Genomic DNA, 144,179 nt, shown 5'->3' on the forward strand with positions numbered 1-144,179 from the left:
AAAACTTATTCTTAAAAGAGAGTCATAAAAAAGGTTAAAAAGCAGGAACTGGTTGCTGGTAGGGGGTCACTCGGTCTAGCAGCAACGCATAGTTTTAGGCCCAAACGATATTGTGGTTGATATTAGAAACTGATCAATCATCTTTCAGTTCCTATATTCCGGATAGCTCGACTGCCTCCAGTAGGAAACTGTGTTTGGGATCAAACTCACCGTATAGAGAGACTCACGCCTTTTAGGGGTCTCACACGGGAGCGATCCACACACACTCTGGGATGTCCAAACGCAGCTTTTAGAAGAAACGTGTTTCTACCTCGCTGAATGTAAACATAGATGCAACTTCCTAAAAGGAACCAATACACAGAAGATCAGTTTGTAGGAAGCGGGTATTCTGTGTTTTAAACGCATTCTTACTGCGAACACTTATATGCGTCTCTAGATCTGGAAATGACTGTTTCTACATTCTCCAAAGAAAGGGTTTCTGAACTGCTGCCAACACACATCTGTTTAACTCTGGAAGTTGAAAACACACATTGACAATCATTCTGCTAGATAGCTCCGTTTTGGTTTTAGAGCAAGATATTTCCCTTTAGAGCCTGTTCTCCCATAAACTCTGGAATGTCCAAACGCAGCTTTAAGAAGAAACGTGTTTCTACCTCGCTGAATGTAAACATAGATGCAACTTCCAAAAAGGAACCAACACACAGAAGATCAGTTTCTAGGAAGCGGGTTTTTTCTGTTTTAAACGCATTCTTACTGCTAACACTTATTTGCGTCTCTAGGGCTCGAAATGACTGCTTCTACATTCTCCAAAGAAAGGGTTTCTGAACTGCTGCAAACACACATCAGTTTAACTCTGGAAGTTGAAAACACACATTGACAACCATTCTGCTAGATAGCTCCATTTTGGTTTTAGAGCTAGATAATTCTCTTTACAGCCTGTTTTCCCATACACTCTGGAATGTCCAAACGCAGCTTTTAGAAGAAACCTGTTTCTAACTCGCTGAATCTAAACATAGATGCAACTTCCTAAAAGGAACCAACACACAGAAGATCAGTGTGTAGGAAGCGGGTCTTCTGTGTTTTAACCCATTCTTACTGCTAACTCTTATATGCGTCTCTAGATCTGGAAATGACTGTTTCTACATTCTCCAAAGAAAGGCTTTCTGAACTGCTGCAAACACACATCAGTTTAACTCTGGAAGTTGAATAAACACATTGACAAACATTCTCCCAGATAGCTCCGTTTTGGTTTTAGAGCAAGGTATTTTTCTTTACAGCCTGTTTTCCCATCCACTCTGGAATGTCAAAACGCAGCTTTTAGAAGAAACGTGTTTCTACCTCGCTGAAACTAAAAATAGATGCAACTTCCTAAAGGGAAACAACACACAGAAAATCAGTTTGTAGGAAGCGGGTCTTCTGTGTTTTAAACGCATTCTTACTGCTAACTCTTATATGCGTCTCTAGATCGGGAAATGACTGTTTCTACATTCTCCAAAGAAAGGGTTTCTGAACTGCTGCAAACACACATCAGTTTAACTCTGGAAGTTGAATACACACATTGACAACGATTCTGCTAGATAGCACCGTTTGGGTTTTAGAGCAAGGTATTTCTCTTTACAGCCTGTTCTCCAATCCACTCTGGAATGTCCAAACGCAACTTTTAGAAGAAAAGTGTTTCTACCTCGCTGAATGTAAACACAGATGCAACATCCTAAAAGGAACCAATTCACAGAAGTTTAGTTTGTAGGAAGCGGGTTTTCTGTGTTTTAAACGCATTCTTACTGCTAACACTTATATGCGTCTCTAGGGCTGGAAATGACTGTTTCTACATTCTCCAAAGAAAGGGTTTCTGAACTGCTGCAAACACATCAGTTTAACTCTGGAAGTTGAAAACACACATTGTCAACCATTCTGCTAGATAGCTCCGTATTGGTTTTAGAGCTAGATATTTCTCTTTACAGCCTGTTCTCCCATCCACTCTGGAATGTCCAAACACAGCTTTTAGAGGAAACGTGTTTCTAACTCGCTGAATCTAAACTAAGATGCAACTTCCTAAAAGGTACCAACACACAGAAGATCAGTTTGTAGGAAGCGGGTTTTTTGTGTTTTAAACGCATTCTTACTACTAACTCTTATATGCGTCTCTAGATCTGGAAATTACTGTTTCTACATTCTCCAAAGAAAGGGTTTCTGAACTGCTGCAAACACACATCAGTTTAACTCTGGAAGTTGAATACACACATTGACAACGATTCTGCTAGATAGCACCGTTTTGGTTTTAGAGCAAGGTATTTCTCTTTACAGCCTGTTCTCCAATCCACTCTGGAATGTCCAAACGCAGCTTTTAGAAGAAAAGTGTTTCTACCTCGCTGAATGTAAACACAGATGCAACATCCTAAAAGGAACCAATTCACAGAAGATCAGTTTGTAGGAAGCGGGTTTTCTGTGTTTTTAACGCATTCTTACTGCTAACACTTATATGCGTCTCTAGGGCTCGAAATGACTGTTTCTACATTCTCCAAAGAAAGGGTTTCTGAACTGCTGCAAACACACATCAGTTTATCTCTAGAAGTTGAAAACACACATTGACAACCATTCTGCTAGATAGCTCCGTTTTGGTTTTAGAGGTAGATATTTTTCTTTACAGCCTGTTCTCCCTTAAACTCTGGAATCTCCAAACGCAGCTTTTAGAAGAAACGTGTTTCTACCTCGCTGAATGTAAACATAGATGCAACTTCCTAAAAGGTACCAACACACAGAAAATCTGTTTGTAGGAAGCGGGTTTTCTGTGTTTTAAACGCATTCTTAATGCTAACTCTTATATGCGTCTCTAGATCTGGAAATGACTGTTTCTACATTCCCCAAAGAGAGGGTTTCTAAACTGCTGCAAACACACATCAGTTTAACTCTAGAAGTTGAAAACACACATTGACAACCATTCTGCTAGATAGCTCCGTTTTGGTTTTAGAGCAAGATATTTCTCTTTACAGCCTGTTCTCTTTTCCACTCTGGAATGTCCAAACGCAGCTTTTAGAAGAAACGTGTTTCTACCTTGGTGAATCTAAACATAGATGCAACTTCCTAAAGGGAACCAACACACAGAAGATCAGTTTGTAGGAAGCGGGTTTTCTGTGTTTTAAACGCATTCCTACTGCTAACTCTTATATGAGTCTCTAGTTCTGGAAATGATTGTTTCTACATTCTCCAAAGAAAGGGTTTCTAAACTGCTGCAAACACACATCTGTTGAACTCTGGAAGTTGAAAACACACACTCACAACCATTCTGCTAGATAGCTCCTTTTTGGTTTTAGAGCAAGATATTTCTCTTTACAGCCTATTCTCTTTTCCACTCTGGAATGTGCAAACGCAGCTATTAGAAGAAACGTGTTTCTACCTTGGTGAATCTAAACATAGATGCAACTTCCTAAAGGGAACCAACACACAGAAGATCAGTTTGTAGGAAGCGGGTCTTCTGTGTTTTAAACGCATTCTTACTGCTAACTCTTATATGCGTCTCTAGATCTAGAAATTACTGCTTCTACATTCTCCAAGGAAAGGGTTTCTGAACTGCTGCAAACACACATCAGTTTAACCTTGGAAGTTGAATACACACATTGACAACCATTCTGCTAGATAGCTCCGTTTTGGTTTTAGAGCATGGTATTTCTCTTTACAGCCTGTTCTCCCATGCACTCTGGAATGTATAAACGCAGCTTTTAGAAGAAACGTGTTTCTACCTCGCTGAATGTAAACATAGATGCAACTTCTTAAAAGGAACCAATACACAGAAGATCAGTTTGTAGGAAGCAGGTTTTTTGTGTTTTAAACGCATTCTTACTGCTAACACTTATATGCGTCTCTAGGGCTGGAAATGACTGTTTCTACATTCTCCAAAGAAAGGGTTTCTGAACTGCTGCAAACACACATCAGTTTAACTCTGGAAGTTGAATACACACATTGACAACCATTTTGCTAGATAGCTCCATTTTGGTTTTAAAACAAGGTATCTCTCCTTACACTGTTCTCCATTCCACTCTGGAATGTCCAAACGCAGCTTTTAGAAGAAACGTGTTTCTACCTCGCTGAATGTAAACAGAGATGCAACTTCCTAAAAGGAACCAACACACAGAAGATCAGTTTGTAGGAAGCGGGTCTTTTGTGTTTTAAACGCATTCTTACTGCTAACTCTTATATGCGTCTCTAGGGCTGGAAATGACTGTTTCTACATTCTCCAAAGAAAGGGTTTCTGAACTGCTGCAAACACACATCAGTTTACCTCTGGAAGTTGAATACACACATTGACAACCATTCTGCTAGATAGCTCCGTTTTGGTTTTAGATCAAGGTATTCCTCTTTACAGCCTGTCCCCATCCACTCTGTAATGTCCAAACGCAGCTTTTAGAAGAAACGTGTTTCTACCTCGCTGAATCTAAACATAGATTAAACTTCCTAAAAGGATCCAACACACAGAAAATCAGTTTGTAGGAAGCAACTCTTCTGTGTTTTAAACGCATTCTTACTGCTAACTCTTATATGCGTCTGTAGATCTGGAAATGACTGTTTCTACATTCTCCAAAGAGAGGGTTTCTGAACTGCTGCAAACACACATCAGTTTAACTCTGGAAGTTGAATACACACATTGAAAACCATTCTGCTAGATAGCTCCGTTTTGGTTTTAGAGCAAGGTATTTCTTTTTACAGCCTGTTCTCACATCCACTCTGGAATGTCCAAACGAGCTTTTGGAAGAAACGTGTTTCTACCTCGCTGAATCTAAACATAGATGAAACTTCCTAAAAGGTACCAACACACAGAAAATCAGTTTGTAGGAAGCGGGTTTTCCGTGTTTTAAACGCATTCTTACTGCAAACTCTTATATGCGTCTCTAGATCTGGAAATGACTATTTCTACATTCTCCAAAGAAAGGGTTTCTGAACTGCTGCAAACACACATCATTTTAACTGTGGAAGTTGAATACACACATTGACAACCATTCTGCTAGATAGCTCCGTTTTGGTTTTAGAGCAAGCTATTTCTCTTTACAGCCTCTTCTCCCATCCACTCTGGTATGTCCAAATGCAGCTTTTAGAAGAAACGTGCTTCTACCTCGGTGAATCTAAACATAGATGCAGCTTCCAAAAAGGAACCAACACACAGAAAATCATTCTGTAGGAAGCAGCTCTTCTGTGTTTTAAACGCATTCTTACTGCTAACTCTTATATGTGTCTCTAGATCTGGAAATGACTATTTCTACATTCTCCAAAGAAAGGGTTTCTGAACTGCTGCAAACACACATCAGTTTAACTCTCTAAGTTGAATACACACATTGACAACCATTCTTCTATATAGCTCCGTTTTGGTATTAGAACAAGGTATTTCTCTTTACACTGTTCTCCCTTCCACTCTGGGATGTCCAAACGCAGCTTTTAGAAGAAACGTGTTTCTACCTCGCTGAATGTAAACATAGATGCAACTTCCTAAAAGGAACCAACACACAGAAGATCAGTTTGTAGGAAGCGTGTCTTCTGTGTTTTAAAAGCATTCTTGCTGCTAACTCTTATATGCGTCTCTAGGGCTGGAAATGACTGTTTCTACATTCTCCAAAGAAAGGGTTTCTGAACTGCTGCGAACACAAATCAGTTTACCTCTGGAAGCTTAATACACACATTGAGAACCATTCTGCTAGATAGCTCCGTTTTGTTTTTAGAACAAGGTATTTCTCTTTACAGCCTGTTCTCACATCCACTCTGGAATGTCCAAACGCAACTTTTAAAAGAAACGTGTTTCTACCTCGCTGAATGTAAACATAGATGCAACTTCCTAAAAGGAACCAACACACAGAAAATCAGTTTGTAGGAAGCAGCTCTTCTGTGTTTTAAACACATTCTTTCTGCTAACTCTTATATGCGTCTCTAGATCTGGAAATGACTATTTCTACATTCTCCAAAGAAAGGGTTTCTGAACTGCTGCAAACACACATCAGTTTAACTCTGGAAGTTGAAAACACACATTGACAACCATTCTGCTAGATAGCTCCGTTTTGGTTTTAGAGCTGGATATTCCTCTTTACAGCCTGTTCTCCCTTCCACTCTGAAATGTCCAAACGCAGCTTTTAGAAGAAACGTGTTTCTACTTCACTGAATGTAAACATAGATGCAACTTCCTAAAAGGAACCATCACACAGAAGATCAGTTTGTAGGAAGCGGGTCTTCTGTGTTTTAAACGCATTCTTACTGCTAACTCTTGTATGCGTCTGTGGGGCTGGAAATGACTGTTTCTACATTCTCCAAAGAAGGGGTTTCTGAACTGCTGCAAACACACATCAGTTTAACTCTGGAAGTTGAAAACACACATTGACAACCATTCTGCTAGATAGCTCCGTTTTGGTTTTAGAGCAAGATATTTCTCTTTACAGCCTGTTCTCCCTTCCACTCTGGAATGTCCAAACGCAGCTTTTAGAAGAAACGTGTTTCTAACTCGCTGAATGTAAACAAAGATGCAACTTCCTAAAAGGAACCAACACACAGAAGATCAGTTTGTAGGAATCTGGTCTTCTGTGTTTTTTAAACTCATTCTAACTGCTAACTCTTATATGCGTCTCTAGGGCTGGAAATGACTGTTTCTACATTCTCCAAAGAAAGGGTTTCTGAACTGCTGCAAACACACATCAGTTTACCTCTGGAAGTTGAATACACACATTGACAACCATTCTGCTAGATAGCTCCCTTTTGGTTTTAGATCAAGGTATTTCTCTTTACAGCCTGTCCCCATCCACTCTGTAATGTCCAAACGCAGCTTTTAGAAGAAACGTGTTTCTACCTCGCTGATTCTAAACATAGATGCAACTTCCAAAACGGAACCAACACACAGAAGATCAGTTTGTAGGAAGCGGGTCTTCTGTGTTTTAAACGCATTCTTACTGCTAACTCTTATATGCGTCTCTAGATCTGCAAATGACTGTTTCTACATTCTCCAAAGAAAGGGTTTCTGAACTGCTGCAAACACACATCAGTTTAACTCTGGAAGTTGAATACTCCCATTGACAACCATACTGGTAGATAGCTTTGTTTTGGTTTTAGAGCAAGGTAATTCTCTTTACAGCCTGTTCTCCCATCCATTCTGGAATGTCCAAACTCAGCTTTTAGAAGAAACATGTTTCTACCTCGCTGAATCTAAACATAGATGAAACTTCCTAAAAGGAAGCAACACACAGAAGATCAGTTTGTAGGAAGCGGGTCTTCTGTGTTTTAAACGCATCCTTACTGCTAACTGTTATATGCGTCTCAAGATCTGGAAATTACTGTTTCTACATTCTCCAAAGGAAGTGTTTCTGAACTCCTGCAAACACACAACAGTTTACATCTGGAAGGTGAATACACACTTTGACAACCATTCTGCTAGATAGCTCCGTTTTGGTTTTAGAGCAAGGTATTTCTTTTTACAGCCTGTTCTCCCATCCACTCTGGAATGTCCAAACGAGCTTTTAGAAGAAACGTGTTTCTACCTCGCTGAATCTAAACATAGATGAAACTTCCTAAAATGTACCAACACAGAGAAAATCAGTTTGTAGGAAGCGGGTTTTCTGTGTTTTAAACGCATTCTTACTGCAAACTCTTATATGCGTCTCTAGATCTGGAAATGACTGTTTCTGCATTCTCCAAAGAAAGAGTTTCTGAACTGCTGCAAACACACATCAGTTTAACTCTGGAAGTTGAATACACACATTGACAACCATTTTGCTAGATAGCTCCATTTTGGTTTTAGAACAAGGTATCTCTCCTTACACTGTTCTCCATTCCACTCTGGAATGTCCAAACGCAGCTTTTAGAAGAAACGTGTTTCTACCTCGCTGAATGTAAACAGAGATGCAACTTCCTAAAAGGAACCAACACACAGAAGATCAGTTTGTAGGAAGCGGGTCTTTTGTGTTTTAAACGCATTCTTACTGCTAACTCTTATATGCGTCTCTAGGGCTGGAAATGACTGTTTCTACATTCTCCAAAGAAAGGGTTTCTGAACTGCTGCAAACACACATCAGTTTACCTCTGGAAGTTGAATACACACATTGACAACCATTCTGCTACATAGCTCCGTTTTGGTTTTAGATCAAGGTATTCCTCTTTACAGCCTGTCCCCATCCACTCTGTAATGTCCAAACGCAGCTTTTAGAAGAAACGTGTTTCTACCTCGCTGAATCTAAACATAGATTAAACTTCCTAAAAGGATCCAACACACAGAAAATCAGTTTGTAGGAAGCAACTCTTCTGTGTTTTAAACGGATTCTTACTGCTATCTCTTATATGCGTCTGTAGATCTGGAAACGACTGTTTCTACATTCTCCAAAGAGAGGGTTTCTGAACTGCTGCAAACACACATCAGTTTACCTCTGGAATTTGAAAACACACATTGACAACCATTCTGCTAGATAGCTCCGTTTTGGTTTTAGAGCAAGCTATTTCTCTTTACAGCCTGTTCTCCCTTCCACTCTGGAATGTCCAAACGCAGCTATTAGAAGAAACTTGTTTCTACCTTGGTGAATCTAAACATAGATGCAACTTCCTACAGGGAACCAACACACGGAAGATCAGTTTGTAGGAAGCGGATCTTCTGTGTTTTAAACGATTCTTTCTGCTAACTCTTATATGCGTCTCTAGGTCTGGAAATGACTGTTTCTACATTCTCCAGAGAAATTGTTTCTGAACTGCTGCAAACACACATCAGTTTAACTCTGGAAGTTGAAAACAAACATTGACAACCATTCTGCTAGATAGCTCCGTTTTGGTTTTAGAGCAAGATATTTCTCTTAACAGCCTGTTCTCCCTTCCACTCTGGAATGTCCAAACGCAGCTTTTAGAAGAAACGTGTTTCTACCTTGGTGAATCTAAACATAGATGCAACTTCCTAAAGGGAACCAACACACAGAAGATCAGTTTGTAGGAAGCGGGTCTTCTGTGTTTTAAACGCATTTTTACTGCTAACTCTTATATGCGTCTCTAGGGCTGGAAATGACTGTTTCTACATTCTCCAAAGACAGGGTTTCTGAACTACTGCAAAGACATATCAGTTTACCTCTGGAAGTTGAAAACACACATTGAAAACCATTCTGCTAGATAGCTCCGTTTTGGTTTTAGAGCTAGATATTTCTCTTTACACCCTGTTCTGCCTTCCACTCTGGAATGTCCAAACGCAGCTTTTAGAAGAAACGTGTTTCTACCTTGGTGAATCTAAATATAGATGCAACTTCCTAAAGGGAACCAACACACGGAAGATCAGTTTGTAGGAAGCGGGTCTTCTGTGTCTTAAACGCATTCTTACTGCTAACTCTTATATGCGTCTCTAGATCTGGAAATGACTGTTTCTACATTCTCCAAAGAAAGGGTTTCTGAACTGCTGCAAACACACATCAGTTTAACTCTGGAAGTTGAATACACCCATTGACAACCATTCTGCCAGATAGCTCCGTTTTGGTTTTAGAGCACGGTATTTCTCTTTACAGCCTGTTCTGCCATCCACTCCTGAATGTCCAAACGCAGCTTTTAGAAGAAACGTGTTTCTACCTCGCTGAATGTAAATATAGATGCAACTTCCTAAAAGGCACCAACACACAGAAAATCAGTTTGTTGGAAGCGGGTTTTTTGTGTTTTAAACGATTCTTACTGCTAACTCTTATATGCGTCTCTAGGGCTGTAAATGACTGTTTCTACATTCTCCAAAGAAAGGGTTTCTCAACTGCTGCAAACACACATCAGTTTAACTCTGGAAGTTGAAAACACACATTGACAACCATTCTGCTAGATAGCTCTGTTTTGGTTTTAGAGCAAGGTATTTCCCTTTACAGCCTGTTCTCCCATCCACTCTGGAATGTCCAAACGCAGCTTTTAGAAGAAACGTTTTTCTACCTTGGTGAATCTAAACATAGATGCAACTTCCTAAAAGGAACCAACACACAGAAGATCAGTTTGTAGGAAGCTGGTCTTCTGTGTTTTAAACGCATTCTTACTGCTAACTCTTATATGCGTCTCTAGTGCTGGAAATGACTGTTTCTACATTCTCCAAAGAAAGGGTATCTGAACTGCTGCAAACACACATCAGTTTACCTCTGGAAGCTGAATACACACATTGACAACCATTCTGCTTGATAGCTCCGTTTTGGTTTTAGAGCAAGGTATTTCTCTTTACAGCCTGTTCTCCCATCCACTCTGGTATGTCCAAACGCAGCTTTTAAAAGAAACGTGTTTCTACCTCACTGAATCTAAGCATAGATGCAACTTCCTAAAAGGTACCAACACACAGAAAATCAGTTTGTAGGAAGCGCGTTTTCTCTGTTTGAAACGCATTCTTACTGCTAACTCTTATATGCGTCTCTAGATCTGGAAATGACTGTTACTACATTCTCCAAAGAAAGGGTTTCTGAACTGCTGCAAACACACATCAGTTTAACTGCGGAAGTTGAATACACACATTGACAACCATTCTGCTAGATAGCTCCGTTTTGGTTTTAGAGCAAGCTATTTCTCTTTACAGCCTGTTCTCCCATCCACTCTGGTATGTCCAAATGCAGCTTTTAGAAGAAACGTGCTTCTACCTCGGTGAATCTAAACATAGATGCAGCTTCCAAAAAGGAACCAACACACAGAAAATCATTCTGTAGGAAGCAGCTCTTCTGTGTTTTAAACGCATTCTTACTGCTAACTCTTATATGTGTCTCTAGATCTGGAAATGACTATTTCTACATTCTCCAAAGAAAGGGTTTCTGAACTGCTGCAAACACACATCAGTTTAACTCTCTAAGTTGAATACACACATTGACAACCATTCTTCTATATAGCTCCGTTTTGGTATTAGAACAAGGTATTTCTCTTTACACTGTTCTCCATTCCACTCTGGGATGTCCAAACGCAGCTTTTAGAAGAAACGTGTTTCTACCTCGCTGAATGTAAACATAGATGCAACTTCCTAAAAGGAACCAACACACAGAAGATCAGTTTGTAGGAAGCGTGTCTTCTGTGTTTTAAACGCATTCTTGCTGCTAACTCTTATATGCGTCTCTAGGGCTAGAAATGACTGTTTCTACATTCTCCAAAGAAAGGGTTTCTGAACTGCTGCGAACACAAATCAGTTTACCTCTGGAAGTTGAATACACACATTGAGAACCATTCTGCTAGATAGCTCCGTTTTGTTTTTAGAACAAGGTATTTCTCTTTACAGCCTGTTCTCACATCCACTCTGGAATGTCCAAACGCAACTTTTAAAAGAAACGTGTTTCTACCTCGCTGAATGTAAACATAGATGCAACTTCCTAAAAGGAACCAACACACAGAAAATCAGTTTGTAGGAAGCAGCTCTTCTGTGTTTTAAACGCATTCTTACTGCTAACTCTTATATGCATCTCTAGATCTGGAAATGACTATTTCTACATTCTCCAAAGAAAGGGTTTCTGAACTGCTGCAAACACACATCAGTTTACCTCTGGAAGTTGAATACACACATTGACAACCATTCTGCTAGATAGCTCCCTTTTGGTTTTAGATCAAGGTATTTCTCTTTACAGCCTGTCCCCATCCACTCTGTAATGTCCAAAAGCAGCTTTTAGAAGAAACGTGTTTCTACCTCGCTGAATCTAAACATAGATGAAACTTCCTAAAAGGATCCAACACACAGAAAATCAGTTTGTAGGAAGCAACTCTTCTGTGTTTTAAACGCATTCTTACTGCTAACTCTTATATGCGTCTGTAGATCTGGAAATGACTGTTTCTACACTCTCCAAAGAGAGGGTTTCTGAACTGCTGCAAACACACATCTGTTTAACTCTGGAAGTTGAATACACACATTGACAACCATTCTGCTAGATAGCTCCGTTTTGGTTTTAGAGCAAGGTATTTCTTTTTACAGCCTGTTCTCCCATCCACTCTGGAATGTCCAAACGAGCTTTTAGAAGAAACGTGTTTCTACCTCGCTGAATCTAAACATAGATGGAACTTCCTAAAAGGTACCAACACACAGAAAATCAGTTTGTAGGAAGCGGGTTTTCTGTGTTTTTAACGCATTCTTACTGCAAACTCTTATATGCGTCTCTAGATCTGGAAATGACTATTTCTACATTCTCCAAAGAAAGGGTTTCTGAACTACTGCAAACACACATCAGTTTAACTCTGGAAGTTGAAAACACACATTGACAACCATTCTGCTAGATAGCTCCGTTTTGGTTTTAGAGCAAGATATTTCTCTTAACAGCCTGTTCTCCCTTCCACTCTGGAATGTCCAAACGCAGCTTTTAGAAGAAACGTGTTTCTACCTTGTTGAATCTAAACATAGATGCAACTTCCTAAAGGGAACCAACACACAGAAGATCAGTTTGTGGGAAGCGGGTCTTCTGTGTCTTAAACGCATTCTTACTGCTAACTCTTATATGCGTCTCTAGATCTGGAAATGACTGTTTCTACATTCTCCAAAGAAAGGGTTTCTGAACTGCTGCAAACACACATCAGTTTAACTCTGGAAGTTGAATACACCCATTGACAACCATTCTGCCAGATAGCTCCGTTTTGGTTTTAGAGCAAGGTATTTCTCTTTACAGCCTGTTCTGCCATCCACTCCTGAATGTCCAAACGCAGCTTTTAGAAGAAACGTGTTTCTACCTCGCTGAATCTAAACATAGATGAAACTTCCTAAAAGGTACCAAACCACAGAAAATCAGTTTGTAGGAAGCGGGTTTTCTGTGTTTTAAACGCATTCTTACTGCAAACTCTTATATGCGTCTCTAGATCTGGAAATGACTGTTTCTGCATTCTCCAAAGAAAGAGTTTCTGAACTGCTGCAAACACACATCAGTTTAACTCTGGAAGTTGAATACACACATTGACAACCATTCTCCTAGATAGCTCCGTTTTGGTTTTAGAACAAGGTATTTCTCCTTACACTGTTCTCCATTCCACTCTGGAATGTCCAAGCGCAGCTTTTAGAAGAAACGTGTTTCTACCTCGCTGAATGTAAACAGAGATGCAACTTCCTAAAAGGAACCAACACACAGAAGATCAGTTTGTAGGAAGCGGGTCTTCTGTGTTTTAAACACATTCTTACTGCTAACTCTTATGTGCGTCTCTAGGGCTGGAAATGACTGTTTCTACATTCTCCAAAGAAGGGGTTTCTGAACTGCTGCAAACACACATCAGTTTACCTCTGGAAGTTGAATACACACATTGACAACCATTCTGCTAGATAGCTCCGTTTTGGTTTTAGATCAAGGTATTTCTCTTTACAGCCTGTCCCCATCCACTCTGGAATGTCCAAACGCAGCTTTTAGAAGAAACGTGTTTCTACCTCGCTGAATCTAAACATAGATGAAACTTCCTAAAAGGAACCAACACACAGAAAATCAGTTTGTAGTAAGCAACTCTTCTGTGTTTTAAACGCATTCTTACTGCTAACATTTATATGCGTCTCTAGATCTGGAAATGACTGTTTCTACATTCTCCAAAGAAAGAGTTTCTGAACTGCTACAAACACACATCAGTTTACCTCTGGAAGTTGAATACACACATTGACAACCATTCTGCTATATAGCTCCATTTTGGTTTTAGAGCAAGTATTTCTCTTTACAGCATGTTCTCCCATCCACTCTGGAATTTCGATACGAGCTTTTAGAAGAAACGTGTTTCTACCTCGCTGAATCTAAACATAGATGAAACGTCCTAAAAGGTACCAACACACAGAAAATCAGTTTGTAGGAAGCGGGTTTTCTGTGTTTTAAATGCATTTTTACTGCAAACTCTTATATGCGTCTCTAGATCTGGAAATGACTGTTTCTGCATTCTCCAAAGAAAGAGTTTCTGAACTGCTGCAAACAAACATCAGTTTAACTCTGGAAGTTGAATACACACATTGACAACCATTCTGCTAGATAGCTCCGTTTTGGTTTTAGAACAAGGTGTTTCTCCTTACACTGTTCTCCATTCCACTCTGGAATGTCCAAAGGCAGCTTTTAGAAGAAACGTGTTTCTACCTCGCTGAATGTAAACAGAGATGCAACTTCCTAAAAGGAACCAACACACAGAAGATCAGTTTGTAGGAAGCGGGTCTTCTGTGTTTTAAACGCATTCTTACTGCTAACTCTTATATGCGTCTCTAGGGCTTTAAATGACTGTTTCTACATTCTCCAAAGAATGGGTTTCTGAACTGCTGCAAACACACATCAGTTTACCTCTGGAAGTTGAAAACACACATTGACAACCATTCTGCTAGATAGCTTCGTTTTGGTTTTAGAGCAAGATATTTCTCTTTACACCCTGTTCTCCCTTCCACTCTGGAATGTCCAAACGCAGCTTTTAGAAGAAACGTGTTTCTACTTCGCTGAATGTAAACATAGATGCAACTTCCTTAAAGGGAACCAACACACAGAAGATCAGATTGTAGGAAGAGGGTCTTCTGTGTTTTAAACGAATACTTACTGCTAACACTTACATGCGTCTATAAGGCTGGAAATGACTGTTTCTACATTCTCCAAAGAAAGGTTTTCTGAACTGCTGCAAACACACATCAGTTTAACTCTGGAAGTTGAAAACACACATTGACAACCATTCTGCTAGATAGCTCCGTTTTGGTTTTAGAGCAAGGTATTTCTCTTTACAGCCTGTTATCCCATCCACTCTGGAATGTCCAAATGCAGCTTTTAGAAGAAACCTGTTTCTACCTGCTGAATGTAAACATAGATGCAACTTCTTAAAAGGAACCAAGACACAGAAGATCAGTTTGTAGGCAGCGGGTCTTCTGTGTTTTAAACGCATTCTTACTGCTAACTCTTATATGCGTCTCTAGGGCTGGAAATGACTGTTTCTACATTCTCCAAAGAAAGGTTTTCTGAACTGCTGCAAACACACATCAGTTTACCTCTGGAAGTTGAATACACACATTGACAACCATTCTGCTAGATAGCTCCGTTTTGGTTTTAGAGCAAGGTATTTCTCTTAACAGCCTGTTCTCCCATCCACCCTCGAATGTCCAAATGCAGCTTTTAGAAGAAACGTGTTTCTACCTCGCTGAATGTAAACATAGTTGCAACTTCCTAAATGGATCCAACACACAGAAGATCATTTTGTAGGAATCGGGTCTTCTGTGTTTTAAACGCATTCTTGCTGCTAACTCTTATATGCGTCTCTAGGGCTGGAAATGACTGTTTCTACATTCTCCAAAGAAAGGGTTTCTGAACTGCTGCGAACACAAATCAGTTTACCTCTGGAAGTTGAATACACACATTGAGAACCATTCTGCTAGATAGCTCCGTTTTGTTTTTAGAACAAGGTATTTCTCTTTACAGCCTGTTCTCACATCCACTCTGGAATGTCCAAACGCAACTTTTAAAAGAAACGTGTTTCTACCTCGCTGAATGTAAACATAGATGCAACTTCCTAAAAGGAACCAACACACAGAAAATCAGTTTGTAGGAAGCAGCTCTTCTGTGTTTTAAACACATTCTTACTGCTAACTCTTATATGCGTCTCTAGATCTGGAAATGACTATTTCTACATTCTCCAAAGAAAGGGTTTCTGAACTGCTGCAAACACACATCAGTTTAACTCTGGAAGTTGAAAACACACATTGACAACCATTCTGCTAGATAGCTCCGTTTTGGTTTTAGAGCTGGATATTCCTCTTTACAGCCTGTTCTCCCTTCCACTCTGAAATGTCCAAACGCAGCTTTTAGAAGAAACGTGTTTCTACTTCACTGAATGTAAACATAGATGCAACTTCCTAAAAGGAACCATCACACAGAAGATCAGTTTGTAGGAAGCGGGTCTTCTGTGTTTTAAACGCATTCTTACTGCTAACTCTTGTATGCGTCTGTGGGGCTGGAAATGACTGTTTCTACATTCTCCAAAGAAGGGGTTTCTGAACTGCTGCAAACACACATCAGTTTAACTCTGGAAGTTGAAAACACACATTGACAACCATTCTGCTAGATAGCTCCGTTTTGGTTTTAGAGCAAGATATTTCTCTTTACAGCCTGTTCTCCCTTTCACTCTGGAATGTCCAAAAGCAGCTTTTAGAAGAAACGTGTTTCTAACTCGATGAATGTAAACATAGATGCAACTTCCTAAAAGGAACCAACACACAGAAGATCAGTTTGTAGGAATCTGGTCTTCTGTGTTTTTTAAACTCATTCTAACTGCTAACTCTTATATGCGTCTCTAGGGCTGGAAATGACTGTTTCTACATTCTCCAAAGAAAGGGTTTCTGAACTGCTGCAAACACACATCAGTTTACCTCTGGAAGTTGAATACACACATTGACAACCATTCTGCTAGATAGCTCCCTTTTGGTTTTAGATCAAGGTATTTCTCTTTACAGCCTGTCCCCATCCACTCTGTAATGTCCAAACGCAGCTTTTAGAAGAAACGTGTTTCTACCTCGCTGATTCTAAACATAGATGCAACTTCCAAAACGGAACCAACACACAGAAGATCAGTTTGTAGGAAGCGGGTCTTCTGTGTTTTAAACGCATTCTTACTGCTAACTCTTATATGCGTCTCTAGATCTGCAAATGACTGTTTCTACATTCTCCAAAGAAAGGGTTTCTGAACTGCTGCAAACACACATCAGTTTAACTCTGGAAGTTGAATACTCCCATTGACAACCATACTGGTAGATAGCTTTGTTTTGGTTTTAGAGCAAGGTAATTCTCTTTACAGCCTGTTCTCCCATCCATTCTGGAATGTCCAAACTCAGCTTTTAGAAGAAACATGTTTCTACCTCGCTGAATCTAAACATAGATGAAACTTCCTAAAAGGAAGCAACACACAGAAGATCAGTTTGTAGGAAGCGGGTCTTCTGTGTTTTAAACGCATCCTTACTGCTAACTGTTATATGCGTCTCAAGATCTGGAAATTACTGTTTCTACATTCTCCAAAGGAAGTGTTTCTGAACTCCTGCAAACACACAACAGTTTACATCTGGAAGGTGAATACACACTTTGACAACCATTCTGCTAGATAGCTCCGTTTTGGTTTTAGAGCAAGGTATTTCTTTTTACAGCCTGTTCTCCCATCCACTCTGGAATGTCCAAACGAGCTTTTAGAAGAAACGTGTTTCTACCTCGCTGAATCTAAACATAGATGAAACTTCCTAAAATGTACCAACACAGAGAAAATCAGTTTGTAGGAAGCGGGTTTTCTGTGTTTTAAACGCATTCTTACTGCAAACTCTTATATGCGTCTCTAGATCTGGAAATGACTGTTTCTGCATTCTCCAAAGAAAGAGTTTCTGAACTGCTGCAAACACACATCAGTTTAACTCTGGAAGTTGAATACACACATTGACAACCATTTTGCTAGATAGCTCCGTTTTGGTTTTAGAACAAGGTGTTTCTCCTTACACTGTTCTCCATTCCACTCTGGAATGTCCAAAGGCAGCTTTTAGAAGAAACGTGTTTCTACCTCGCTGAATGTAAACAGAGATGCAACTTCCTAAAAGGAACCAACACACAGAAGATCAGTTTGTAGGAAGCGGGTCTTTTGTGTTTTAAACGCATTCTTACTGCTAACTCTTATATGCGTCTCTAGGGCTGGAAATGACTGTTTCTACATTCTCCAAAGAAAGGGTTTCTGAACTGCTGCAAACTCACATCAGTTTACCTCTGGAAGTTGAATACACACATTGACAACCATTCTGCTAGATAGCTCCGTTTTGGTTTTAGATCAAGGTATTCCTCTTTACAGCCTGTCCCCATCCACTCTGTAATGTCCAAACGCAGCTTTTAGAAGAAACGTGTTTCTACCTCGCTGAATCTAAACATAGATTAAACTTCCTAAAAGGATCCAACACACAGAAAATCAGTTTGTAGGAAGCAACTCTTCTGTGTTTTAAACGCATTCTTACTGCTAACTCTTATATGCGTCTGTAGATCTGGAAATGACTGTTTCTACATTCTCCAAAGAGAGGGTTTCTGAACTGCTGCAAACACACATCAGTTTAACTGTGGAAGTTGAATACACACATTGACAACCATTCTGCTAGATAGCTCCGTTTTGGTTTTACAGCAAGCTATTTCTCTTTACAGCCTGTTCTCCCTTCCACTCTGGAATGTCCAAACGCAGCTATTAGAAGAAACTTGTTTCTACCTTGGTGAATCTAAACATAGATGCAACTTCCTACAGGGAACCAACACACGGAAGATCAGTTTGTAGGAAGCGGATCTTCTGTGTTTTAAACGATTCTTTCTGCTAACTCTTATATGCGTCTCTAGGTCTGGAAATGACTGTTTCTACATTCTCCAGAGAAAGGGTTTCTGAACTGCTGCAAACACACATCAGTTTAACTCTGGAAGTTGAAAACAAACATTGACAACCATTCTGCTAGATAGCTCCGTTTTGGTTTTAGAGCAAGATATTTCTCTTAACAGCCTGTTCTCCCTTCCACTCTGGAATGTCCAAACGCAGCTTTTAGAAGAAACGTGTTTCTACCTTGGTGAATCTAAACATAGATGCAACTTCCTAAAGGGAACCAACACACAGAAGATCAGTTTGTAGGAAGCGGGTCTTCTGTGTTTTAAACGCATTTTTACTGCTAACTCTTATATGCGTCTCTAGGGCTGGAAATGACTGTTTCTACATTCTCCAAAGACAGGGTTTCTGAACTACTGCAAAGACATATCAGTTTACCTCTGGAAGTTGAAAACACACATTGAAAACCATTCTGCTAGATAGCTCCGTTTTGGTTTTAGATATTTCTCTTTACACCCTGTTCTGCCTTCCACTCTGGAATGTCCAAACGCAGCTTTTAGAAGAAACGTGTTTCTACCTTGGTGAATCTAAATATAGATGCAACTTCCTAAAGGGAACCAACACACGGAAGATCAGTTTGTAGGAAGCGGGTCTTCTGTGTCTTAAACGCATTCTTACTGCTAACTCTTATATGCGTCTCTAGATCTGGAAATGACTGTTTCTACATTCTCCAAAGAAAGGGTTTCTGAACTGCTGCAAACACACATCAGTTTAACTCTGGAATTTGAATACACCCATTGACAACCATTCTGCCAGATAGCTCCGTTTTGGTTTTAGAGCAAGGTATTTCTCTTTACAGCCTGTTCTGCCATCCACTCCTGAATGTCCAAACGCAGCTTTTAGAAGAAACGTGTTTCTACCTCGCTGAATGTAAATATAGATGCAACTTCCTAAAAGGCACCAACACACAGAAAATCAGTTTGTTGGAAGCGGGTTTTTTGTGTTTTAAACGATTCTTACTGCTAACTCTTATATGCGTCTCTAGGGCTGTAAATGACTGTTTCTACATTCTCCAAAGAAAGGGTTTCTCAACTGCTGCAAACACACATCAGTTTAACTCTGGAAGTTGAAAACACACATTGACAACCATTCTGCTAGATAGCTCTGTTTTGGTTTTAGAGCAAGGTATTTCCCTTTACAGCCTGTTCTCCCATCCACTCTGGAATGTCCAAACGCAGCTTTTAGAAGAAACGTTTTTCTACCTTGGTGAATCTAAACATAGATGCAACTTCCTAAAAGGAACCAACACACAGAAGATCAGTTTGTAGGAAGCTGGTCTTCTGTGTTTTAAACGCATTCTTACTGCTAACTCTTATATGCGTCTCTAGTGCTGGAAATGACTGTTTCTACATTCTCCAAAGAAAGGGTATCTGAACTGCTGCAAACACACATCAGTTTACCTCTGGAAGCTGAATACACACATTGACAACCATTCTGCTTGATAGCTCCGTTTTGGTTTTAGAGCAAGGTATTTCTCTTTACAGCCTGTTCTCCCATCCACTCTGGTATGTCCAAACGCAGCTTTTAAAAGAAACGTGTTTCTACCTCGCTGAATCTAAGCATAGATGCAACTTCCTAAAAGGTACCAACACACAGAAAATCAGTTTGTAGGAAGCGCGTTTTCTCTGTTTGAAACGCATTCTTACTGCTAACTCTTATATGCGTCTCTAGATCTGGAAATGACTGTTACTACATTCTCCAAAGAAAGGGTTTCTGAACTACTGCAAACACACATCAGTTTAACTGCGGAAGTTGAATACACACATTGACAACCATTCTGCTAGATAGCTCCGTTTTGGTTTTAGAGCAAGCTATTTCTCTTTACAGCCTGTTCTCCCATCCACTCTGGTATGTCCAAATGCAGCTTTTAGAAGAAACGTGCTTCTACCTCGGTGAATCTAAACATAGATGCAGCTTCCAAAAAGGAACCAACACACAGAAAATCATTCTGTAGGAAGCAGCTCTTCTGTGTTTTAAACGCATTCTTACTGCTAACTCTTATATGTGTCTCTAGATCTGGAAATGACTATTTCTACATTCTCCAAAGAAAGGGTTTCTGAACTGCTGCAAACACACATCAGTTTAACTCTCTAAGTTGAATACACACATTGACAACCATTCTTCTATATAGCTCCGTTTTGGTATTAGAACAAGGTATTTCTCTTTACACTGTTCTCCATTCCACTCTGGGATGTCCAAACGCAGCTTTTAGAAGAAACGTGTTTCTACCTCGCTGAATGTAAACATAGATGCAACTTCCTAAAAGGAACCAACACACAGAAGATCAGTTTGTAGGAAGCGTGTCTTCTGTGTTTTAAACGCATTCTTGCTGCTAACTCTTATATGCGTCTCTAGGGCTGGAAATGACTGTTTCTACATTCTCCAAAGAAAGGGTTTCTGAACTGCTGCGAACACAAATCAGTTTACCTCTGGAAGTTGAATACACACATTGAGAACCATTCTGCTAGATAGCTCCGTTTTGGTTTTAGAACAAGGTATTTCTCTTTACAGCCTGTTCTCACATCCACTCTCGAATGTCCAAACGCAACTTTTAAAAGAAACGTGTTTCTACCTCGCTGAATGTAAACATAGATGCAACTTCCTAAAAGGAACCAACACACAGAAAATCAGTTTGTAGGAAGCAGCTCTTCTGTGTTTTAAACGCATTCTTACTGCTAACTCTTATATGCATCTCTAGATCTGGAAATGACTATTTCTACATTCTCCAAAGAAAGGGTTTCTGAACTGCTGCAAACACACATCAGTTTACCTCTGGAAGTTGAATACACACATTGACAACCATTCTGCTAGATAGCTCCCTTTTGGTTTTAGATCAAGGTATTTCTCTTTACAGCCTGTCCCCATCCACTCTGTAATGTCCAAAAGCAGCTTTTAGAAGAAACGTGTTTCTACCTCGCTGAATCTAAACATAGATGAAACTTCCTAAAAGGATCCAACACACAGAAAATCAGTTTGTAGGAAGCAACTCTTCTGTGTTTTAAACGCATTCTTACTGCTAACTCTTATATGCGTCTGTAGATCTGGAAATGACTGTTTCTACACTCTCCAAAGAGAGGGTTTCTGAACTGCTGCAAACACACATCTGTTTAACTCTGGAAGTTGAATACACACATTGACAACCATTCTGCTAGATAGCTCCGTTTTGGTTTTAGAGCAAGGTATTTCTTTTTACAGCCTGTTCTCCCATCCACTCTGGAATGTCCAAACGAGCTTTTAGAAGAAACGTGTTTCTACCTCGCTGAATCTAAACATAGATGAAACTTCCCAAAAGGTACCAACACACAGAAAATCAGTTTGTAGGAAGCGGGTTTTCTGTGTTTTAAACGCATTCTTACTGCAAACTCTTATATGCGTCTCTAGATCTGGAAATGACTATTTCTACATTCTCCAAAGAAAGGGTTTCTGAACTACTGCAAACACACATCAGTTTAACTCTGGAAGTTGAAAACACACATTGACAACCATTCTGCTAGATAGCTCCGTTTTGGTTTTAGAGCAAGATATTTCTCTTAACAGCCTGTTCTCCCTTCCACTCTGGAATGTCCAAACGCAGCTTTTAGAAGAAACGTGTTTCTACCTTGTTGAATCTAAACATAGATGCAACTTCCTAAAGGGAACCAACACACAGAAGATCAGTTTGTGGGAAGCGGGTCTTCTGTGTCTTAAACGCATTCTTACTGCTAACTCTTATATGCGTCTCTAGATCTGGAAATGACTGTTTCTACATTCTCCAAAGAAAGGGTTTCTGAACTGCTGCAAACACACATCAGTTTAACTCTGGAAGTTGAATACACCCATTGACAACCATTCTGCCAGATAGCTCCGTTTTGGTTTTAGAGCAAGGTATTTCTCTTTACAGCCTGTTCTGCCATCCACTCCTGAATGTCCAAACGCAGCTTTTAGAAGAAACGTGTTTCTACCTCGCTGAATCTAAACATAGATGAAACTTCCTAAAAGGTACCAAACCACAGAAAATCAGTTTGTAGGAAGCGGGTTTTCTGTGTTTTAAACGCATTCTTACTGCAAACTCTTATATGCGTCTCTAGATCTGGAAATGACTGTTTCTGCATTCTCCAAAGAAAGAGTTTCTGAACTGCTGCAAACACACATCAGTTTAACTCTGGAAGTTGAATACACACATTGACAACCATTCTCCTAGATAGCTCCGTTTTGGTTTTAGAACAAGGTATTTCTCCTTACACTGTTCTCCATTCCACTCTGGAATGTCCAAGTGCAGCTTTTAGAAGAAACGTGTTTCTACCTCGCTGAATGTAAACAGAGATGCAACTTCCTAAAAGGAACCAACACACAGAAGATCAGTTTGTAGGAAGCGGGTCTTCTGTGTTTTAAACACATTCTTACTGCTAACTCTTATGTGCGTCTCTAGGGCTGGAAATGACTGTTTCTACATTCTCCAAAGAAGGGGTTTCTGAACTGCTGCAAACACACATCAGTTTACCTCTGGAAGTTGAATACACACATTGACAACCATTCTGCTAGATAGCTCCGTTTTGGTTTTAGATCAAGGTATTTCTCTTTACAGCCTGTCCCCATCCACTCTGGAATGTCCAAACGCAGCTTTTAGAAGAAACGTGTTTCTACCTCGCTGAATCTAAACATAGATGAAACTTCCTAAAAGGAACCAACACACAGAAAATCAGTTTGTAGTAAGCAACTCTTCTGTGTTTTAAACGCATTCTTACTGCTAACATTTATATGCGTCTCTAGATCTAAAAATGACTGTTTCTACATTCTCCAAAGAAAGGGTTTCTGAACTGCTACAAACACACATCAGTTTACCTCTGGAAGTTGAATACACACATTGACAACCATTCTGCTATATAGCTCCATTTTGGTTTTAGAGCAAGTATTTCTCTTTACAGCATGTTCTCCCATCCACTCTGGAATTTCGATACGAGCTTTTAGAAGAAACGTGTTTCTACCTCGCTGAATCTAAACATAGATGAAACGTCCTAAAAGGTACCAACACACAGAAAATCAGTTTGTAGGAAGCGGGTTTTCTGTGTTTTAAATGCATTTTTACTGCAAACTCTTATATGCGTCTCTAGATCTGGAAATGACTGTTTCTGCATTCTCCAAAGAAAGAGTTTCTGAACTGCTGCAAACAAACATCAGTTTAACTCTGGAAGTTGAATACACACATTGACAACCATTCTGCTAGATAGCTCCGTTTTGGTTTTAGAACAAGGTGTTTCTCCTTACACTGTTCTCCATTCCACTCTGGAATGTCCAAAGGCAGCTTTTAGAAGAAACGTGTTTCTACCTCGCTGAATGTAAACAGAGATGCAACTTCCTAAAAGGAACCAACACACAGAAGATCAGTTTGTAGGAAGCGGGTCTTCTGTGTTTTAAACGCATTCTTACTGCTAACTCTTATATGCGTCTCTAGGGCTTTAAATGACTGTTTCTACATTCTCCAAAGAATGGGTTTCTGAACTGCTGCAAACACACATCAGTTTACCTCTGGAAGTTGAAAACACACATTGACAACCATTCTGCTAGATAGCTTCGTTTTGGTTTTAGAGCAAGATATTTCTCTTTACACCCTGTTCTCCCTTCCACTCTGGAATGTCCAAACGCAGCTTTTAGAAGAAACGTGTTTCTACTTCGCTGAATGTAAACATAGATGCAACTTCCTTAAAGGGAACCAACACACAGAAGATCAGATTGTAGGAAGAGGGTCTTCTGTGTTTTAAACGAATACTTACTGCTAACACTTACATGCGTCTATAAGGCTGGAAATGACTGTTTCTACATTCTCCAAAGAAAGGTTTTCTGAACTGCTGCAAACACACATCAGTTTAACTCTGGAAGTTGAAAACACACATTGACAACCATTCTGCTAGATAGCTCCGTTTTGGTTTTAGAGCAAGGTATTTCTCTTTACAGCCTGTTATCCCATCCACTCTGGAATGTCCAAATGCAGCTTTTAGAAGAAACCTGTTTCTACCTGCTGAATGTAAACATAGATGCAACTTCTTAAAAGGAACCAAGACACAGAAGATCAGTTTGTAGGCAGCGGGTCTTCTGTGTTTTAAACGCATTCTTACTGCTAACTCTTATATGCGTCTCTAGGGCTGGAAATGACTGTTTCTACATTCTCCAAAGAAAGGTTTTCTGAACTGCTGCAAACACACATCAGTTTACCTCTGGAAGTTGAATACACACATTGACAACCATTCTGCTAGATAGCTCCGTTTTGGTTTTAGAGCAAGGTATTTCTCTTAACAGCCTGTTCTCCCATCCACCCTCGAATGTCCAAATGCAGCTTTTAGAAGAAACGTGTTTCTACCTCGCTGAATGTAAACATAGTTGCAACTTCCTAAATGGATCCAACACACAGAAGATCATTTTGTAGGAATCGGGTCTTCTGTGTTTTAAACGCATTCTTGCTGCTAACTCTTATATGCGTCTCTAGGGCTGGAAATGACTGTTTCTACATTCTCCAAAGAAAGGGTTTCTGAACTGCTGCGAACACAAATCAGTTTACCTCTGGAAGTTGAATACACACATTGAGAACCATTCTGCTAGATAGCTCCGTTTTGTTTTTAGAACAAGGTATTTCTCTTTACAGCCTGTTCTCACATCCACTCTGGAATGTCCAAACGCAACTTTTAAAAGAAACGTGTTTCTACCTCGCTGAATGTAAACATAGATGCAACTTCCTAAAAGGAACCAACACACAGAAAATCAGTTTGTAGGAAGCAGCTCTTCTGTGTTTTAAACACATTCTTACTGCTAACTCTTATATGCGTCTCTAGATCTGGAAATGACTATTTCTACATTCTCCAAAGAAAGGGTTTCTGAACTGCTGCAAACACACATCAGTTTAACTCTGGAAGTTGAAAACACACATTGACAACCATTCTGCTAGATAGCTCCGTTTTGGTTTTAGAGCTGGATATTCCTCTTTACAGCCTGTTCTCCCTTCCACTCTGAAATGTCCAAACGCAGCTTTTAGAAGAAACGTGTTTCTACTTCACTGAATGTAAACATAGATGCAACTTCCTAAAAGGAACCATCACACAGAAGATCAGTTTGTAGGAAGCGGGTCTTCTGTGTTTTAAACGCATTCTTACTGCTAACTCTTGTATGCGTCTGTGGGGCTGGAAATGACTGTTTCTACATTCTCCAAAGAAGGGGTTTCTGAACTGCTGCAAACACACATCAGTTTAACTCTGGAAGTTGAAAACACACATTGACAACCATTCTGCTAGATAGCTCCGTTTTGGTTTTAGAGCAAGATATTTCTCTTTACAGCCTGTTCTCCCTTTCACTCTGGAATGTCCAAAAGCAGCTTTTAGAAGAAACGTGTTTCTAACTCGATGAATGTAAACATAGATGCAACTTCCTAAAAGGAACCAACACACAGAAGATCAGTTTGTAGGAATCTGGTCTTCTGTGTTTTTTAAACTCATTCTAACTGCTAACTCTTATATGCGTCTCTAGGGCTGGAAATGACTGTTTCTACATTCTCCAAAGAAAGGGTTTCTGAACTGCTGCAAACACACATCAGTTTACCTCTGGAAGTTGAATACACACATTGACAACCATTCTGCTAGATAGCTCCCTTTTGGTTTTAGATCAAGGTATTTCTCTTTACAGCCTGTCCCCATCCACTCTGTAATGTCCAAACGCAGCTTTTAGAAGAAACGTGTTTCTACCTCGCTGATTCTAAACATAGATGCAACTTCCAAAACGGAACCAACACACAGAAGATCAGTTTGTAGGAAGCGGGTCTTCTGTGTTTTAAACGCATTCTTACTGCTAACTCTTATATGCGTCTCTAGATCTGCAAATGACTGTTTCTACATTCTCCAAAGAAAGGGTTTCTGAACTGCTGCAAACACACATCAGTTTAACTCTGGAAGTTGAATACTCCCATTGACAACCATACTGGTAGATAGCTTTGTTTTGGTTTTAGAGCAAGGTAATTCTCTTTACAGCCTGTTCTCCCATCCATTCTGGAATGTCCAAACTCAGCTTTTAGAAGAAACATGTTTCTACCTCGCTGAATCTAAACATAGATGAAACTTCCTAAAAGGAAGCAACACACAGAAGATCAGTTTGTAGGAAGCGGGTCTTCTGTGTTTTAAACGCATCCTTACTGCTAACTGTTATATGCGTCTCAAGATCTGGAAATTACTGTTTCTACATTCTCCAAAGGAAGTGTTTCTGAACTCCTGCAAACACACAACAGTTTACATCTGGAAGGTGAATACACACTTTGACAACCATTCTGCTAGATAGCTCCGTTTTGGTTTTAGAGCAAGGTATTTCTTTTTACAGCCTGTTCTCCCATCCACTCTGGAATGTCCAAACGAGCTTTTAGAAGAAACGTGTTTCTACCTCGCTGAATCTAAACATAGATGAAACTTCCTAAAATGTACCAACACAGAGAAAATCAGTTTGTAGGAAGCGGGTTTTCTGTGTTTTAAACGCATTCTTACTGCAAACTCTTATATGCGTCTCTAGATCTGGAAATGACTGTTTCTGCATTCTCCAAAGAAAGAGTTTCTGAACTGCTGCAAACACACATCAGTTTAACTCTGGAAGTTGAATACACACATTGACAACCATTTTGCTAGATAGCTCCGTTTTGGTTTTAGAACAAGGTGTTTCTCCTTACACTGTTCTCCATTCCACTCTGGAATGTCCAAAGGCAGCTTTTAGAAGAAACGTGTTTCTACCTCGCTGAATGTAAACAGAGATGCAACTTCCTAAAAGGAACCAACACACAGAAGATCAGTTTGTAGGAAGCGGGTCTTTTGTGTTTTAAACGCATTCTTACTGCTAACTCTTATATGCGTCTCTAGGGCTGGAAATGACTGTTTCTACATTCTCCAAAGAAAGGGTTTCTGAACTGCTGCAAACTCACATCAGTTTACCTCTGGAAGTTGAATACACACATTGACAACCATTCTGCTAGATAGCTCCGTTTTGGTTTTAGATCAAGGTATTCCTCTTTACAGCCTGTCCCCATCCACTCTGTAATGTCCAAACGCAGCTTTTAGAAGAAACGTGTTTCTACCTCGCTGAATCTAAACATAGATTAAACTTCCTAAAAGGATCCAACACACAGAAAATCAGTTTGTAGGAAGCAACTCTTCTGTGTTTTAAACGCATTCTTACTGCTAACTCTTATATGCGTCTGTAGATCTGGAAATGACTGTTTCTACATTCTCCAAAGAGAGGGTTTCTGAACTGCTGCAAACACACATCAGTTTAACTGTGGAAGTTGAATACACACATTGACAACCATTCTGCTAGATAGCTCCGTTTTGGTTTTACAGCAAGCTATTTCTCTTTACAGCCTGTTCTCCCTTCCACTCTGGAATGTCCAAACGCAGCTATTAGAAGAAACTTGTTTCTACCTTGGTGAATCTAAACATAGATGCAACTTCCTACAGGGAACCAACACACGGAAGATCAGTTTGTAGGAAGCGGATCTTCTGTGTTTTAAACGATTCTTTCTGCTAACTCTTATATGCGTCTCTAGGTCTGGAAATGACTGTTTCTACATTCTCCAGAGAAAGGGTTTCTGAACTGCTGCAAACACACATCAGTTTAACTCTGGAAGTTGAAAACAAACATTGACAACCATTCTGCTAGATAGCTCCGTTTTGGTTTTAGAGCAAGATATTTCTCTTAACAGCCTGTTCTCCCTTCCACTCTGGAATGTCCAAACGCAGCTTTTAGAAGAAACGTGTTTCTACCTTGGTGAATCTAAACATAGATGCAACTTCCTAAAGGGAACCAACACACAGAAGATCAGTTTGTAGGAAGCGGGTCTTCTGTGTTTTAAACGCATTTTTACTGCTAACTCTTATATGCGTCTCTAGGGCTGGAAATGACTGTTTCTACATTCTCCAAAGACAGGGTTTCTGAACTACTGCAAAGACATATCAGTTTACCTCTGGAAGTTGAAAACACACATTGAAAACCATTCTGCTAGATAGCTCCGTTTTGGTTTTAGATATTTCTCTTTACACCCTGTTCTGCCTTCCACTCTGGAATGTCCAAACGCAGCTTTTAGAAGAAACGTGTTTCTACCTTGGTGAATCTAAATATAGATGCAACTTCCTAAAGGGAACCAACACACGGAAGATCAGTTTGTAGGAAGCGGGTCTTCTGTGTCTTAAACGCATTCTTACTGCTAACTCTTATATGCGTCTCTAGATCTGGAAATGACTGTTTCTACATTCTCCAAAGAAAGGGTTTCTGAACTGCTGCAAACACACATCAGTTTAACTCTGGAATTTGAATACACCCATTGACAACCATTCTGCCAGATAGCTCCGTTTTGGTTTTAGAGCAAGGTATTTCTCTTTACAGCCTGTTCTGCCATCCACTCCTGAATGTCCAAACGCAGCTTTTAGAAGAAACGTGTTTCTACCTCGCTGAATGTAAATATAGATGCAACTTCCTAAAAGGCACCAACACACAGAAAATCAGTTTGTTGGAAGCGGGTTTTTTGTGTTTTAAACGATTCTTACTGCTAACTCTTATATGCGTCTCTAGGGCTGTAAATGACTGTTTCTACATTCTCCAAAGAAAGGGTTTCTCAACTGCTGCAAACACACATCAGTTTAACTCTGGAAGTTGAAAACACACATTGACAACCATTCTGCTAGATAGCTCTGTTTTGGTTTTAGAGCAAGGTATTTCCCTTTACAGCCTGTTCTCCCATCCACTCTGGAATGTCCAAACGCAGCTTTTAGAAGAAACGTTTTTCTACCTTGGTGAATCTAAACATAGATGCAACTTCCTAAAAGGAACCAACACACAGAAGATCAGTTTGTAGGAAGCTGGTCTTCTGTGTTTTAAACGCATTCTTACTGCTAACTCTTATATGCGTCTCTAGTGCTGGAAATGACTGTTTCTACATTCTCCAAAGAAAGGGTATCTGAACTGCTGCAAACACACATCAGTTTACCTCTGGAAGCTGAATACACACATTGACAACCATTCTGCTTGATAGCTCCGTTTTGGTTTTAGAGCAAGGTATTTCTCTTTACAGCCTGTTCTCCCATCCACTCTGGTATGTCCAAACGCAGCTTTTAAAAGAAACGTGTTTCTACCTCGCTGAATCTAAGCATAGATGCAACTTCCTAAAAGGTACCAACACACAGAAAATCAGTTTGTAGGAAGCGCGTTTTCTCTGTTTGAAACGCATTCTTACTGCTAACTCTTATATGCGTCTCTAGATCTGGAAATGACTGTTACTACATTCTCCAAAGAAAGGGTTTCTGAACTACTGCAAACACACATCAGTTTAACTGCGGAAGTTGAATACACACATTGACAACCATTCTGCTAGATAGCTCCGTTTTGGTTTTAGAGCAAGCTATTTCTCTTTACAGCCTGTTCTCCCATCCACTCTGGTATGTCCAAATGCAGCTTTTAGAAGAAACGTGCTTCTACCTCGGTGAATCTAAACATAGATGCAGCTTCCAAAAAGGAACCAACACACAGAAAATCATTCTGTAGGAAGCAGCTCTTCTGTGTTTTAAACGCATTCTTACTGCTAACTCTTATATGTGTCTCTAGATCTGGAAATGACTATTTCTACATTCTCCAAAGAAAGGGTTTCTGAACTGCTGCAAACACACATCAGTTTAACTCTCTAAGTTGAATACACACATTGACAACCATTCTTCTATATAGCTCCGTTTTGGTATTAGAACAAGGTATTTCTCTTTACACTGTTCTCCATTCCACTCTGGGATGTCCAAACGCAGCTTTTAGAAGAAACGTGTTTCTACCTCGCTGAATGTAAACATAGATGCAACTTCCTAAAAGGAACCAACACACAGAAGATCAGTTTGTAGGAAGCGTGTCTTCTGTGTTTTAAACGCATTCTTGCTGCTAACTCTTATATGCGTCTCTAGGGCTGGAAATGACTGTTTCTACATTCTCCAAAGAAAGGGTTTCTGAACTGCTGCGAACACAAATCAGTTTACCTCTGGAAGTTGAATACACACATTGAGAACCATTCTGCTAGATAGCTCCGTTTTGGTTTTAGAACAAGGTATTTCTCTTTACAGCCTGTTCTCACATCCACTCTGGAATGTCCAAACGCAACTTTTAAAAGAAACGTGTTTCTACCTCGCTGAATGTAAACATAGATGCAACTTCCTAAAAGGAACCAACACACAGAAAATCAGTTTGTAGGAAGCAGCTCTTCTGTGTTTTAAACGCATTCTTACTGCTAACTCTTATATGCATCTCTAGATCTGGAAATGACTATTTCTACATTCTCCAAAGAAAGGGTTTCTGAACTGCTGCAAACACACATCAGTTTACCTCTGGAAGTTGAATACACACATTGACAACCATTCTGCTAGATAGCTCCCTTTTGGTTTTAGATCAAGGTATTTCTCTTTACAGCCTGTCCCCATCCACTCTGTAATGTCCAAAAGCAGCTTTTAGAAGAAACGTGTTTCTACCTCGCTGAATCTAAACATAGATGAAACTTCCTAAAAGGATCCAACACACAGAAAATCAGTTTGTAGGAAGCAACTCTTCTGTGTTTTAAACGCATTCTTACTGCTAACTCTTATATGCGTCTGTAGATCTGGAAATGACTGTTTCTACACTCTCCAAAGAGAGGGTTTCTGAACTGCTGCAAACACACATCTGTTTAACTCTGGAAGTTGAATACACACATTGACAACCATTCTGCTAGATAGCTCCGTTTTGGTTTTAGAGCAAGGTATTTCTTTTTACAGCCTGTTCTCCCATCCACTCTGGAATGTCCAAACGAGCTTTTAGAAGAAACGTGTTTCTACCTCGCTGAATCTAAACATAGATGAAACTTCCTAAAAGGTACCAACACACAGAAAATCAGTTTGTAGGAAGCGGGTTTTCTGTGTTTTAAACGCATTCTTACTGCAAACTCTTATATGCGTCTCTAGATCTGGAAATGACTATTTCTACATTCTCCAAAGAAAGGGTTTCTGAACTACTGCAAACACACATCAGTTTAACTCTGGAAGTTGAAAACACACATTGACAACCATTCTGCTAGATAGCTCCGTTTTGGTTTTAGAGCAAGATATTTCTCTTAACAGCCTGTTCTCCCTTCCACTCTGGAATGTCCAAACGCAGCTTTTAGAAGAAACGTGTTTCTACCTTGTTGAATCTAAACATAGATGCAACTTCCTAAAGGGAACCAACACACAGAAGATCAGTTTGTGGGAAGCGGGTCTTCTGTGTCTTAAACGCATTCTTACTGCTAACTCTTATATGCGTCTCTAGATCTGGAAATGACTGTTTCTACATTCTCCAAAGAAAGGGTTTCTGAACTGCTGCAAACACACATCAGTTTAACTCTGGAAGTTGAATACACCCATTGACAACCATTCTGCCAGATAGCTCCGTTTTGGTTTTAGAGCAAGGTATTTCTCTTTACAGCCTGTTCTGCCATCCACTCCTGAATGTCCAAACGCAGCTTTTAGAAGAAACGTGTTTCTACCTCGCTGAATCTAAACATAGATGAAACTTCCTAAAAGGTACCAAACCACAGAAAATCAGTTTGTAGGAAGCGGGTTTTCTGTGTTTTAAACGCATTCTTACTGCAAACTCTTATATGCGTCTCTAGATCTGGAAATGACTGTTTCTGCATTCTCCAAAGAAAGAGTTTCTGAACTGCTGCAAACACACATCAGTTTAACTCTGGAAGTTGAATACACACATTGACAACCATTCTCCTAGATAGCTCCGTTTTGGTTTTAGAACAAGGTATTTCTCCTTACACTGTTCTCCATTCCACTCTGGAATGTCCAAGCGCAGCTTTTAGAAGAAACGTGTTTCTACCTCGCTGAATGTAAACAGAGATGCAACTTCCTAAAAGGAACCAACACACAGAAGATCAGTTTGTAGGAAGCGGGTCTTCTGTGTTTTAAACACATTCTTACTGCTAACTCTTATGTGCGTCTCTAGGGCTGGAAATGACTGTTTCTACATTCTCCAAAGAAGGGGTTTCTGAACTGCTGCAAACACACATCAGTTTACCTCTGGAAGTTGAATACACACATTGACAACCATTCTGCTAGATAGCTCCGTTTTGGTTTTAGATCAAGGTATTTCTCTTTACAGCCTGTCCCCATCCACTCTGGAATGTCCAAACGCAGCTTTTAGAAGAAACGTGTTTCTACCTCGCTGAATCTAAACATAGATGAAACTTCCTAAAAGGAACCAACACACAGAAAATCAGTTTGTAGTAAGCAACTCTTCTGTGTTTTAAACGCATTCTTACTGCTAACATTTATATGCGTCTCTAGATCTAAAAATGACTGTTTCTACATTCTCCAAAGAAAGGGTTTCTGAACTGCTACAAACACACATCAGTTTACCTCTGGAAGTTGAATACACACATTGACAACCATTCTGCTATATAGCTCCATTTTGGTTTTAGAGCAAGTATTTCTCTTTACAGCATGTTCTCCCATCCACTCTGGAATTTCGATACGAGCTTTTAGAAGAAACGTGTTTCTACCTCGCTGAATCTAAACATAGATGAAACGTCCTAAAAGGTACCAACACACAGAAAATCAGTTTGTAGGAAGCGGGTTTTCTGTGTTTTAAATGCATTTTTACTGCAAACTCTTATATGCGTCTCTAGATCTGGAAATGACTGTTTCTGCATTCTCCAAAGAAAGAGTTTCTGAACTGCTGCAAACAAACATCAGTTTAACTCTGGAAGTTGAATACACACATTGACAACCATTCTGCTAGATAGCTCCGTTTTGGTTTTAGAACAAGGTGTTTCTCCTTACACTGTTCTCCATTCCACTCTGGAATGTCCAAAGGCAGCTTTTAGAAGAAACGTGTTTCTACCTCGCTGAATGTAAACAGAGATGCAACTTCCTAAAAGGAACCAACACACAGAAGATCAGTTTGTAGGAAGCGGGTCTTCTGTGTTTTAAACGCATTCTTACTGCTAACTCTTATATGCGTCTCTAGGGCTTTAAATGACTGTTTCTACATTCTCCAAAGAATGGGTTTCTGAACTGCTGCAAACACACATCAGTTTACCTCTGGAAGTTGAAAACACACATTGACAACCATTCTGCTAGATAGCTTCGTTTTGGTTTTAGAGCAAGATATTTCTCTTTACACCCTGTTCTCCCTTCCACTCTGGAATGTCCAAACGCAGCTTTTAGAAGAAACGTGTTTCTACTTCGCTGAATGTAAACATAGATGCAACTTCCTTAAAGGGAACCAACACACAGAAGATCAGATTGTAGGAAGAGGGTCTTCTGTGTTTTAAACGAATACTTACTGCTAACACTTACATGCGTCTATAAGGCTGGAAATGACTGTTTCTACATTCTCCAAAGAAAGGTTTTCTGAACTGCTGCAAACACACATCAGTTTAACTCTGGAAGTTGAAAACACACATTGACAACCATTCTGCTAGATAGCTCCGTTTTGGTTTTAGAGCAAGGTATTTCTCTTTACAGCCTGTTATCCCATCCACTCTGGAATGTCCAAATGCAGCTTTTAGAAGAAACCTGTTTCTACCTGCTGAATGTAAACATAGATGCAACTTCTTAAAAGGAACCAAGACACAGAAGATCAGTTTGTAGGCAGCGGGTCTTCTGTGTTTTAAACGCATTCTTACTGCTAACTCTTATATGCGTCTCTAGGGCTGGAAATGACTGTTTCTACATTCTCCAAAGAAAGGTTTTCTGAACTGCTGCAAACACACATCAGTTTACCTCTGGAAGTTGAATACACACATTGACAACCATTCTGCTAGATAGCTCCGTTTTGGTTTTAGAGCAAGGTATTTCTCTTAACAGCCTGTTCTCCCATCCACCCTCGAATGTCCAAATGCAGCTTTTAGAAGAAACGTGTTTCTACCTCGCTGAATGTAAACATAGTTGCAACTTCCTAAATGGATCCAACACACAGAAGATCATTTTGTAGGAATCGGGTCTTCTGTGTTTTAAACGCATTCTTGCTGCTAACTCTTATATGCGTCTCTAGGGCTGGAAATGACTGTTTCTACATTCTCCAAAGAAAGGGTTTCTGAACTGCTGCGAACACAAATCAGTTTACCTCTGGAAGTTGAATACACACATTGAGAACCATTCTGCTAGATAGCTCCGTTTTGTTTTTAGAACAAGGTATTTCTCTTTACAGCCTGTTCTCACATCCACTCTGGAATGTCCAAACGCAACTTTTAAAAGAAACGTGTTTCTACCTCGCTGAATGTAAACATAGATGCAACTTCCTAAAAGGAACCAACACACAGAAAATCAGTTTGTAGGAAGCAGCTCTTCTGTGTTTTAAACACATTCTTACTGCTAACTCTTATATGCGTCTCTAGATCTGGAAATGACTATTTCTACATTCTCCAAAGAAAGGGTTTCTGAACTGCTGCAAACACACATCAGTTTAACTCTGGAAGTTGAAAACACACATTGACAACCATTCTGCTAGATAGCTCCGTTTTGGTTTTAGAGCTGGATATTCCTCTTTACAGCCTGTTCTCCCTTCCACTCTGAAATGTCCAAACGCAGCTTTTAGAAGAAACGTGTTTCTACTTCACTGAATGTAAACATAGATGCAACTTCCTAAAAGGAACCATCACACAGAAGATCAGTTTGTAGGAAGCGGGTCTTCTGTGTTTTAAACGCATTCTTACTGCTAACTCTTGTATGCGTCTGTGGGGCTGGAAATGACTGTTTCTACATTCTCCAAAGAAGGGGTTTCTGAACTGCTGCAAACACACATCAGTTTAACTCTGGAAGTTGAAAACACACATTGACAACCATTCTGCTAGATAGCTCCGTTTTGGTTTTAGAGCAAGATATTTCTCTTTACAGCCTGTTCTCCCTTTCACTCTGGAATGTCCAAAAGCAGCTTTTAGAAGAAACGTGTTTCTAACTCGATGAATGTAAACATAGATGCAACTTCCTAAAAGGAACCAACACACAGAAGATCAGTTTGTAGGAATCTGGTCTTCTGTGTTTTTTAAACTCATTCTAACTGCTAACTCTTATATGCGTCTCTAGGGCTGGAAATGACTGTTTCTACATTCTCCAAAGAAAGGGTTTCTGAACTGCTGCAAACACACATCAGTTTACCTCTGGAAGTTGAATACACACATTGACAACCATTCTGCTAGATAGCTCCCTTTTGGTTTTAGATCAAGGTATTTCTCTTTACAGCCTGTCCCCATCCACTCTGTAATGTCCAAACGCAGCTTTTAGAAGAAACGTGTTTCTACCTCGCTGATTCTAAACATAGATGCAACTTCCAAAACGGAACCAACACACAGAAGATCAGTTTGTAGGAAGCGGGTCTTCTGTGTTTTAAACGCATTCTTACTGCTAACTCTTATATGCGTCTCTAGATCTGCAAATGACTGTTTCTACATTCTCCAAAGAAAGGGTTTCTGAACTGCTGCAAACACACATCAGTTTAACTCTGGAAGTTGAATACTCCCATTGACAACCATACTGGTAGATAGCTTTGTTTTGGTTTTAGAGCAAGGTAATTCTCTTTACAGCCTGTTCTCCCATCCATTCTGGAATGTCCAAACTCAGCTTTTAGAAGAAACATGTTTCTACCTCGCTGAATCTAAACATAGATGAAACTTCCTAAAAGGAAGCAACACACAGAAGATCAGTTTGTAGGAAGCGGGTCTTCTGTGTTTTAAACGCATCCTTACTGCTAACTGTTATATGCGTCTCAAGATCTGGAAATTACTGTTTCTACATTCTCCAAAGGAAGTGTTTCTGAACTCCTGCAAACACACAACAGTTTACATCTGGAAGGTGAATACACACTTTGACAACCATTCTGCTAGATAGCTCCGTTTTGGTTTTAGAGCAAGGTATTTCTTTTTACAGCCTGTTCTCCCATCCACTCTGGAATGTCCAAACGAGCTTTTAGAAGAAACGTGTTTCTACCTCGCTGAATCTAAACATAGATGAAACTTCCTAAAATGTACCAACACAGAGAAAATCAGTTTGTAGGAAGCGGGTTTTCTGTGTTTTAAACGCATTCTTACTGCAAACTCTTATATGCGTCTCTAGATCTGGAAATGACTGTTTCTGCATTCTCCAAAGAAAGAGTTTCTGAACTGCTGCAAACACACATCAGTTTAACTCTGGAAGTTGAATACACACATTGACAACCATTTTGCTAGATAGCTCCGTTTTGGTTTTAGAACAAGGTGTTTCTCCTTACACTGTTCTCCATTCCACTCTGGAATGTCCAAAGGCAGCTTTTAGAAGAAACGTGTTTCTACCTCGCTGAATGTAAACAGAGATGCAACTTCCTAAAAGGAACCAACACACAGAAGATCAGTTTGTAGGAAGCGGGTCTTTTGTGTTTTAAACGCATTCTTACTGCTAACTCTTATATGCGTCTCTAGGGCTGGAAATGACTGTTTCTACATTCTCCAAAGAAAGGGTTTCTGAACTGCTGCAAACTCACATCAGTTTACCTCTGGAAGTTGAATACACACATTGACAACCATTCTGCTAGATAGCTCCGTTTTGGTTTTAGATCAAGGTATTCCTCTTTACAGCCTGTCCCCATCCACTCTGTAATGTCCAAACGCAGCTTTTAGAAGAAACGTGTTTCTACCTCGCTGAATCTAAACATAGATTAAACTTCCTAAAAGGATCCAACACACAGAAAATCAGTTTGTAGGAAGCAACTCTTCTGTGTTTTAAACGCATTCTTACTGCTAACTCTTATATGCGTCTGTAGATCTGGAAATGACTGTTTCTACATTCTCCAAAGAGAGGGTTTCTGAACTGCTGCAAACACACATCAGTTTAACTGTGGAAGTTGAATACACACATTGACAACCATTCTGCTAGATAGCTCCGTTTTGGTTTTACAGCAAGCTATTTCTCTTTACAGCCTGTTCTCCCTTCCACTCTGGAATGTCCAAACGCAGCTATTAGAAGAAACTTGTTTCTACCTTGGTGAATCTAAACATAGATGCAACTTCCTACAGGGAACCAACACACGGAAGATCAGTTTGTAGGAAGCGGATCTTCTGTGTTTTAAACGATTCTTTCTGCTAACTCTTATATGCGTCTCTAGGTCTGGAAATGACTGTTTCTACATTCTCCAGAGAAAGGGTTTCTGAACTGCTGCAAACACACATCAGTTTAACTCTGGAAGTTGAAAACAAACATTGACAACCATTCTGCTAGATAGCTCCGTTTTGGTTTTAGAGCAAGATATTTCTCTTAACAGCCTGTTCTCCCTTCCACTCTGGAATGTCCAAACGCAGCTTTTAGAAGAAACGTGTTTCTACCTTGGTGAATCTAAACATAGATGCAACTTCCTAAAGGGAACCAACACACAGAAGATCAGTTTGTAGGAAGCGGGTCTTCTGTGTTTTAAACGCATTTTTACTGCTAACTCTTATATGCGTCTCTAGGGCTGGAAATGACTGTTTCTACATTCTCCAAAGACAGGGTTTCTGAACTACTGCAAAGACATATCAGTTTACCTCTGGAAGTTGAAAACACACATTGAAAACCATTCTGCTAGATAGCTCCGTTTTGGTTTTAGATATTTCTCTTTACACCCTGTTCTGCCTTCCACTCTGGAATGTCCAAACGCAGCTTTTAGAAGAAACGTGTTTCTACCTTGGTGAATCTAAATATAGATGCAACTTCCTAAAGGGAACCAACACACGGAAGATCAGTTTGTAGGAAGCGGGTCTTCTGTGTCTTAAACGCATTCTTACTGCTAACTCTTATATGCGTCTCTAGATCTGGAAATGACTGTTTCTACATTCTCCAAAGAAAGGGTTTCTGAACTGCTGCAAACACACATCAGTTTAACTCTGGAATTTGAATACACCCATTGACAACCATTCTGCCAGATAGCTCCGTTTTGGTTTTAGAGCAAGGTATTTCTCTTTACAGCCTGTTCTGCCATCCACTCCTGAATGTCCAAACGCAGCTTTTAGAAGAAACGTGTTTCTACCTCGCTGAATGTAAATATAGATGCAACTTCCTAAAAGGCACCAACACACAGAAAATCAGTTTGTTGGAAGCGGGTTTTTTGTGTTTTAAACGATTCTTACTGCTAACTCTTATATGCGTCTCTAGGGCTGTAAATGACTGTTTCTACATTCTCCAAAGAAAGGGTTTCTCAACTGCTGCAAACACACATCAGTTTAACTCTGGAAGTTGAAAACACACATTGACAACCATTCTGCTAGATAGCTCTGTTTTGGTTTTAGAGCAAGGTATTTCCCTTTACAGCCTGTTCTCCCATCCACTCTGGAATGTCCAAACGCAGCTTTTAGAAGAAACGTTTTTCTACCTTGGTGAATCTAAACATAGATGCAACTTCCTAAAAGGAACCAACACACAGAAGATCAGTTTGTAGGAAGCTGGTCTTCTGTGTTTTAAACGCATTCTTACTGCTAACTCTTATATGCGTCTCTAGTGCTGGAAATGACTGTTTCTACATTCTCCAAAGAAAGGGTATCTGAACTGCTGCAAACACACATCAGTTTACCTCTGGAAGCTGAATACACACATTGACAACCATTCTGCTTGATAGCTCCGTTTTGGTTTTAGAGCAAGGTATTTCTCTTTACAGCCTGTTCTCCCATCCACTCTGGTATGTCCAAACGCAGCTTTTAAAAGAAACGTGTTTCTACCTCGCTGAATCTAAGCATAGATGCAACTTCCTAAAAGGTACCAACACACAGAAAATCAGTTTGTAGGAAGCGCGTTTTCTCTGTTTGAAACGCATTCTTACTGCTAACTCTTATATGCGTCTCTAGATCTGGAAATGACTGTTACTACATTCTCCAAAGAAAGGGTTTCTGAACTACTGCAAACACACATCAGTTTAACTGCGGAAGTTGAATACACACATTGACAACCATTCTGCTAGATAGCTCCGTTTTGGTTTTAGAGCAAGCTATTTCTCTTTACAGCCTGTTCTCCCATCCACTCTGGTATGTCCAAATGCAGCTTTTAGAAGAAACGTGCTTCTACCTCGGTGAATCTAAACATAGATGCAGCTTCCAAAAAGGAACCAACACACAGAAAATCATTCTGTAGGAAGCAGCTCTTCTGTGTTTTAAACGCATTCTTACTGCTAACTCTTATATGTGTCTCTAGATCTGGAAATGACTATTTCTACATTCTCCAAAGAAAGGGTTTCTGAACTGCTGCAAACACACATCAGTTTAACTCTCTAAGTTGAATACACACATTGACAACCATTCTTCTATATAGCTCCGTTTTGGTATTAGAACAAGGTATTTCTCTTTACACTGTTCTCCATTCCACTCTGGGATGTCCAAACGCAGCTTTTAGAAGAAACGTGTTTCTACCTCGCTGAATGTAAACATAGATGCAACTTCCTAAAAGGAACCAACACACAGAAGATCAGTTTGTAGGAAGCGTGTCTTCTGTGTTTTAAACGCATTCTTGCTGCTAACTCTTATATGCGTCTCTAGGGCTGGAAATGACTGTTTCTACATTCTCCAAAGAAAGGGTTTCTGAACTGCTGCGAACACAAATCAGTTTACCTCTGGAAGTTGAATACACACATTGAGAACCATTCTGCTAGATAGCTCCGTTTTGGTTTTAGAACAAGGTATTTCTCTTTACAGCCTGTTCTCACATCCACTCTGGAATGTCCAAACGCAACTTTTAAAAGAAACGTGTTTCTACCTCGCTGAATGTAAACATAGATGCAACTTCCTAAAAGGAACCAACACACAGAAAATCAGTTTGTAGGAAGCAGCTCTTCTGTGTTTTAAACGCATTCTTACTGCTAACTCTTATATGCATCTCTAGATCTGGAAATGACTATTTCTACATTCTCCAAAGAAAGGGTTTCTGAACTGCTGCAAACACACATCAGTTTACCTCTGGAAGTTGAATACACACATTGACAACCATTCTGCTAGATAGCTCCCTTTTGGTTTTAGATCAAGGTATTTCTCTTTACAGCCTGTCCCCATCCACTCTGTAATGTCCAAAAGCAGCTTTTAGAAGAAACGTGTTTCTACCTCGCTGAATCTAAACATAGATGAAACTTCCTAAAAGGATCCAACACACAGAAAATCAGTTTGTAGGAAGCAACTCTTCTGTGTTTTAAACGCATTCTTACTGCTAACTCTTATATGCGTCTGTAGATCTGGAAATGACTGTTTCTACACTCTCCAAAGAGAGGGTTTCTGAACTGCTGCAAACACACATCTGTTTAACTCTGGAAGTTGAATACACACATTGACAACCATTCTGCTAGATAGCTCCGTTTTGGTTTTAGAGCAAGGTATTTCTTTTTACAGCCTGTTCTCCCATCCACTCTGGAATGTCCAAACGAGCTTTTAGAAGAAACGTGTTTCTACCTCGCTGAATCTAAACATAGATGAAACTTCCTAAAAGGTACCAACACACAGAAAATCAGTTTGTAGGAAGCGGGTTTTCTGTGTTTTAAACGCATTCTTACTGCAAACTCTTATATGCGTCTCTAGATCTGGAAATGACTATTTCTACATTCTCCAAAGAAAGGGTTTCTGAACTACTGCAAACACACATCAGTTTAACTCTGGAAGTTGAAAACACACATTGACAACCATTCTGCTAGATAGCTCCGTTTTGGTTTTAGAGCAAGATATTTCTCTTAACAGCCTGTTCTCCCTTCCACTCTGGAATGTCCAAACGCAGCTTTTAGAAGAAACGTGTTTCTACCTTGTTGAATCTAAACATAGATGCAACTTCCTAAAGGGAACCAACACACAGAAGATCAGTTTGTGGGAAGCGGGTCTTCTGTGTCTTAAACGCATTCTTACTGCTAACTCTTATATGCGTCTCTAGATCTGGAAATGACTGTTTCTACATTCTCCAAAGAAAGGGTTTCTGAACTGCTGCAAACACACATCAGTTTAACTCTGGAAGTTGAATACACCCATTGACAACCATTCTGCCAGATAGCTCCGTTTTGGTTTTAGAGCAAGGTATTTCTCTTTACAGCCTGTTCTGCCATCCACTCCTGAATGTCCAAACGCAGCTTTTAGAAGAAACGTGTTTCTACCTCGCTGAATCTAAACATAGATGAAACTTCCTAAAAGGTACCAAACCACAGAAAATCAGTTTGTAGGAAGCGGGTTTTCTGTGTTTTAAACGCATTCTTACTGCAAACTCTTATATGCGTCTCTAGATCTGGAAATGACTGTTTCTGCATTCTCCAAAGAAAGAGTTTCTGAACTGCTGCAAACACACATCAGTTTAACTCTGGAAGTTGAATACACACATTGACAACCATTCTCCTAGATAGCTCCGTTTTGGTTTTAGAACAAGGTATTTCTCCTTACACTGTTCTCCATTCCACTCTGGAATGTCCAAGTGCAGCTTTTAGAAGAAACGTGTTTCTACCTCGCTGAATGTAAACAGAGATGCAACTTCCTAAAAGGAACCAACACACAGAAGATCAGTTTGTAGGAAGCGGGTCTTCTGTGTTTTAAACACATTCTTACTGCTAACTCTTATGTGCGTCTCTAGGGCTGGAAATGACTGTTTCTACATTCTCCAAAGAAGGGGTTTCTGAACTGCTGCAAACACACATCAGTTTACCTCTGGAAGTTGAATACACACATTGACAACCATTCTGCTAGATAGCTCCGTTTTGGTTTTAGATCAAGGTATTTCTCTTTACAGCCTGTCCCCATCCACTCTGGAATGTCCAAACGCAGCTTTTAGAAGAAACGTGTTTCTACCTCGCTGAATCTAAACATAGATGAAACTTCCTAAAAGGAACCAACACACAGAAAATCAGTTTGTAGTAAGCAACTCTTCTGTGTTTTAAACGCATTCTTACTGCTAACATTTATATGCGTCTCTAGATCTAAAAATGACTGTTTCTACATTCTCCAAAGAAAGGGTTTCTGAACTGCTACAAACACACATCAGTTTACCTCTGGAAGTTGAATACACACATTGACAACCATTCTGCTATATAGCTCCATTTTGGTTTTAGAGCAAGTATTTCTCTTTACAGCATGTTCTCCCATCCACTCTGGAATTTCGATACGAGCTTTTAGAAGAAACGTGTTTCTACCTCGCTGAATCTAAACATAGATGAAACGTCCTAAAAGGTACCAACACACAGAAAATCAGTTTGTAGGAAGCGGGTTTTCTGTGTTTTAAATGCATTTTTACTGCAAACTCTTATATGCGTCTCTAGATCTGGAAATGACTGTTTCTGCATTCTCCAAAGAAAGAGTTTCTGAACTGCTGCAAACAAACATCAGTTTAACTCTGGAAGTTGAATACACACATTGACAACCATTCTGCTAGATAGCTCCGTTTTGGTTTTAGAACAAGGTGTTTCTCCTTACACTGTTCTCCATTCCACTCTGGAATGTCCAAAGGCAGCTTTTAGAAGAAACGTGTTTCTACCTCGCTGAATGTAAACAGAGATGCAACTTCCTAAAAGGAACCAACACACAGAAGATCAGTTTGTAGGAAGCGGGTCTTCTGTGTTTTAAACGCATTCTTACTGCTAACTCTTATATGCGTCTCTAGGGCTTTAAATGACTGTTTCTACATTCTCCAAAGAATGGGTTTCTGAACTGCTGCAAACACACATCAGTTTACCTCTGGAAGTTGAAAACACACATTGACAACCATTCTGCTAGATAGCTTCGTTTTGGTTTTAGAGCAAGATATTTCTCTTTACACCCTGTTCTCCCTTCCACTCTGGAATGTCCAAACGCAGCTTTTAGAAGAAACGTGTTTCTACTTCGCTGAATGTAAACATAGATGCAACTTCCTTAAAGGGAACCAACACACAGAAGATCAGATTGTAGGAAGAGGGTCTTCTGTGTTTTAAACGAATACTTACTGCTAACACTTACATGCGTCTATAAGGCTGGAAATGACTGTTTCTACATTCTCCAAAGAAAGGTTTTCTGAACTGCTGCAAACACACATCAGTTTAACTCTGGAAGTTGAAAACACACATTGACAACCATTCTGCTAGATAGCTCCGTTTTGGTTTTAGAGCAAGGTATTTCTCTTTACAGCCTGTTATCCCATCCACTCTGGAATGTCCAAATGAAGCTTTTAGAAGAAACCTGTTTCTACCTGCTGAATGTAAACATAGATGCAACTTCTTAAAAGGAACCAAGACACAGAAGATCAGTTTGTAGGCAGCGGGTCTTCTGTGTTTTAAACGCATTCTTACTGCTAACTCTTATATGCGTCTCTAGGGCTGGAAATGACTGTTTCTACATTCTCCAAAGAAAGGTTTTCTGAACTGCTGCAAACACACATCAGTTTACCTCTGGAAGTTGAATACACACATTGACAACCATTCTGCTAGATAGCTCCGTTTTGGTTTTAGAGCAAGGTATTTCTCTTAACAGCCTGTTCTCCCATCCACCCTCGAATGTCCAAACGCAGCTTTTAGAAGAAACGTGTTTCTACCTCGCTGAATGTAAACATAGTTGCAACTTCCTAAATGGATCCAACACACAGAAGATCATTTTGTAGGAATCGGGTCTTGTGTGTTTTAAACGCATTCTTACTGCTAATACTTATATGAGTCTCTGGGGCTGGAAATGACTGTTTCTACATTCTCCAAAGAAAGGGTTTCTGAACTGCTGCAAACACACATCAGTTTAACTGTGGAAGTTGAATACACACATTGACAACCATTCTGCTAGATAGCTCCGTTTTGGTTTTAGAGCAAGCTATTTCTCTTTACAGCCTCTTCTCCCATCCACTCTGGTATGTCCAAATGCAGCTTTTAGAAGAAACGTGCTTCTACCTCGGTGAATCTAAACATAGATGCAGCTTCCAAAAAGGAACCAACACACAGAAAATCATTCTGTAGGAAGCAGCTCTTCTGTGTTTTAAACGCATTCTTACCGCTAACTCTTATATGTGTCTCTAGATCTGGAAATGACTATTTCTACATTCTCCAAAGAAAGGGTTTCTGAACTGCTGCAAACACACATCAGTTTAACTCTCTAAGTTGAATACACACATTGACAACAATTCTTCTATATAGCTCCGTTTTGGTATTAGAACAAGGTATTTCTCTTTACACTGTTCTCCCTTCCACTCTGGGATGTCCAAACGCAGCTTTTAGAAGAAACGTGTTTCTACCTCGCTGAATGTAAACATAGATGCAACTTCCTAAAAGGAACCAACACACAGAAGATCAGTTTGTAGGAAGCGTGTCTTCTGTGTTTTAAACGCATTCTTGCTTTTGACTCTTATATGCGTCTCTAGGGCTGGAAATGACTGTTTCTACATTCTCCAAAGAAAGGGTTTCTGAACTGCTGCGAACACAAATCAGTTTACCTCTGGAAGTTGAATACACACATTGAGAACCATTCTGCTAGATAGCTCCGTTTTGTTTTTAGAACAAGGTATTTCTCTTTACAGCCTGTTCTCACATCCACTCTGGAATGTCCAAACGCAACTTTTAAAAGAAACGTGTTTCTTCCTCGCTGAATGTAAACATAGATGCAACTTCCTAAAAGGAACCAACACACAGAAAATCAGTTTGTAGAAAGCAGCTCTTCTGTGTTTTAAACGCATTCTTACTGCTAACTCTTATATGCGTCTCTAGATCTGGAAATGACTATTTCTACATTCTCCAAAGAAAGGGTTTCTGAACTGCTGCAAACACACATCAGTTTAACTCTGGAAGTTGAAAACACACATTGACAACCATTCTGCTAGATAGCTCTGTTTTGGTTTTAGAGCTGGATATTCCTCTTTACAGCCTGTTCTCCCTTCCACTCTGAAATGTCCAAACGCAGCTTTTAGAAGAAACGTGTTTCTACTTCACTGAATGTAAACATAGATGCAACTTCCTAAAAGGAACCATCACACAGAAGATCAGTTTGTAGGAAGCGGGTCTTCTGTGTTTTTTAAACGCATTCTAACTGCTAACTCTTATATGCGTCTCTAGGGCTGGAAATGACTGTTTCTACATTCTCCAAAGAAAGGGTTTCTGAACTGCTGCAAAGCCACATCAGTTTACCTCTGGAAGTTGAATACACACATTGACAACCATTCTGCTAGATAGCTCCCTTTTGGTTTTAGATCAAGGTATTTCTCTTTACAGACTGTCCCCATCCACACTGTAATGTCCAAACGCAGCTTTTAGAAGAAACGTGTTTCTACCTCGCTGAATCTAAACATAGATTAAACTTCCTTAAAGGATCCAACACACAGAAGATCAGTTTGTAGGAAGAGGGTCTTCTGTGTTTTAAACGCATTCTTACTGCTAACTCTTATATGCTTCTCTAGGGCTGGAAATGACTGTTTCTACATTGTCCAGAGAAAGGGTTTCTGAACTGCTGCAAACAAACATCAGTTAAACTCTGGAATTAGAAAACACACATTGACAACCATTCTGCTAGATAGGACCGTTTTGGTTTTAAAGGAAGGTATTTCTCTTTACAGCCTGTTCTCCCATCCACTCTGGAATGTCCGAACGCAGCTTTTAGAAGAAACGTGTTTCTAACTCGTTGAGTCTAAACTTAGATGCAACTTCCTAAACGGAACCAACACACAGAAATCAGTTTGTAAGAAGCGGGTCTTCTGTGTTTTAAACGCATTCTTACTGCTAACTCTTACATGCGTCTCTCGGGCTGGAAATGACTGTTTCTACATTCTCCAAAGAAAGGGTTTCTGAACTGCTGCAAACATAGATCAGTTTAACTCTGGAAGTTGAAAACACACATTGACAACCATTCTGTAAGATAGCTCCGTTTTGGTTTTAGAGCTAGATATTTCTCTTTACAGCCTGTTCTCCCATCCACTCTCCAAGGTCCAAACGCAGCTTTTAGAAGAAACGTGTTTCTACCTCGCTGAATCTAAACTTAGATGCAACTTCCTAAAAGGTACCAACACACAGAAAATCACTTTGTAGGAAGCCGGTTTTTTGTGTTTTAAACGCATTCTTACTACTAACATTTATATGCGTCCCTAGATCTGGAAATGACTGTTTCTACATTCTGCAGAGAAAGGGTTTCTGAACTGCTGCAAACACACATCACTTTAACTCTGGAGGTTGAAAACACATATTGAAAACCATTCTGCTAGATAGCTCCGTTTTGGTTTTAGAGCTAGATCTTTCTCTTTACAGCCTGTTCTCCCATCAACTCTGGAATGTCCAAACGCAGCTTTTAGAAAAAACGTGTTTCTAACTCGTTGAATCTAAACTTAGATGCAACTTTCTAAACGGAACCAACACACAGAAATGAGTTGTAAGAAGCGGGTCTTCTGTGTTTTAAACGCATTCTTACTGCTAGCTCTTATATGCGTCTCTAGGGCTGGAAATGACTGTTTCTACATTCTCCAAAGAAAGGGTTTCTGAACGGCTGCTAACACACATCAGTTTACCTCTGGAATTTGAAAACACACATTGACAACCATTCTGCTAGATAGCTCCATTTTGGTTTTAGAGCAAGATATATCTCTTTACACCCTGTTCTCCCTTCCACTCTGGATTGTCCAAACGCAGCTTTTAGAAGAAACGTGTTTCTACCTTGGTGAATCTACACATAGATGCAACTTCCTAAAGGGAACCAACACACCGAAGATCAGTTTGTAGGAAGCGGCTCTTCTGTGTTTTAAACGCATTCCTACTGCTAACTCTTATATGCGTCTCTAGATCTGGAAATGACTGTTTCTACATTCTCCAAAGAAAGGGTTTCTAAACTGCTGCAAACACACATCAGTTTAACATTGGAAGTTGAAAACACACATTGACAACCATTCTGCTAGATAGCTCCGTTTTGGTTTTAGAGCAAGATATTTCTCTTTAGAGCCTGTTCTCTTTTCCACTTTGGAATGTACAAACGCAGCTTTTGGAAGAAACGTGTTTCTACCTTGGTGAATCTAAACATAGATGCAACTTCCTAAAGGGAACCAACACACAGAAGATCAGTTTGTAGGAAGCGGGTCTTCTGTGTTTTAAACGCATTCTTACTGCTAACTCTTATATGCGTCTCTAGGGCTGGAAATGACTGTTTCTACATTGTCCAGAGAAAGGGTTTCTGAACTGCTGCAAACAAACATCAGTTAAACTCTGGAATTAGAAAACACACATTGACAACCATTCTGCTAGATAGGACCGTTTTGGTTTTAGAGCAAGGTATTTCTCTTTACAGCCTGTTCTCCCATCCACCCTGGAATGTCCAAACGCAGCTTTTAGAAGAAATGTGTTTCTACCTCGCTGAATGTAAACACAGATGCAACTTCCTAAAAGGAACCAATACACAGAAGATCAATTTGTAGGAAGCGGGTTTTTTGTGTTTTAAACGCATTCTTACTGCTAACAGTTATATGCGTCTCTAGGGCTGGAAATGACTGTTCCTACATTCTCCAAAGAAAGGGTTTCTGAACTGCTGCAAACACACATCAGTTTAAGTCTGAAAGTTGAAAACACACATTGACAGCCATTCTGCAAGATAGCTCCGTTTTGGTTTTAGAGCAAGATATTTCTCTTTACACCCTGTTCTCCCTTCCACTCTGGAATGTCCAAACGCAGCTTTTAGAAGAAACGTGTTTCTACCTTGGTGAATTTAAACATAGATGCAACTTCCTAAGGGAACCAACACACAGACGATCAGTTTGTAGGAAGCGGGTCTTCTGTGTTTTAAACGCATTCTTACTGCTAACTCTTATATGCGTCTCTAGATCTGGAAATGACTGTTTCTACATTCTCCAAAGAAAGGGTTTCTGAACTGCTGCAAACACACATCACTTTAACTCTGGAAGTTGAAAACACACATTGAAAACCATTCTGCTAGATAGCTCCGTTTTGGTTTTAGAGCTAGATCTTTCTCTTTACAGCCTGTTCTCCCATCCACTCTGGCATGTCCAAACGCAGCTTTTAGAAGAAACGTGTTTCTAACTCGTTGAGTCTAAACTTAGATGCAACTTCCTAAACGGAGCCAGCACACAGAAATCAGTTTGTAAGAAGCGGGTCTTCTGTGTTTTAAACGCATTCTTACTGCTAACACTTACATGCGTCTCTCGGGCTGGAAATGACTGTTTCTACATTCTCCAAAGAAAGGGTTTCTGAACTGCTGCAAACACAGATCAGTTTAACTCTGGAAGTTGAAAACACACATTGACAACCATTCTGTAAGATAGCTCCGTTTTGGTTTTAGAGCTAGATATTTCTCTTTACAGCCTGTTCTCCCATCCACTCTCCAAGGTCCAAACGCAGCTTTTAGAAGAAACGTGTTTCTACCTCGCTGAATGTAAACTTAGATGCAACTTCCTAAAAGGTACCAACACACAGAAAATTACTTTGTAGGAAGCGGGTTTTTTGTGTTTTAAACGCATTCTTACTACTAACATTTATATGCGTCCCTAGATCTGGAAATGACTGTTTCTACATTCTGCAGAGAAAGGGTTTCTGAACTATTGCAAACACACATCACTTTAACTCTGGAAGTTGAAAACACACATTGAAAACCATTCTGCTAGATAGCTCCGTTTTGGTTTTAGAGCTAGATCTTTCTCTTTACAGCCTGTTCTCCCATCAAATCTGGAATGTCCAAACGCAGCTTTTAGAAAAAACGTGTTTCTTACTCGTTGAATCTAAACTTAGATGTAACTTCCTAAACGGAACCAACACACAGAAATGAGTTTGTAAGAAGCGGGTCTTCTGTGTTTTAAACGCATTCTTACTGCTAGCTCTTATATGCGTCTCTAGGGCTGGAAATGACTGTTTCTACATTCTCCAAAGAAAGGGTTTCTGAACGGCTGCTAACACACATCAGTTTACCTCTGGAATTTGAAAACACACATTGACAACCATTCTGCTAGATAGCTCCGTTTTGGTTTTAGAGCAAGATATATCTCTTTACACCCTGTTCTCCCTTCCACTCTGGATTGTCCAAACGCAGCTTTTAGAAGAAACGTGTTTCTACCTTGGTGAATCTACACATAGATGCAACTTCCTAAAGGGAACCAACACACCGAAGATCAGTTTGTAGGAAGCGGCTCTTCTGGGTTTTAAACTCATTCCTACTGCTAACTCTTATATGCGTCTCTAGATCTGGAAATGACTGTTTCTACATTCTCCAAAGAAAGGGTTTCTAAACTGCTGCAAACACACATCAGTTTAACATTGGAAGTTGAAAACACACATTGAAAACCATTCTGTTAGATAGCTCCGTTTTGGTTTTAGAGCAAGATATTTCTCTTTAGAGCCTGTTCTCTTTTCCAGTTTGGAATGTACAAACGCAGCTTTTGGGAGAAACGTGTTTCTACCTTGGTGAATCTAAACATAGATGCAACTTCCTAAAGGGAAGCAACACACAGAAGATCAGTTTGTAGGAAGCGGGTCTTCTGTGTTTTAAACGCATTCTTACTGCTAACTCTTATATGCGTCTCTAGGGCTGGAAATGACTGTTTCTAAATTCTCCAGAGAAAGGGTTTCTGGACTGCTGCAAACACACTTCAGTTTATCTCTGGAAGTTGAATACACACGTTGACAACCATTCTGCTAGATAGCTCCGTTTTGGTTTTAAAGGAAGGTATTTCTCTTTACAGCCTGTTCTCCCATCCACTCTGGAATGTCCAAACGCAGCTTTTAGAAGAAACGTGTTTCTACCTCGCTGAATCTAAACATAGATGCAACTTCCTATAAGGTACCAAAACACAATAAATCAGTTTGTAGGAAGCGGGTTTTCTGTGTTTTAAACGCATTCCTACTGCTAACTCTTATATGCGTCTCTAGATCTGGAAATGACTGTTTCTACATTCTCCAAAGAAAGGGTTTCTAAACTGCTGCAAACACACATCAGTTTAACTCTGGAAGTTGAATACACACATTGACAACCATTCTGCTAGATAGCTGTGTTTTGGTTTTAGAGCAAGATATTTCTCTTTACACCCTGTTCTCCCTTCCACTCTGGAATGTCCAAACGCAGCTTTTAGAAGAAACGTGTTTCTACCTTGGTGAATCTAAACATAGATGCAACTTCCTAAAGGGAACAAACACACAGAAGATCAGTTTGTAGGAAGAGGGTCTTCTGTGTTTTAAACGCATTCTTACTGCTAACTCTTATATGCTTCTCTAGGGCTGGAAATGACTGTTTCTACATTGTCCAGAGAAAGGGTTTCTGAACTGCTGCAAACAAACATCAGTTAAACTCTGGAATTAGAAAACACACATTGACAACCATTCTGCTAGATAGGACCGTTTTGGTTTTAGAGCAAGGTATTTCTCTTTACAGCCTGTTCTCCCATCCACCCTGGAATGTCCAAACGCAGCTTTTAGAAGAAACGTGTTTCTACCTCGCTGAATGTAAACACAGATGCAACTTCCTAAAAGGAACCAATACACAGAAGATCAATTTGTAGGAAGCGGGTTTTTTGTGTTTTAAACGCATTCTTACTGCTAACAGTTATATGCGTCTCTAGGGCTGGAAATGACTGTTTCTACATTCTCCAAAGAAAGGGTTTCTGAACTGCTGCAAACACACATCAGTTTAAGTCTGAAAGTTGAAAACACACATTGACAGCCATTCTGCTAGATAGCTCCGTTTTGGTTTTAGAGCAAGATATTTCTCTTTACACCCTGTTCTCCCTTCCACTCTGGAATGTCCAAACGCAGCTTTTAGAAGAAACGTGTTTCTACCTTGGTGAATTTAAACATAGATGCAACTTCCTAAAGTTAACCAACACACAGACGATCAGTTTGTAGGAAGCGGGTCTTCTGTGTTTTAAACGCATTCTTACTGCTAACTCTTATATGCGTCTCTAGATCTGGAAATGACTGTTTCTACATTCTCCAAAGAAAGGGTTTCTGAACTGCTGCAAACACACATCACTTTAACTCTGGAAGTTGAAAACACACATTGAAAACCATTCTGCTAGATAGCTCCGTTTTGGTTTTAGAGCTAGATCTTTCTCTTTACAGCCTGTTCTCCCATCCACTCTGGAATGTCCAAACGCAGCTTTTAGAAGAAACGTGTTTCTAACTCGTTGAGTCTAAACTTAGATGCAACTTCCTAAACGGAACCAACACACAGAAATCAGTTTGTAAGAAGCGGGTCTTCTGTGTTTTAAACGCATTCTTACTGCTAACTCTTACATGCGTCTCTCGGGCTGGAATTGACTGTTTCTACATTCTCCAAAGAAAGGGTTTCTGAACTGCTGCAAACACAGATCAGTTTAACTCTGGAAGTTGAAAACACACATTGACAACCATTCTGTAAGATAGCTCCGTTTTGGTTTTAGAGCTAGATATTTCTCTTTACAGCCTGTTCTCCTATCCACTCCCGAAGGTCCAAACGCAGCTTTTAGAAGAAACGTGTTTCTACCTCGCTGAATCTAAACTTAGATGCAACTTCCTAAAAGGTACCAACACACAGAAAATCACTTTGTAGGAAGCGGGTTTTCTGTGTTTTAAACGCATTCTTACTACTAACATTTATATGCGTCCCTAGATCTGGAAATGACTGTTTCTACATTCTCCAAAGAAAGGGTTTCTGAACTGCGGCAAACACACATCACTTTAACTCTGGAAGTTGAAAACACACATTGAAAACCATTCTGCTAGATAGCTCCGTTTTGGTTTTAGAGCTAGATCTTTCTCTTTACAGCCTGTTCTCCCATCAACTCTGGAATGTCCAAACGCAGCTTTTAGAAAAAACGTGTTTCTAACTCGTTGAATCTAAACTTAGATGCAACTTCCTAAACGGAACCAACACACAGAAATCAGTTTGTAAGAAGCGGGTCTTCTGTGTTTTAAACGCATTCTTACTGCTAGCTCTTATATGTGTCTCTAGGGCTGGAAATGACTGTTTCTACATTTTCCAAAGATAGGGTTTCTGAACGGCTGCAAACACACATCAGTTTACCTCTGGAATTTGAAAACACACATTGACAACCATTCTGCTAGATAGCTCCGTTTTGGTTTTAGAGCAAGATATATCTCTTTACACCCTGTTCTCCCTTCCACTCTGGATTGTCCAAACGCAGCTTTTAGAAGAAACGTGTTTCTACCTTGGTGAATCTAAACATAGATGCAACTTCCTAAAGGGAACCAACACACCGAAGATCAGTTTGTAGGAAGCGGGTCTTCTGTGTTTTAAACGCATTCCTACTGCTAACTCTTATATGCGTCTCTAGATCTGGAAATGACTGTTTCTACATTCTCCAAAGAAAGGGTTTCTAAACTGCTGCAAACACACATCAGTTTAACATTGAAAGTTGAAAACACACATTGACAACCATTCTGCTAGATAGCTCCGTTTTGGTTTTAGAGCAAGATATTTCTCTTTAGAGCCTGTTCTCTTTTCCACTCTGGAATGTACAAACGCAGCTTTTGGAAGAAACGTGTTTCTACCTTGGTGAATCTAAACATAGATTCAACTTCCTAAAGGGAACAAACACACAGAAGGTCAGTTTGTAGGAAGCGGGTCTTCTGTGTTTTAAACGCATTCTTACTGCTAACTCTTATATGCTTCTCTAGGGCTGGAAATGACTGTTTCTACATTGTCCAGAGAATGGGTTTCTGAACTGCTGCAAACAAACATCAGTTAAACTCTGGAATTAGAAAACACACATTGACAACCATTCTGCTAGATAGGACCGTTTTGGTTTTAGAGCAAGGTATTTCTCTTTACAGCCTGTTCTCCCATCCACCCTGGAATGTCCAAACGCAGCTTTTAGAAGAAACGTGTTTCTACCTCGCTGAATGTAAACACAGATGCAACTTCCTAAAAGGAACCAATACACAGAAGATCAATTTGTAGGAAGCCGGTTTTTTGTGTTTTAAACGCATTCTTACTGCTAACAGTTATATGCGTCTCTAGGGCTGGAAATGACTGTTTCTACATTCTCCAAAGAAAGGGTTTCTGAACTGCTGCAAACACACATCAGTTTAACTCTGAAAGTTGAAAACACACATTGACAGCCATTCTGCTAGATAGCTCCGTTTTGGTTTTAGAGCAAGATATTTCTCTTTACACCCTGTTCTCCCTTCCACTCTGGAATGTCCAAACGCAGCTTTTAGAAGAAACGTGTTTCTACCTCGGTGAATTTAAACATAGATGCAACTTCCTAAAGGGAACCAACACACAGACGATCAGTTTGTAGGAAGCGGGTCTTCTGTGTTTTAAACGCATTCTTACTGCTAACTCTTATATGCGTCTCTAGATCTGGAAATGACTGTTTCTACATTCTCCAAAGAAAGGGTTTCTGAACTGCTGCAAACACACATCACTTTAACTCTGGAAGTTGAAAACACACATTGAAAACCATTCTGCTAGATAGCTCCGTTTTGGTTTTAGAGCTAGATCTTTCTCTTTACAGCCTGCTCTCCCATCCACTCTGGAATGTCCAAACGCAGCTTTTAGAAGAAACGTGTTTCTAACTCGTTGAGTCTAAACTTAGATGCAACTTCCTAAATGGAACCAATACACAGAAATCAGTTTGTAAGAAGCGGGTCTTCTGTGTTTTAAACGCATTCTTACTGCTAACTCTTACATGCGTCTCTCGGGCTGGAAATGACTGTTTCTACATTCTCCAAAGAAAGGGTTTCTGAACTGCTGCAAACACAGATCAGTTTAACTCTGGAAGTTGAAAACACACATTGACAACCATTCTGTAAGATAGCTCCGTTTTGGTTTTAGAGCTAGATATTTCTCTTTACAGCCTGTTCTCCCATCCACTCTCGAAGGTCCAAACGCAGCTTTTAGAAGATACGTGTTTCTACCTCGCTGAATCTAAACTTAGATGCAACTTCCTAAAAGGTACCAACACACAGAAAATCACTTTGTAGGAAGCGGGTTTTTTGTGTTTTAAACGCATTCTTACTACTAACATTTATATGCGTCCCTAGATCTGGAAATGACTGTTTCTACATTCTCCAAAGAAAGGGTTTCTGAACTGCTGCAAACACACATCACTTTAACTCTGGAAGTTGAAAACACACATTGAAAACCATTCTGCTAGATAGCTCCGTTTTGGTTTTAGAGCTAGATCTTTCTCTTTACAGCCTGTTCTCCCATCAACTCTGGAATGTCCAAACGCAGCTTTTAGAAAAAACGTGTTTCTAACTCGTTGAATCTAAACTTAGATGCAGCTTCCTAAACGGAACCAACACACAGAAATGAGTTTGTAAGAAGCGGGTCTTCTGTGTTTTAAACGCATTCTTACTGCTAGCTCTTATATGCGTCTCTAGGGCTGGAAATGACTGTTTCTACATTCTCCAAAGAAAGGGTTTCTGAACGGCTGCAAACACACATCAGTTTACCTCTGGAATTTGAAAACACACATTGACAACCATTCTGCTAGATAGCTCCGTTTTGGTTTTAGAGCAAGATATATCTCTTTACACCCTGTTCTCCCTTCCACTCTGGATTGTCCAAACGCAGCTTTTAGAAGAAACGTGTTTCTACCTTGGTGAATCTAAACATAGATGCAACTTCCTAAAGGGAACCAACAAACCGAAGATCAGTTTGTAGGAAGCGGGTCTTCTGTGTTTTAAACGCATTCCTACTGCTAACTCTTATATGCGTCTCTAGATCTGGAAATGACTGTTTCTACATTCTCCAAAGAAAGGGTTTCTAAACTGCTGCAAACACACATCAGTTTAACATTGAAAGTTGAAAACACACATTGACAACCATTCTGCTAGATAGCTCCGTTTTGGTTTTAGAGCAAGATATTTCTCTTTAGAGCCTGTTCTCTTTTCCACTCTGGAATGTACAAACGCAGCTTTTGAAGAAACGTGTTTCTACCTTGGTGAATCTAAACATAGATTCAACTTCCTAAAGGGAACAAACACACAGAAGATCAGTTTGTAGGAAGCGGGTCTTCTGTGTTTTAAACGCATTCTTACTGCTAACTCTTATATGCGTCTCTAGGGCTGGAAATGACTGTTTCTAAATTCTCCAGAGAAAGTGTTTCTGGACTGCTGCAAACACACTTCAGTTTATCTCTGGAAGTTGAATACACACGTTGACAACCATTCTGCTAGATAGCTCCGTTTTGGTTTTAAAGGAAGGTATTTCTCTTTACAGCCTGTTCTCCCATCCACTCTGGAATGTCCAAACGCAGCTTTTAGAAGAAACGTGTTTCTACCTCGCTGAATCTAAACATAGATGCAACTTCCTAAAAGGTACCAAAACACAGAGAATCAGTTTGTAGGAAGCGGGTTTTCTCTGTTTTAAACGCATTCCTACTGCTAACTCTTATATGCGTCTCTAGATCTGGAAATGACTGTTTCTACATTCTCCAAAGAAAGGGTTTCTAAACTGCTGCAAACACACATCAGTTTAACTCTGGAAGTTGAATACACACATTGACAACCATTCTGCTAGATAGCTGTGTTTTGGTTTTAGAGCAAGATATTTCTCTTTACACCCTGTTCTCCCTTCCACTCTGGAATGTCCAAACGCAGCTTTTAGAAGAAACGTGTTTCTACCTTGGTGAATCTAAACATAGATGCAACTTCCTAAATGGAACAAACACACAGAAGATCAGTTTGTAGGAAGAGGGTCTTCTGTGTTTTAAACGCATTCTTACTGCTAACTCTTATATGCTTCTCTAGGGCTGGAAATGACTGTTTCTACATTGTCCAGAGAATGGGTTTCTGAACTGCTGCAAACAAACATCAGTTAAACTCTGGAATTAGAAAACACACATTGACAACCATTCTGCTAGATAGGACCGTTTTGGTTTTAGAGCAAGGTATTTCTCTTTACAGCCTGTTCTCCCATCCACCCTGGAATGTCCAAACGCAGCTTTTAGAAGAAACGTGTTTCTACCTCGCTGAATGTAAACACAGATGCAACTTCCTAAAAGGAACCAATACACAGAAGATCAATTTGTAGGAAGCCGGTTTTTTGTGTTTTAAACGCATTCTTACTGCTAACAGTTATATGCGTCTCTAGGGCTGGAAATGACTGTTTCTACATTCTCCAAAGAAAGGGTTTCTGAACTGCTGCAAACACACATCAGTTTAACTCTGAAAGTTGAAAACACACATTGACAGCCATTCTGCTAGATAGCTCCGTTTTGGTTTTAGAGCAAGATATTTCTCTTTACACCCTGTTCTCCCTTCCACTCTGGAATGTCCAAACGCAGCTTTTAGAAGAAACGTGTTTCTACCTCGGTGAATTTAAACATAGATGCAACTTCCTAAAGGGAACCAACACACAGACGATCAGTTTGTAGGAAGCGGGTCTTCTGTGTTTTAAACGCATTCTTACTGCTAACTCTTATATGCGTCTCTAGATCTGGAAATGACTGTTTCTACATTCTCCAAAGAAAGGGTTTCTGAACTGCTGCAAACACACATCACTTTAACTCTGGAAGTTGAAAACACACATTGAAAACCATTCTGCTAGATAGCTCCGTTTTGGTTTTAGAGCTAGATCTTTCTCTTTACAGCCTGCTCTCCCATCCACTCTGGAATGTCCAAACGCAGCTTTTAGAAGAAACGTGTTTCTAACTCGTTGAGTCTAAACTTAGATGCAACTTCCTAAATGGAACCAATACACAGAAATCAGTTTGTAAGAAGCGGGTCTTCTGTGTTTTAAACGCATTCTTACTGCTAACTCTTACATGCGTCTCTCGGGCTGGAAATGACTGTTTCTACATTCTCCAAAGAAAGGGTTTCTGAACTGCTGCAAACACAGATCAGTTTAACTCTGGAAGTTGAAAACACACATTGACAACCATTCTGTAAGATAGCTCCGTTTTGGTTTTAGAGCTAGATATTTCTCTTTACAGCCTGTTCTCCCATCCACTCTCGAAGGTCCAAACGCAGCTTTTAGAAGATACGTGTTTCTACCTCGCTGAATCTAAACTTAGATGCAACTTCCTAAAAGGTACCAACACACAGAAAATCACTTTGTAGGAAGCGGGTTTTTTGTGTTTTAAACGCATTCTTACTACTAACATTTATATGCGTCCCTAGATCTGGAAATGACTGTTTCTACATTCTCCAAAGAAAGGGTTTCTGAACTGCTGCAAACACACATCACTTTAACTCTGGAAGTTGAAAACACACATTGAAAACCATTCTGCTAGATAGCTCCGTTTTGGTTTTAGAGCTAGATCTTTCTCTTTACAGCCTGTTCTCCCATCAACTCTGGAATGTCCAAACGCAGCTTTTAGAAAAAACGTGTTTCTAACTCGTTGAATCTAAACTTAGATGCAGCTTCCTAAACGGAACCAACACACAGAAATGAGTTTGTAAGAAGCGGGTCTTCTGTGTTTTAAACGCATTCTTACTGCTAGCTCTTATATGCGTCTCTAGGGCTGGAAATGACTGTTTCTACATTCTCCAAAGAAAGGGTTTCTGAACGGCTGCAAACACACATCAGTTTACCTCTGGAATTTGAAAACACACATTGACAACCATTCTGCTAGATAGCTCCGTTTTGGTTTTAGAGCAAGATATATCTCTTTACACCCTGTTCTCCCTTCCACTCTGGATTGTCCAAACGCAGCTTTTAGAAGAAACGTGTTTCTACCTTGGTGAATCTAAACATAGATGCAACTTCCTAAAGGGAACCAACAAACCGAAGATCAGTTTGTAGGAAGCGGGTCTTCTGTGTTTTAAACGCATTCCTACTGCTAACTCTTATATGCGTCTCTAGATCTGGAAATGACTGTTTCTACATTCTCCAAAGAAAGGGTTTCTAAACTGCTGCAAACACACATCAGTTTAACATTGAAAGTTGAAAACACACATTGACAACCATTCTGCTAGATAGCTCCGTTTTGGTTTTAGAGCAAGATATTTCTCTTTAGAGCCTGTTCTCTTTTCCACTCTGGAATGTACAAACGCAGCTTTTGAAGAAACGTGTTTCTACCTTGGTGAATCTAAACATAGATTCAACTTCCTAAAGGGAACAAACACACAGAAGATCAGTTTGTAGGAAGCGGGTCTTCTGTGTTTTAAACGCATTCTTACTGCTAACTCTTATATGCGTCTCTAGGGCTGGAAATGACTGTTTCTAAATTCTCCAGAGAAAGTGTTTCTGGACTGCTGCAAACACACTTCAATTTATCTCTGGAAGTTGAATACACACGTTGACAACCATTCTGCTAGATAGCTCCGTTTTGGTTTTAAAGGAAGGTATTTCTCTTTACAGCCTGTTCTCCCATCCACTCTGGAATGTCCAAACGCAGCTTTTAGAAGAAACGTGTTTCTACCTCGCTGAATCTAAACATAGATGCAACTTCCTAAAAGGTACCAAAACACAGAGAATCAGTTTGTAGGAAGCGGGTTTTCTCTGTTTTAAACGCATTCCTACTGCTAACTCTTATATGCGTCTCTAGATCTGGAAATGACTGTTTCTACATTCTCCAAAGAAAGGGTTTCTAAACTGCTGCAAACACACATCAGTTTAACTCTGGAAGTTGAATACACACATTGACAACCATTCTGCTAGATAGCTGTGTTTTGGTTTTAGAGCAAGATATTTCTCTTTACACCCTGTTCTCCCTTCCACTCTGGAATGTCCAAACGCAGCTTTTAGAAGAAACGTGTTTCTACCTTGGTGAATCTAAACATAGATGCAACTTCCTAAATGGAACAAACACACAGAAGATCAGTTTGTAGGAAGAGGGTCTTCTGTGTTTTAAACGCATTCTTACTGCTAACTCTTATATGCTTCTCTAGGGCTGGAAATGACTGTTTCTACATTGTCCAGAGAATGGGTTTCTGAACTGCTGCAAACAAACATCAGTTAAACTCTGGAATTAGAAAACACACATTGACAACCATTCTGCTAGATAGGACCGTTTTGGTTTTAGAGCAAGGTATTTCTCTTTACAGCCTGTTCTCCCATCCACCCTGGAATGTCCAAACGCAGCTTTTAGAAGAAACGTGTTTCTACCTCGCTGAATGTAAACACAGATGCAACTTCCTAAAAGGAACCAATACACAGAAGATCAATTTGTAGGAAGCCGGTTTTTTGTGTTTTAAACGCATTCTTACTGCTAACAGTTATATGCGTCTCTAGGGCTGGAAATGACTGTTTCTACATTCTCCAAAGAAAGGGTTTCTGAACTGCTGCAAACACACATCAGTTTAACTCTGAAAGTTGAAAACACACATTGACAGCCATTCTGCTAGATAGCTGTGTTTTGGTTTTAGAGCTAGATATTTCTCTTTAGAGCCTGTTCTCTTTTCCACTCTGGAATGTACAAACGCAGCTTTTGGAAGAAACGTGTTTCTACCTTGGTGAATCTAAACATAGATGCAACTTCCTAAAGGGAACCAACACACAGAAGATCAGTTTGTAGGAAGCGGGTCTTCTGTGTTTTAAACGCATTCTTACTGCTAACTCTTATATGCGTCTCTAGGGCTGGAAATGACTGTTTCTAAATTCTCCAGAGAAAGGGTTTCTGGACTGCTGCAAACACACTTCAGTTTATCTCTGGAAGTTGAATACACACGTTGACAACCATTCAGCTAGATAGCTCCGTTTTGGTTTTAAAGGAAGGTATTTCTCTTTACAGCCTGTTCTCCCATCCACTCTGGAATGTCCAAACGCAGCTTTTAGAAGAAACGTGTTTCTACCTCGCTGAATCTAAACATAGATGCAACTTCCTAAAAGGTACCAAAACACAGAAAATCAGTTTGTAGGAAGCGGGTTTTCTGTGTTTTAAACGCATTCCTACTGCTAACTCTTAAATGCGTCTCTAGATCGGGAAATGACTGTTTCTACATTCTCCAAAGAAAGAGTTTCTAAACTCCTGCAAACACACATCAGTTTAACTCTGGAAGTTGAATACACACATTGACAACCATTCTGCTAGATAGCTGTGTTTTGGTTTTAGAGCAAGATATTTCTCTTTACACCCTGTTCTCCCTTCCACTCTGGAATGTCCAAACGCAGCTTTTATAAGAAACGTGTTTCTACCTCGGTGAATTTAAACATAGATGCAACTTCCTAAAGGGAACCAACACACAGACGATCAGTTTGTAGGAAGCGGGTCTTCTGTGTTTTAAACGCATTCTTACTGCTAACTCTTATATGCGTCTCTAGATCTGGAAATGACTGTTTCTACATTCTCCAAAGAAAGGGTTTCTGAACTGCTGCAAACACACATCACTTTAACTCTGGAAGTTGAAAACACACATTGAAAACCATTCTGCTAGATAGCTCCGTTTTGGTTTTAGAGCTAGATCTTTCTCTTTACAGCCTGTTCTCCCATCCACTCTGGAATGTCCAAACGCAGCTTTTAGAAGAAACGTGTTTCTAACTCGTTGAGTCTAAACTTAGATGCAACTTCCTAAACGGAACCAACACACAGAAATCAGTTTGTAAGAAGCGGGTCTTCTGTGTTTTAAACGCATTCTTACTGCTAACTCTTACATGCGTCTCTCGGGCTGGAATTGACTGTTTCTACATTCTCCAAAGAAAGGGTTTCTGAACTGCTGCAAACACAGATCAGTTTAACTCTGGAAGTTGAAAACACACATTGACAACCATTCTGTAAGATAGCTCCGTTTTGGTTTTAGAGCTAGATATTTCTCTTTACAGCCTGTTCTCCTATCCACTCCCGAAGGTCCAAACGCAGCTTTTAGAAGAAACGTGTTTCTACCTCGCTGAATCTAAACTTAGATGCAACTTCCTAAAAGGTACCAACACACAGAAAATCACTTTGTAGGAAGCGGGTTTTCTGTGTTTTAAACGCATTCTTACTACTAACATTTATATGCGTCCCTAGATCTGGAAATGACTGTTTCTACATTCTCCAAAGAAAGGGTTTCTGAACTGCGGCAAACACACATCACTTTAACTCTGGAAGTTGAAAACACACATTGAAAACCATTCTGCTAGATAGCTCCGTTTTGGTTTTAGAGCTAGATCTTTCTCTTTACAGCCTGTTCTCCCATCAACTCTGGAATGTCCAAACGCAGCTTTTAGAAAAAACGTGTTTCTAACTCGTTGAATCTAAACTTAGATGCAACTTCCTAAACGGAACCAACACACAGAAATCAGTTTGTAAGAAGCGGGTCTTCTGTGTTTTAAACGCATTCTTACTGCTAGCTCTTATATGTGTCTCTAGGGCTGGAAATGACTGTTTCTACATTTTCCAAAGATAGGGTTTCTGAACGGCTGCAAACACACATCAGTTTACCTCTGGAATTTGAAAACACACATTGACAACCATTCTGCTAGATAGCTCCGTTTTGGTTTTAGAGCAAGATATATCTCTTTACACCCTGTTCTCCCTTCCACTCTGGATTGTCCAAACGCAGCTTTTAGAAGAAACGTGTTTCTACCTTGGTGAATCTAAACATAGATGCAACTTCCTAAAGGGAACCAACACACCGAAGATCAGTTTGTAGGAAGCGGGTCTTCTGTGTTTTAAACGCATTCCTACTGCTAACTCTTATATGCGTCTCTAGATCTGGAAATGACTGTTTCTACATTCTCCAAAGAAAGGGTTTCTAAACTGCTGCAAACACACATCAGTTTAACATTGAAAGTTGAAAACACACATTGACAACCATTCTGCTAGATAGCTCCGTTTTGGTTTTAGAGCAAGATATTTCTCTTTAGAGCCTGTTCTCTTTTCCACTCTGGAATGTACAAACGCAGCTTTTGGAAGAAACGTGTTTCTACCTTGGTGAATCTAAACATAGATTCAACTTCCTAAAGGGAACAAACACACAGAAGGTCAGTTTGTAGGAAGCGGGTCTTCTGTGTTTTAAACGCATTCTTACTGCTAACTCTTATATGCGTCTCTAGGGCTGGAAATGACTGTTTCTAAATTCTCCAGAGAAAGGGTTTCTGGACTGCTGCAAACACACTTCAGTTTATCTCTGGAAGGTGAATACACACGTTGACAACCATTCTGCTAGATAGCTCCGTTTTGGTTTTAAGGGAAGGTATTTCTCTTTACAGCCTGTTCTCCCATCCACTCTGGAATGTCCAAACGCAGCTTTTAGAAGAAACGTGTTTCTACCTCGCTGAATCTAAACATAGATGCAACTTCCTAAAAGGTACCAAAACACAGAGAATCAGTTTGTAGGAAGCGGGTTTTCTCTGTTTTAAACTCATTCCTACTGCTAACTCTTATATGCGTCTCTAGATCTGGAAATGACTGTTTCTACATTCTCCAAAGAAAGGGTTTCTAAACTGCTGCAAACACACATCAGTTTAACTCTGGAAGTTGAATACACACATTGACAACCATTCTGCTAGATAGCTGTGTTTTGGTTTTAGAGCAAGATATTTCTCTTTACACCCTGTTCTCCCTTCCACTCTGGAATGTCCAAACGCAGCTTTTAGAAGAAACGTGTTTCTACCTTGGTGAATCTAAACATAGATGCAACTTCCTAAAGGGAACAAACACACAGAAGATCAGTTTGTAGGAAGAGGGTCTTCTGTGTTTTAAACGCATTCTTCCTGCTAACTCTCATATGCGTCTCTAGGGCTGGAAATGACTGTTTCTACATTCTCCAAAGAAAGGGTTTCTGAACTGCTGCAAACACACATCAGTTTAACTCTGGAAGTTGAAAACACACATTGACAAACATTCTGCTAGATAGCTCCGTTTTGGTTTTTGAGCTAGATATTTCTCTTTACAGCCTGTTCTCCATCCACACTGGAATGTCCAAACGCAGCTTTTAGAAGAATCGTGTTTCTACCTCGCTAAATCTAAACATAGATGAAACTCCCTAAAAGGTACCAACACACAGAAAATCAGTTTGTAGGAAGCGGGTTTTCCTTGTTTTAAATGCATTCTTACTGCTAACTCTTATATGCGTCTCTAGATCTGGAAATGACTGTTTCTACATTCTCCAAAGAAAGGGTTTCTGAACTGCTGCAAACACACATCAGTTTAACTCTGGAAGTTGAATAAACACATTGACAACCATTCTGCCAGATAGCTTTGTTTTAGTTTTAGAACAAGGTATTTCTCTTTGCACTGTTCTCCCATCCACTCTGGAATTTCGAAACGCAGCTTTTAGAAGAAACGTGTTTCTACCTTGATGAATCTAAACATAGATGCAACATCCTAAAGGGAACCAACACACAGAAGATCAGATTGTAGGATGCGGTTTTTCTGTGTTTTAAACGCATTCTTACTGCTAACTCTTATATGCGTCTCTAGATCTAGAAATGACTGTTTCTACATTCTCCAAAGAAAGGGTTTCTAAACTGCTGCAAACACACATCAGTTTAACTCTGGAAGTTGAAAACACACATTGACAACCATTCTGCTAGAGAGCTCCGTTTTGGTCTTAGAGCAAGATATTACTCTTTACAGCCTGTTCTCTTTTCCACTCTGGAATGTCCAAACGCAGCTTTTAGAAGAAACGTGTTTCTACCTTGGTGAATCTAAACATAGATGCAACTTCATAAAGGGAACCAACACACAGAAGATCAGTTTGTAGGAAGCGGGTCTTCTGTGTTTTAAACGCATTCTTACTGCTAACTCTTATATGCGTCTCTAGGGCTGGAAATGATTTTTTCTACATTCTCCAAAGAAAGGGTTTCTGAACTGCTGCAAACACACATCAGTTTACCTCTGGAAATTGAAAACACACGTTGACAATCATTCCATTAGATAGCTCCGTATTGGTTTTAGAGCAAGATATTTCTTTTTACAACGTGTTCTCCCTTCCACTCTGAATTGTCCAAACGCAGCTTTTAGAAGAAACATGTTTCTACCTTGGTGATTCTAAACATAGATGCAACTTCCTAAAGGGAACCAACACACGGAAAATCAGTTTGTAGGAAGCGGGTCTTCTGTGTTTTAAACGCATTCTTCCTGCTAACTCTCATATGCGTCTCTAGGGCTGCAAATGACTGTTTCTACATTATCCAAAGAAAGGGTTTCTGAACTGCTGCAAACACATATCAGTTTAACTCTGGAAGTTGAAAACACACATTGAAAACCATTCTGCTAGATAGCTCCGTTTTGGTTTTAGAGCTAGATCTTTCTCTTTACAGCCTGTTCTCCCATCCACTCTGGATTGTCCAAACGCAGCTTTTAGAAGAAACGTGTTTCTAACTCGTTGAATCTAATCTTAGATGCAACTTCCTAAACGGAACCGACACACAGAAATCAGTTTGTAAGAAGCGGGTCTTCTGTGTTTTAAACGCATTCTTACTGCTAGCTCTTATATGCGTCTCTAGGGCTGGAAATGACTGTTTCTACATTATCCACAGAAAGGGTTTCTGAACGGCTGCAAACACACATCAGTTTACCTCTGGAATTTGAAAACACACATTGACAACCATTCTGCTAGATAGCTCCGGTTTGGTTTTAGAGCAAGATATTTCTCTTTACACCCTGTTCTCCCTTCCACTCTGGATTGTCCAAACGCAGCTTTTAGAAGAAATGTGTTTCTACCTTGGTGAATCTAAACATAGATGCAACTTCCTAAAGGGAACCAACACACAGAAGATCAGTTTGTAGGAAGCGGGTCTTCCGTGTTTTAAACGCATTCTTACTGCTAACTCTTATATGCGTCTCTAGATCTGGAAATGACTGTTTCTACATTCTCCAGAGAAAGGGTTTCTGAACTGCTGCAAACACACTTCAGTTTATCTCTGGAAGTTGAATACACACATTGACAACCATTCTGCTAGATAGCTCCGTTTTGGTTTTAGAGCAAGGTATTTCTCTTTACAGCCTGTTCTCCCATCCACTCTGGAATGTCCAAACGCAGCTTTTAGAAGAAACGTGTTTCTACCTCGCTGAATCTAAACATAGATGCAACTTCCTCAAAGGTACCAACATACAGAAAATCAGTTTGTAGGAAGCGGGTTTTCTGTGTTTTAAACGCATTCCTACTGCTAACTCTTATATGCGTCTCTTGATCTGGAAATGACTGTTTCTACATTCTCCAAAGAAAGTGTTTCTGAACTGCTGCAAACACACATCAGTTTAACTCTGGAAGTTGAATATGCACACTGACAACCATTCTGCTAGATAGCTCCGTTTTGGTTTTAGAGCAAGGTATTTCTTTTTACAGCCTGTTCTCCCATCCAGTCTGGAATGTCCAAACGCAGCTTTTAGAAGAAACGTGTTTCTTCCTCGCTGAATGTAAACATAGATGCAACTTCTTAAAAGGAACCAATACACAGAAGATCAGTTTGTAGGAAGCGGGTTTTTTGTGTTTTAAATGCATTCTTACTGCTAACACTTATATGCGTCACTAGGGCTGGAAATGTCTGTTTCTACATTCTCAAAAGAAAGGGTTTCTGAACTGCTGAAAGCATACATCAGTTTAATTCTAGAAGTTGAAAACACACATTGACAACCATTCTGCTAGTTAGCTCCGTTTTGGTTTTAGAGCAAGATATTTCTCTTTACAACCTGTTCTCTTTTCCACTCTGGAATGTCCAAACCCAGCTTTTAGATGAAACGTGTTTCTACCTTGGTGAATCTAAACATAGATGCTATTTCCTAAAGGGAACCAACACACAGAAGATCAGTTTGTAGGAAGCGTGTCTTCTGTGTTTTAAACGCATTCTTACTGCTAACTCTTATATGTGTCTCTAGGGCTGGAAATGTCTGTTTCTACATTCTCCAAAGAAAGGGTTTCTGAACTGCTGCAAACACACATCAGTTTAACTCTGGAAGTTGAAAACACACATTGACAACCATTCTGCTAGATAGCTCCGTTTTGGTTTTAGAGCAAGATATTTCTCTTTACACCCTGTTCTCCCTGCCACTCTGGAATGTCCAAACGCAGCTTTTAGAAGAATCGTGTTTCTACGTTGGTGAATCTATACAAAGATGCATCTTCCTAAAGGGAACCAACAAACAGAAGATCAGTTTGTAGGAAGCGGGTCTTCTGTATTTTAAACTAATTCTTACTGCTAACTCTTATATGCGTCTCTAGATCTGGAAGTGACTGTTTCTTCATTCTCCAAAGAAAGGGTTTCTGAACTGCTGCAAACACACATCAGTTTAGCTCTGGAAGTTGAATACACCCATTGACAACCATTCTGCTAGATAGCTCCTTTTTGGTTTTAGAGCCAGGTATTTCTCTTTACATGCTGTTTTCCCATGCACTCTGGAATGTCCAAACGCAGCTTTTAGAAGAAACGTGTTTCTACCTCGCTGAATGTAAAGATAGATGCAACTTCCTAAAGGGAAACAACACACAGAAAATCAGTTTGTAGGAAGCGGGTCTTCTGTGTTTTAAACGCATTCTTACTGCTAACTCTTATATGCGTCTCTAGATCGGGAAATGACTGTTTCTACATTCTCCAAAGAAAGGGTTTCTGAACTGCTGTAAACACACATCAGTTTAACTCTGGAAGTTGAATACACACATTGACAAGGATTCTGCTAGATAGCACCGTTTTGGTTTTAGAGCAAGGTATTTCTCTTTACAGCCTGTTCTCCAATCCACTCTGGAATGTCCAAACGCAACTTTTAGAAGAAAAGTGTTTCTACCTCGCTGAATGTAAACATAGATGCAACTACTTAAAAGGAACCAATACACAGAAAATCAGTTTGTAGGAAGCGGGTTTTTTGTGTTTTAAACGCATTCTTACTGCTAACACTTATATGCGTCACTAGGGCTGGAAATGTCTGTTTCTACATTCTCAAAAGAAAGGGTTTCTGAACTGCTGCAAACACATCAGTTTAACTCTGGAAGTTGAAAACACACATTGAGAACCATTCTGCTAGATAGCTCCGTTTTGGTTTTAGAGCTAGATATTTCTCTTTACTGCCTTTTCTCCCTTCCACTCTGGAATGTCCAAACGCAGGTTTTAGAAGAAACGTGTTTCTAACTCTCTGAATCTAAACTTAGGTGCAACTTCCTAAAAGGTACCATCACACAGAAAATCAGTTTGTAGGAAGCGGGTTTTTTGTGTTTTAAACGCATTCTTACTACTAACTCTTATATGCGTCTCTAGATCTGGAAATGTCTGTTTCTACATTCTCCAAAGAAAGGGTTTCTGAACTGCTGCCAACACACATCTGTTTAACTCTGGAAGTTGAAAACACACATTTTCAATCATTCTGCTAGATAGCTCCGTTTTGGTTTTAGAGCAAGATATTTCCCTTTAGAGCCTGTTCTCCCATAAACTCTGGAATGTCCAAACGCAGCTTTAAGAAGAAACGTGTTTCTACCTCGCTGAATGTAAACATAGATGCAACTTCCAAAAAGGAACCAACACACAGAAGATCAGTTTCTAGGAAGCGGGTTTTTTGTGTTTTAAACGCCTTCTTACTGCTAACACTTATATGCGTCTCTAGGGCTCGAAATGACTGCTTCTACATTCTCCAAAGAAAGGGTTTCTGAACTGCTGCAAACACACATCAGTTTAACTCTGGAAGTTGAAAACACACATTGACAACCATTCTGCTAGATAGCTCCATTTTGGTTTTAGAGCTAGATATTTCTCTTTACAGCCTGTTTTCCCATACACTCTGGAATGTCCAAACGCAGCTTTTAGAAGAAACCTGTTTCTAACTCGCTGAATCTAAACATAGATGCAACTTCCTAAAAGGAACCAACACACAGAAGATCAGTGTGTAGGAAGCGGGTCTTCTGTGTTTTAAACGCATTCTTACTGCTAACTCTTATATGCGTCTCTAGATCGGGAAATGACTGTTTCTACAGTCTCCAAAGAAAGGGTTTCTGAACTGCTGCAAACACACATCAGTTTAACTCTGGAAGTTGAATATGCACACTGACAACCATTCTGCTAGATAGCTCCGTTTTGGTTTTAGAGCAAGGTATTTCTTTTTACAGCCTGTTCTCCCATCCAGTCTGGAATGTCCAAACGCAACTTTTAGAAGAAACGTGTTTCTTCCTCGCTGAATGTAAACATAGATGCAACTTCTTAAAAGGAACCAATACACAGAAGATCAGTTTGTAGGAAGCGGGCTTTTTGTGTTTTAAATGCATTCTTACTGCTAACACTTATATGCGTCACTAGGGCTGGAAATATCTGTTTCTACATTCTCAAAAGAAAGGGTTTCTGAACTGCTGAAAGCATACATCAGTTTAATTCTAGAAGTTGAAAACACACATTGACAACCATTCTGCTAGTTAGCTCCGTTTTGGTTTTAGAGCAAGATATTTCTCTTTACAACCTGTTCTCTTTTCCACTCTGGAATGTCCAAACCCAGCTTTTAGATGAAACGTGTTTCTACCTTGGTGAATCTAAACATAGATGCAATTTCCTAAAGGGAACCAACACACAGAAGATCAGTTTGTAGGAAGCGTGTCTTCTCTGTTTTAAACGCATTCTTACTGCTAACTCTTATATGTGTCTCTAGGGCTGGAATTGTCTGTTTCTACATTCTCCAGAGAAAGGGTTTCTGAACTGCTGCAAACACACATCAGTTTAACTCTGGAAGTTGAAAACACACATTGACAACCATTCTGCTAGATAGCTCCGTTTTGGTTTTAGAGCAAGATATTTCTCTTTACACCCTGTTCTCCCTGCCACTCTGGAATGTCCAAACGCAGCTTGTAGAAGAATCGTGTTTCTACCTTGGTGAATTTATACAAAGATGCATCTTCCTAAAGGGAACCAACAAACAGAAGATCAGTTTGTAGGAAGCGGGTCTTCTGTGTTTTAAACTAATTCTTACTGCTAACTCTTATATGCGTCTCTAGATCTGGAAGTGACTGTTTCTTCATTCTCCAAAGAAAGGGTTTCTGAACTGCTGCAAACACACATCAGTTTTGCTCTGGAAGTTGAATACACCCATTGACAACCATTCTGCTAGATAGCTCCTTTTTGGTTTTAGAGCAAGGTATTTCTCTTTACATGCTGTTCTCCCATGCACTCTGGAATGTCCAAACGCAGCTTTTAGAAGAAACGTGTTTCTACCTCGCTGAATGTAAACATAGATGCAACTTCCTAAAAGGAAACAATACACAGAAGATCAGTTTGTAGGAAGCGGGTTTTTTGTGTTTTAAACGCATTCTTACTGCTAACACTTATATGCGTCTCTAGGGCTGGAAATGACTGTTTCTACATTCTCCAAATAAAGGGTTTCTGAACTGCTGCAAACACATCAGTTTAACTCTGGAAGTTGAAAACACACATTGACAACCATTCTGCTAGATAGCTCCGTTTTGGTTTTAGAGCAAGATATTTCTCTTTACAGCCTGTTCTCCCATCCACTCTGGAATGTCCAAACGCAGCTTTTAGAGGAAACGTGTTTCTAACTCGCTGAATCTAAACTTAGGTGCAACTTCCTAAAATATACCAACACACGGAAGATCAGGTTTGTAGGAAGCGGGTTTTTTATGTTTTAAACGCATTCTTACTACTAACTCTTATATGCGTCTCTAGGGCTCGAAATGACTGTTTCTACATTCTCCAAAGAAAGGGTTTCTGAACTGCTGCAAACACACATCAGTTTAACTCTGGAAGTTGAAAACACACATTGACAACCATTCTGCTAGATAGCTCCGTTTTGGTTTTAGAGCTAGATATTTCTCTTTACAGCCTTTTCTACCTTAAACTCTGGAATGTCCAAACGCAGCTTTTAGAAGAAACGTGTTTCTACCTCGCTGAATCTAAACATAGATGCAACTTCCTAAAAGGTACCAACACACAGAAAATCAGTTTGTAGGAAGCGGGTTTTCTGTGTTTTAAACGCATTCTTACTGCTAACTCTTATATGCGTCATTAGATCTGGAAATGACTGTTTCTACATTCTCCAAAGAAAGGGTTTCTGAACTGCTGCAAACACACATCAGTTTAATTCTAGAAGTTGAAACCACACATTGACAACCATTCTGCTAGATAGCTCCGTTTTGGTTTTAGAGCAAGATATTTCTCTTTACAACCTGTTCTCCCTTCCACTCTGGAATGTCCAAACACAGCTTTTAGAAGAAACGGGTTTCTACCTTGGTGAACCTAATCATAGATGCAACTTCCTAAAGGGAACCAACACACAGAAAATCAGTTTGTAAGAAGCGGGTCTATGTGTTTTAAACGCATTCTTACTAATAACTCTTATATGCGTCTCTAGATCTGGAAATGACTGTTTCTACATTATCCAAAGAAAGGGTTTCTGAACTGCTGCAAACACACATCAGTTTAACTCTGGAAGTTGAAAACACACATTGACAACCATTCTACTAGATAGCTCCGTTTTGGTTTTAGAGCTAGATATTTCTCTTTACAGCCTGTTCTCCCATCCACTCTGGAATGTCCAAACGCAGCTTTTAGAAGAAACGTGTTTCTACCTCGCTGAATCTAAACATAGATGCAACTTCCTAAAAGGTACCAACACACAGAAAATCAGTTTGTAGGAATCGGGTTTTCTGTGTTTTAAACGCATTCCTTCTGCTAACTCTTATATGCGTCTCTAGATCTGGAAATGACTGTTTCTACATTCTCCAAAGAAAGGGTTTCTAAACTGCTGCAAACACACATCAGTTTAACTCTGGAAGTTGAATACACACATTGACAACCATTCTGCTAGATAGCTGTGTTTTGGTTTTAGAGCAAGATATTTCTCTTTACACCCTGTTCTCCCTTCCACTCTGGAACGTCCAAACGCAGCTTTTAGAAGAAACGTGTTTCTACCTTGGTGAATCTAAACATAGATGCAACTTCCTAAAGGGAACAAACACACAGAAGATCAGTTTGTAGGAAGAGGGTCTTCTGTGTTTTAAACGCATTCTTACTGCTAACTCTTATATGCTTCTCTAGGGCTGGAAATGACTGTTTCTACATTGTCCAGAGAATGGGTTTCTGAACTGCTGCAAACAAACATCAGTTAAACTCTGGAATTAGAAAACACACATTGACAACCATTCTGCTAGATAGGACCGTTTTGGTTTTAGAGCAAGGTATTTCTCTTTACAGCCTGTTCTCCCATCCACCCTGGAATGTCCAAACGCAGCTTTTAGAAGAAACGTGTTTCTACCTCGCTGAATGTAAACACAGATGCAACTTCCTAAAAGGAACCAATACGCAGAAGATCAATTTGTAGGAAGCCGGTTTTTTGTGTTTTAAACGCATTCTTACTGCTAACAGTTATATGCGTCTCTAGGGCTGGAAATGACTGTTTCTACATTCTCCAAAGAAAGGGTTTCTGAACTGCTGCAAACACACATCAGTTTAACTCTGAAAGTTGAAAACACACATTGACAGCCATTCTGCTAGATAGCTCCGTTTTGGTTTTAGAGCAAGATATTTCTCTTTACACCCTGTTCTCCCTTCCACTCTGGAATGTCCAAACGCAGCTTTTAGAAGAAACGTGTTTCTACCTCGGTGAATTTAAACATAGATGCAACTTCCTAAAGGGAACCAACACACAGACGATCAGTTTGTAGGAAGCGGGTCTTCTGTGTTTTAAACGCATTCTTACTGCTAACTCTTATATGCGTCTCTAGATCTGGAAATGACTGTTTCTACATTCTCCAAAGAAAGGGTTTCTGAACTGCTGCAAACACACATCACTTTAACTCTGGAAGTTGAAAACACACATTGAAAACCATTCTGCTAGATAGCTCCGTTTTGGTTTTAGAGCTAGATCTTTCTCTTTACAGCCTGTTCTCCCATCAACTCTGGAATGTCCAAACGCAGCTTTTAGAAAAAACGTGTTTCTAACTCGTTGAATCTAAACTTAGATGCAGCTTCCTAAACGGAACCAACACACAGAAATGAGTTTGTAAGAAGCGGGTCTTCTGTGTTTTAAACGCATTCTTACTGCTAGCTCTTATATGCGTCTCTAGGGCTGGAAATGACTGTTTCTACATTCTCCAAAGAAAGGGTTTCTGAACGGCTGCAAACACACATCAGTTTACCTCTGGAATTTGAAAACACACATTGACAAACATTCTGCTAGATAGCTCCGTTTTGGTTTTAGAGCAAGATATATCTCTTTACACCCTGTTCTCCCTTCCACTATGGATTGTCCAAACGCAGCTTTTAGAAAACACGTGTTTCTACCTTGGTGAATCTAAACATAGATGCAACTTCCTAAAGGGAACCAACACACCGAAGATCAGTTTGTAGGAAGCGGGTCTTCTGTGTTTTAAACGCATTCCTACTGCTAACTCTTATATGCATCTCTAAATCTGGAAATGACTGTTTCTACATTCTACAAAGAAAGGGTTTCTAAACTGCTGCAAACACACATCAGTTTAACATTGGAAGTTGAAAACACACATTGACAACCATTCTGCTAGATAGCTCCGTTTTGGTTTTAGAGCAAGATATTTCTCTTTAGAGCCTGTTCTCTTTTCCACTCTGGAATGTACAAACGCAGCTTTTGGAAGAAACGTGTTTCTACCTTGGTGAATCTAAACATAGATGCAACTTCCTAAAGGGAACCAACACACAGAAGATCAGTTTGTAGGAAGCGGGTCTTCTGTGTTTTAAACGCATTCTTACTGCTAACTCTTATATGCGTCTCTAGGGCTGGAAATGACTGTTTCTAAATTCTCCAGAGAAAGGGTTTCTGGACTGCTGCAAACACACTTCAGTTTATCTCTGGAAGTTGAATACACACGTTGACAACCATTCAGCTAGATAGCTCCGTTTTGGTTTTAAAGGAAGGTATTTCTCTTTACAGCCTGTTCTCCCATCCACTCTGGAATGTCCAAACGCAGCTTTTAGAAGAAACGTGTTTCTACCTCGCTGAATCTAAACATAGATGCAACTTCCTAAAAGGTACCAAAACACAGAAAATCAGTTTGTAGGAAGCGGGTTTTCTGTGTTTTAAACGCATTCCTACTGCTAACTCTTAAATGCGTCTCTAGATCGGGAAATGACTGTTTCTACATTCTCCAAAGAAAGAGTTTCTAAACTGCTGCAAACACACATCAGTTTAACTCTGGAAGTTGAATACACACATTGACAACCATTCTGCTAGATAGCTGTGTTTTGGTATTAGAGCAAGATATTTCTCTTTACACCCTGTTCTCCCTTCCACTCTGGAATGTCCAAACGCAGCTTTTAGAAGAAACGTGTTTCTACCTCGGTGAATTTAAACATAGATGCAACTTCCTAAAGGGAACCAACACACAGACGATCAGTTTGTAGGAAGCGGGTCTTCTGTGTTTTAAACGCATTCTTACTGCTAACTCTTATATGCGTCTCTAGATCTGGAAATGACTGTTTCTACATTCTCCAAAGAAAGGGTTTCTGAACTGCTGCAAACACACATCACTTTAACTCTGGAAGTTGAAAACACACATTGAAAACCATTCTGCTAGACAGCTCCGTTTTGGTTTTAGAGCTAGATCTTTCTCTTTACAGCCTGTTCTCCCATCCACTCTGTAATGTCCAAACGCAGCTTTTAGAAGAAACGTGTTTCTAACTCGTTGAGTCTAAACTTAGATGCAACTTCCTAAACGGAACCAACACACAGAAATCAGTTTGTAAGAAGCGGATCTTCTGTGTTTTAAACGCATTCTTACTGCTAACTCCTACATGAGTCTCTCGGGCTGGAAATGACTGTTTCTAAATTCTCCAAAGAAAGGGTTTCTGAACTGCTGCAAACACACATCAGTTTAACTTTGGAAGTTGAATACACACATTGACAACCTTTCTGCTAGATAGCTGTGTTTTGGTTTTAGAGCTAGATATTTCTCTTTAGAGCCTGTTCTCTTTTCCACTCTGGAATGTACAAACGCAGCTTTTGGAAGAAACGTGTTTCTACCTTGGTGAATCTAAACATAGATGCAACTTCCTAAAGGGAACCAACACACAGAAGATCAGTTTGTAGGAAGCGGGTCTTCTGTGTTTTAAACGCATTCTTACTGCTAACTCTTATATGCGTCTCTAGGGCTGGAAATGACTGTTTCTAAATTTTCCAGAGAAAGGGTTTCTGGACTGCTGCAAACACACTTCAGTTTATCTCTGGAAGTTGAATACACATGTTGACAACCATTCAGCTAGATAGCTCCGTTTTGGTTTTAAAGGAAGGTATTTCTCTTTACAGCCTGTTCTCCCATCCACTCTGGAATGTCCAAACGCAGCTTTTAGAAGAAACGTGTTTCTACCTCGCTGAATCTAAACATAGATGCAACTTCCTAAAAGGTACCAAAACACAGAAAATCAGTTTGTAGGAAGCGGGTTTTCTGTGTTTTAAACGCATTTCTACTGCTAACTCTTAAATGCGTCTCTAGATCGGGAAATGACTGTTTCTACATTCTCCAAAGAAAGAGTTTCTAAACTCCTGCAAACACACATCAGTTTAACTCTGGAAGTTGAATACACACATTGACAACCATTCTGCTAGATAGCTGTGTTTTGGTTTTAGAGCAAGATATTTCTCTTTACACCCTGTTCTCCCTTCCACTCTGGAATGTCCAAACGCAGCTTTTATAAGAAACGTGTTTCTACCTCGGTGAATTTAAACATAGATGCAACTTCCTAAAGGGAACCAACACACAGACGATCAGTTTGTAGGAAGCGGGTCTTCTGTGTTTTAAACGCATTCTTACTGCTAACTCTTATATGCGTCTCTAGATCTGGAAATGACTGTTTCTACATTCTCCAAAGAAAGGGTTTCTGAACTGCTGCAAACACACATCACTTTAACTCTGGAAGTTGAAAACACACATTGAAAACCATTCTGCTAGATAGCTCCGTTTTGGTTTTAGAGCTAGATCTTTCTCTTTACAGCCTGTTCTCCCATCCACTCTGGAATGTCCAAACACAGCTTTTAGAAGAAACGGGTTTCTACCTTGGTGAACCTAATCATAGATGCAACTTCCTAAAGGGAACCAACACACAGAAAATCAGTTTGTAAGAAGCGGGTCTATGTGTTTTAAACGCATTCTTACTAATAACTCTTATATGCGTCTCTAGATCTGGAAATGACTGTTTCTACATTCTCCAAAGAAAGGGTTTCTGAACTGCTGCAAACACACATCAGTTTAACTCTGGAAGTTGAAAACACACATTGACAACCATTCTACTAGATAGCTCCGTTTTGGTTTTAGAGCTAGATATTTCTCTTTACAGCCTGTTCTCCCATCCACTCTGGAATGTCCAAACGCAGCTTTTAGAAGAAACGTGTTTCTACCTCGCTGAATCTAAACATAGATGCAACTTCCTAAAAGGTACCAACACACAGAAAATCAGTTTGTAGGAATCGGGTTTTCTGTGTTTTAAACGCATTCCTTCTGCTAACTCTTATATGCGTCTCTAGATCTGGAAATGACTGTTTCTACATTCTCCAAAGAAAGGGTTTCTGAACTGCTGCAAACACACATCAGTTTAACTCTGAAGTTGAAAACACACATTGACAACCATTCTGCTAGTTAGCTCCGTTTTGGTTTTAGAGCAAGATATTTCTCTATACACCCTGTTCTCCTTCCACTCTGGAATGTCCAAACGCAGCTTTTAGAAAAAACGTGTTTCTACCTCGCTGAATGTAAACATAGATGCAACTTCCTAAAAGGAACCAATACACAGAAGATCAGTTTGTAGGAAGCGTGTTTTTTGTGTTTTAAACGCATTCTTACTGCTAACTCTTATATGCGTCTCTAGATCGGGAAATGACTGTTTCTACATTCTCCAAAGAAAGGGTTTCTGAACTGCTGTAAACACACATCAGTTTAACTCTGGAAGTTTAATACACACATTGATAACGATTCTGCTAGATAGCACCGTTTTGGTTTTAGAGCAAGGTATTTCTCTTTACAGCCTGTTCTCTAATCCACTCTGGAATGTCCAAACGCAACTTTTAGAAGAAAAGTGTTTCTACCTCGCTGAATGTAAACATAGATGCAACTACTTAAAAGGAACCAATACACAGAAAATCAGTTTGTAGGAAGCGGGTTTTTTGTGTTTTAAACGCATTCTTACTGCTAACACTTATATGCGTCACTAGGGCTGGAAATGTCTGTTTCTACATTCTCAAAAGAAAGGGTTTCTGAACTGCTGCAAACACATCAGTTTAACTCTGGAATTTGAAAACACACATTGAGAACCATTCTGCTAGATAGCTCCGTTTTGGTTTTAGAGCTAGATATTTCTCTTTACTGCCTTTTCTCCCTTCCACTCTGGAATGTCCAAACGCAGGTTTTAGAAGAAACGTGTTTCTACCTCGCTGAATGTAAACATAGATGCAACTTCCTAAAAGGAACCAATACACAGAAGATCAGTTTGTAGGAAGCGGGTTTTTTTGTGTTTTAAACGCATTCTTACTGCTAACACTTATATGCGTCTCTAGGGCTGGAAATGACTGTTTCTACATTCTGCAAAGAAAGGGTTTCTGAACTGCTGCAAACACACATCTGTTGATCTCTGGAAGTTGAAAACACACACTCAAAACCATTCTGCTAGATAGCTCCTTTTTGGTGTTAGAGCAAGATATTTCTCTTTACAGCCTGTTCTCTTTTCCACTCTGGAATGTCCAAACCCAGCTATTAGAAGAAACGTGTTTCTACCTTGGTGAATCTAAACATAGATGCAACTTCCTAAAGGGAACCAACACACAGAAGATCAGTTTGTAGGAAGTGGGTCTTCTGTGTTTTAAACGCATTCTTACTGCTAACTCTTATATGCGTCTCTAGATCTGGAAATTACTGCTTCTACATTCTCCAAAGAAAGGGTTTCTGAACTGCTGCAAACACTTATCAGTTTAACTCTGGAAGTTGAAAACACACATTGACAACCATTCTGCTAGATAGCTCCGTTTTGGTTTTTTAGCTAGATATTTCTCTTTACAGCCTGTTCTCCATCCACTCTGAAATGTCCAAACGCAGCTTTTAGAAGAAACGTGTTTCTACCTCGCTGAATCTAATCATAGATGCAACTTCCTAAAAGGTACCAACACAAAGAATGTCAGTTTGTAGGAAGCTGGTTTTTTGTGTTTTAAACGCATTCTTACTACTAACTGTTATATGCGTCTCTAGGGCTGGAAATGACTGTTTGTACATTCTCCAAAGAAAGGGTTTCTGAACTGTTGCAAACACACATCAGTTTAACTCTGGAAGTTGAAAAGACACATTGACAACCATGATGCTAGATAGTTCCGTTTGGGTTTTAGAGCAAGATATTTCTCTTTACAACCTGTTCTCTTTTCCACTCTGGAATGTCCAAACGCAGCTTTTAGATGAAACGTGTTTCTACCTTGGTGAATCTAAACATAGATGCAACTTCCTAAAGGGAACCAACACACAGAAGATCAGTTTGTAGGAAGCGGGTCTTCTGTGTTTTAAACGCATTCTTACTGCTAACTCTTATATGTGTCTCTAGGCCTGGAAATGTCTGTTTCTACATTCTCCAGAGAAAGGGTTTCTGAACTATTGCAAACACACTTCAGTTTAACTCTGGAAGTTGAAAACACACATTGACAACCATTCTGCTAGATAGCTCCGTTTTGGTTTTAGAGCAAGGTATTTCTCTTTACATGCTGTTATCCCATGCACTCTGGAATGTCCAAACGCAGCTTTTAGAAGAAACGTGTTTCTACCTCGCTAAATGTAAACATAGATGCAACTTACTAAAAGGTACCAACACACAGAAAATCAGTTTGTAGGAAGAGGGATTTTGTGTTTTAAACGCATTCTTACTACTAACTCTTATATGCGTCTCTAGATCTGGAAATGACTGTTTCTACATTCTCCAAAGAAAGGGTTTCTCAACTGCTGCAAACACACATCAGTTTAACTCTGGAAGTTGAAAACACACATTGACAACCATTCTGCTAGATAGCTCCGTTTTGGTTTAGAGCAAGATATTTCTCTTTACACTCTGTTCTCCCTTCCACTCTGGAATGTCCAAACGCAGCTTTTAGAAGAAACGTGTTTCTACCTCGCTGAATCTAAACATAGATGCAACTTCCTAAAAGGTACCAACACAAAGAATATCAGTTTGTAGGAAGCTGGTTTTTTGTGTTTTAAACGCATTCTTACTATTAACTGTTATATTCGTCTCTAGGGCTGGAAATTACTGTTTCTACATTCTCCAAAGAAAGGGTTTCTGAACTGTTGCAAACACACATCAGTTTAACTCTGGAAGTTGAAAAGACACATTGACAACCATTCTGCTAGATAGCTCCGTTTTGGTTTTAGAGCAAGATATTTCTCTTTACACCCTGTTCTCCCTTCCACTCTGGATTGTCCAAAAGCAGCTTTTAGAAGAAACGTGTTTCTATCTTGGTGAATCTAAACATAGATGAAATTTCCTAAAGGGAACCAACACACAGAAGATCAGTTTGCAGGAAGCGGGTTTTTTGTATTTTAAACGCATTCTTAATGCTAACTCTTATATGCGTCTCTAGATCTGGAAATGACTGCTTCTACATTCTCCAAAGAAAGGGTTTCTGAAATGCTGGAAACACACTTCAGTTTAACTCTGGAAGTTGAAAACACACATTGACAACCATTCTGCTAGATAGCTCCGTTTTGGTTTTAGAGCAAGATATTTCTCTTTACACCCTGTTCTCCCTTCCACTCTGGAATGTCCAAACGCAGCTTTTAGAAGAAACGTGTTTCTACCTTGGTGAATCTAAACATAGATGCATCTACCTAAAGGAACCAACACAGAGAAGATCAGTTTGTAGAAAGCGGGTTTTTTGTGTTTTAAACGCATTTTTACTGCTAACACTTATTGGCGTCTCTAGGGCTGCAAATCACTGTTTCTACATTCTCCAAAAAAGGGTTTCTGAACTGCTGCAAACACACATCAGTTTAACTCTGGAAGTTGAAAACACACATTGCCAACCATTCTGCTAGATAGCTCCGTTTTGGTTTTAGAGCAAGATATTTCTCTTTACAGCTTGTTCTCTTTTCCACTGTGGAATGTCAAAACGCAGCTTTTAGAAGAAACGTGTTTCTACCTTGGTGAATCTAAACATAGATGCAACTTCCTAAGGGGAACCAACGCACATAATATCAGTTTGTAGGAAGCGGGCCTTCTGTGTTTTAAACGCATTCTTACTGCTAACTCTTATATGCGTCTCTAGATCTGGAAATGACTGTTTCTACATTCTCCAAAGAAAGTGTTTCTGAACTGTTGCAAACACACATCAGTTTAACTCTGGAAGTTGAAAAGACACATTGACAACCATTCTGCTAGATAGCTCCGTTTTGGTTTTAGAGCTAGATATTTCTCTTTACAGCCTGTTTTCCCATACACTCTGGAATGTCCAAACACAGCTTTTAGAAGAAACGTGTTTCTACCTCGCTGAATGTAAACATAGATGCAACTTCCTAAAAGGTACCAACACACAGAAGATCAGTTTGTAGGAAGCGGGTTTTTTGTGTTTTAAACGCATTCTTACTACTAACTCTTATATGCATCTCTAGGCCTGGAAATGACTGTTTCTACATTCTCCAAAGAAAGGGTTTCTGAACTGCTGCAAAAAAACATCAGTTTAACTCTGGAAGTTGAAAACACACATTGACAACCATTCTGCTAGATAGCTCCGTTTTGGTTTTTGAGCCAGATATTTCTCTTTACACCCTGTTTTCCCTTCCACTCTGGAATGTCCAAACGCAGCTTTTAGAAGAAACGTGTTTCTACCTTGGTGAACCTAATCATAGATGCAACTTTCTAAGGGGAACCAACACACAGAAGATCAGTTTGTAAGAAGCGGGTCTTCTGTGTTTTAAACTCATTCTTACTAATAACTCTTATATGTGTCTCTAGATCTGGAAATGACTGTTTCTACATTCTCCAAAGAAAGGGTTTCTGAACTGCTGCAAACACACATCAGTTTAACTCTGGAAGTTGAATAGACACATTGAAAACCATTCTGCCAGATAGCTCCGTTTTGGTTTTAGAGCAAGATATTTCTCTTTACAACCTGTTCTCTTTTCCACTCTGGAATGTCCAAACGCAGCTTTTAGATGAAACGTGTTTCTACCTTGGTAAATCTAAACATAGATGCAATTTCCTAAAGGGAAACAACACACAGAAGATCAGTTAGTAGGAAGCGGGTCTTCTGTGTTTTAAACGCATTCTTACTGCTAACTCTTATATGTGTCTCTAGGGTTGGAAATGTCTGTTTCTACATTCTCCAGAGAAAGGGTTTCTGAACTGCTGCAAACACACATCAGTTTAACTCTGGAAGTTGAAAACACACATTGAAAACCATTCTGCTAGATAGCTCCTTTTTGGTTTTAGAGAAAGGTATTTCTCTTTACAGCCTGTTCTCCCATGCACTTTGGAATGTATAAACGCAGCTTTTAGAAGAAACGTGTTTCTACCTCGCTGAATGTAAACATAGATGCAACTTCCTAAAAGGAACCAATACACAGAAGATCAGTTTGTAGGAAGCGGGTTTTTTGTGTTTTAAACGCATTCTTACTACTAACACTTATATGCGTCTCTAGGGCTGGAAATTACTGTTTCTACATTCTCCAAAGAAAGGGTTTCTGAACTGCTGCAAACACATCAGTTTAACTCTGGAAGTTGAAAACACACATTGACAACCATTCTGCTAGATAGCTCCGTTTTGGTTTTAGAGCCAGATATTTCTCTTTACACCCTGTTTTCCCTTCCACTCTGGAATGTCCAAACGCAGCTTTTAGAATAAACGTGTTTCTACCTTGGTGAACCTAATCATACATGCAACTTCCTAAGGGGAACCAACACACATAAGATCAGTTTGTAAGAAGCGGGTCCTCTGTGTTTTAAACGCATTCTTACTAATAACTCTTATATGTGTCTCTAGATCTGGAAATGACTGTTTCTACATTCTCCAAAGAAAGGGTTTCTGAACTGCTGTAAAAAAACATCAGTTTAACTCTGGAAGTTGAATACACACATTGACAACCATTCTGCTAGATAGCTCCGTTTTGGTTTTAGAGCAAGGTATTTCTCTTTACAGCCTGTTCTCCCCTCCAGTCTGGAATGTCCAAACACAGCTTTTAGAAGAAACGTGTTTCTACCTCGCTGAATGTAAACATAGATGCAACTTCTTAAAAGGAACCAATACACAGAAGATCAGTTTGTAGGAAGCGGGTTTTTTGTGTTTTAAACGCATTCTTACTGCTAACACTTATATGCGTCACTAGGGCTGGAAATGTCTGTTTCTACATTCTCAAAAGAAAGGGTTTCTGAACTGCTGCAAACACATCTGTTTAACTCTGGAAGTTGAAAACACATATTGACAACCATTCTGCTAGATAGCTCCGTTTTGGTTTTAGAGCTAAATATTTCTCTTTACAGCCTTTTCTCCCTTCCACTCTCGAATGTCCAAACGCAGCTTTTAGAATAAACGTGTTTCTAACTCTCTGAATTTAAACTTAGGTGCAACTTCCTAAAAGGTACCATCACACAGAAAACCAGTTCGTAGGAAGCGGGTTTTTTGTGTTTTAAACGCATTCTTACTACTAACGTCTCTAGATCTGGAAATGACTGTTTCTACATTCTCCAAAGAAAGGGTTTCTGAAGTGCTGCAAACACACATCAGTTTAACTCTGGAAGTTGAAAACACACATTGACAATCATTCTGCTAGATAGCTCCGTTTTGGTTTTAGAGCAAGATATTTCCCTTTAGAGCCTGTTCTCCCATAAACTCTGGAATGTCCAAACGCAGCTTTAAGAAGAAACGTGTTTCTACCTCGCTGAATGTAAACATAGATGCAACTTCCAAAAAGGAACCAACACACAGAAGATCAGTTTCTAGGAAGCGGGTTTTTTGTGTTTTAAACACATTCTTACTGCTAACACTTATATGCATCTCTAGGGCTCGAAATGACTGCTTTTACATTCTCCAAAGAAAGGGTTTCTAAACTGCTGCAAACACACATCAGTTTCACTCTGGAAGTTGAATAAACACATTGACAAACATTCTCTTAGATAGCTCCGTTTTGGTTTTAGAGCAAGGAATTTTTCTTTACAGCCTGTTTTCCCATCCACTCTGGAATGTCCAAACGCAGCTTTTAGAAGAAACGTGTTTCTACCTCGCTGAAACTAAACATAGATGCAACTTCCTAAAGGGAAACAACACACAGAAAATCAGTTTGTAGGAAGCGGGTCTTCTGTGTTTTAAACGCATTCTTACTGCTAACACTTATATGCGTCTCTAGGGCTGGAAATGACTGTTTCTACATTCTCCAAAGAAAGGGTTTCTGAACTGCTGCAAACACACATCAGTTTATCTCTGGAAGTTGAAAACACACATTGACAACCATTCTGCTAGATAGCTCTGTTTTGGTTTTAGAGCCAGATATTTTTCTTTACAGCCTGTTCTCCCTTAAACTCTGGAATCTCCAAACGCAGCTTTTAGAAGAAACGTGTTTCTACCTCGCTGAATCTAAACATAGATGCAACTTCCTAAAACATACCAACACTCAGAAAATCTGTTTGTAGGAAGCGGGTTTTCTGTGTTTTAAACGCATTCTTAATGCTAACTCTTATATGCGTCTCTAGATCTGGAAATGACTGTTTCTACATTCCCCAAAGAGAGGGTTTCTAAACTGCTGCAAACACACATCAGTTTAACTCTAGAAGTTGAAAACACACATTGACAACCATTCTGCTAGATAGCTCCGTTTTGGTTTTAGAGCAAGATATTTCTCTTTACAGCCTGTTCTCTTTTCCACTCTGGAATGTCCAAACGCAGCTTTTAGAAGAAACGTGTTTCTACCTTGGTGAATCTAAACATAGATGCAACTTCCTAAAGGGAACCAACGCACAGAAGATCAGTTTGTAGGAAGCGGGTTTTCTGTGTTTTATACGCATTCCTATTGCTAACTCTTATATGAGTCTCTAGATCTGGAAATAATTGTTTCTACATTCTCCAAAGAAAGGGTTTCTAAACTGCTGCAAACACACATCTGTTGAACTCTGGAAGTTGAAAACACACACAACCATTCTGCTAGATAGCTCCTTTTTGGTTTTAGAGCAAGATATTTCTCTTTACAGCCTGTTCTCTTTTCCACTCTGGAATGTGCAAACGCAGCTATTAGAAGAAACGTGTTTCTACCTTGGTGAATCTAAACATAGATGCAACTTCCTAAAGGTAACCAACACACAGAAGATCAGTTTGTAGGAAGCGGGTCTTCTGTGTTTTAAACGCATTCTTACTGCTAACTCTTATATGCGTCTGTAGATCTGGAAATTACTGCTTCTACATTCTCCAAAGAAAGGGTTTCTGAACTGCTGCAAACACACATCAGTTTAATTCTGGAAGTTGAATACACACATTGACAACCATTCTGCTAGATAGCTCCGTTTTGGTTTTAGAGCATGGTATTTCTCTTTACAGCCTGTTCTCCCATGCACTCTGGAATGTATAAACGCAGCTTTTAGAAGAAACGTGTTTCTACCTCGCTGAATGTAAACATAGATGCAACTTCTTTAAAAGGAACCAATACACAAAAGATCAGTTTGTAGGAAGCGGGTTTTTTGTGTTTTAAACGCATTCTTACTGCTAACACTTATATGCGTCTATAGGGCTGGAAATGACTGTTTCTACATTCTCCAAAGAAAGGGTTTCTGAACTGCTGCAAACACATCAGTTTAACTCTGGAAGTTGAAAACACACATTGTCAACCATTCTGCTAGATAGCACCGTTTTGGTTTTTGAGCAAGGTATTTCTCTTTACAGCCTGTTCTCCAATCCACTCTGGAATGTCCAAACGCAACTTTTAGAAGAAAAGTGTTTCTACCTCGCTGAATGTAAACACAGATGCAACATCCTAAAAGGAACCAATTCACAGAAGATCAGTTTGTAGGAAGCGGGTTTTCTGTGTTTTAAACGCATTCTTACTGCTAACACTTATATGCGTCTCTAGGGCTGGAAATGACTGTTTCTACATTCTCCAAAGAAAGGGTTTCTGAACTGCTGCAAACACACATCAGTTTATCTCTGGAAGTTGAAAACACACATTGACAACCATTCTGCTAGATAGCTCCGTTTTGGTTTTAGAGCCAGATATTTTTCTTTACAGCCTGTTCTTCCTTAAACTCTGGAATCTCCAAACGCAGCTTTTAGAAGAAACGTGTTTCTACCTCGCTGAATCTAAACATAGATGCAACTTCCTAAAAGGTACCAACACTCAGAAAATCTGTTTGTAGGAAGCGGCTTTTCTGTGTTTTAAACGCATTCTTAATGCTAACTATTATATGCGTCTCTAGATCTGGAAATGACTGTTTCTACATTCTCCAGAGAAAGGGTTTCTGAACTGCTGCAAACACACTTCAGTTTATCTCTGGAAGTTGAATACACACATTGACAACCATTCTGCTAGATAGCTCCGTTTTGGTTTTAGAGCAAGGTATTTCTCTTTACAGCCTGTTCTCCCATCCACTCTGGAATGTCCAAACGCAGCTTTTAGAAGAAACGTGTTTCTACCTCGCTGAATCTAAACATAGATGCAACTTCCTCAAAGGTACCAACATACAGAAAATCAGTTTGTAGGAAGCGGGTTTTCTGTGTTTTAAACGCATTCCTACTGCTAACTCTTATATGCGTCTCTTGATCTGGAAATGACTGTTTCTACATTCTCCAAAGAAAGTGTTTCTGAACTGCTGCAAACACACATCAGTTTAACTCTGGAAGTTGAATATGCACACTGACAACCATTCTGCTAGATAGCTCCGTTTTGGTTTTAGAGCAAGGTATTTCTTTTTACAGCCTGTTCTCCCATCCAGTCTGGAATGTCCAAACGCAGCTTTTAGAAGAAACGTGTTTCTTCCTCGCTGAATGTAAACATAGATGCAACTTCTTAAAAGGAACCAATACACAGAAGATCAGTTTGTAGGAAGCGGGTTTTTTGTGTTTTAAATGCATTCTTACTGCTAACACTTATATGCGTCACTAGGGCTGGAAATGTCTGTTTCTACATTCTCAAAAGAAAGGGTTTCTGAACTGCTGAAAGCATACATCAGTTTAATTCTAGAAGTTGAAAACACACATTGACAACCATTCTGCTAGTTAGCTCCGTTTTGGTTTTAGAGCAAGATATTTCTCTTTACAACCTGTTCTCTTTTCCACTCTGGAATGTCCAAACCCAGCTTTTAGATGAAACGTGTTTCTACCTTGGTGAATCTAAACATAGATGCTATTTCCTAAAGGGAACCAACACACAGAAGATCAGTTTGTAGGAAGCGTGTCTTCTGTGTTTTAAACGCATTCTTACTGCTAACTCTTATATGTGTCTCTAGGGCTGGAAATGTCTGTTTCTACATTCTCCAAAGAAAGGGTTTCTGAACTGCTGCAAACACACATCAGTTTAACTCTGGAAGTTGAAAACACACATTGACAACCATTCTGCTAGATAGCTCCGTTTTGGTTTTAGAGCATGGTATTTCTCTTTACAGCCTGTTCTCCCATGCACTCTGGAATGTATAAACGCAGCTTTTAGAAGAAACGTGTTTCTACCTCGCTGAATGTAAACATAGATGCAACTTCTTTAAAAGGAACCAATACACAAAAGATCAGTTTGTAGGAAGCGGGTTTTTTGTGTTTTAAACGCATTCTTACTGCTAACACTTATATGCGTCTATAGGGCTGGAAATGACTGTTTCTACATTCTCCAAAGAAAGGGTTTCTGAACTGCTGCAAACACATCAGTTTAACTCTGGAAGTTGAAAACACACATTGTCAACCATTCTGCTAGATAGCACCGTTTTGGTTTTTGAGCAAGGTATTTCTCTTTACAGCCTGTTCTCCAATCCACTCTGGAATGTCCAAACGCAACTTTTAGAAGAAAAGTGTTTCTACCTCGCTGAATGTAAACACAGATGCAACATCCTAAAAGGAACCAATTCACAGAAGATCAGTTTGTAGGAAGCGGGTTTTCTGTGTTTTAAACGCATTCTTACTGCTAACACTTATATGCGTCTCTAGGGCTGGAAATGACTGTTTCTACATTCTCCAAAGAAAGGGTTTCTGAACTGCTGCAAACACACATCAGTTTATCTCTGGAAGTTGAAAACACACATTGACAACCATTCTGCTAGATAGCTCCGTTTTGGTTTTAGAGCCAGATATTTTTCTTTACAGCCTGTTCTTCCTTAAACTCTGGAATCTCCAAACGCAGCTTTTAGAAGAAACGTGTTTCTACCTCGCTGAATCTAAACATAGATGCAACTTCCTAAAAGGTACCAACACTCAGAAAATCTGTTTGTAGGAAGCGGCTTTTCTGTGTTTTAAACGCATTCTTAATGCTAACTATTATATGCGTCTCTAGATCTGGAAATGACTGTTTCTACATTCTCCAGAGAAAGGGTTTCTGAACTGCTGCAAACACACTTCAGTTTATCTCTGGAAGTTGAATACACACATTGACAACCATTCTGCTAGATAGCTCCGTTTTGGTTTTAGAGCAAGGTATTTCTCTTTACAGCCTGTTCTCCCATCCACTCTGGAATGTCCAAACGCAGCTTTTAGAAGAAACGTGTTTCTACCTCGCTGAATCTAAACATAGATGCAACTTCCTCAAAGGTACCAACATACAGAAAATCAGTTTGTAGGAAGCGGGTTTTCTGTGTTTTAAACGCATTCCTACTGCTAACTCTTATATGCGTCTCTTGATCTGGAAATGACTGTTTCTACATTCTCCAAAGAAAGTGTTTCTGAACTGCTGCAAACACACATCAGTTTAACTCTGGAAGTTGAATATGCACACTGACAACCATTCTGCTAGATAGCTCCGTTTTGGTTTTAGAGCAAGGTATTTCTTTTTACAGCCTGTTCTCCCATCCAGTCTGGAATGTCCAAACGCAGCTTTTAGAAGAAACGTGTTTCTTCCTCGCTGAATGTAAACATAGATGCAACTTCTTAAAAGGAACCAATACACAGAAGATCAGTTTGTAGGAAGCGGGTTTTTTGTGTTTTAAATGCATTCTTACTGCTAACACTTATATGCGTCACTAGGGCTGGAAATGTCTGTTTCTACATTCTCAAAAGAAAGGGTTTCTGAACTGCTGAAAGCATACATCAGTTTAATTCTAGAAGTTGAAAACACACATTGACAACCATTCTGCTAGTTAGCTCCGTTTTGGTTTTAGAGCAAGATATTTCTCTTTACAACCTGTTCTCTTTTCCACTCTGGAATGTCCAAACCCAGCTTTTAGATGAAACGTGTTTCTACCTTGGTGAATCTAAACATAGATGCTATTTCCTAAAGGGAACCAACACACAGAAGATCAGTTTGTAGGAAGCGTGTCTTCTGTGTTTTAAACGCATTCTTACTGCTAACTCTTATATGTGTCTCTAGGGCTGGAAATGTCTGTTTCTACATTCTCCAAAGAAAGGGTTTCTGAACTGCTGCAAACACACATCAGTTTAACTCTGGAAGTTGAAAACACACATTGACAACCATTCTGCTAGATAGCTCCGTTTTGGTTTTAGAGCAAGATATTTCTCTTTACACCCTGTTCTCCCTGCCACTCTGGAATGTCCAAACGCAGCTTTTAGAAGAATCGTGTTTCTACGTTGGTGAATCTATACAAAGATGCATCTTCCTAAAGGGAACCAACAAACAGAAGATCAGTTTGTAGGAAGCGGGTCTTCTGTATTTTAAACTAATTCTTACTGCTAACTCTTATATGCGTCTCTAGATCTGGAAGTGACTGTTTCTTCATTCTCCAAAGAAAGGGTTTCTGAACTGCTGCAAACACACATCAGTTTAGCTCTGGAAGTTGAATACACCCATTGACAACCATTCTGCTAGATAGCTCCTTTTTGGTTTTAGAGCCAGGTATTTCTCTTTACATGCTGTTTTCCCATGCACTCTGGAATGTCCAAACGCAGCTTTTAGAAGAAACGTGTTTCTACCTCGCTGAATGTAAAGATAGATGCAACTTCCTAAAGGGAAACAACACACAGAAAATCAGTTTGTAGGAAGCGGGTCTTCTGTGTTTTAAACGCATTCTTACTGCTAACTCTTATATGCGTCTCTAGATCGGGAAATGACTGTTTCTACATTCTCCAAAGAAAGGGTTTCTGAACTGCTGTAAACACACATCAGTTTAACTCTGGAAGTTGAATACACACATTGACAAGGATTCTGCTAGATAGCACCGTTTTGGTTTTAGAGCAAGGTATTTCTCTTTACAGCCTGTTCTCCAATCCACTCTGGAATGTCCAAACGCAACTTTTAGAAGAAAAGTGTTTCTACCTCGCTGAATGTAAACATAGATGCAACTACTTAAAAGGAACCAATACACAGAAAATCAGTTTGTAGGAAGCGGGTTTTTTGTGTTTTAAACGCATTCTTACTGCTAACACTTATATGCGTCACTAGGGCTGGAAATGTCTGTTTCTACATTCTCAAAAGAAAGGGTTTCTGAACTGCTGCAAACACATCAGTTTAACTCTGGAAGTTGAAAACACACATTGAGAACCATTCTGCTAGATAGCTCCGTTTTGGTTTTAGAGCTAGATATTTCTCTTTACTGCCTTTTCTCCCTTCCACTCTGGAATGTCCAAACGCAGGTTTTAGAAGAAACGTGTTTCTAACTCTCTGAATCTAAACTTAGGTGCAACTTCCTAAAAGGTACCATCACACAGAAAATCAGTTTGTAGGAAGCGGGTTTTTTGTGTTTTAAACGCATTCTTACTACTAACTCTTATATGCGTCTCTAGATCTGGAAATGTCTGTTTCTACATTCTCCAAAGAAAGGGTTTCTGAACTGCTGCCAACACACATCTGTTTAACTCTGGAAGTTGAAAACACACATTTTCAATCATTCTGCTAGATAGCTCCGTTTTGGTTTTAGAGCAAGATATTTCCCTTTAGAGCCTGTTCTCCCATAAACTCTGGAATGTCCAAACGCAGCTTTAAGAAGAAACGTGTTTCTACCTCGCTGAATGTAAACATAGATGCAACTTCCAAAAAGGAACCAACACACAGAAGATCAGTTTCTAGGAAGCGGGTTTTTTGTGTTTTAAACGCCTTCTTACTGCTAACACTTATATGCGTCTCTAGGGCTCGAAATGACTGCTTCTACATTCTCCAAAGAAAGGGTTTCTGAACTGCTGCAAACACACATCAGTTTAACTCTGGAAGTTGAAAACACACATTGACAACCATTCTGCTAGATAGCTCCATTTTGGTTTTAGAGCTAGATATTTCTCTTTACAGCCTGTTTTCCCATACACTCTGGAATGTCCAAACGCAGCTTTTAGAAGAAACCTGTTTCTAACTCGCTGAATCTAAACATAGATGCAACTTCCTAAAAGGAACCAACACACAGAAGATCAGTGTGTAGGAAGCGGGTCTTCTGTGTTTTAAACGCATTCTTTCTGCTATCTCTTATATGCGTCTCTAGATCTGGAAATGACTGTTTCTACATTCTCCAAAGAAAGGGTTTCTGAACTGCTGCAAACACACATCAGTTTAACTCTGGAAGTTGAATAAACACATTGACAAACATTCTCCCAGATAGCTCCGTTTTGGTTTTAGAGCAAGGTATTTTTCTTTACAGCCTGTTTTCCCATTCACTCTGGAATGTCAAAACGCAGCTTTTAGAAGAAACGTGTTGCTACCTCGCTGAAACTAAACATAGATGCAACTTCCTAAAGGGAAACAACACACAGAAAATCAGTTTGTAGGAAGCGGGTCTTCTGTGTTTTAAACGCATTCTTACTGCTAACTCTTATATGCGTCTCTAGATCGGGAAATGACTGTTTCTACAGTCTCCAAAGAAAGGGTTTCTGAACTGCTGCAAACACACATCAGTTTAACTCTGGAAGTTGAATATGCACACTGACAACCATTCTGCTAGATAGCTCCGTTTTGGTTTTAGAGCAAGGTATTTCTTTTTACAGCCTGTTCTCCCATCCAGTCTGGAATGTCCAAACGCAGCTTTTAGAAGAAACGTGTTTCTTCCTCGCTGAATGTAAACATAGATGCAACTTCTTAAAAGGAACCAATACACAGAAGATCAGTTTGTAGGAAGCGGGTTTTTTGTGTTTTAAATGCATTCTTACTGCTAACACTTATATGCGTCACTAGGGCTGGAAATATCTGTTTCTACATTCTCAAAAGAAAGGGTTTCTGAACTGCTGAAAGCATACATCAGTTTAATTCTAGAAGTTGAAAACACACATTGACAACCATTCTGCTAGTTAGCTCCGTTTTGGTTTTAGAGCAAGATATTTCTCTTTACAACCTGTTCTCTTTTCCACTCTGGAATGTCCAAACCCAGCTTTTAGATGAAACGTGTTTCTACCTTGGTGAATCTAAACATAGATGCAATTTCCTAAAGGGAACCAACACACAGAAGATCAGTTTGTAGGAAGCGTGTCTTCTCTGTTTTAAACGCATTCTTACTGCTAACTCTTATATGTGTCTCTAGGGCTGGAATTGTCTGTTTCTACATTCTCCAGAGAAAGGGTTTCTGAACTGCTGCAAACACACATCAGTTTAACTCTGGAAGTTGAAAACACACATTGACAACCATTCTGCTAGATAGCTCCGTTTTGGTTTTAGAGCAAGATATTTCTCTTTACACCCTGTTCTCCCTGCCACTCTGGAATGTCCAAACGCAGCTTGTAGAAGAATCGTGTTTCTACCTTGGTGAATTTATACAAAGATGCATCTTCCTAAAGGGAACCAACAAACAGAAGATCAGTTTGTAGGAAGCGGGTCTTCTGTGTTTTAAACTAATTCTTACTGCTAACTCTTATATGCGTCTCTAGATCTGGAAGTGACTGTTTCTTCATTCTCCAAAGAAAGGGTTTCTGAACTGCTGCAAACACACATCAGTTTTGCTCTGGAAGTTGAATACACCCATTGACAACCATTCTGCTAGATAGCTCCTTTTTGGTTTTAGAGCAAGGTATTTCTCTTTACATGCTGTTCTCCCATGCACTCTGGAATGTCCAAACGCAGCTTTTAGAAGAAACGTGTTTCTACCTCGCTGAATGTAAACATAGATGCAACTTCCTAAAAGGAAACAATACACAGAAGATCAGTTTGTAGGAAGCGGGTTTTTTGTGTTTTAAACGCATTCTTACTGCTAACACTTATATGCGTCTCTAGGGCTGGAAATGACTGTTTCTACATTCTCCAAATAAAGGGTTTCTGAACTGCTGCAAACACATCAGTTTAACTCTGGAAGTTGAAAACACACATTGACAACCATTCTGCTAGATAGCTCCGTTTTGGTTTTAGAGCAAGATATTTCTCTTTACAGCCTGTTCTCCCATCCACTCTGGAATGTCCAAACGCAGCTTTTAGAGGAAACGTGTTTCTAACTCGCTGAATCTAAACTTAGGTGCAACTTCCTAAAATATACCAACACACGGAAGATCAGGTTTGTAGGAAGCGGGTTTTTTATGTTTTAAACGCATTCTTACTACTAACTCTTATATGCGTCTCTAGGGCTCGAAATGACTGTTTCTACATTCTCCAAAGAAAGGGTTTCTGAACTGCTGCAAACACACATCAGTTTAACTCTGGAAGTTGAAAACACACATTGACAACCATTCTGCTAGATAGCTCCGTTTTGGTTTTAGAGCTAGATATTTCTCTTTACAGCCTTTTCTACCTTAAACTCTGGAATGTCCAAACGCAGCTTTTAGAAGAAACGTGTTTCTACCTCGCTGAATCTAAACTTAGATGCAACTTCCTAAAAGGTACCAACACACAGAAAATCACTTTGTAGGAAGCGGGTTTTCTGTGTTTTAAACGCATTCTTACTGCTAACTCTTATATGCGTCATTAGATCTGGAAATGACTGTTTCTACATTCTCCAAAGAAAGGGTTTCTGAACTGCTGCAAACACACATCAGTTTAATTCTAGAAGTTGAAACCACACATTGACAACCATTCTGCTAGATAGCTCCGTTTTGGTTTTAGAGCAAGATATTTCTCTTTACAACCTGTTCTCCCTTCCACTCTGGAATGTCCAAACACAGCTTTTAGAAGAAACGGGTTTCTACCTTGGTGAACCTAATCATAGATGCAACTTCCTAAAGGGAACCAACACACAGAAAATCAGTTTGTAAGAAGCGGGTCTATGTGTTTTAAACGCATTCTTACTAATAACTCTTATATGCGTCTCTAGATCTGGAAATGACTGTTTCTACATTATCCAAAGAAAGGGTTTCTGAACTGCTGCAAACACACATCAGTTTAACTCTGGAAGTTGAAAACACACATTGACAACCATTCTACTAGATAGCTCCGTTTTGGTTTTAGAGCTAGATATTTCTCTTTACAGCCTGTTCTCCCATCCACTCTGGAATGTCCAAACGCAGCTTTTAGAAGAAACGTGTTTCTACCTCGCTGAATCTAAACATAGATGCAACTTCCTAAAAGGTACCAACACACAGAAAATCAGTTTGTAGGAATCGGGTTTTCTGTGTTTTAAACGCATTCCTTCTGCTAACTCTTATATGCGTCTCTAGATCTGGAAATGACTGTTTCTACATTCTCCAAAGAAAGGGTTTCTAAACTGCTGCAAACACACATCAGTTTAACTCTGGAAGTTGAATACACACATTGACAACCATTCTGCTAGATAGCTGTGTTTTGGTTTTAGAGCAAGATATTTCTCTTTACACCCTGTTCTCCCTTCCACTCTGGAACGTCCAAACGCAGCTTTTAGAAGAAACGTGTTTCTACCTTGGTGAATCTAAACATAGATGCAACTTCCTAAAGGGAACAAACACACAGAAGATCAGTTTGTAGGAAGAGGGTCTTCTGTGTTTTAAACGCATTCTTACTGCTAACTCTTATATGCTTCTCTAGGGCTGGAAATGACTGTTTCTACATTGTCCAGAGAATGGGTTTCTGAACTGCTGCAAACAAACATCAGTTAAACTCTGGAATTAGAAAACACACATTGACAACCATTCTGCTAGATAGGACCGTTTTGGTTTTAGAGCAAGGTATTTCTCTTTACAGCCTGTTCTCCCATCCACCCTGGAATGTCCAAACGCAGCTTTTAGAAGAAACGTGTTTCTACCTCGCTGAATGTAAACACAGATGCAACTTCCTAAAAGGAACCAATACGCAGAAGATCAATTTGTAGGAAGCCGGTTTTTTGTGTTTTAAACGCATTCTTACTGCTAACAGTTATATGCGTCTCTAGGGCTGGAAATGACTGTTTCTACATTCTCCAAAGAAAGGGTTTCTGAACTGCTGCAAACACACATCAGTTTAACTCTGAAAGTTGAAAACACACATTGACAGCCATTCTGCTAGATAGCTCCGTTTTGGTTTTAGAGCAAGATATTTCTCTTTACACCCTGTTCTCCCTTCCACTCTGGAATGTCCAAACGCAGCTTTTAGAAGAAACGTGTTTCTACCTCGGTGAATTTAAACATAGATGCAACTTCCTAAAGGGAACCAACACACAGACGATCAGTTTGTAGGAAGCGGGTCTTCTGTGTTTTAAACGCATTCTTACTGCTAACTCTTATATGCGTCTCTAGATCTGGAAATGACTGTTTCTACATTCTCCAAAGAAAGGGTTTCTGAACTGCTGCAAACACACATCACTTTATCTCTGGAAGTTGAAAACACACATTGAAAACCATTCTGCTAGATAGCTCCGTTTTGGTTTTAGAGCTAGATCTTTCTCTTTATAGCCTGTTCTCCCATCCACTCTGGAATGTCCAAACGCAGCTTTTAGAAGAAACGTGTTTCTAACTCGTTGAGTCTAAACTTAGATGCAACTTCCTAAATGGAACCAATACACAGAAATCAGTTTGTAAGAAGCGGGTCTTCTGTGTTTTAAACGCATTCTTACTGCTAACTCTTACATGCGTCTCTCGGGCTGGAAATGACTGTTTCTACATTCTCCAAAGAAAGGGTTTCTGAACTGCTGCAAACACAGATCAGTTTAACTCTGGAAGTTGAAAACACACATTGACAACCATTCTGTAAGATAGCTCCGTTTTGGTTTTAGAGCTAGATATTTCTCTTTACAGCCTGTTCTCCCATCCACTCTCGAAGGTCCAAACGCAGCTTTTAGAAGAAACGTGTTTCTACCTCGCTGAATCTAAACTTAGATGCAACTTCCTAAAAGGTACCAACACACAGAAAATCACTTTGTAGGAAGCGGGTTTTTTGTGTTTTAAACGCATTCTTACTACTAACATTTATATGCGTCCCTAGATCTGGAAATGACTGTTTCTACATTCTCCAAAGACAGGGTTTCTGAACTGCTGCAAACACACATCACTTTAACTCTGGAAGTTGAAAACACACATTGAAAACCATTCTGCTAGATAGCTCCGTTTTGGTTTTAGAGCTAGATCTTTCTCTTTACAGCCTGTTCTCCCATCAACTCTGGAATGTCCAAACGCAGCTTTTAGAAAAAACGTGTTTCTAACTCGTTGAATCTAAACTTAGATGCAGCTTCCTAAACGGAACCAACACACAGAAATGAGTTTGTAAGAAGCGGGTCTTCTGTGTTTTAAACGCATTCTTACTGCTAGCTCTTATATGCGTCTCTAGGGCTGGAAATGACTGTTTCTACATTCTCCAAAGAAAGGGTTTCTGAACGGCTGCAAACACACATCAGTTTACCTCTGGAATTTGAAAACACACATTGACAAACATTCTGCTAGATAGCTCCGTTTTGGTTTTAGAGCAAGATATATCTCTTTACACCCTGTTCTCCCTTCCACTATGGATTGTCCAAACGCAGCTTTTAGAAAACACGTGTTTCTACCTTGGTGAATCTAAACATAGATGCAACTTCCTAAAGGGAACCAACACACCGAAGATCAGTTTGTAGGAAGCGGGTCTTCTGTGTTTTAAACGCATTCCTACTGCTAACTCTTATATGCATCTCTAGATCTGGAAATGACTGTTTCTACATTCTACAAAGAAAGGGTTTCTAAACTGCTGCAAACACACATCAGTTTAACATTGGAAGTTGAAAACACACATTGACAACCATTCTGCTAGATAGCTCCGTTTTGGTTTTAGAGCAAGATATTTCTCTTTAGAGCCTGTTCTCTTTTCCACTCTGGAATGTACAAACGCAGCTTTTGGAAGAAACGTGTTTCTACCTTGGTGAATCTAAACATAGATGCAACTTCCTAAAGGGAACCAACACACAGAAGATCAGTTTGTAGGAAGCGGGTCTTCTGTGTTTTAAACGCATTCTTACTGCTAACTCTTATATGCGTCTCTAGGGCTGGAAATGACTGTTTCTAAATTCTCCAGAGAAAGGGTTTCTGGACTGCTGCAAACACACTTCAGTTTATCTCTGGAAGTTGAATACACACGTTGACAACCATTCAGCTAGATAGCTCCGTTTTGGTTTTAAAGGAAGGTATTTCTCTTTACAGCCTGTTCTCCCATCCACTCTGGAATGTCCAAACGCAGCTTTTAGAAGAAACGTGTTTCTACCTCGCTGAATCTAAACATAGATGCAACTTCCTAAAAGGTACCAAAACACAGAAAATCAGTTTGTAGGAAGCGGGTTTTCTGTGTTTTAAACGCATTCCTACTGCTAACTCTTAAATGCGTCTCTAGATCGGGAAATGACTGTTTCTACATTCTCCAAAGAAAGAGTTTCTAAACTGCTGCAAACACACATCAGTTTAACTCTGGAAGTTGAATACACACATTGACAACCATTCTGCTAGATAGCTGTGTTTTGGTATTAGAGCAAGATATTTCTCTTTACACCCTGTTCTCCCTTCCACTCTGGAATGTCCAAACGCAGCTTTTAGAAGAAACGTGTTTCTACCTCGGTGAATTTAAACATAGATGCAACTTCCTAAAGGGAACCAACACACAGACGATCAGTTTGTAGGAAGCGGGTCTTCTGTGTTTTAAACGCATTCTTACTGCTAACTCTTATATGCGTCTCTAGATCTGGAAATGACTGTTTCTACATTCTCCAAAGAAAGGGTTTCTGAACTGCTGCAAACACACATCACTTTAACTCTGGAAGTTGAAAACACACATTGAAAACCATTCTGCTAGACAGCTCCGTTTTGGTTTTAGAGCTAGATCTTTCTCTTTACAGCCTGTTCTCCCATCCACTCTGTAATGTCCAAACGCAGCTTTTAGAAGAAACGTGTTTCTAACTCGTTGAGTCTAAACTTAGATGCAACTTCCTAAACGGAACCAACACACAGAAATCAGTTTGTAAGAAGCGGATCTTCTGTGTTTTAAACGCATTCTTACTGCTAACTCCTACATGAGTCTCTCGGGCTGGAAATGACTGTTTCTAAATTCTCCAAAGAAAGGGTTTCTGAACTGCTGCAAACACACATCAGTTTAACTTTGGAAGTTGAATACACACATTGACAACCTTTCTGCTAGATAGCTGTGTTTTGGTTTTAGAGCTAGATATTTCTCTTTAGAGCCTGTTCTCTTTTCCACTCTGGAATGTACAAACGCAGCTTTTGGAAGAAACGTGTTTCTACCTTGGTGAATCTAAACATAGATGCAACTTCCTAAAGGGAACCAACACACAGAAGATCAGTTTGTAGGAAGCGGGTCTTCTGTGTTTTAAACGCATTCTTACTGCTAACTCTTATATGCGTCTCTAGGGCTGGAAATGACTGTTTCTAAATTTTCCAGAGAAAGGGTTTCTGGACTGCTGCAAACACACTTCAGTTTATCTCTGGAAGTTGAATACACATGTTGACAACCATTCAGCTAGATAGCTCCGTTTTGGTTTTAAAGGAAGGTATTTCTCTTTACAGCCTGTTCTCCCATCCACTCTGGAATGTCCAAACGCAGCTTTTAGAAGAAACGTGTTTCTACCTCGCTGAATCTAAACATAGATGCAACTTCCTAAAAGGTACCAAAACACAGAAAATCAGTTTGTAGGAAGCGGGTTTTCTGTGTTTTAAACGCATTTCTACTGCTAACTCTTAAATGCGTCTCTAGATCGGGAAATGACTGTTTCTACATTCTCCAAAGAAAGAGTTTCTAAACTCCTGCAAACACACATCAGTTTAACTCTGGAAGTTGAATACACACATTGACAACCATTCTGCTAGATAGCTGTGTTTTGGTTTTAGAGCAAGATATTTCTCTTTACACCCTGTTCTCCCTTCCACTCTGGAATGTCCAAACGCAGCTTTTATAAGAAACGTGTTTCTACCTCGGTGAATTTAAACATAGATGCAACTTCCTAAAGGGAACCAACACACAGACGATCAGTTTGTAGGAAGCGGGTCTTCTGTGTTTTAAACGCATTCTTACTGCTAACTCTTATATGCGTCTCTAGATCTGGAAATGACTGTTTCTACATTCTCCAAAGAAAGGGTTTCTGAACTGCTGCAAACACACATCACTTTAACTCTGGAAGTTGAAAACACACATTGAAAACCATTCTGCTAGATAGCTCCGTTTTGGTTTTAGAGCTAGATCTTTCTCTTTACAGCCTGTTCTCCCATCCACTCTGGAATGTCCAAACACAGCTTTTAGAAGAAACGGGTTTCTACCTTGGTGAACCTAATCATAGATGCAACTTCCTAAAGGGAACCAACACACAGAAAATCAGTTTGTAAGAAGCGGGTCTATGTGTTTTAAACGCATTCTTACTAATAACTCTTATATGCGTCTCTAGATCTGGAAATGACTGTTTCTACATTCTCCAAAGAAAGGGTTTCTGAACTGCTGCAAACACACATCAGTTTAACTCTGGAAGTTGAAAACACACATTGACAACCATTCTACTAGATAGCTCCGTTTTGGTTTTAGAGCTAGATATTTCTCTTTACAGCCTGTTCTCCCATCCACTCTGGAATGTCCAAACGCAGCTTTTAGAAGAAACGTGTTTCTACCTCGCTGAATCTAAACATAGATGCAACTTCCTAAAAGGTACCAACACACAGAAAATCAGTTTGTAGGAATCGGGTTTTCTGTGTTTTAAACGCATTCCTTCTGCTAACTCTTATATGCGTCTCTAGATCTGGAAATGACTGTTTCTACATTCTCCAAAGAAAGGGTTTCTGAACTGCTGCAAACACACATCAGTTTAACTCTGAAGTTGAAAACACACATTGACAACCATTCTGCTAGTTAGCTCCGTTTTGGTTTTAGAGCAAGATATTTCTCTATACACCCTGTTCTCCTTCCACTCTGGAATGTCCAAACGCAGCTTTTAGAAAAAACGTGTTTCTACCTCGCTGAATGTAAACATAGATGCAACTTCCTAAAAGGAACCAATACACAGAAGATCAGTTTGTAGGAAGCGTGTTTTTTGTGTTTTAAACGCATTCTTACTGCTAACTCTTATATGCGTCTCTAGATCGGGAAATGACTGTTTCTACATTCTCCAAAGAAAGGGTTTCTGAACTGCTGTAAACACACATCAGTTTAACTCTGGAAGTTTAATACACACATTGATAACGATTCTGCTAGATAGCACCGTTTTGGTTTTAGAGCAAGGTATTTCTCTTTACAGCCTGTTCTCTAATCCACTCTGGAATGTCCAAACGCAACTTTTAGAAGAAAAGTGTTTCTACCTCGCTGAATGTAAACATAGATGCAACTACTTAAAAGGAACCAATACACAGAAAATCAGTTTGTAGGAAGCGGGTTTTTTGTGTTTTAAACGCATTCTTACTGCTAACACTTATATGCGTCACTAGGGCTGGAAATGTCTGTTTCTACATTCTCAAAAGAAAGGGTTTCTGAACTGCTGCAAACACATCAGTTTAACTCTGGAATTTGAAAACACACATTGAGAACCATTCTGCTAGATAGCTCCGTTTTGGTTTTAGAGCTAGATATTTCTCTTTACTGCCTTTTCTCCCTTCCACTCTGGAATGTCCAAACGCAGGTTTTAGAAGAAACGTGTTTCTACCTCGCTGAATGTAAACATAGATGCAACTTCCTAAAAGGAACCAATACACAGAAGATCAGTTTGTAGGAAGCGGGTTTTTTTGTGTTTTAAACGCATTCTTACTGCTAACACTTATATGCGTCTCTAGGGCTGGAAATGACTGTTTCTACATTCTGCAAAGAAAGGGTTTCTGAACTGCTGCAAACACACATCTGTTGATCTCTGGAAGTTGAAAACACACACTCAAAACCATTCTGCTAGATAGCTCCTTTTTGGTGTTAGAGCAAGATATTTCTCTTTACAGCCTGTTCTCTTTTCCACTCTGGAATGTCCAAACCCAGCTATTAGAAGAAACGTGTTTCTACCTTGGTGAATCTAAACATAGATGCAACTTCCTAAAGGGAACCAACACACAGAAGATCAGTTTGTAGGAAGTGGGTCTTCTGTGTTTTAAACGCATTCTTACTGCTAACTCTTATATGCGTCTCTAGATCTGGAAATTACTGCTTCTACATTCTCCAAAGAAAGGGTTTCTGAACTGCTGCAAACACTTATCAGTTTAACTCTGGAAGTTGAAAACACACATTGACAACCATTCTGCTAGATAGCTCCGTTTTGGTTTTTTAGCTAGATATTTCTCTTTACAGCCTGTTCTCCATCCACTCTGAAATGTCCAAACGCAGCTTTTAGAAGAAACGTGTTTCTACCTCGCTGAATCTAATCATAGATGCAACTTCCTAAAAGGTACCAACACAAAGAATGTCAGTTTGTAGGAAGCTGGTTTTTTGTGTTTTAAACGCATTCTTACTACTAACTGTTATATGCGTCTCTAGGGCTGGAAATGACTGTTTGTACATTCTCCAAAGAAAGGGTTTCTGAACTGTTGCAAACACACATCAGTTTAACTCTGGAAGTTGAAAAGACACATTGACAACCATGATGCTAGATAGTTCCGTTTGGGTTTTAGAGCAAGATATTTCTCTTTACAACCTGTTCTCTTTTCCACTCTGGAATGTCCAAACGCAGCTTTTAGATGAAACGTGTTTCTACCTTGGTGAATCTAAACATAGATGCAACTTCCTAAAGGGAACCAACACACAGAAGATCAGTTTGTAGGAAGCGGGTCTTCTGTGTTTTAAACGCATTCTTACTGCTAACTCTTATATGTGTCTCTAGGCCTGGAAATGTCTGTTTCTACATTCTCCAGAGAAAGGGTTTCTGAACTATTGCAAACACACTTCAGTTTAACTCTGGAAGTTGAAAACACACATTGACAACCATTCTGCTAGATAGCTCCGTTTTGGTTTTAGAGCAAGGTATTTCTCTTTACATGCTGTTATCCCATGCACTCTGGAATGTCCAAACGCAGCTTTTAGAAGAAACGTGTTTCTACCTCGCTAAATGTAAACATAGATGCAACTTACTAAAAGGTACCAACACACAGAAAATCAGTTTGTAGGAAGAGGGATTTTGTGTTTTAAACGCATTCTTACTACTAACTCTTATATGCGTCTCTAGATCTGGAAATGACTGTTTCTACATTCTCCAAAGAAAGGGTTTCTCAACTGCTGCAAACACACATCAGTTTAACTCTGGAAGTTGAAAACACACATTGACAACCATTCTGCTAGATAGCTCCGTTTTGGTTTAGAGCAAGATATTTCTCTTTACACTCTGTTCTCCCTTCCACTCTGGAATGTCCAAACGCAGCTTTTAGAAGAAACGTGTTTCTACCTCGCTGAATCTAAACATAGATGCAACTTCCTAAAAGGTACCAACACAAAGAATATCAGTTTGTAGGAAGCTGGTTTTTTGTGTTTTAAACGCATTCTTACTATTAACTGTTATATTCGTCTCTAGGGCTGGAAATTACTGTTTCTACATTCTCCAAAGAAAGGGTTTCTGAACTGTTGCAAACACACATCAGTTTAACTCTGGAAGTTGAAAAGACACATTGACAACCATTCTGCTAGATAGCTCCGTTTTGGTTTTAGAGCAAGATATTTCTCTTTACACCCTGTTCTCCCTTCCACTCTGGATTGTCCAAAAGCAGCTTTTAGAAGAAACGTGTTTCTATCTTGGTGAATCTAAACATAGATGAAATTTCCTAAAGGGAACCAACACACAGAAGATCAGTTTGCAGGAAGCGGGTTTTTTGTATTTTAAACGCATTCTTAATGCTAACTCTTATATGCGTCTCTAGATCTGGAAATGACTGCTTCTACATTCTCCAAAGAAAGGGTTTCTGAAATGCTGGAAACACACTTCAGTTTAACTCTGGAAGTTGAAAACACACATTGACAACCATTCTGCTAGATAGCTCCGTTTTGGTTTTAGAGCAAGATATTTCTCTTTACACCCTGTTCTCCCTTCCACTCTGGAATGTCCAAACGCAGCTTTTAGAAGAAACGTGTTTCTACCTTGGTGAATCTAAACATAGATGCATCTACCTAAAGGAACCAACACAGAGAAGATCAGTTTGTAGAAAGCGGGTTTTTTGTGTTTTAAACGCATTTTTACTGCTAACACTTATTGGCGTCTCTAGGGCTGCAAATCACTGTTTCTACATTCTCCAAAAAAGGGTTTCTGAACTGCTGCAAACACACATCAGTTTAACTCTGGAAGTTGAAAACACACATTGCCAACCATTCTGCTAGATAGCTCCGTTTTGGTTTTAGAGCAAGATATTTCTCTTTACAGCTTGTTCTCTTTTCCACTCTGGAATGTCCAAACGCAGCTTTTAGAAGAAACGTGTTTCTACCTTGGTGAATCTAAACATAGATGCAACTTCCTAAGGGGAACCAACACACATAATATCAGTTTGTAGGAAGCGGGCCTTCTGTGTTTTAAACGCATTCTTACTGCTAACTCTTATATGCGTCTCTAGATCTGGAAATGACTGTTTCTACATTCTCCAAAGAAAGTGTTTCTGAACTGTTGCAAACACACATCAGTTTAACTCTGGAAGTTGAAAAGACACATTGACAACCATTCTGCTAGATAGCTCCGTTTTGGTTTTAGAGCTAGATATTTCTCTTTACAGCCTGTTTTCCCATACACTCTGGAATGTCCAAACACAGCTTTTAGAAGAAACGTGTTTCTACCTCGCTGAATGTAAACATAGATGCAACTTCCTAAAAGGTACCAACACACAGAAGATCAGTTTGTAGGAAGCGGGTTTTTTGTGTTTTAAACGCATTCTTACTACTAACTCTTATATGCATCTCTAGGCCTGGAAATGACTGTTTCTACATTCTCCAAAGAAAGGGTTTCTGAACTGCTGCAAACACAGATCAGTTTAACTCTGGAAGTTGAAAACACACATTGACAACCATTCTGCTAGATAGCTCCGTTTTGGTTTTTGAGCCAGATATTTCTCTTTACACCCTGTTTTCCCTTCCACTCTGGAATGTCCAAACGCAGCTTTTAGAAGAAACGTGTTTCTACCTTGGTGAACCTAATCATAGATGCAACTTTCTAAGGGGAACCAACACACAGAAGATCAGTTTGTAAGAAGCGGGTCTTCTGTGTTTTAAACTCATTCTTACTAATAACTCTTATATGTGTCTCTAGATCTGGAAATGACTGTTTCTACATTCTCCAAAGAAAGGGTTTCTGAACTGCTGCAAACACACATCAGTTTAACTCTGGAAGTTGAATAGACACATTGAAAACCATTCTGCCAGATAGCTCCGTTTTGGTTTTAGAGCAAGATATTTCTCTTTACAACCTGTTCTCTTTTCCACTCTGGAATGTCCAAACGCAGCTTTTAGATGAAACGTGTTTCTACCTTGGTAAATCTAAACATAGATGCAATTTCCTAAAGGGAAACAACACACAGAAGATCAGTTAGTAGGAAGCGGGTCTTCTGTGTTTTAAACGCATTCTTACTGCTAACTCTTATATGTGTCTCTAGGGTTGGAAATGTCTGTTTCTACATTCTCCAGAGAAAGGGTTTCTGAACTGCTGCAAACACACATCAGTTTAACTCTGGAAGTTGAAAACACACATTGACAACCATTCTGCTAGATAGCTCCGTCTTGGTTTTAGAGCAAGATATTTCTCTTTACAGCCTGTTCTCTTTTCCACTCTGGAATGTCCAAACGCAGCTTTTAGAAGAAACGTGTTTCTACCTCGCTGAATCTAATCATAGATGCAACTTCCTAAAAGGTACCAACACAAAGAATGTCAGTTTGTAGGAAGCTGGTTTTTTGTGTTTTAAACGCATTTTTACTACTAACTGTTATATGCGTCTCTAGGGCTGGAAATGACTGTTTGTACATTCTCCAAAGAAAGGGTTTCTGAACTGTTGCAAACACACATCAGTTTAACTCTGGAAGTTGAAAAGACACATTGACAACCATGATGCTAGATAGTTCCGTTTGGGTTTTAGAGCAAGATATTTCTCTTTACAACCTGTTCTCTTTTCCACTCTGGAATGTCCAAACGCAGCTTTTAGATGAAACGTGTTTCTACCTTGGTGAATCTAAACATAGATGCAACTTCCTAAAGGGAACCAACACACAGAAGATCAGTTTGTAGGAAGCGGGTCTTCTGTGTTTTAAACGCATTCTTACTGCTAACTCTTATATGTGTCTCTAGGCCTGGAAATGTCTGTTTCTACATTCTCCAGAGAAAGGGTTTCTGAACTATTGCAAACACACTTCAGTTTAACTCTGGAAGTTGAAAACACACATTGACAACCATTCTGCTAGATAGCTCCGTTTTGGTTTTAGAGCAAGGTATTTCTCTTTACATGCTGTTATCCCATGCACTCTGGAATGTCCAAACGCAGCTTTTAGAAGAAACGTGTTTCTACCTCGCTAAATGTAAACATAGATGCAACTTACTAAAAGGTACCAACACACAGAAAATCAGTTTGTAGGAAGAGGGATTTTGTGTTTTAAACGCATTCTTACTACTAACTCTTATATGCGTCTCTAGATCTGGAAATGACTGTTTCTACATTCTCCAAAGAAAGGGTTTCTCAACTGCTGCAAACACACATCAGTTTAACTCTGGAAGTTGAAAACACACATTGACAACCATTCTGCTAGATAGCTCCGTTTTGGTTTAGAGCAAGATATTTCTCTTTACACTCTGTTCTCCCTTCCACTCTGGAATGTCCAAACGCAGCTTTTAGAAGAAACGTGTTTCTACCTCGCTGAATCTAAACATAGATGCAACTTCCTAAAAGGTACCAACACAAAGAATATCAGTTTGTAGGAAGCTGGTTTTTTGTGTTTTAAACGCATTCTTACTATTAACTGTTATATTCGTCTCTAGGGCTGGAAATTACTGTTTCTACATTCTCCAAAGAAAGGGTTTCTGAACTGTTGCAAACACACATCAGTTTAACTCTGGAAGCTGAAAAGACACATTGACAACCATTCTGCTAGATAGCTCCGTTTTGGTTTTAGAGCAAGATATTTCTCTTTACACCCTGTTCTCCCTTCCACTCTGGATTGTCCAAAAGCAGCTTTTAGAAGAAACGTGTTTCTATCTTGGTGAATCTAAACATAGATGAAATTTCCTAAAGGGAACCAACACACAGAAGATCAGTTTGCAGGAAGCGGGTTTTTTGTATTTTAAACGCATTCTTAATGCTAACTCTTATATGCGTCTCTAGATCTGGAAATGACTGCTTCTACATTCTCCAAAGAAAGGGTTTCTGAAATGCTGGAAACACACTTCAGTTTAACTCTGGAAGTTGAAAACACACATTGACAACCATTCTGCTAGATAGCTCCGTTTTGGTTTTAGAGCAAGATATTTCTCTTTACACCCTGTTCTCCCTTCCACTCTGGAATGTCCAAACGCAGCTTTTAGATGAAACGTGTTTCTACCTTGGTGAATCTAAACATAGATGCAACTTCCTAAAGGGAACCAACACACAGAAGATCAGTGTGTAGGAAGCGGGTCTTCTGTGTTTTAAACGCATTCTTCCTGCTAACACTTATATGCGTCTCTAGGGCTGGAAATGACTGTTTCTACATTCTACAAAGAAAGAGTTTCTGAACTGCTGCAAACACATCAGTTTGACTCTGGAAGTTGAATACACACATTCACAACCATTCTGCTAGATAGCTCCCTTTTGGTTTTAGAGCAAGATATTTCTCTTTACACCCTGTTCTCTTTTCCACTCTGGAATGTCCAAACGCAGCTTTTAGAAGAAACGTGTTTCTACCTTGGTGAATCTAAACATAGATGCATCTACCTAAAGGAACCAACACAGAGAAGATCAGTTTGTAGAAAGCGGGTTTTTTGTGTTTTAAACGCATTTTTACTGCTAACACTTATTGGCGTCTCTAGGGCTGCAAATCACTGTTTCTACATTCTCCAAAAAAGGGTTTCTGAACTGCTGCAAACACACATCAGTTTAACTCTGGAAGTTGAAAACACACATTGCCAACCATTCTGCTAGATAGCTCCGTTTTGGTTTTAGAGCAAGATATTTCTCTTTACAGCTTGTTCTCTTTTCCACTCTGGAATGTCAAAACGCAGCTTTTAGAAGAAACGTGTTTCTACCTTGGCGAATCTAAACATAGATGCAACTTCCTAAAGGGAACCAACACACAGAAGATCAGTTTGTAGGAAGCGTGTCTTCTGTGTATTAAACGCATTCTTACTGCTAACTCTTATATGCGTCTCTAGATCTGGAAATGATTGCTTCTACATTCTCCAAAGAAAGGGTTTCTGAACTGCTGCAAACACACATCAGGTTAACTCTGGAAGTTGAACACACACATTCACAACCATTTTGTTAGAGAGCTCCGTTTTGGTTTTAGAGCAAGGTATTTCTCTTTACAGCCTGTTCTCCCATGCACTCTGGAATGTATAAACGCAGCTGTTAGAAGAAACGTGTTTCTACCTCGCAGAATGTAAACATAGATGCAACTTCCTAAAAGGAACCAATACTCAGAAGATCAGTTTGTAGGAAGCGGGTTTTTTGTGTTTTAAACGCATTCTTACTGCTAACTCTTATATGCGTATCTAGGGCTGGAAATTACTGTTTCTACATTCTCCAAATAAAGGGTTTCTGAACTGCTGCAAAAACACATCAGTTTAACTCTGGAAGTTGAAAACACACATTGACAATCATTCTGCTAGATAGCTCCGTTTTGGTTTTAGAGCAAGATATTTCTCTTTACACCCTGTTCTCCCTTCCACTCTGGAATGTCCAAACGCAGCTTTTAGAAGAAACGTGTTTCTACCTTGGTGAATCTAAACATAGATGCATCAACCTAAAGGAACCAACACACAGAAGATCAGTTTGTAGAAAGCGGGTTTTTTGTGTTTTAAACGCATTCTTACTGCTAAAACTTATATGCGTCTCTAGGGCTGGAAATCCCAGTTTCTACATTCTCCAAAGAAAGGGTTTCTGAACTGCTGCAAACACACATCAGTTTAACTCTGGAAGTTGAAAACACACATTGCCAACCATTCTGCTAGATAGCTCCGTTTTGGTTTTAGAGCAAGATATTTCTCTTTACAGCTTGTTCTCCAATCCACTCTGGAATGTCCAAACGCAACTTTTAGAAGAAAAGTGTTTCTACCTCGCTGAATGTAAACACAGATGCAACTTCGAAAAAGGAACCAACACACAGAAGATCAGTTTGTAGGAAGCGGGTTTTTTGTGTTTTAAACGCAATCTTACTGCTAACACTTATATGCGTCTCTAGGGCTGGAAATGACTGCTTCTACATTCTCCAAAGAAAGGGTTTCTGAACTGCTGCAAACACACATCAGTTTAACTCTGGAAGTTGAAAACACACATTGACAACCATTCTGCTAGATAGCTCCGTTTTGGTTTTAGAGCAAGATATTTCTCTTTACAGCCTGTTCTCTTTTCCACTCTGGAATGTCCAAACACAGCTTTTAGATGAAACGTGTTTCTACCTTGGTGAATCTAAACATAGATGCAACTTCCTAAAGGGAACCAACACACAGAAGATCAGTTTGTAGGAAGCGGGTCTTCTGTGTTTTAAACGCATTCTTACTGCTAACTCTTATATGCGTCTCTAGATCTGGAAATTACTGCTTCTACATTCTCCAAAGAAAGGGTTTCTCAACTGCTGCAAACACACATCAGTTTAACTCTGGAAGTTGAAAACACACATTGACAACCATTCTGCTAGATAGCTCCGTTTTGGTTTTAGAGCAAGTTATTTCTCTTTACACCCTGTTCTCCCTTCCACTCTGGAATGAACAAACGCAGCTTTTAGAAGAAACGTGTTTCTACCTTGGTGAATCTAAACATAGATGCAACTTCCTAAAGGGAACCAACACACAGAAGATCAGTGTGTAGGATGCGGGTCTTCTGTGTTTCAAACGCATTCTTCCTGCTAACACTTATATGCGTCTCTAGGGCTGGAAATGACTGTTTCTACATTCTCCAAAGAAAGGGTTTTTGAACTGCTGCAAACACATCAGTTTAACTCTGGAAGTTGAAAACACACATTGTCAACCATTCTGCTAGATAGCACCGTTTTGGTTTTAGAGCAAGGTATTTCTCTTTACAGCCTGCTCTCCAATCCACTCTGGAATGTCCAAACGCAACTTTTAGAAGAAACGTGTTTCTACCTCGCTGAATGTCAACACAGATGCAACATCCTAAAAGGAACCAATTCACAGAAGATCAGTTTGTAGGAAGCGGGTTTTTTGTGTTTTAAACGCATTCTTACTGCTAACACTTATATGCGTCTCTAGGGCTGGAAATGACTGTTTCTACATTCCCCAAAGAGAGGGTTTCTAAACTGCTGCAAACACACATCAGTTTAACTCTAGAAGATGAAAACACACATTGCCAACCATTCTGCTAGATAGCTCCGTTTTGGTTTTAGAGCAAGATATTTCTCATTACACCTTGTTCTCTTTTCCACTCTGGAATGTCCAAACGCAGCTTTTAGAAGAAACGTGTTTCTACCTTGGTGAATCTAAACATAGATGCAACTTCCTAAAGGGAACCAACACACATAATATCAGTTTGTAGGAAGCGGGTCTTCTGTGTTTTAAACGCATTCGTACTGCTAACTCTTATATGCGTCTCTAGATCTGGAAATGACTGTTTCTACATTCTCCAAAGAAAGGGTTTCTGAACTGCTGCAAACTCACATCAGTTTAACTCTGGAAGTTGAATAAACACATTGACAAACATTCTCCCAGATAGCTCCGTTTTGGTTTTAGAGCAAGGTATTTTTCTTTACAGCCTGTTTTCCCATCCACTCTGGAATGTCCAAACGCAGCTTTTGGAAGAAACGTGTTTCTACCTCGCTGAAACTAAACATAGATGCAACTTCCTAAAGGGAAACAACACACAGAAAATCAGTTTGTAGGAAGCGGGTCTTCTGTGTTTTAAACGCATTCTTACTGCTAACTCTTATATGCGTCTCTAGATCGGGAAATGACTGTTTCTACATTCTCCAAAGAAAGGGTTTCTGAACTGCTGCAAACAAACATCAGTTTAACTCTGGAAGTTGAATACACACATTGACAATGATTCTGCTAGATAGCACCGTTTTGGTTTTAGAGCAAGGTATTTCTCTTTACAGCCTGTTCTCCAATCCACTCTGGAATGTCCAAACGCAACTTTTATAAGAAAAGTGTTCTAAATCTCTGAATGTAAACACAGATGCAACATCCTAAAAGGAACCAATTCACAGAAGATCAGTTTGTAGGAAGCGGGTTTTTTGTGTTTTAAACGCATTCTTACTGCTAACACTTATATGCGTCTCTAGGGCTGGAAATGACTGTTTCTACATTCCCCAAGTAGAGGGTTTCTAAACTGCTGCAAACACACATCAGTTTAACTCTAGAAGTTGAAAACACACATTGACAACCATTCTGCTAGATAGCTCCGTTTTGGTTTTAGAGCAAGATATTTCTCTTTACAGCCTGTTCTCTTTTCCACTCTGGAATGTGCAAACGCAGCTTTTAGAAGAAACGTGTTTCTACCTTGCTCAATCTAAACATAGTTGCAACTTCCTAAAGGGAACCAACACACAGAAGATCAGTTTTAGGAAGCGGGTTTTCTGTGTTTTAAACGCATTCCTACTGCTAACTCTTATATGAGTCTCTAGGTCTGGAAATGATTGTTTCTACATTCTCCAAAGAAAGGGTTTCTAAACTGCTGCAAACACACATCTGTTGAACTCCGGAAGTTGAAAATACACACTCACAACCATTCTGCTAGATAGCTCCTTTTTGGTTTTAGAGCAAGATATTTCTCTTTACACCCTGTTCTCCCTTCCACTCTGGAATGTCCAAATGCAGCGTTTAGAAGAAACGTGTTTCTACCTTGGTGAATCTAAACATAGATGCAACTTCCTAAAGGGAACCAACACACATAATATCAGTTTGTAGGAAGCGGGTCTTCTGTGTTTTAAACGCATTCTTACTGCTAACTCTTATATGCGTCTCTAGATCTGGAAATGACTATTTCTACATTCTCCAAAGAAAGGGTTTCTTAACTGCTGCAAACACACATCAGTTTACCTCTGGAAGTTGAATTTGCACATTGACAACCATTCTGCTAGATAGCTCCGTTTTGGTTTTAGAGCAAGGTATTTCTCTTTACAGCCTGTTCTCCCATCCAATCTGGAATGTCCAAACGCAGCTTTTAGAAGAAAACTGTTTCTAACTCACTGAATCTAAACTTAGATGCAACTTCCTAAAAGTACCAACACACAGATAATCAGTTTGTAGGAAGTGGGTTTTTTGTGTTTTAAACGCATTCTTACTACTAACTCTTCTATGCGTCTCTAGATCTGGAAATGACTGTTTCCACATTCTCCAAAGAAACGGTTTCTGAAATGCTGGAAACACACTTCAGTTTAACTCTGGAAGTTGAAAACACACATTGACAACCATTCTGCTAGATAGCTCCGTTTTGGTTTTAGAGCAAGATATTTCTCTTTACAGCTTGTTCTCTTTTCCACTGTGGAATGTCAAAACGCAGCTTTTAGAAGAAACGTGTTTCTACCTTGGTGAATCTAAACATAGATGCAACTTCCTAAGGGGAACCAACACACATAATATCAGTTTGTAGGAAGCGGGCCTTCTGTGTTTTAAACGCATTCTTACTGCTAACTCTTATATGCGTCTCTAGATCTGGAAATGACTGTTTCTACATTCTCCAAAGAAAGTGTTTCTGAACTGTTGCAAACACACATCAGTTTAACTCTGGAAGTTGAAAAGACACATTGACAACCATTCTGCTAGATAGCTCCGTTTTGGTTTTAGAGCTAGATATTTCTCTTTACAGCCTGTTTTCCCATACACTCTGGAATGTCCAAACACAGCTTTTAGAAGAAACGTGTTTCTACCTCGCTGAATGTAAACATAGATGCAACTTCCTAAAAGGTACCAACACACAGAAGATCAGTTTGTAGGAAGCGGGTTTTTTGTGTTTTAAACGCATTCTTACTACTAACTCTTATATGCATCTCTAGGCCTGGAAATGACTGTTTCTACATTCTCCAAAGAAAGGGTTTCTGAACTGCTGCAAAAAAACATCAGTTTAACTCTGGAAGTTGAAAACACACATTGACAACCATTCTGCTAGATAGCTCCGTTTTGGTTTTTGAGCCAGATATTTCTCTTTACACCCTGTTTTCCCTTCCACTCTGGAATGTCCAAACGCAGCTTTTAGAAGAAACGTGTTTCTACCTTGGTGAACCTAATCATAGATGCAACTTTCTAAGGGGAACCAACACACAGAAGATCAGTTTGTAAGAAGCGGGTCTTCTGTGTTTTAAACTCATTCTTACTAATAACTCTTATATGTGTCTCTAGATCTGGAAATGACTGTTTCTACATTCTCCAAAGAAAGGGTTTCTGAACTGCTGCAAACACACATCAGTTTAACTCTGGAAGTTGAATAGACACATTGAAAACCATTCTGCCAGATAGCTCCGTTTTGGTTTTAGAGCAAGATATTTCTCTTTACAACCTGTTCTCTTTTCCACTCTGGAATGTCCAAACGCAGCTTTTAGATGAAACGTGTTTCTACCTTGGTAAATCTAAACATAGATGCAATTTCCTAAAGGGAAACAACACACAGAAGATCAGTTAGTAGGAAGCGGGTCTTCTGTGTTTTAAACGCATTCTTACTGCTAACTCTTATATGTGTCTCTAGGGTTGGAAATGTCTGTTTCTACATTCTCCAGAGAAAGGGTTTCTGAACTGCTGCAAACACACATCAGTTTAACTCTGGAAGTTGAAAACACACATTGAAAACCATTCTGCTAGATAGCTCCTTTTTGGTTTTAGAGAAAGGTATTTCTCTTTACAGCCTGTTCTCCCATGCACTTTGGAATGTATAAACGCAGCTTTTAGAAGAAACGTGTTTCTACCTCGCTGAATGTAAACATAGATGCAACTTCCTAAAAGGAACCAATACACAGAAGATCAGTTTGTAGGAAGCGGGTTTTTTGTGTTTTAAACGCATTCTTACTACTAACACTTATATGCGTCTCTAGGGCTGGAAATTACTGTTTCTACATTCTCCAAAGAAAGGGTTTCTGAACTGCTGCAAACACATCAGTTTAACTCTGGAAGTTGAAAACACACATTGACAATCATTCTGCTAGATAGCTCCGTTTTGGTTTTAGAGCCAGATATTTCTCTTTACACCCTGTTTTCCCTTCCACTCTGGAATGTCCAAACGCAGCTTTTAGAATAAACGTGTTTCTACCTTGGTGAACCTAATCATACATGCAACTTCCTAAGGGGAACCAACACACATAAGATCAGTTTGTAAGAAGCGGGTCCTCTGTGTTTTAAACGCATTCTTACTAATAACTCTTATATGTGTCTCTAGATCTGGAAATGACTGTTTCTACATTCTCCAAAGAAAGGGTTTCTGAACTGCTGTAAAAAAACATCAGTTTAACTCTGGAAGTTGAATACACACATTGACAACCATTCTGCTAGATAGCTCCGTTTTGGTTTTAGAGCAAGGTATTTCTCTTTACAGCCTGTTCTCCCCTCCAGTCTGGAATGTCCAAACACAGCTTTTAGAAGAAACGTGTTTCTACCTCGCTGAATGTAAACATAGATGCAACTTCTTAAAAGGAACCAATACACAGAAGATCAGTTTGTAGGAAGCGGGTTTTTTGTGTTTTAAACGCATTCTTACTGCTAACACTTATATGCGTCACTAGGGCTGGAAATGTCTGTTTCTACATTCTCAAAAGAAAGGGTTTCTGAACTGCTGCAAACACATCTGTTTAACTCTGGAAGTTGAAAACACATATTGACAACCATTCTGCTAGATAGCTCCGTTTTGGTTTTAGAGCTAAATATTTCTCTTTACAGCCTTTTCTCCCTTCCACTCTGGAATGTCCAAACGCAGCTTTTAGAATAAACGTGTTTCTAACTCTCTGAATTTAAACTTAGGTGCAACTTCCTAAAAGGTACCATCACACAGAAAACCAGTTCGTAGGAAGCGGGTTTTTTGTGTTTTAAACGCATTCTTACTACTAACGTCTCTAGATCTGGAAATGACTGTTTCTACATTCTCCAAAGAAAGGGTTTCTGAAGTGCTGCAAACACACATCTGTTTAACTCTGGAAGTTGAAAACACACATTGACAATCATTCTGCTAGATAGCTCCGTTTTGGTTTTAGAGCAAGATATTTCCCTTTAGAGCCTGTTCTCCCATAAACTCTGGAATGTCCAAACGCAGCTTTAAGAAGAAACGTGTTTCTACCTCGCTGAATGTAAACATAGATGCAACTTCCAAAAAGGAACCAACACACAGAAGATCAGTTTCTAGGAAGCGGGTTTTTTGTGTTTTAAACACATTCTTACTGCTAACACTTATATGCATCTCTAGGGCTCGAAATGACTGCTTTTACATTCTCCAAAGAAAGGGTTTCTAAACTGCTGCAAACACACATCAGTTTCACTCTGGAAGTTGAATAAACACATTGACAAACATTCTCTTAGATAGCTCCGTTTTGGTTTTAGAGCAAGGAATTTTTCTTTACAGCCTGTTTTCCCATCCACTCTGGAATGTCCAAACGCAGCTTTTAGAAGAAACGTGTTTCTACCTCGCTGAAACTAAACATAGATGCAACTTCCTAAAGGGAAACAACACACAGAAAATCAGTTTGTAGGAAGCGGGTCTTCTGTGTTTTAAACGCATTCTTACTGCTAACACTTATATGCGTCTCTAGGGCTGGAAATGACTGTTTCTACATTCTCCAAAGAAAGGGTTTCTGAACTGCTGCAAACACACATCAGTTTATCTCTGGAAGTTGAAAACACACATTGACAACCATTCTGCTAGATAGCTCTGTTTTGGTTTTAGAGCCAGATATTTTTCTTTACACCCTGTTCTCCCTTAAACTCTGGAATCTCCAAACGCAGCTTTTAGAAGAAACGTGTTTCTACCTCGCTGAATCTAAACATAGATGCAACTTCCTAAAAGGTACCAACACTCAGAAAATCTGTTTGTAGGAAGCGGGTTTTCTGTGTTTTAAACGCATTCTTAATGCTAACTCTTATATGCGTCTCTAGATCTGGAAATGACTGTTTCTACATTCCCCAAAGAGAGGGTTTCTAAACTGCTGCAAACACACATCAGTTTAACTCTAGAAGTTGAAAACACACATTGACAACCATTCTGCTAGATAGCTCCGTTTTGGTTTTAGAGCAAGATATTTCTCTTTACAGCCTGTTCTCTTTTCCACTCTGGAATGTCCAAACGCAGCTTTTAGAAGAAACGTGTTTCTACCTTGGTGAATCTAAACATAGATGCAACTTCCTAAAGGGAACCAACGCACAGAAGATCAGTTTGTAGGAAGCGGGTTTTCTGTGTTTTATACGCATTCCTATTGCTAACTCTTATATGAGTCTCTAGATCTGGAAATAATTGTTTCTACATTCTCCAAAGAAAGGGTTTCTAAACTGCTGCAAACACACATCTGTTGAACTCTGGAAGTTGAAAACACACACAACCATTCTGCTAGATAGCTCCTTTTTGGTTTTAGAGCAAGATATTTCTCTTTACAGCCTGTTCTCTTTTCCACTCTGGAATGTGCAAACGCAGCTATTAGAAGAAACGTGTTTCTACCTTGGTGAATCTAAACATAGATGCAACTTCCTAAAGGTAACCAACACACAGAAGATCAGTTTGTAGGAAGCGGGTCTTCTGTGTTTTAAACTCATTCTTACTAATAACTCTTATATGCGTCTGTAGATCTGGAAATTACTGCTTCTACATTCTCCAAAGAAAGGGTTTCTGAACTGCTGCAAACACACATCAGTTTAATTCTGGAAGTTGAATACACACATTGACAACCATTCTGCTAGATAGCTCCGTTTTGGTTTTAGAGCATGGTATTTCTCTTTACAGCCTGTTCTCCCATGCACTCTGGAATGTATAAACGCAGCTTTTAGAAGAAACGTGTTTCTACCTCGCTGAATGTAAACATAGATGCAACTTCTTTAAAAGGAACCAATACACAAAAGATCAGTTTGTAGGAAGCGGGTTTTTTGTGTTTTAAACGCATTCTTACTGCTAACACTTATATGCGTCTATAGGGCTGGAAATGACTGTTTCTACATTCTCCAAAGAAAGGGTTTCTGAACTGCTGCAAACACATCAGTTTAACTCTGGAAGTTGAAAACACACATTGTCAACCATTCTGCTAGATAGCACCGTTTTGGTTTTTGAGCAAGGTATTTCTCTTTACAGCCTGTTCTCCAATCCACTCTGGAATGTCCAAACGCAACTTTTAGAAGAAAAGTGTTTCTACCTCGCTGAATGTAAACACAGATGCAACATCCTAAAAGGAACCAATTCACAGAAGATCAGTTTGTAGGAAGCGGGTTTTCTGTGTTTTAAACGCATTCTTACTGCTAACACTTATATGCGTCTCTAGGGCTGGAAATGACTGTTTCTACATTCTCCAAAGAAAGGGTTTCTGAACTGCTGCAAACACACATCAGTTTATCTCTGGAAGTTGAAAACACACATTGACAACCATTCTGCTAGATAGCTCCGTTTTGGTTTTAGAGCCAGATATTTTTCTTTACAGCCTGTTCTCCCTTAAACTCTGGAATCTCCAAACGCAGCTTTTAGAAGAAACGTGTTTCTACCTCGCTGAATCTAAACATAGATGCAACTTCCTAAAAGGTACCAACACTCAGAAAATCTGTTTGTAGGAAGCGGCTTTTCTGTGTTTTAAACGCATTCTTAATGCTAACTATTATATGCGTCTCTAGATCTGGAAATGACTGTTTCTACATTCCCCAAAGAGAGGGTTTCTAAACTGCTGGAAACACACATCAGTTTAACTCTAGAAGTTGAAAACACACATTGACAACCATTCTGCTAGATAGCTCCGTTTTGGTTTTAGAGCCAGATATTTTTCTTTACAGCCTGTTCTCCCTTAAACTCTGGAATCTCCAAACGCAGCTTTTAGAAGAAACGTGTTTCTACCTTGGTGAATCTAAACATAGATGCAATTTTCTAAAGGGAACCAACACACAGAAGATCAGTTTGTAGGAAGCGGGTCTTCTGGGTTTTAAACGCATTCTTACTGCTAACTCTTATATGAGTCTCTAGATCTGGAAATAATTGTTTCTACATTCTCCAAAGAAAGGGTTTCTAAACTGCTGCAAACACACATCTGTTGAACTCTGGAAGTTGAAAACACACACTCACAACCATTCTGCTAGATAGCTCCTTTTTGGTTTTAGAGCAAGATATTTCTCTTTACAGCCTGTTCTCTTTTCCACTCTGGAATGTGCAAACGCAGCTTTTAGAAGAAACGTGTTTCTACCTTGGTGAATCTAAACATAGATGCAACTTCCTAAAGGTAACCAACACACAGAAGATCAGTTTGTAGGAAGCGGGTCTTCTGTGTTTTAAAGGCATTCTTACTGCTAACTCTTATATGCGTCTCTAGATCTTGAAATTACTGCTTCTACATTCTCCAAAGAAAGGGTTTCTGAACTGCTGCAAACACACATCAGTTGAATTCTGGAAGTTGAATACACACATTGACAACCATTCTGATAGATAGCTCCGTTTTGGTTTTAGAGCATGGTATTTCTCTTTACAGCCTGTTCTCCCATGCACTCTGGAATGTATAAACGCAGCTTTTAGAAGAAACGTGTTTCTACCTCGCTGAATGTAAACATAGACGCAACTTCCTAAAAGGAACCAATACACAGAAGATCACTTTGTAGGAAGTGGGTATTTTGTGTTTTAAACGCATTCTTACTGCTAACACTTATATGCGTCTATAGGGCTGGAAATGACTGTTTCTACATTCTCCAAAGAAAGGTTTTCTGAACTGCTGCAAACACATCAGTTTAACTCTGGAAGTTGAAAACACACATTGTCAACCATTCTGCTAGATAGCTCCATATTGGTTTTAGAGCTAGATATTTCTTTTTACAGCCTGTTCTCCCATCAACTCTGGAATGTTCAAACGCAGCTTTTAGAGGAAACGTGTTTCTAACTCGCTGAATCTAAACTTAGATGCAACTTCCTAAAAGGTACCAACACACAGAAGATCAGTTTGTAGGAAGCGGGTTTTTTGTGTTTTAAACGCATTCTTACTACTAACTCTTATATGCATCTCTAGGCCTGGAAATGACTGTTTCTACATTCTCCAAAGAAAGGGTTTCTGAACTGCTGCAAAAAAACATCAGTTTAACTCTGGAAGTTGAAAACACACATTGACAACCATTCTGCTAGATAGCTCCGTTTTGGTTTTAGAGCCAGATATTTCTCTTTACACCCTGTTTTCCCTTCCACTCTGGAATGTCCAAACGCAGCTTTTAGAAGAAACGTGTTTCTACCTTGGTGAACCTAATCATAGATGCAACTTTCTAAGGGGAACCAACACACAGAAGATCAGTTTGTAAGAAGCGGGTCTTCTGTGTTTTAAACTCATTCTTACTAATAACTCTTATATGTGTCTCTAGATCTGGAAATGACTGTTTCTACATTCTCCAAAGAAAGGGTTTCTGAACTGCTGCAAACACACATCAGTTTAACTCTGGAAGTTGAAAACACACAGTGACAACCATTCTGCTAGATAGCTCCGTTTTTGTTTTAGAGCTAGATATTTCTCTTTACAGCCTGTTCTCCCTTAAACTCTGGAATGTCCAAACACAGCTTTTAGAAGAAACGTGTTTCTACCTCGCTGAATCTAAACATAGATGCAACTTCCTAAAAGGTACCAACACACAGAAAATCAGTTTGTAGGAAGCGGGTTTTCTGTGTTTTAAACGCATTCTTACTACTAACTCTTATATGCGTCTCTAGATCTGGAAATGACTGTTTCCACATTCTCCAAAGAAAGGGTTACTGAACTGCTGCAAACACACATCAGTTTAACTCTGGAAGTTGAAAACACACATTGACAACCATTCTGCTAGATAGCTCCGTTTTGGTTTTAGAGCAAGTTATTTCTCTTTACACCCTGTTCTCCCTTCCAGTCTGGAATGAACAAACGCAGCTTTTAGAAGAAACGTGTTTCTACCTTGGTGAATCTAAACATAGATGCAACTTCCTAAAGGGAACCAACACACAGAAGATCAGTGTGTAGGATGCGGGTCTTCTGTGTTTCAAACGCATTCTTCCTGCTAACACTTATATGCGTCTCTAGGGCTGGAAATGACTGTTTCTACATTCTACAAAGAAAGAGTTTCTGAACTGCTGCAAACACATCAGTTTGACTCTGGAAGTTGAATACACTCATTCACATCCATTCTGCAAGATAGCTCTCTTTTGGTTTTAGAGCAAGATATTTCTCTTTACCACTCTGTTCTCTTTTCCACTCTGGAATGTGCAAACACAGCTTTTAGAAGAAACGTGTTTCTACCTTGGTGAATCTAAACATAGATGCAACTTCCTAAAGGGAACCAACACACAGAAGATCAGTTTGTAGGAAGCGTGTCTTCTGTGTTTTAAACGCATTCTTACTGCTAACTCTTATATGCGTCTCTAGATCTGGAAATGATTGCTTCTACATTCTCCAAAGAAAGGGTTTCTGAACTGCTGCAAACAAACATCAGTTTAACTCTGGAAGTTGAACACACACATTCACAACCATTTTGTTAGAGAGCTCCGTTTTGGTTTTAGAGCAAGGTATTTCTCTTTACAGCCTGTTCTCCCATGCACTCTGGAATGTATAAACGCAGCTGTTAGAAGAAACGTGTTTCTACCTCGCAGAATGTAAACATAGATGCAACTTCCTAAAAGGAACCAATACTCAGAAGATCAGTTTGTAGGAAGCGGGTTTTTTGTGTTTTAAACGCATTCTTACTGCTAACTCTTATATGCGTATCTAGGGCTGGAAATTACTGTTTCTACATTCTCCAAATAAAGGGTTTCTGAACTGCTGCAAAAACACATCAGTTTAACTCTGGAAGTTGAAAACACACATTGACAATCATTCTGCTAGATAGCTCCGTTTTGGTTTTAGAGCAAGATATTTCTCTTTAAACCCTGTTCTCCCTTCCACTCTGGAATGTCCAAACGCAGCTTTTAGAAGAAACGTGTTTCTACCTTGGTGAATCTAAACATAGATGCATCAACCTAAAGGAACCAACACACAGAAGATCAGTTTGTAGAAAGCGGGTTTTTTGTGTTTTAAACGCATTCTTACTGCTAAAACTTATATGCGTCTCTAGGGCTGGAAATCCCAGTTTCTACATTCTCCAAAGAAAGGGTTTCTGAACTGCTGCAAACACACATCAGTTTAACTCTGGAAGTTGAAAACACACATTGCCAACCATTCTGCTAGATAGCTCCGTTTTGGTTTTAGAGCAAGATATTTCTCTTTACAGCTTGTTCTCCAATCCACTCTGGAATGTCCAAACGCAACTTTTAGAAGAAAAGTGTTTCTACCTCGCTGAATGTAAACACAGATGCAACTTCGAAAAAGGAACCAACACACAGAAGATCAGTTTGTAGGAAGCGGGTTTTTTGTGTTTTAAACGCAATCTTACTGCTAACACTTATATGCGTCTCTAGGGCTGGAAATGACTGCTTCTACATTCTCCAAAGAAAGGGTTTCTGAACTGCTGTAAACACACATCAGTTTAACTCTGGAAGTTTAATACACACATTGAAAACGATTCTGCTAGATAGCACCGTTTTGGTTTTAGAGCAAGGTATTTCTCTTTACAGCCTGTTCTCTAATCCACTCTGGAATGTCCAAACGCAACTTTTAGAAGAAAAGTGTTTCTACCTCGCTGAATGTAAACATAGATGCAACTACTTAAAAGGAACCAATACACAGAAAATCAGTTTGTAGGAAGCGGGTTTTTTGTGTTTTAAACGCATTCTTACTGCTAACACTTATATGCGTCACTAGGGCTGGAAATGTCTGTTTCTACATTCTCAAAAGAAAGGGTTTCTGAACTGCTGCAAACACATCAGTTTAACTCTGGAATTTGAAAACACACATTGAGAACCATTCTGCTAGATAGCTCCGTTTTGGTTTTAGAGCTAGATATTTCTCTTTACTGCCTTTTCTCCCTTCCACTCTGGAATGTCCAAACGCAGGTTTTAGAAGAAACGTGTTTCTACCTCGCTGAATGTAAACATAGATGCAACTTCCTAAAAGGAACCAATACACAGAAGATCAGTTTGTAGGAAGCGGGTTTTTTTGTGTTTTAAACGCATTCTTACTGCTAACACTTATATGCGTCTCTAGGGCTGGAAATGACTGTTTCTACATTCTGCAAAGAAAGGGTTTCTAAACTGCTGCAAACACACATCTGTTGATCTCTGGAAGTTGAAAACACACACTCACAACCATTCTGCTAGATAGCTCCTTTTTGGTGTTAGAGCAAGATATTTCTCTTTACAGCCTGTTCTCTTTTCCACTCTGGAATGTCCAAACCCAGCTATTAGAAGAAACGTGTTTCTACCTTGGTGAATCTAAACATAGATGCAACTTCCTAAAGGGAACCAACACACAGAAGATCAGTTTGTAGGAAGTGGGTCTTCTGTGTTTTAAACGCATTCTTACTGCTAACTCTTATATGCGTCTCTAGATCTGGAAATTACTGCTTCTACATTCTCCAAAGAAAGGGTTTCTGAACTGCTGCAAACACTTATCAGTTTAACTCTGGAAGTTGAAAACACACATTGACAACCATTCTGCTAGATAGCTCCGTTTTGGTTTTTTAGCTAGATATTTCTCTTTACAGCCTGTTCTCCATCCACTCTGGAATGTCCAAACGCAGCTTTTAGAAGAAACGTGTTTCTACCTCGCTGAATCTAATCATAGATGCAACTTCCTAAAAGGTACCAACACAAAGAATGTCAGTTTGTAGGAAGCTGGTTTTTTGTGTTTTAAACGCATTTTTACTACTAACTGTTATATGCGTCTCTAGGGCTGGAAATGACTGTTTGTACATTCTCCAAAGAAAGGGTTTCTGAACTGTTGCAAACACACATCAGTTTAACTCTGGAAGTTGAAAAGACACATTGACAACCATGATGCTAGATAGTTCCGTTTGGGTTTTAGAGCAAGATATTTCTCTTTACAACCTGTTCTCTTTTCCACTCTGGAATGTCCAAACGCAGCTTTTAGATGAAACGTGTTTCTACCTTGGTGAATCTAAACATAGATGCAACTTCCTAAAGGGAACCAACACACAGAAGATCAGTTTGTAGGAAGCGGGTCTTCTGTGTTTTAAACGCATTCTTACTGCTAACTCTTATATGTGTCTCTAGGCCTGGAAATGTCTGTTTCTACATTCTCCAGAGAAAGGGTTTCTGAACTATTGCAAACACACTTCAGTTTAACTCTGGAAGTTGAAAACACACATTGACAACCATTCTGCTAGATAGCTCCGTTTTGGTTTTAGAGCAAGGTATTTCTCTTTACATGCTGTTATCCCATGCACTCTGGAATGTCCAAACGCAGCTTTTAGAAGAAACGTGTTTCTACCTCGCTAAATGTAAACATAGATGCAACTTACTAAAAGGTACCAACACACAGAAAATCAGTTTGTAGGAAGAGGGATTTTGTGTTTTAAACGCATTCTTACTACTAACTCTTATATGCGTCTCTAGATCTGGAAATGACTGTTTCTACATTCTCCAAAGAAAGGGTTTCTCAACTGCTGCAAACACACATCAGTTTAACTCTGGAAGTTGAAAACACACATTGACAACCATTCTGCTAGATAGCTCCGTTTTGGTTTAGAGCAAGATATTTCTCTTTACACTCTGTTCTCCCTTCCACTCTGGAATGTCCAAACGCAGCTTTTAGAAGAAACGTGTTTCTACCTCGCTGAATCTAAACATAGATGCAACTTCCTAAAAGGTACCAACATAAAGAATATCAGTTTGTAGGAAGCTGGTTTTTTGTGTTTTAAACGCATTCTTACTATTAACTGTTATATTCGTCTCTAGGGCTGGAAATTACTGTTTCTACATTCTCCAAAGAAAGGGTTTCTGAACTGTTGCAAACACACATCAGTTTAACTCTGGAAGCTGAAAAGACACATTGACAACCATTCTGCTAGATAGCTCCGTTTTGGTTTTAGAGCAAGATATTTCTCTTTACACCCTGTTCTTCCTTCCACTCTGGATTGTCCAAAAGCAGCTTTTAGAAGAAACGTGTTTCTATCTTGGTGAATCTAAACATAGATGAAATTTCCTAAAGGGAACCAACACACAGAAGATCAGTTTGCAGGAAGCGGGTTTTTTGTATTTTAAACGCATTCTTAATGCTAACTCTTATATGCGTCTCTAGATCTGGAAATGACTGCTTCTACATTCTCCAAAGAAAGGGTTTCTGAAATGCTGGAAACACACTTCAGTTTAACTCTGGAAGTTGAAAACACACATTGACAACCATTCTGCTAGATAGCTCCGTTTTGGTTTTAGAGCAAGATATTTCTCTTTACACCCTGTTCTCCCTTCCACTCTGGAATGTCCAAACGCAGCTTTTAGATGAAACGTGTTTCTACCTTGGTGAATCTAAACATAGATGCAACTTCCTAAAGGGAACCAACACACAGAAGATCAGTGTGTAGGAAGCGGGTCTTCTGTGTTTTAAACGCATTCTTCCTGCTAACACTTATATGCGTCTCTAGGGCTGGAAATGACTGTTTCTACATTCTACAAAGAAAGAGTTTCTGAACTGCTGCAAACACATCAGTTTGACTCTGGAAGTTGAATACACACATTCACAACCATTCTGCTAGATAGCTCCCTTTTGGTTTTAGAGCAAGATATTTCTCTTTACACCCTGTTCTCTTTTCCACTCTGGAATGTCCAAACGCAGCTTTTAGAAGAAACGTGTTTCTACCTTGGTGAATCTAAACATAGATGCATCTACCTAAAGGAACCAACACAGAGAAGATCAGTTTGTAGAAAGCGGGTTTTTTGTGTTTTAAACGCATTTTTACTGCTAACACTTATTGGCGTCTCTAGGGCTGCAAATCACTGTTTCTACATTCTCCAAAAAAGGGTTTCTGAACTGCTGCAAACACACATCAGTTTAACTCTGGAAGTTGAAAACACACATTGCCAACCATTCTGCTAGATAGCTCCGTTTTGGTTTTAGAGCAAGATATTTCTCTTTACAGCTTGTTCTCTTTTCCACTCTGGAATGTCAAAACGCAGCTTTTAGAAGAAACGTGTTTCTACCTTGGCGAATCTAAACATAGATGCAACTTCCTAAAGGGAACCAACACACAGAAGATCAGTTTGTAGGAAGCGTGTCTTCTGTGTATTAAACGCATTCTTACTGCTAACTCTTATATGCGTCTCTAGATCTGGAAATGATTGCTTCTACATTCTCCAAAGAAAGGGTTTCTGAACTGCTGCAAACACACATCAGGTTAACTCTGGAAGTTGAACACACACATTCACAACCATTTTGTTAGAGAGCTCCGTTTTGGTTTTAGAGCAAGGTATTTCTCTTTACAGCCTGTTCTCCCATGCACTCTGGAATGTATAAACGCAGCTGTTAGAAGAAACGTGTTTCTACCTCGCAGAATGTAAACATAGATGCAACTTCCTAAAAGGAACCAATACTCAGAAGATCAGTTTGTAGGAAGCGGGTTTTTTGTGTTTTAAACGCATTCTTACTGCTAACTCTTATATGCGTATCTAGGGCTGGAAATTACTGTTTCTACATTCTCCAAATAAAGGGTTTCTGAACTGCTGCAAAAACACATCAGTTTAACTCTGGAAGTTGAAAACACACATTGACAATCATTCTGCTAGATAGCTCCGTTTTGGTTTTAGAGCAAGATATTTCTCTTTACACCCTGTTCTCCCTTCCACTCTGGAATGTCCAAACGCAGCTTTTAGAAGAAACGTGTTTCTACCTTGGTGAATCTAAACATAGATGCATCAACCTAAAGGAACCAACACACAGAAGATCAGTTTGTAGAAAGCGGGTTTTTTGTGTTTTAAACGCATTCTTACTGCTAAAACTTATATGCGTCTCTAGGGCTGGAAATCCCAGTTTCTACATTCTCCAAAGAAAGGGTTTCTGAACTGCTGCAAACACACATCAGTTTAACTCTGGAAGTTGAAAACACACATTGCCAACCATTCTGCTAGATAGCTCCGTTTTGGTTTTAGAGCAAGATATTTCTCTTTACAGCTTGTTCTCCAATCCACTCTGGAATGTCCAAACGCAACTTTTAGAAGAAAAGTGTTTCTACCTCGCTGAATGTAAACACAGATGCAACTTCGAAAAAGGAACCAACACACAGAAGATCAGTTTGTAGGAAGCGGGTTTTTTGTGTTTTAAACGCAATCTTACTGCTAACACTTATATGCGTCTCTAGGGCTGGAAATGACTGCTTCTACATTCTCCAAAGAAAGGGTTTCTGAACTGCTGCAAACACACATCAGTTTAACTCTGGAAGTTGAAAACACACATTGACAACCATTCTGCTAGATAGCTCCGTTTTGGTTTTAGAGCAAGGTATTTCTCTTTACATGCTGTTATCCCATGCACTCTGGAATGTCCAAACGCAGCTTTTAGAAGAAACGTGTTTCTACCTCGCTAAATGTAAACATAGATGCAACTTACTAAAAGGTACCAACACACAGAAAATCAGTTTGTAGGAAGAGGGATTTTGTGTTTTAAACGCATTCTTACTACTAACTCTTATATGCGTCTCTAGATCTGGAAATGACTGTTTCTACATTCTCCAAAGAAAGGGTTTCTCAACTGCTGCAAACACACATCAGTTTAACTCTGGAAGTTGAAAACACACATTGACAACCATTCTGCTAGATAGCTCCGTTTTGGTTTAGAGCAAGATATTTCTCTTTACACTCTGTTCTCCCTTCCACTCTGGAATGTCCAAACGCAGCTTTTAGAAGAAACGTGTTTCTACCTCGCTGAATCTAAACATAGATGCAACTTCCTAAAAGGTACCAACACAAAGAATATCAGTTTGTAGGAAGCTGGTTTTTTGTGTTTTAAACGCATTCTTACTATTAACTGTTATATTCGTCTCTAGGGCTGGAAATTACTGTTTCTACATTCTCCAAAGAAAGGGTTTCTGAACTGTTGCAAACACACATCAGTTTAACTCTGGAAGCTGAAAAGACACATTGACAACCATTCTGCTAGATAGCTCCGTTTTGGTTTTAGAGCAAGATATTTCTCTTTACACCCTGTTCTTCCTTCCACTCTGGATTGTCCAAAAGCAGCTTTTAGAAGAAACGTGTTTCTATCTTGGTGAATCTAAACATAGATGAAATTTCCTAAAGGGAACCAACACACAGAAGATCAGTTTGCAGGAAGCGGGTTTTTTGTATTTTAAACGCATTCTTAATGCTAACTCTTATATGCGTCTCTAGATCTGGAAATGACTGCTTCTACATTCTCCAAAGAAAGGGTTTCTGAAATGCTGGAAACACACTTCAGTTTAACTCTGGAAGTTGAAAACACACATTGACAACCATTCTGCTAGATAGCTCCGTTTTGGTTTTAGAGCAAGATATTTCTCTTTACACCCTGTTCTCCCTTCCACTCTGGAATGTCCAAACGCAGCTTTTAGATGAAACGTGTTTCTACCTTGGTGAATCTAAACATAGATGCAACTTCCTAAAGGGAACCAACACACAGAAGATCAGTGTGTAGGAAGCGGGTCTTCTGTGTTTTAAACGCATTCTTCCTGCTAACACTTATATGCGTCTCTAGGGCTGGAAATGACTGTTTCTACATTCTACAAAGAAAGAGTTTCTGAACTGCTGCAAACACATCAGTTTGACTCTGGAAGTTGAATACACACATTCACAACCATTCTGCTAGATAGCTCCCTTTTGGTTTTAGAGCAAGATATTTCTCTTTACACCCTGTTCTCTTTTCCACTCTGGAATGTCCAAACGCAGCTTTTAGAAGAAACGTGTTTCTACCTTGGTGAATCTAAACATAGATGCATCTACCTAAAGGAACCAACACAGAGAAGATCAGTTTGTAGAAAGCGGGTTTTTTGTGTTTTAAACGCATTTTTACTGCTAACACTTATTGGCGTCTCTAGGGCTGCAAATCACTGTTTCTACATTCTCCAAAAAAGGGTTTCTGAACTGCTGCAAACACACATCAGTTTAACTCTGGAAGTTGAAAACACACATTGCCAACCATTCTGCTAGATAGCTCCGTTTTGGTTTTAGAGCAAGATATTTCTCTTTACAGCTTGTTCTCTTTTCCACTCTGGAATGTCAAAACGCAGCTTTTAGAAGAAACGTGTTTCTACCTTGGCGAATCTAAACATAGATGCAACTTCCTAAAGGGAACCAACACACAGAAGATCAGTTTGTAGGAAGCGTGTCTTCTGTGTATTAAACGCATTCTTACTGCTAACTCTTATATGCGTCTCTAGATCTGGAAATGATTGCTTCTACATTCTCCAAAGAAAGGGTTTCTGAACTGCTGCAAACACACATCAGGTTAACTCTGGAAGTTGAACACACACATTCACAACCATTTTGTTAGAGAGCTCCGTTTTGGTTTTAGAGCAAGGTATTTCTCTTTACAGCCTGTTCTCCCATGCACTCTGGAATGTATAAACGCAGCTGTTAGAAGAAACGTGTTTCTACCTCGCAGAATGTAAACATAGATGCAACTTCCTAAAAGGAACCAATACTCAGAAGATCAGTTTGTAGGAAGCGGGTTTTTTGTGTTTTAAACGCATTCTTACTGCTAACTCTTATATGCGTATCTAGGGCTGGAAATTACTGTTTCTACATTCTCCAAATAAAGGGTTTCTGAACTGCTGCAAAAACACATCAGTTTAACTCTGGAAGTTGAAAACACACATTGACAATCATTCTGCTAGATAGCTCCGTTTTGGTTTTAGAGCAAGATATTTCTCTTTACACCCTGTTCTCCCTTCCACTCTGGAATGTCCAAACGCAGCTTTTAGAAGAAACGTGTTTCTACCTTGGTGAATCTAAACATTGATGCATCAACCTAAAGGAACCAACACACAGAAGATCAGTTTGTAGAAAGCGGGTTTTTTGTGTTTTAAACGCATTCTTACTGCTAAAACTTATATGCGTCTCTAGGGCTGGAAATCCCAGTTTCTACATTCTCCAAAGAAAGGGTTTCTGAACTGCTGCAAACACACATCAGTTTAACTCTGGAAGTTGAAAACACACATTGCCAACCATTCTGCTAGATAGCTCCGTTTTGGTTTTAGAGCAAGATATTTCTCTTTACAGCTTGTTCTCCAATCCACTCTGGAATGTCCAAACGCAACTTTTAGAAGAAAAGTGTTTCTACCTCGCTGAATGTAAACACAGATGCAACTTCGAAAAAGGAACCAACACACAGAAGATCAGTTTGTAGGAAGCGGGTTTTTTGTGTTTTAAACGCAATCTTACTGCTAACACTTATATGCGTCTCTAGGGCTGGAAATGACTGCTTCTACATTCTCCAAAGAAAGGGTTTCTGAACTGCTGCAAACACACATCAGTTTAACTCTGGAAGTTGAAAACACACATTGACAACCATTCTGCTAGATAGCTCCGTTTTGGTTTTAGAGCAAGATATTTCTCTTTACAGCCTGTTCTCTTTTCCACTCTGGAATGTCCAAACACAGCTTTTAGATGAAACGTGTTTCTACCTTGGTGAATCTAAACATAGATGCAACTTCCTAAAGGGAACCAACACACAGAAGATCAGTTTGTAGGAAGCGGGTCTTCTGTGTTTTAAACGCATTCTTACTGCTAACTCTTATATGCGTCTCTAGATCTGGAAATTACTGCTTCTACATTCTCCAAAGAAAGGGTTTCTCAACTGCTGCAAACACACATCAGTTTAACTCTGGAAGTTGAAAACACACATTGACAACCATTCTGCTAGATAGCTCCGTTTTGGTTTTAGAGCAAGTTATTTCTCTTTACACCCTGTTCTCCCTTCCACTCTGGAATGAACAAACGCAGCTTTTAGAAGAAACGTGTTTCTACCTTGGTGAATCTAAACATAGATGCAACTTCCTAAAGGGAACCAACACACAGAAGATCAGTGTGTAGGATGCGGGTCTTCTGTGTTTCAAACGCATTCTTCCTGCTAACACTTATATGCGTCTCTAGGGCTGGAAATGACTGTTTCTACATTCTCCAAAGAAAGGGTTTTTGAACTGCTGCAAACACATCAGTTTAACTCTGGAAGTTGAAAACACACATTGTCAACCATTCTGCTAGATAGCACCGTTTTGGTTTTAGAGCAAGGTATTTCTCTTTACAGCCTGCTCTCCAATCCACTCTGGAATGTCCAAACGCAACTTTTAGAAGAAACGTGTTTCTACCTCGCTGAATGTCAACACAGATGCAACATCCTAAAAGGAACCAATTCACAGAAGATCAGTTTGTAGGAAGCGGGTTTTTTGTGTTTTAAACGCATTCTTACTGCTAACACTTATATGCGTCTCTAGGGCTGGAAATGACTGTTTCTACATTCCCCAAAGAGAGGGTTTCTAAACTGCTGCAAACACACATCAGTTTAACTCTAGAAGATGAAAACACACATTGCCAACCATTCTGCTAGATAGCTCCGTTTTGGTTTTAGAGCAAGATATTTCTCATTACACCTTGTTCTCTTTTCCACTCTGGAATGTCCAAACGCAGCTTTTAGAAGAAACGTGTTTCTACCTTGGTGAATCTAAACATAGATGCAACTTCCTAAAGGGAACCAACACACATAATATCAGTTTGTAGGAAGCGGGTCTTCTGTGTTTTAAACGCATTCTTACTGCTAACTCTTATATGCGTCTCTAGATCTGGAAATGACTGTTTCTACATTCTCCAAAGAAAGGGTTTCTGAACTGCTGCAAACTCACATCAGTTTAACTCTGGAAGTTGAATAAACACATTGACAAACATTCTCCCAGATAGCTCCGTTTTGGTTTTAGAGCAAGGTATTTTTCTTTACAGCCTATTTTCCCATCCACTCTGGAATGTCCAAACGCAGCTTTTGGAAGAAACGTGTTTCTACCTCGCTGAAACTAAACATAGATGCAACTTCCTAAAGGGAAACAACACACAGAAAATCAGTTTGTAGGAAGCGGGTCTTCTGTGTTTTAAACGCATTCTTACTGCTAACTCTTATATGCGTCTCTAGATCGGGAAATGACTGTTTCTACATTCTCCAAAGAAAGGGTTTCTGAACTGCTGCAAACAAACATCAGTTTAACTCTGGAAGTTGAATACACACATTGACAATGATTCTGCTAGATAGCACCGTTTTGGTTTTAGAGCAAGGTATTTCTCTTTACAGCCTGTTCTCCAATCCACTCTGGAATGTCCAAACGCAACTTTTATAAGAAAAGTGTTTCTAAATCTCTGAATGTAAACACAGATGCAACATCCTAAAAGGAACCAATTCACAGAAGATCAGTTTGTAGGAAGCGGGTTTTTTGTGTTTTAAACGCATTCTTACTGCTAACACTTATATGCGTCTCTAGGGCTGGAAATGACTGTTTCTACATTCCCCAAGGAGAGGGTTTCTAAACTGCTGCAAACACACATCAGTTTAACTCTAGAAGTTGAAAACACACATTGACAACCATTCTGCTAGATAGCTCCGTTTTGGTTTTAGAGCAAGATATTTCTCTTTACAGCCTGTTCTCTTTTCCACTCTGGAATGTGCAAACGCAGCTTTTAGAAGAAACGTGTTTCTACCTTGCTCAATCTAAACATAGTTGCAACTTCCTAAAGGGAACCAACACACAGAAGATCAGTTTTAGGAAGCGGGTTTTCTGTGTTTTAAACGCATTCCTACTGCTAACTCTTATATGAGTCTCTAGGTCTGGAAATGATTGTTTCTACATTCTCCAAAGAAAGGGTTTCTAAACTGCTGCAAACACACATCTGTTGAACTCTGGAAGTTGAAAATACACACTCACAACCATTCTGCTAGATAGCTCCTTTTTGGTTTTAGAGCAAGATATTTCTCTTTACACCCTGTTCTCCCTTCCACTCTGGAATGTCCAAATGCAGCGTTTAGAAGAAACGTGTTTCTACCTTGGTGAATCTAAACATAGATGCAACTTCCTAAAGGGAACCAACACACATAATATCAGTTTGTAGGAAGCGGGTCTTCTGTGTTTTAAACGCATTCTTACTGCTAACTCTTATATGCGTCTCTAGATCTGGAAATGACTATTTCTACATTCTCCAAAGAAAGGGTTTCTTAACTGCTGCAAACACACATCAGTTTACCTCTGGAAGTTGAATTTGCACATTGACAACCATTCTGCTAGATAGCTCCGTTTTGGTTTTAGAGCAAGGTATTTCTCTTTACAGCCTGTTCTCCCATCCAATCTGGAATGTCCAAACGCAGCTTTTAGAAGAAAACTGTTTCTAACTCACTGAATCTAAACTTAGATGCAACTTCCTAAAAGTACCAACACACAGATAATCAGTTTGTAGGAAGTGGGTTTTTTGTGTTTTAAACGCATTCTTACTACTAACTCTTCTATGCGTCTCTAGATCTGGAAATGACTGTTTCCACATTCTCCAAAGAAACGGTTTCTGAAATGCTGGAAACACACTTCAGTTTAACTCTGGAAGTTGAAAACACACATTGACAACCATTCTGCTAGATAGCTCCGTTTTGGTTTTAGAGCAAGATATTTCTCATTACACCCTGTTCTCCCTTCCACTCTGGAATGTCCAAACGCAGCATTTAGAAGAAACGTGTTTCTACCTCGCTGAATGTAAACATAGATGCAACTTCCTAAAAGGAACCAATACACAGAAGATCAGTTTGTAGGAAGCGGGTTTTTTGTGTATTAAACGCATTCTTACTGCTAACACTTATATGCGTCTCTAGGGCTGGAAATGACTGTTTCTACATTCTGCAAAGAAAGGGTTTCTGAACTGCTGCAAACCCACCTCAGTTTATCTCTGGAAGTTGAAAACACACATTGACAACCATTTTGCTAGATACCTCCGTTTTGGTTTTAGAGCTAAATATTTCTCTTTACAACCTGTTCTCCCTTCCACTCTGGAATGTCCAAACGCAGCTTTTAAAAGAAACGTGTTTCTAACTCGCTGAATCTAAACTTAGATGCAGCTTCCTAAAAGGTACCAACACACAGAAAATCAGTTTGTAGGAAGCGGGTTTTTTGTGTTTTTAACGCATTCTTACTACTAACTCTTATATGCGTCTCTAGATCTGGAAATGACTGTTTCTAGATTCTCCAAAGAAAGGGTTTCTGAACTGCTGCAAACACACATCTGTTGAACTCTGGAAGTTGAAAACACACACTCACAACCATTCTGCTAGATAGCTCCTTTTTGGTTTTAGAGCAAGATATTTCTCTTTACAGCCTGTTCTCTTTTCCACTCTGGAATGTGCAAACCCAGCTATTAGAAGAAACGTGTTTCTACCTTGGTGAATCTAAACATAGATGCAACTTCCTAAAGGGAACCAACACACAGAAGATCAGTTTGTAGGAAGCGTGTCTTCTGTGTTTTAAACGCATTCTTACTGCTAACTCTTATATGCGTCTCTAGATCTGGAAATTACTGCTTCTACATTCTCCAAAGAAAGGGTTTCTGAACTGCTGCAAACACACATCAGTTTAACCTTGGAAGTTGAATAAACACATTGACAACCATTCTGCTAGATAGCTCCGTTTTGGTTTTAGAGCATGGTATTTCTCTTTACACCCTGTTCTCCCATGCACTCTGGAATGTATAAACGCTGCTTTTAGAAGAAACGTGTTTCTACCTCGCTGAATGTAAACATAGATGCAACTTCCTAAAAGGAACCAATACACAGAAGATCAGTTTGTAGGAAGCGGGTTTTTTGTGTTTTAAACGCATTCTTACTGCTAACACTTATATGCGTCTCTAGGGCTGGAAATGACTGTTTCTACATTCTCCAAAGAAAGGGTTTCTGAACTGCTGCAAACACATTAGTTTAACTCTGGAAGTTGAAAACACACATTGTCAACCATTCTGCTAGATAGCTCCGTATTGGTTTTAGAGCTAGATGTTTCTCTTTACAGCCTGTTCTCCCATTCACTCTGGAATGTCCAAACGCAGCTTTTAGAGGAAACGTGTTTCTAACTCGCTGAATCTAAACTTAGATGCAACTTCCTAAAAGGTACCAACACACAGAAGATCAGTTTGTAGGAAGCGGGTTTTTTGTGTTTTAAACGCATTCTTACTACTAACTCTTATATGCGTCTAAATCTGGAAATGACTGTTTCTACATTTTCCAAAGAAAGGGTTTCTGAACTGCTGCAAACACACATCAGTTTAATTCTAGAAGTTGAAAACACACATTGACAACCATTCTGCTAGATAGCTCCGTTTTGGTTTTAGAGCAAGATATTTCTCTTTACAACCTGTTCTCTTTTCCACTCTGGAATGTCCAAATGCAGCTTTTAGATGAAACGTGTTTCTACCTTGATGAATCTAAACATAGATGCAATTTCCTAAAGGGAACCAACACACAGAAGATCAGTTTGTAGGAAGCGGGTCTTCTGTGTTTTAAACGCATTCTTACTGCTAACTCTTATATGTGTCTCTAGGGCTGGAAATGTCTGTTTCTACATTCTCCAGAGAAAGGGTTTCTGAAGTACTGCAAACACATCAGTTTAACTCTGGAAGTTGAAAACACACATTGACAACCATTCTGCTAGATAGCTCCGTTTTGGTTTTAGAGCAAGATATTTCTCTTTACACCCTGTTCTCCCTTCCACTCTGGAATGTCCAAACGCAGCTTTTAGAAGAAACATGTTTCTACCTCGCTGAATGTAAACATAGATGCAACTTCCTAAAAGGAACCAATACAAAGAAGATCAGTTTGTAGGAAGCGGGTTTTTTGTGTTTTAAACGCATTCTTACTGCTAACACTTATATGCGTCTCTAGGGCTGGAAATGACTGTTTCTACATTCTGCAAAGAAAGGGTTTCTGAACTGCTGCAAACACACATGAGTTTATCTCTGGAAGTTGAAAACACACATTGACAACCATTTTGCTAGATAGCTCCGTTTTGGTTTTAGAGCTAAATATTTCTCTTTACAACCTGTTCTCCCTTCCACTCTGGAATGTCCAAACGCAGCTTTTAAAAGAAACGTGTTTCTAACTCGCTGAATCTAAACTTAGATGCAGCTTCCTAAAAGGTACCAACACACAGAAAATCAGTTTGTAGGAAGCGGGTTTTTTGTGTTTTAAACGCATTCTTACTACTAACTGTTATATGCGTCTCTAGGCCTGGAAATGACTGTTTGTACATTCTCCAAAGAAAGGGTTTCTGAACTGTTGCAAACACACATCAATTTAACTCTGGAAGTTGAAAAGACACATTGACAACCATGATGCTAGATAGCTCCGTTTGGGTTTTAGAGCAAGATATTTCTCTTTACAACCTGTTCTCTTTTCCACTCTGGAATGTCGAAACGCAGCTTTTAGATGAAACGTGTTTCTACCTTGGTGAATCTAAACATAGATGCAACTTCCTAAAGGGAACCAACACACTTAATATCAGTTTGTAGGAAGCGGGTCTTCTGTGTTTTAAACGCATTCTTACTGCTAACTCTTATATGTGTCTCTAGGCCTGGAAATGTCTGTTTCTACATTCTCCAGAGAAAGGGTTTCTGAACTATTGCAAAAACACTTCAGTTTAACTCTGGAAGTTGAAAACACACATTGACAACCATTCTGCTAGATAGCTCCGTTTTGGTTTTAGAGCTAGATATTTCTCTTTACAACCTTTTCTCCCATCCACTCTGGAATGTCCAAACGCAGCTTTTAGAAGAAACGTGTTTCTACCTTGGTGAATCTATACAAAGATGCATCTTCCTAAAGGGAACCAACACACAGAAGATCAGTTTGTAGGAAGCGGGTCTTCTGTGTTTTAAACGCATTCTTACTGCTAACTCTTATATGCGTCTCTAGATCTGGAAGTGACTGTTTCTACATTATCCAAAGGAAGGGTTTCTGAACTGCTGCAAACACACATAAGTTTAACTCTGGAAGTTGAATACACACATTGACAACCATTCTGCTAGATAGCTCCGTTTTGGTTTTAGAGCAAGGTATTTCTCTTTACATGCTGTTATCCCATGCACTCTGGAATGTCCAAACGCAGCTTTTAGAAGAAACGTGTTTCTACCTCGCTAAATGTAAACATAGATGCAACTTCCTAAAAGGAACCAATACACAGAAGATCAGTTTGTAGGAAGCGGGTTTTTTGTGTTTTAAACGCATTCTTACTGCTAACACTTATATGCGTCTCTAGGGCTGGAAATGACTGTTTCTACATTCTGCAAAGAAAGGGTTTCTGAACTGCTGCAAACACACATCAGTTTATCTCTGGAAGTTGAAAACACACATTGACAACCATTCTGCTAGATAGCTCCGTTTTGGTTTTAGAGCTAAATATTTCTCTTTACAGCCTGTTCTCCCATCCAATCTGGAGTGTCCAAACGCAGCTTTTAGAAGAAACGTGTTTCTAACTCGCTGAATCTAAACTTAGATACAACTTCCTAAAAGGTACCAACACACAGAAAATCAGTTTGTAGGAAGCGGGATTTTGTGTTTTAAACGCATTCTTACTACTAACTCTTATATGCGTCTCTAGATCTGGAAATGACTGTTTCTACATTCTCCAAAGAAAGGGTTTCTCAACTGCTGCAAACACACATCAGTTTAACTCTGGAAGTTGAAAACACACATTGACAACCATTCTGCTAGATACCTCCGTTTTGGTTTAGAGCAAGATATTTCTCTTTACACTCTGTTCTCCCTTCCACTCTGGAATGTCCAAACGCAGCTTTTAGAAGAAACGTGTTTCTACCTCGCTGAATCTAAACATAGATGCAAATTCCTAAAAGGTACCAACACAAAGAATATCAGTTTGTAGGAAGCTGGTTTTTTGTGTTTTAAACGCATTCTTACTATTAACTGTTATATTCGTCTCTAGGGATGGAAATTACTGTTTCTACATTCTCCAAAGAAAGGGTTTCTGAACTGTTGCAAACACACATCAGTTTAACTCTGGAAGTTGAAAAGACACATTGACAACCATTCTGCTAGATAGCTCCGTTTTGGTTTTAGAGCAAGATATTTCTCTTTACACCCTGTTCTCCCTTCCACTCTGGATTGTCCAAAAGCAGCTTTTAGAAGAAACGTGTTTCTATCTTGGTGAATCTAAACATAGATGAAATATCCTAAAGGGAACCAACACACAGAAGATCAGTTTGTAGGAAGCGGGTTTTTTGTATTTTAAACGCATTCTTAATGCTAACTCTTATATGCGTCTCTAGATCTGGAAATGACTGCTTCTACATTCTCCAAAGAAAGGGTTTCTGAACTGCTGCAAACACACATCAGTTTAACTCTTGAAGTTGAATACACCCATTGACAACCATTCTGCTTGATGGCTCCGTTTTGGTTTTAGAGCTAGATATTTCTCTTTACAGCCTGTTCTCCCATCCAATCTGGAATTTCCAAACGCAGCTTTTAGAAGAAAACTGTTTCTAACTCACTGAATCTAAACTTAGATGCAACTTCCTAAAAGTACCAACACACAGATAATCAGTTTGTAGGAAGTGGGTTTTTTGTGTTTTAAACGCATTCTTACTACTAACTCTTCTATGCGTCTCTAGATCTGGAAATGACTGTTTCCACATTCTCCAAAGAAACGGTTTCTGAAATGCTGGAAACACACTTCAGTTTAACTCTGGAAGTTGAAAAGACACATTGACAACCATTCTGCTAGATAGCTCCGTTTTGGTTTTAGAGCAAGATATTTCTCTTTACACCCTGTTCTCCCTTCCACTCTGGAATGTCCAAACGCAGCTTTTAGATGAAACGTGTTTCTACCTTGGTGAATCTAAACATAGATGCAACTTCCTAAAGGGAACCAACACACAGAAGATCAGTGTGTAGGAAGCGGGTCTTCTGTGTTTTAAACGCATTCTTCCTGCTAACACTTATATGCGTCTCTAGGGCTGGAAATGACTGTTTCTACATTCTACAAAGAAAGAGTTTCTGAACTGCTGCAAACACATCAGTTTGACTCTGGAAGTTGAATACACACATTCACAACCATTCTGCTAGATAGCTCCCTTTTGCTTTTAGAGCAAGATATTTCTCTTTACACCCTGTTTTCTTTTCCACTCTGGAATGTCCAAACGCAGCTTTTAGAAGAAACGTGTTTCTACCTTGGTGAATCTAAACATAGATGCATCTACCTGAAGGAACCAACACAGAGAAGATCAGTTTGTAGAAAGCGGGTTTTTTGTGTTTTAAACGCATTTTTACTGCTAACACTTATTGGCGTCTCTAGGGCTGCAAATCACTGTTTCTACATTCTCCAAAGAAAGGGTTTCTGAACTGCTGCAAACACACATCAGTTTAACTCTGGAAGTTGAAAACACACATTGCCAACCATTCTGCTAGATCGCTCCGTTTTGGTTTTAGAGCAAGATATTTCTCTTTACAACCTGTTCTCTTTTCAACTCTGGAATGTCCAAACGCAGCTTTTAGATGAAACGTGTTTCTACCTTGATGAATCTAAACATATATGCAATTTCCTAAAGGGAACAAACACACAGAAGATCAGTTTGTAGGAAGCGGGTCTTCTGTGTTTTAAACACATTCTTACTGCTAACTCTTATATGTGTCTCTAGGGCTGGAAATGTCTGTTTCTACATTCTCCAGAGAAAGGGTTTCTGAACTGCTGCCAACACATCAGTTTAACTCTGGAAGTTGAAAACACACATTGACAACCATTCTGCTAGATAGCTCCGTTTTGGTTTTAGAGCAAGATATTTCTCTTTACACCCTGTTCTCCCTTCCACTCTGGAATGTCCAAACGCAGCATTTAGAAGAAACGTGTTTCTACCTCGCTGAATGTAAACATAGATGCAACTTCCTAAAAGGAACCAATACACAGAAGATCAGTTTGTAGGAAGCGGGTTTTTTGTGTATTAAACGCATTCTTACTGCTAACACTTATATGCGTCTCTAGGGCTGGAAATGACTGTTTCTACATTCTGCAAAGAAAGGGTTTCTGAACTGCTGCAAACCCACCTCAGTTTATCTCTGGAAGTTGAAAACACACATTGACAACCATTTTGCTAGATACCTCCGTTTTGGTTTTAGAGCTAAATATTTCTCTTTACAACCTGTTCTCCCTTCCACTCTGGAATGTCCAAACGCAGCTTTTAAAAGAAACGTGTTTCTAACTCGCTGAATCTAAACTTAGATGCAGCTTCCTAAAAGGTACCAACACACAGAAAATCAGTTTGTAGGAAGCGGGTTTTTTGTGTTTTTAACGCATTCTTACTACTAACTCTTATATGCGTCTCTAGATCTGGAAATGACTGTTTCTAGATTCTCCAAAGAAAGGGTTTCTGAACTGCTGCAAACACACATCTGTTGAACTCTGGAAGTTGAAAACACACACTCACAACCATTCTGCTAGATAGCTCCTTTTTGGTTTTAGAGCAAGATATTTCTCTTTACAGCCTGTTCTCTTTTCCACTCTGGAATGTGCAAACCCAGCTATTAGAAGAAACGTGTTTCTACCTTGGTGAATCTAAACATAGATGCAACTTCCTAAAGGGAACCAACACACAGAAGATCAGTTTGTAGGAAGCGTGTCTTCTGTGTTTTAAACGCATTCTTACTGCTAACTCTTATATGCGTCTCTAGATCTGGAAATTACTGCTTCTACATTCTCCAAAGAAAGGGTTTCTGAACTGCTGCAAACACACATCAGTTTAACCTTGGAAGTTGAATAAACACATTGACAACCATTCTGCTAGATAGCTCCGTTTTGGTTTTAGAGCATGGTATTTCTCTTTACACCCTGTTCTCCCATGCACTCTGGAATGTATAAACGCTGCTTTTAGAAGAAACGTGTTTCTACCTCGCTGAATGTAAACATAGATGCAACTTCCTAAAAGGAACCAATACACAGAAGATCAGTTTGTAGGAAGCGGGTTTTTTGTGTTTTAAACGCATTCTTACTGCTAACACTTATATGCGTCTCTAGGGCTGGAAATGACTGTTTCTACATTCTCCAAAGAAAGGGTTTCTGAACTGCTGCAAACACATTAGTTTAACTCTGGAAGTTGAAAACACACATTGTCAACCATTCTGCTAGATAGCTCCGTATTGGTTTTAGAGCTAGATGTTTCTCTTTACAGCCTGTTCTCCCATTCACTCTGGAATGTCCAAACGCAGCTTTTAGAGGAAACGTGTTTCTAACTCGCTGAATCTAAACTTAGATGCAACTTCCTAAAAGGTACCAACACACAGAAGATCAGTTTGTAGGAAGCGGGTTTTTTGTGTTTTAAACGCATTCTTACTACTAACTCTTATATGCGTCTAAATCTGGAAATGACTGTTTCTACATTTTCCAAAGAAAGGGTTTCTGAACTGCTGCAAACACACATCAGTTTAATTCTAGAAGTTGAAAACACACATTGACAACCATTCTGCTAGATAGCTCCGTTTTGGTTTTAGAGCAAGATATTTCTCTTTACAACCTGTTCTCTTTTCCACTCTGGAATGTCCAAATGCAGCTTTTAGATGAAACGTGTTTCTACCTTGATGAATCTAAACATAGATGCAATTTCCTAAAGGGAACCAACACACAGAAGATCAGTTTGTAGGAAGCGGGTCTTCTGTGTTTTAAACGCATTCTTACTGCTAACTCTTATATGTGTCTCTAGGGCTGGAAATGTCTGTTTCTACATTCTCCAGAGAAAGGGTTTCTGAAGTACTGCAAACACATCAGTTTAACTCTGGAAGTTGAAAACACACATTGACAACCATTCTGCTAGATAGCTCCGTTTTGGTTTTAGAGCAAGATATTTCTCTTTACACCCTGTTCTCCCTTCCACTCTGGAATGTCCAAACGCAGCTTTTAGAAGAAACATGTTTCTACCTCGCTGAATGTAAACATAGATGCAACTTCCTAAAAGGAACCAATACAAAGAAGATCAGTTTGTAGGAAGCGGGTTTTTTGTGTTTTAAACGCATTCTTACTGCTAACACTTATATGCGTCTCTAGGGCTGGAAATGACTGTTTCTACATTCTGCAAAGAAAGGGTTTCTGAACTGCTGCAAACACACATGAGTTTATCTCTGGAAGTTGAAAACACACATTGACAACCATTTTGCTAGATAGCTCCGTTTTGGTTTTAGAGCTAAATATTTCTCTTTACAACCTGTTCTCCCTTCCACTCTGGAATGTCCAAACGCAGCTTTTAAAAGAAACGTGTTTCTAACTCGCTGAATCTAAACTTAGATGCAGCTTCCTAAAAGGTACCAACACACAGAAAATCAGTTTGTAGGAAGCGGGTTTTTTGTGTTTTAAACGCATTCTTACTACTAACTGTTATATGCGTCTCTAGGCCTGGAAATGACTGTTTGTACATTCTCCAAAGAAAGGGTTTCTGAACTGTTGCAAACACACATCAATTTAACTCTGGAAGTTGAAAAGACACATTGACAACCATGATGCTAGATAGCTCCGTTTGGGTTTTAGAGCAAGATATTTCTCTTTACAACCTGTTCTCTTTTCCACTCTGGAATGTCCAAACGCAGCTTTTAGATGAAACGTGTTTCTACCTTGGTGAATCTAAACATAGATGCAACTTCCTAAAGGGAACCAACACACTTAATATCAGTTTGTAGGAAGCGGGTCTTCTGTGTTTTAAACGCATTCTTACTGCTAACTCTTATATGTGTCTCTAGGCCTGGAAATGTCTGTTTCTACATTCTCCAGAGAAAGGGTTTCTGAACTATTGCAAAAACACTTCAGTTTAACTCTGGAAGTTGAAAACACACATTGACAACCATTCTGCTAGATAGCTCCGTTTTGGTTTTAGAGCTAGATATTTCTCTTTACAACCTTTTCTCCCATCCACTCTGGAATGTCCAAACGCAGCTTTTAGAAGAAACGTGTTTCTACCTTGGTGAATCTATACAAAGATGCATCTTCCTAAAGGGAACCAACACACAGAAGATCAGTTTGTAGGAAGCGGGTCTTCTGTGTTTTAAACGCATTCTTACTGCTAACTGTTATATGCGTCTCTAGATCTGGAAGTGACTGTTTCTACATTATCCAAAGGAAGGGTTTCTGAACTGCTGCAAACACACATAAGTTTAACTCTGGAAGTTGAATACACACATTGACAACCATTCTGCTAGATAGCTCCGTTTTGGTTTTAGAGCAAGGTATTTCTCTTTACATGCTGTTATCCCATGCACTCTGGAATGTCCAAACGCAGCTTTTAGAAGAAACGTGTTTCTACCTCGCTAAATGTAAACATAGATGCAACTTCCTAAAAGGAACCAATACACAGAAGATCAGTTTGTAGGAAGCGGGTTTTTTGTGTTTTAAACGCATTCTTACTGCTAACACTTATATGCGTCTCTAGGGCTGGAAATGACTGTTTCTACATTCTGCAAAGAAAGGGTTTCTGAACTGCTGCAAACACACATCAGTTTATCTCTGGAAGTTGAAAACACACATTGACAACCATTCTGCTAGATAGCTCCGTTTTGGTTTTAGAGCTAAATATTTCTCTTTACAGCCTGTTCTCCCATCCAATCTGGAGTGTCCAAACGCAGCTTTTAGAAGAAACGTGTTTCTAACTCGCTGAATCTAAACTTAGATACAACTTCCTAAAAGGTACCAACACACAGAAAATCAGTTTGTAGGAAGCGGGATTTTGTGTTTTAAACGCATTCTTACTACTAACTCTTATATGCGTCTCTAGATCTGGAAATGACTGTTTCTACATTCTCCAAAGAAAGGGTTTCTCAACTGCTGCAAACACACATCAGTTTAACTCTGGAAGTTGAAAACACACATTGACAACCATTCTGCTAGATACCTCCGTTTTGGTTTAGAGCAAGATATTTCTCTTTACACTCTGTTCTCCCTTCCACTCTGGAATGTCCAAACGCAGCTTTTAGAAGAAACGTGTTTCTACCTCGCTGAATCTAAACATAGATGCAAATTCCTAAAAGGTACCAACACAAAGAATATCAGTTTGTAGGAAGCTGGTTTTTTGTGTTTTAAACGCATTCTTACTATTAACTGTTATATTCGTCTCTAGGGATGGAAATTACTGTTTCTACATTCTCCAAAGAAAGGGTTTCTGAACTGTTGCAAACACACATCAGTTTAACTCTGGAAGTTGAAAAGACACATTGACAACCATTCTGCTAGATAGCTCCGTTTTGGTTTTAGAGCAAGATATTTCTCTTTACACCCTGTTCTCCCTTCCACTCTGGATTGTCCAAAAGCAGCTTTTAGAAGAAACGTGTTTCTATCTTGGTGAATCTAAACATAGATGAAATATCCTAAAGGGAACCAACACACAGAAGATCAGTTTGTAGGAAGCGGGTTTTTTGTATTTTAAACGCATTCTTAATGCTAACTCTTATATGCGTCTCTAGATCTGGAAATGACTGCTTCTACATTCTCCAAAGAAAGGGTTTCTGAACTGCTGCAAACACACATCAGTTTAACTCTTGAAGTTGAATACACACATTGACAACCATTCTGCTTGATGGCTCCGTTTTGGTTTTAGAGCTAGATATTTCTCTTTACAGCCTGTTCTCCCATCCAATCTGGAATTTCCAAACGCAGCTTTTAGAAGAAAACTGTTTCTAACTCACTGAATCTAAACTTAGATGCAACTTCCTAAAAGTACCAACACACAGATAATCAGTTTGTAGGAAGTGGGTTTTTTGTGTTTTAAACGCATTCTTACTACTAACTCTTCTATGCGTCTCTAGATCTGGAAATGACTGTTTCCACATTCTCCAAAGAAACGGTTTCTGAAATGCTGGAAACACACTTCAGTTTAACTCTGGAAGTTGAAAAGACACATTGACAACCATTCTGCTAGATAGCTCCGTTTTGGTTTTAGAGCAAGATATTTCTCTTTACACCCTGTTCTCCCTTCCACTCTGGAATGTCCAAACGCAGCTTTTAGATGAAACGTGTTTCTACCTTGGTGAATCTAAACATAGATGCAACTTCCTAAAGGGAACCAACACACAGAAGATCAGTGTGTAGGAAGCGGGTCTTCTGTGTTTTAAACGCATTCTTCCTGCTAACACTTATATGCGTCTCTAGGGCTGGAAATGACTGTTTCTACATTCTACAAAGAAAGAGTTTCTGAACTGCTGCAAACACATCAGTTTGACTCTGGAAGTTGAATACACACATTCACAACCATTCTGCTAGATAGCTCCCTTTTGCTTTTAGAGCAAGATATTTCTCTTTACACCCTGTTTTCTTTTCCACTCTGGAATGTCCAAACGCAGCTTTTAGAAGAAACGTGTTTCTACCTTGGTGAATCTAAACATAGATGCATCTACCTGAAGGAACCAACACAGAGAAGATCAGTTTGTAGAAAGCGGGTTTTTTGTGTTTTAAACGCATTTTTACTGCTAACACTTATTGGCGTCTCTAGGGCTGCAAATCACTGTTTCTACATTCTCCAAAGAAAGGGTTTCTGAACTGCTGCAAACACACATCAGTTTAACTCTGGAAGTTGAAAACACACATTGCCAACCATTCTGCTAGATCGCTCCGTTTTGGTTTTAGAGCAAGATATTTCTCTTTACAACCTGTTCTCTTTTCAACTCTGGAATGTCCAAACGCAGCTTTTAGATGAAACGTGTTTCTACCTTGATGAATCTAAACATATATGCAATTTCCTAAAGGGAACAAACACACAGAAGATCAGTTTGTAGGAAGCGGGTCTTCTGTGTTTTAAACGCATTCTTACTGCTAACTCTTATATGTGTCTCTAGGGCTGGAAATGTCTGTTTCTACATTCTCCAGAGAAAGGGTTTCTGAACTGCTGCAAACACATCAGTTTAACTCTGGAAGTTGAAAACACACATTGACAACCATTCTGCTAGATAGCTCCGTTTTGGTTTTAGAGCAAGATATTTCTCTTTACACCCTGTTCTCCCTTCCACTCTGGAATGTCCAAACGCAGCATTTAGAAGAAACGTGTTTCTACCTCGCTGAATGTAAACATAGATGCAACTTCCTAAAAGGAACCAATACACAGAAGATCAGTTTGTAGGAAGCGGGTTTTTTGTGTATTAAACGCATTCTTACTGCTAACACTTATATGCGTCTCTAGGGCTGGAAATGACTGTTTCTACATTCTGCAAAGAAAGGGTTTCTGAACTGCTGCAAACCCACCTCAGTTTATCTCTGGAAGTTGAAAACACACATTGACAACCATTTTGCTAGATACCTCCGTTTTGGTTTTAGAGCTAAATATTTCTCTTTACAACCTGTTCTCCCTTCCACTCTGGAATGTCCAAACGCAGCTTTTAAAAGAAACGTGTTTCTAACTCGCTGAATCTAAACTTAGATGCAGCTTCCTAAAAGGTACCAACACACAGAAAATCAGTTTGTAGGAAGCGGGTTTTTTGTGTTTTTAACGCATTCTTACTACTAACTCTTATATGCGTCTCTAGATCTGGAAATGACTGTTTCTAGATTCTCCAAAGAAAGGGTTTCTGAACTGCTGCAAACACACATCTGTTGAACTCTGGAAGTTGAAAACACACACTCACAACCATTCTGCTAGATAGCTCCTTTTTGGTTTTAGAGCAAGATATTTCTCTTTACAGCCTGTTCTCTTTTCCACTCTGGAATGTGCAAACCCAGCTATTAGAAGAAACGTGTTTCTACCTTGGTGAATCTAAACATAGATGCAACTTCCTAAAGGGAACCAACACACAGAAGATCAGTTTGTAGGAAGCGTGTCTTCTGTGTTTTAAACGCATTCTTACTGCTAACTCTTATATGCGTCTCTAGATCTGGAAATTACTGCTTCTACATTCTCCAAAGAAAGGGTTTCTGAACTGCTGCAAACACACATCAGTTTAACCTTGGAAGTTGAATAAACACATTGACAACCATTCTGCTAGATAGCTCCGTTTTGGTTTTAGAGCATGGTATTTCTCTTTACACCCTGTTCTCCCATGCACTCTGGAATGTATAAACGCTGCTTTTAGAAGAAACGTGTTTCTACCTCGCTGAATGTAAACATAGATGCAACTTCCTAAAAGGAACCAATACACAGAAGATCAGTTTGTAGGAAGCGGGTTTTTTGTGTTTTAAACGCATTCTTACTGCTAACACTTATATGCGTCTCTAGGGCTGGAAATGACTGTTTCTACATTCTCCAAAGAAAGGGTTTCTGAACTGCTGCAAACACATTAGTTTAACTCTGGAAGTTGAAAACACACATTGTCAACCATTCTGCTAGATAGCTCCGTATTGGTTTTAGAGCTAGATGTTTCTCTTTACAGCCTGTTCTCCCATTCACTCTGGAATGTCCAAACGCAGCTTTTAGAGGAAACGTGTTTCTAACTCGCTGAATCTAAACTTAGATGCAACTTCCTAAAAGGTACCAACACACAGAAGATCAGTTTGTAGGAAGCGGGTTTTTTGTGTTTTAAACGCATTCTTACTACTAACTCTTATATGCGTCTAAATCTGGAAATGACTGTTTCTACATTTTCCAAAGAAAGGGTTTCTGAACTGCTGCAAACACACATCAGTTTAATTCTAGAAGTTGAAAACACACATTGACAACCATTCTGCTAGATAGCTCCGTTTTGGTTTTAGAGCAAGATATTTCTCTTTACAACCTGTTCTCTTTTCCACTCTGGAATGTCCAAATGCAGCTTTTAGATGAAACGTGTTTCTACCTTGATGAATCTAAACATAGATGCAATTTCCTAAAGGGAACCAACACACAGAAGATCAGTTTGTAGGAAGCGGGTCT

The sequence above is a fragment of the Saimiri boliviensis genome, chromosome 7 (genome assembly GCF_048565385.1).
Source record: "Saimiri boliviensis isolate mSaiBol1 chromosome 7, mSaiBol1.pri, whole genome shotgun sequence".
Taxonomy (NCBI): Eukaryota; Metazoa; Chordata; class Mammalia; order Primates; family Cebidae; genus Saimiri; species Saimiri boliviensis.